Source organism: Heptranchias perlo, chromosome 40, assembly GCF_035084215.1.
Source record: "Heptranchias perlo isolate sHepPer1 chromosome 40, sHepPer1.hap1, whole genome shotgun sequence".
Taxonomy (NCBI): Eukaryota; Metazoa; Chordata; class Chondrichthyes; order Hexanchiformes; family Hexanchidae; genus Heptranchias; species Heptranchias perlo.
The window spans coordinates 19,756,103-19,900,281 of NC_090364.1; the positions used below are offsets into that span (position 1 = coordinate 19,756,103).

The 144,179-nt window shown below is 48.0% G+C and overlaps 2 protein-coding genes across 4 annotated transcripts; both read left to right on the forward strand.

Moving 5' to 3' along the window:
- The first annotated feature begins 15,391 nt into the window (after positions 1-15,391).
- Positions 15,392-35,235, forward strand: f8a (coagulation factor VIII associated). Of its 2 annotated transcripts, none has more exons than XM_067974732.1 (12): positions 15,392-15,522; positions 18,482-18,528; positions 22,589-22,661; positions 23,230-23,389; positions 24,098-24,166; positions 26,402-26,522; positions 26,647-26,739; positions 30,982-31,046; positions 32,273-32,354; positions 33,412-33,458; positions 33,936-33,991; positions 34,998-35,235. In XM_067974732.1, exons 1-12 carry the CDS (start codon positions 15,464-15,466, stop codon positions 35,077-35,079), a joined length of 954 nt encoding a protein of 317 aa, XP_067830833.1. In that variant the 5' UTR covers positions 15,392-15,463; the 3' UTR covers positions 35,080-35,235. The 2 variants fall into 2 exon arrangements, with proteins under 2 accessions (XP_067830833.1, XP_067830834.1); XM_067974733.1 differs by lacking the exon at positions 15,392-15,522 and adding an exon at positions 16,791-16,878.
- Positions 35,236-38,748: 3,513 nt separating this feature from the next.
- On the forward strand, positions 38,749-93,404 carry LOC137305778 (germ cell-specific gene 1-like protein). Of its 2 annotated transcripts, none has more exons than XM_067974734.1 (7): positions 38,749-38,899; positions 40,712-40,884; positions 54,417-54,728; positions 62,632-62,679; positions 76,625-76,777; positions 92,777-92,888; positions 92,991-93,404. In XM_067974734.1, exons 3-7 carry the CDS (start codon positions 54,428-54,430, stop codon positions 93,265-93,267), a joined length of 891 nt encoding a protein of 296 aa, XP_067830835.1. In that variant the 5' UTR covers positions 38,749-38,899; positions 40,712-40,884; positions 54,417-54,427; the 3' UTR covers positions 93,268-93,404. The 2 variants fall into 2 exon arrangements, with proteins under 2 accessions (XP_067830835.1, XP_067830836.1); XM_067974735.1 differs by having other exon boundaries at positions 40,715-40,884.
- The last annotated feature ends 50,775 nt before the right edge of the window (positions 93,405-144,179 follow it).

Consider the following 144,179-nt stretch of genomic DNA (forward strand, 5'->3'; position numbering starts at 1 on the left):
TTCACCACCGAACTGGACCCATCAACATAGATATAGACAGTTTCCTAGAAGTAAAGGGAATTAGGGGTTACGGGGAGCGGGCAGGAAATTGGACATGAATTTAGATTTGAGGTTAGGATCAGATCAGCCATGGTCTTATTGAATGGCGGAGCAGGCTCGAGGGGCCGATTGGCCGACTCCTGCTCCTATTTCTTATGTTCTTATGTTCTTATCCCGGCCAGCAGGACAAATACCGGCCTTGAAACCTATGTCCTGGTCCCAAACCCCCTCGACCGAGCACCTATGGGGCTCTCCCGTATAAAGGAGGTTCAGCACCAATCGGGGCTCCGTGAGTCCCTGCACTTTCAGATTTAGCTGTGACAGAAGCAAGGTCCAGCGCGCAATGCGAGCACTGCTCACTGTACCGTCCTTGATCCTGCCGTCCAGCAGCATCTGAGTGGGGGTGTGATGGGTTAATAGAGTTACCTGGGATAATCCGTGAAGAGCTGGAAGCGCTTCACGGCCCAATGCGTGGCCAAGAGGTGCCGCTCACAGTTGGACTACCCCCGCTCTACATCCGTGGGGACTCGGGAGGCGTACACCTCGGGCCTCAGCTTGTCATGCCGCTCCTGCAGCAGCACGGCCCCCAAGCTGTCCTCGCCCGCAGCCACCTCCAGTGAGAAGTCCTCCCACCCATTCACAGCCCCCAGTGCTGGCGCTGTCAGGAGATCCCTTTTGAGGCGCTCAAACGCTGCCTTGCAGTTGGAATCTCGCTCCCATTGGACTCCCTTGTGGAGGAGCTGAAGTAGAGGGGCTGCTGTGGTGGCATAGCCGTCAATAAAGTCTCGGCAGCACCCGGTGATGCCCAGAAAAGACCTTACCCCCGTAATGTCCCTTGGCTCCGGCAACTCCTGTACCCCCTCTTCCTTGCCTCATCTATCGCTCCCTCTCCTGCCCGTATGGTCAGACCCAGGAACTTGACCTCCTCCTGACCAATCTGGGCCTTTTTGGGGTTAACCTTCAACCCCGCCTCCCTGAGCAACCCAAGTAACTCGTCCAATAGGGCCCCATGCTCCTCCTCCCCTTCTGAGAAGAGCAAGAGGTCACCTACATCCTGTGCCAACTGGTGGGGCTGGCTGAACGCCTTCAGGGCTTCAGCCATGCTCTGGTGGAAAATGGAGGGGCTATTGTGAAACCCCTGGGGTAGGCCCGTCCACGTGTACTGCTGTCCCTTGACCGTGAACGCGAACTTTTACTGGTCCTCACTTTACAGGGGTATGGACCAGAACCCGTTGGAAATGTCCAGCACCGTAAACACTGTAGCGGTGGCTGGAATTCCCCCCATCAACTCGGCTACGGCTGCGACCGTGGGCGCGCACGCTGGGATATTTTTGTTGAGGACGCAATAGTCCACCGTGGCTCGCCACAACCCGTCCGGTTTCTTAACCGGCCACAATGGCGAGTTCACGTGTGTGGCTATCGTTCTCAACACTCCTGGCTCTACAAGGGATCCCAGTGCTGTCTCCAGGTCCGCCTCGGCTTTCTTCGGGAAGCCGTACTGCTTCTGTGGCCGTGACATCGGGTCCCCCTCGACCCGGACCTCCATTCCCATCGTTCGGCCACAGTCATGCTTGTGTGAGGCGAACGCTGCCGGGTTCACCTGCACAATCCCTTGGAGCGGGGCCGGGGTGCTTGTGACCAGATCCCCCAGGCCGTAGCTCCCCTTCTGCCGCAAGGTGCAGCAGCTCCCCTCGCTATCCCGAGCCCCTGGGATAACTAACACTTCGTCTGCCTTCTCTGAACCCCCTGCTCCCCACAAGCAGTGGTTCCGGAGATCCACTATTATCCGGTGGGTTAACATGAAGTCAGCCCCTAGGACTACTGACCCTGGCTGTTCCCATTTTATTGGGACGCATTTCCACGTGGTGTGGAGGGATCCTAACTCTATGGCCAGGGGTTTTGAGATTGCCCCAGCCTGCTCGTTCCCTGTGAACCCCACGAGACTGAATGGGGCCTTGCTAGACCATGGTGAACTGACCGGGTCTCTCGCATGGATCACCGTGCTCGAAGCTCCGCGTCCGCCAAATACTCCCCTTGTCCCGTTTCCACCCCCATCTTCACACAAGGTCTGCCCCACTCATCGTCCGTGAGCTGACACAGGTCCTCAGGCTGGGCGGGCGCTGGTCAGGGTGATGGGCGTACGGGAGCGGTCACAGGTCCTCAGGCTGGGCGGGCGCTGGTCAGGGTGATGGGCATAAGGGAGCGGTCACAGGTACTCAGGCTGGGCGGGCGCTGGTCAGGGTGATGGGCATAAGGGAGCGGTCACAGGTACTCAGGCTGGGCGGGCGCTGGTCAGGGTGATGGGCATAAGGGAGCGGTCACAGGTACTCAGGCTGGGCGGGCGCTGGTCAGGGTGATGGGCATAAGGGAGCGGTCACAGGTACTCAGGCTGGGCGGGCGCTGGTCAGGGTGATGGGCATAAGGGAGCGGTCAGGATCACAATGCTCACGGCAGCGTCGACCCTCCTTTTCTCCTGCATAAAAACCGTGCAAAGGGCGGCTACCAGAACGTCAAACGGTTCCCCCGGTCGTCCCCTTCGCTTCGACGGCTTGTGGCCTCTGCACTGGAGGTTCCCCTCGGCCTGGCCCTTTCTTCTGGGCCGGGCACTCTCTCCTCCAGTGTCCCGTCTTCCCACACTGAAACATGTCCTGGACTTGTTAATACTAACCCCTTCCTGTCGCCATTCCTTCCTATTACTCTCACTGGCTTTCATTTCATGGACCCTCCCCTTTGGTTTGACCTCCTCCTCTGAACTGGTTTTAAAGGCCAGGTTCATCTTACGGAGCGCGCTGGCCTCCGTATTCGCAAGGTCCTCGGGGTCAAACCAGGCTTCTGCCTTCGCCCTTACTTTTGGCAAACTGTTTGCCACGAGGGTCCTGAGCCAGTGATTCCTGGGCTCCCCTTGCAGCTGTAGCCTGTCCAGCACCCCACCCATGGCCTGTCTGCGAACGCCTGAGGTGCTTCGCCCACCAGCTGCAGCGTTCTCTCCACTCGAGAGAACGGACTACCCTGGGTATGACCCATGGCTCTCAGGATTTCTTCCTTTTAAACCTTCTGTGGTTCCCTGTCCCGGCCTAGTGGCTGCGGACAGGGCCTGGTACAACTGTCCGTCCAGGGAAAACAGTAACAGCTTGTGAGCCCCTCCCTCACTACACGCATTGATCCCCCGACTTGCTCTACTTCCATGAAGTGAACGGAGGGGTCCCCTTCCTTCTTGAGCTTGGGCACGCTCGCTATCATAGCCTGCAGTTGTGGGGTGGTGAATGGGACCAGGTACTCGCTCTGCACTGGGCCCTGCGTGCCGTCTGGTGCGGGTGGCCCGTATTTTTCCTGCCGCAGAGGACACATCAGTCCCGATGGTGCTTCTGACGCTCCCTATCCCGGACCCAATCCTCAGTCTCCAGTCCCTCGTTTTCCCAGTCCACCCGAGCTTCCCTCGGGGTAACTAAGCTAATCATCCCTCTGGCGTTGGACAGAGCTTGGGTTAACTCCTGAATCCTTTCCTGGCACAGACTGTGATCTGTCCCTCCCTGGGTCGTTTCCTTCATCACCATATACGAACCCCTCGTATCCCTGAGACGCTCTTCTAGCTCTGCATTCTCGTACTCTGATGCCCGTATTGCATCCCGACTGTTCCTAACCAGGGTTCTTGCCTCGGTCAGCTCACCCCTTAGGAATTCTCCCTCAGTCCGGGAGGCTTTTACTTGGTTACTCATCTCACACTCTGTGTGGTGGAGCCTTTCGAACAACTGGCTCGACTCTACACCCCTTGCTTCTTCTTCCCTATCCGCTGCCTCTAGTTCCTGCTCTAGCCGGTCCAGCTGCTCTCTTAACAGCTGGACTTGTTTCACTGGACACAGCGACCAAACGGCCTTCTCCTGAGACTTCTTATGGTCTTTGGACCCCGTCCACACCGCCACACTCTGTTGCGGGCAGCTGGAGTTTACAAGTCCAGAACCCACTGCTTAGCTACATTAATCTTCGTGTAGGCATAGCTGTTAATCCACCTTTCCATCCCTTCCAATTCAACTGTGCTATGACTCAGCGATCCAATGGGCACACTGCCTGTTTCTCCTGCCTGGCTCGCCATTTTCCGTAGGGTGTTTTGGGGTTGTTCTCACCCTATTGATCGGTGCAGATATCTGGTCCCCGGTCTAGCCAAGGAACACTTATACCTCACGGATAGGGGGTTCAGGAAAACGGGATTTATCCTAACGCACCCGGTGATGGATCACATAGCCGAACAGCACAGAGAACACACAAACTCGGTGTTTGAATTGAATTGGAATTTTGGTTTTATTATACCATCAACATGAAGAAAATAACAATAAAAATGGTCTTACACAGTACATTGAGTTACACACACCCATTACAGTACTTTATCCCGCTAAACTCAGAGGTTGGTGGGGACCCTGGAGACACCTATCACACACACACACGTATGGTCGAGGCTCACCAATCCTTTGCACTTGCAGGTCTGGCTGACCGGTTCTCCCACGTAGGGTTCGATGGTTTTGCTGGAAGCTGTTCTCCTCCCTGGAGAGCTCGGGTGAAAAAAAAAGAGCGAGCAGGAACTAAGAGGAAGAGAGAGAGAGAGAGAGAAAGAGAGAGAGAGCTGGAAAAGAGATAAGAGCTAAAAAGCAAGAGAGCAAGAACCAGAGACAGAAACAAGAGCAAAAAACAAGAGACCAAAAGCAAGAGAGCAAACAAGAGAGAGAGGGGTTTCGAACTTCCACTTATATAGCCCTCTCTTACAATAGTTTTCGTTGTTAAATGAGACACTTCCATGTCTGTTTAAACAGTTCTTACAAAGTCCTTAAGAGTCCTTGATGGCTTTTGATGGTCTCTCATCATGTTGCAATTGCTTCTCTCGATGGGCCATTGTTCTTCAAATTCCTTCCGATCGTCGAGCACTTACCACACAGGCTCCCTTTTCATCCCACCTCCTAGGTGTCGATTGGTTTTGCATCAGAACCGAGGCACGGCCCCGCCATCTCTGGAGCAGTTGCCTCTCTCAATGGCCGACTGCCTCTCGAATTAGTGCTGAGTGTTGACCACCTGCTGTAGGTTTTGCATTAAAACAGAGACATGTCTGAAGCAGTAATTCTCCCACATTCCACTGTGTGTGTGTTGTTGATTTGTCTGGTGACCTCTCACCTATCCTTCCATCTTAGGATTTTAGACAATGGCCAAAGTTTTACAGGGAAAAGGTGGAATTCCCTGAATTCTTACACTAATCCCACTCCCACACCCTAACCCTGTAGCCCTGAAATTTTTTTCCTTTCAAGTAATTATCCAGTTCTCTTTTGAAGGCCATGATTGAATCTGCCTCCACCACCCCCTCGGGCAGTGCATTCCAGATCATAACCACTCGCTGTGTAAAAAAGTTTTTCCTCATGTCACCTTTGGTTCTTTTGCCTTAAATCTACGTCCTCTGGTCCTTGACCCTTCCATCAATGGGAACAGTTTCTCTCTATCTACTCTGTCTAGACCCTTCATGATTTTAAATATCTCTATCAAATCTCCTCGCAACCGTCTCTGTTCCAAGGAGAACAACCCCAGCTTCTCCAGTCTATCCACATGACTAAAGTCCCTCATCCCTGGAATCATTCTAGTAAATCTCTTCTGCACCCTCTCTAAGGTCTTCACATCTTTCCATAAGTGCGGTGCCCAGAACTGGACACAATACTCCAGTTGTGATCGAACCAGTGTTTTATAAAGGTTCATCATGACTTCCTTGCTTTTGTACTTTATGCCTCTATTTATAAAGCCCCGGATCCCGTATGCTTTTCTTAACCACTTTCTCAACCTGCCCTGCCACCTTCAATGATTTGTGTACATTTAACCCCAGATCTCTCTGTTCCTGTATCCCTTTTAGAGTTGTACCCTCTAGTTTATATTGCTTCTCCTCGTTCTTCCTACTGAAATGTATCACTTCGCATTTTTCTGCATTAAATTTCATCTGCCACGTGTCCGCCCATTCCACCAGCCTGTCTATATCCTCTTGAAGTCTATCACTATCCTCCTCACTGTTCACTACACTTCCAAGTTTTGTGTCATCTGCAAATTTGGAAATTGTGCCCTGTACACCCAAGTCCAAGTCATTAATATATATCAAGAAAAGCTGTGGTCCCAGCACCGACCCCTGGGGAACACCATTGTACACCTCCCTCCAGTCCGAAAAACAACCGTTCACCACTACTCTCTGTTTCCTGTCACTTAGCCAATTTTGTATCCATGCTGCCACTGCCCCTTTTATTCCATGGGCTTCAAACTCGATGACAAGCCGATTATGCAGCAATTTATCAAACGCCTTTTGAGCATCCATATACACCACATCAACCGCATTGCCCTCATCGACCCTCTCTGTTACTTCAACAAAAAACTCTATCAAGTTAGTTAAACATGATTTGCCTTTAACAAATCCGTATCTAAGGATGTTTAGAAGATTATGACCAGTACCTCCGCAACTTCCACCCTTACTTCCCTTGGCATCCTAGGATGCATCTCATCCGGACCGGGTGACTTATCTACTTTAAGTACAGCCAGCCTTTCTAGTACCTCCTCTTTATCAATTTTTAGCCCATCCAGTATCTCAACTACATCTTCCTTTACTGTGACCCTGGCAGTATCTTCTTTCTTGGTAAAGACAGATGCAAAGTATTCATTTAGTACCTCAGCCATCCCCTCTGCCTCCATGAGTAGATCTCCTTTATGGTCCCTAATCGGCCCCACCCCTCCTCTTACTACCCGTTTACTGTTTACATGCATGTAGAAGATTTTTGGATTCCCTTTTATGTTGGCCGCCAGTCTATTCTCATACTCTCTCTTTGCCCCTCTTATTTCCTTTTTCACTTCCCCTCTGAACTTTCTATATTCTGCCTGGTTCTCACTTGTGTTATCATATGCCCCTTTTTTCTGCTTCATCTTACTCTCTACATCTTTTGTCATCCAGGGAGCTCTGGCTTTAGTTGCTCTACCTTTCCCCCTCGTGGGAATGTACCCAGACTGTACCCAAACCATCTCCTCCTTAAAGACCACCCACTGTTCAATTACAGTTTTGCCTGCCAATCTTTGATTCCAATTTACCCGGGCCAGATCCGTTCTCAACCCAGTGAAATTGGCCCTCCTCCAATTGAGTATTTTTACTTTAGAGTGGTCCATGTCCTTTTCGCTATTCTAAACCTTATGATATTATGATCGCTGCTCCCTAAATGTTCCCCCACTGACACTTGCTCCACTTGGCCCACCTCATTCCCCAGAACCAAGTCCAGCAATGCCTCCTTCCTCATTGGACTGGAAACTTGCTGGTCAAAAAAGTTGACCAATAAAAAGTTTAGATAATGCAGATGTTAAATAAATTTAATGCAGAGAAGTGTGAAATGATACATTTCGGCAAAAAGAATGAGGAGAGGCAAAATAAACTAAATGGTACAATTCTAAAGGGGTACAGGAACAGAGAGATCTGGGGGTATATGTGCACAAATCGTTGAAGGTGGCAGAACAGGTTGAGAAATTGGTTAAAAAAGCAAACGGGATCCGGGGCTTTATAAATAGAGGCATAGAGTACAAAAGTAAGGAAGTCATGATGAACCTTTATAAAACACTGGTGCAGCTGCAACTGGAGTATTGTGTCCAGTTCTGGGCACCGCACTTTAGGAAAGATGTGAAGGCCTTAGAGAGGGTGCAGAAAAGATTTACTAGAAAGGTTCCAGGGATGAGGGACTTCAGTTATGTGGAGAGACTGGAGAAGCTGGGATTGTTCTCCTTAGAATAGATTGAGAGGAGATTTGATAGAAGTGTTCAAAATCATGAAGTGTTTAGATAAAGTAAATAGAGAGAAGCTGTTCCCATTGGCGGAAGGGTCAAGGACCAGAGGGGACAGATTTAAGGTGATTGGGAAAAGAACCAGAGGGGACATGAGGGAACATTTTTTACACATCGAGTGGTTATGATCTGGAATTCACTGCCTGAAAGGGCGGTGGAAGCAGGGCCAATCATGGCTTTCAAAAAAGAATTGGATATATAGTTGAAGAGAAAAAATTTGCAGGGCTACGGGGAAAGAGCGGGGGAGTGGGACTAACCGGATTGCTCTTACAAAGAGCTGGCATGGGCATGATGGGCTGAATAGCCAACTTCTGTGCTGTAAGCATTCTATGATTCTATGATAAACGCAGGCCCAGTGCAAGCATTGAAATGAGGCGGGCAGGACATGCCAGACTTTTGTCGCCTTTTCTCACCATGGATAACCAAACGGAGCAGCCCAGGCACAGCTCGAAGGCCGTGGACGAGAATCGGTTAAAGTGTTCAAGCCTCTTCAACATGATCGTTGGGCTCTGCGGCAACTTTCAGAGGCCGGGAGCACGGCCGCACGCCTCTCAGGCTCTCCTCTTTCTGCCCCCAATCCTGGCGCGTGGGCAGTGCCACGGGGGTAACGGTGCCGAGGGGGGGCGGCAGTGCCAGGCGCAGCAGCGCAGTCCAGCTGTGTAAATACCTCTGGCCAGAATAATCAAGGGCATCTCAGCACTGACAGGTACAAACTGCACCCCAACGCAGGCCCCAAGATGAACATCTGCTCTCTCTCTACACTCATCCCATTTTATATTCTCCCTTTTCAAATCCTAATCCAATTCCCTTTCAAATGATATCCCAGTCTCTGCCTTGTGATAAAGCATTCCCTGCTCTAATATCCCTCCATGTGAAAACATTCCTTCTAACTTTCCCCTTCATCCTTTGAATGATACCGGGGATAAAAGGGTTAAATCATGAGGACAGGTTGCATCGAATCAGCTCGTAAACTCTTGAATATAGAAGATTAAGGGGATGATCTAATCGAGGTGTTTAAGATGATTAAAGGATTTGATAGGGTAGATAGAGAGAAACTATTTCCTCTGGTGGGAGAGTCCAGAACAAGGGGGCAGAACCTTAAAATTAGAGCAAGGCCGTTCAGGGGTGATGTCAGGAAGCACTTCCTCACACAAAGGGGAGTGGAAATCTGGAACTCTCTCCCCCCAAAAAGCTGTTGAGAGTGGGGGTCAATTGAAAATTTCAAAACTGAGATTGAGAGATTTTTGTTGTGTGAGGGTATTAAGGGTTACAGAACCAAGGATGGAGTTAAGATACAGATCAGCCATGATCTAATAGAATGGTTGAACAAGCTCGAGGGGCTGAATGGCCTCCTCCAGTTCCCATGCTTCTATAATACTTAGTTGTGCCTCCTTGTTATCGATGCACCAACCAGCGGGACGACCTCTCAAGATTTACCCTCTCAAAACCTTTCATCCTTCTATTCGATCTCTTCTTAATCTACTTTGTTCTTGTGAAGATTCCCTGTTTTTAAAAGCCTTTCTTTATAACTGTCCCCTCTTATTCCTGGTATCAATTCCAGGTAATCTTCGCCAGCCCCATTCCGTGGCTCTGACACTTCAATCTCTACACTCCCTTCCGAGGGGTGAGCCCTGCCCGTGTTCGGGAGGACGGGTGAGCTCGCAGGATAAGGACGCCTGTAAGGTGAGAGTTCAGCTGCGGTGTCCTGTGAGGCGGAGGTGTTAGGTAGCTGCGGGTCTCGGAGGGGTTTGGGAGACTGAGGGGACTATCTGGGGCAGTGGGCTCACTCGAGGCTCGGTCCTGTTGCTCTGTAGAGGTGTCGTCAGCCGTGGCGTTCTGGTGTTTTTGGTGGATTCAGGTTGATGTTCTCCTTGAGCTTTGGGCGGAGGCGTCCTGTTTGGGACCTTGCAGAGGAGGGGTCCTCGAGAGGCAGTGGTGTTGGTGCCCTTGTCTTGGAGGAAGGGGCTGGTGGCTTTAGGAATCAGGATGAGGCGTTAAACCGAGGCCCCGTCTGCGCTCACGTGGGTGGAAAATATCCCACGGCCACTATTGGACGAAGAGGCCATTCGGCCCACCTGGCCTGTGTCGGCTCTTTGAAAGTGCTATCCAGTTAGTCCCATTCCCTGCTCTTTCCCCATGGCCCTGCAATTTTTCACCTTCAAGTATTTATCCAATTCCCTTTTGAAAGTTATTATTGAATCTGCTCCCACCGCCCTTTCAGGCAGCGCATTCCAGATCAGAACAACTCTCTGCGTAAAAAAAATGTTTCCTCATCTCACCTCTGGTTCTTTTGCCGATCACCTTAAATGTGTGTTCTCTGGTTACCAACCCTTCTGCCACTGGAAACTATCTAAACCGTTCATGATTTTGAACACGTCTATCAAATCTCCCCTCAATCTTCTCTGCTCTAAGGAGAACACAAGAACATAAGCAATAGGAGCAGGAGTAGGCCAATCGGCCCCTCGAGCCTGCTCCGCCATTCAATAAGATCATGGCTGATCTGATCCTAACCTCAAATCTAAATTCATGTCCAATTTCCTGCCTGCTCCCCGTAACCCCTAATTCCCTTTACTTCTTGGAAACTGTCTATTTCTGTTTTAAATTTATTTAATGATGTAGCTTCCACAGCTTCCTGGGGCAGCAAATTCCACAGACCTACTACCCTCTGAGTGAAGAAGTTTCTCCTCATCTCAGTTTTGAAAGAGCAGCCCCTTATTCTAAGATTATGCCCCCTAGTTCTAGTTTCACCCATCCTTGGGAACATCCTTACCGCATCCACCCGATCAAGCCCCTTCACAATCTTATATGTTTCAATAAGATCGCCTCTCATTCTTCTGAACTCCAATGAGTAGAGTCCCAATCTACTCAACCTCTCCTCATATGTCTGCCCCCTCATCCCCGGGATTAACCGAGTGAACCTTCTTTGTACTGCCTCGAGAGCAAGTATGTCTTTTCTTAAGTATGGACACCAAAACTGTATGCAGTATTCCAGGTGCGGTCTAACCAATACCTTATATAACTGCAGCAATACCTCCCTGTTTTTATATTCTATCCCCCGAGCAATAAAAGCCAACATTCCGTTGGCCTACTTGATCACCTGCTGCACCTGCATACTAACTTTTTGATTTTCTTGCACTAGGACCCCCAGATCCCTTTGTACTGCAGTACTTTCCAGTTTCTCGCCATTAAGATAATAACTGGCTCTCTGATTTTTCCTGCCAAAGTGCATAACCTCACATTTTCCAATATTGTATTGCATCTGCCAAATCTCCGCCCACTCACCCAGCCTGTCTATATCCCCTTGTAGGTTTTTTATGTCCTCCTCACTCTCTACTTTCCCTCGCATCTTTGTATCATCTGCAAACTTTGATATGTTACACTCGGTCCCCTCCTCCAAATCGTTAATATAGATTGTAAAGAGTTGGGGACCCAGCACCGACCCCTGCGGAACACCACTGGCTACTGGTTGCCAGTCCGAGAATGAACCATTTATCCCAACTCTCTGCTTCCTGTTCGATAACCAATCCTCCACCCATGCCAGAATATTACCCCCAATCCAGTGATTCTTTATCTTGAGCAATAATCTTTTATGTGGCACCTTGTCGAATGCCTTCTGGAAGTTTAAATACACTACGTCCACTGGTTCCCCTTTATCCACCCTGTACGTTATGTCCTCAAAGAACTCAAGCAAATTTGCCAGACATGACTTCCCCTTCATAAAGCCATGCTGACTTTGTCCTATTAAATTATGTTTATCCAAATATTCTGCTACTGTCTCCTTCTCAACTTGTTCTGCCACCTTCAAAGATTTGTGTACACACACTCCCAGGTCTCTCTGTTCCTGCACCCCCTTTAAAATTGGACCATTTAGTTTATGTCGCCTCTCCTCGTTCTTCCTTGTTTGTTTCCAGCCCAAGGAGGAAGGAAGCAGATGCTGCAAATAGTTCTGGTGGATTGGAATCAGAAATTGATGGCAAAACAGTAATTGAACAATGGGAGGCCTTCAAGGAGGAGATGGTTCAGGTACAGAGTAGACACATTCCCATGAGGGGGAAAGGAAGGGCATTCAAAGTATCGTCATGTTGCTTTGTAGAGAAATGCTGCAGCTAATTTGCACACAGCAAGCTCCCATAAACAGCAATGAGATAAATGACCAATTAATGTGTTTTTGGTTGTGTTGGGACATAGATGGAAGAACGTTGGCCGGGACATCAGGAGAACAGCCTTGCTCTTCTTCAGATGCTGTCATGCATCCAACTAAATGGGCAGGTGAGGCCTTGGTTTAACATCTCATCTAAAAGATGGCACCTCCGACAGTGGAGCACTCCCTCGGTACTGCAGCCTAGATTGTGTCAGCCTAGATTATGTGCTCAAGTCGCTGGAGTGGGGTTTGAACCCACAACCTGCGTCGAACTGACACTCAAATTCATAGGTTCTGGCTGTTCCAGTGAGGCAAGTGGAGTGCTGCCTCATGTGGAACTGACGTTAATGGTGAAGACAAAGGGGGAGGGGTGTAAAAAGGGAGGGGTGTAAAGGGAAGGGGTGTAAAAGGGGCAGAGTGTAAAAGGGGAGGGGTGTAAAGGGGAGGGGTGTAAAAGGGGCGGGGTGTAAAAGGGGAGGGGTGTAAAAGGGGCGTAGTGTAAAAGGGGAGCGGTGTAAAAGGGGAGGGGTGTAAAAGGGGGCGGAGTGTAAAGGGGAGGGGTGTAAAAGGGGGCGGAGTGTAAAGGGGAGGGGTGTAAAAGGGGGAGGGGTGTAAAGGGGAGGGGTGTAAAAGGGGGTGTGTAAAAGGGGGAGGGTGTAAAAGGGGAGGGGTGTAAAAGGGGCGGGTGTAAAAGGGGCGGAGTGTAAAGGGGAGGGGTGTAAAAAGGGAGGGGTGTAAAGGGAAGGGGTGTAAAAGGGGCAGAGTGTAAAAGGGGAGGGGTGTAAAGGGGAGGGGTGTAAAAGGGGCGGGGTGTAAAAGGGGAGGGGTGTAAAAGGGGCGTAGTGTAAAAGGGGAGCGGTGTAAAAGGGGAGGGGTGTAAAAAGGGGCGGAGTGTAAAGGGGAGGGGTGTAAAAGGGGGAGGGGTGTAAAGGGGAGGGGTGTAAAAGGGGGAGGGGTGTAAAGGGGAGGGGTGTAAAAGGGGGGTGTAAAAGGGGGAGGGTGTAAAGGGGAGGGGTGTAAAAGGGGAGGGGTGTAAAAAGGGAGGGGTGTAAAGGGGAGGGGTGTAAAAGGGGCAGAATGTAAAGGGGAGGGGTGTAAAAGGGGCGGAGTGTAAAAGGGGGAGGGGTGTAAAAGGGGAGGGGTGTAAAAGGGGCAGAATGTAAAAGGGGGAGGGGTGTAAAGGGGAGGGGTGTAAAAGGGGCGGAGTGTAAAAGGGGAGGGGTGTAAAAGGGGAGGGGTGTAAAAGGGGCAGAATGTAAAAGGGGGAGGGGTGTAAAGGGGAGGGGTGTAAAAGGGACAGAATGTAAAAGGGGGAGGGGTGTAAAGGGGAGGGGTGTAAAGGGGGAGGAGTGTAAAGGGGAGGGGTGTAAAGGGGGAGGAGTGTAAAGGGGAGGGGTGTAAAAGGGAGGGGTGTAAAAGGGGGAGGAGTGTAAAGGGGAGGGGTGTAAAGGGGGAGGAGTGTAAAAGGGGGCTGCTGATTCGCTATCGCCTGTTTTGCGCTTGTCGACAATTGGAGAAAGTTTCGTAGCGGATGTAAATCAGAGCGAATGGCTCAATGTTCTTTACCCAGAGAGTGGTGAGAATGTGGAACTCACTCCCACAAGGAGCAGTTGAGGCGACTAGCATAGATTCATTTAAGGGGAAGCTGGATAAACACATGGGGGAGAAAGGAATAGAAGGATATGCTGATAGGGTTAGATGAAGAGGGGAGGGAGGAGGCTCGTGTGGAGCATAAACACCGGGATAGACCTGTTGGGCTGAATGGCCTGTTTCTGAGCTGTACATTCTATATAATTCGATGTAATGTTTGTGACGATAGTTAATAAAGAATATTTTGGGAATTGAGTAGATTTTTAAGGTGCTCGTGGCTTTGTTAAACAAAACGAGCAACCGAAAGTGAGGATCTCTAACAAAAGCCTACTCCCAGGTACATTTTCAGCAAGCGATGATTTGAGGTGTTTTGTTTCAGTGTGTTGGTTATTTTTGATATGACACAATGGCGCCTGGAATGTGTTTTATTTGTTGATTCATTGTAACTGCAGAGTCTTTCACCCCATTCTTCATAGTGATTGGTAATTGTATAAGGTGTGCATCCACTTATTGGGGCTTCTGTACATTCACCTTTTTGTTACTATTTCTTCATCCGAGTGGCATATTGAGTGTGTTAAAATGTTGAAATTGACATAGGACACTTTGTTATTCTCGCCACAAACTCCGTTCCCTCACCACCGACTCCACCCCTCTCCCCGGCCACTGTCTGAGAGTGAACCAGACCGTCCGCAAACTCAGCGTCCTATTTGACCCTGAGATGAGCTTCTGACCACAAATCCGCTCCATCACCGAGACCATCTACTTCCACCTCCGTAACATCGTCCGTCTCCGCCCCTGCCTCAGCTCATCTACTGACACCCTCATCCATGCCTTTGTTACCTCCAGACTGGACTATTCCAATGCTCTCCTGGTCGGCCTCCCATCTTCCACCCTCCATAAACTTCAGCTCATCCAAAACTCTGCTGCCCGTATCCTAACTCGCACCAAGTCCCGTTCACCCATCACCCCCTGTGCTCGCTGACCTACATTGGCTCCCAGTCCGGGAACGTCTTGATTTTAAAATTCTCATCCTTGTTTTCAAATCCCTCCATGGCCCTCGCCCCTCCCTATCTCTGTAACCTCCTCCAGCCCCACAACCCTCCAAGATCTCTGCGCTCCTCCAGTTCTTGCCTCTTGTGTATCCCTGATATTAATCGCTCCACCATTGGCGGCCGTGCCTTCAGCTGCCTGGGCCCTGAGCTCTGGAATTCCCTCCCCTCTCCCTCTCTCTCTTCCTTTAAGACGCTCCTTAAAACCCACCTCTTTGACCAAGTTTTTGGTCACCTGTCCTAATATCTCCTTATGTGTCTCGGTGTCAAATTTTGTTTGAAAATCGCTCCTGTGAAACGCCTTGGGACGTTTTACTACGTTAAAGGCGTGATATAAATGGGGGTTGTTATTGTTGTTGTTCAAATGAAATGCGGGACAACTGGGGACTGGAGATCCAGTTTTGTTATATTAATTTAAGCGAGTTCCTCTGCTCCTCTTTCCCTTTCTCCCTTCAGTCTGGTGGCTATTTTTGCCCAGTGTTCTAAGACGTGTCTGATTTGCTATAGAGCAATTCATATTGTTGTTGTATTATTCATTTTTTTTCTAATGCATTTTCATGAGAAGTTATGAAAAAATCAGCACTCAGGCCTGGACCACCCGTGTCCCGTCCCCTGCCCCAATATAGGGCGGCCAAAGAGAGGATCTGAGCTTCAGCGGGCCCTTTAAACCTGCGCTGCATGAGGCCGCCGGAAGATTTTTCTCGACACTCCGTGTTCCAGCCGAGTGTCAACAACTGACGCACGTTTTTGCCCCACAGTAAGATGGCGGCTGCGCTGTCCGGTTGGTGACTGAAGACACGAGCTGCCCACAAGCAAGATGGCGGCGGAGGGAGACTTCCTGCTTCGATACCGAGCGGTGTCCAACAAACTGAAGAAGTGAGTGGGGGAGTGAATGGAGGAGGGAGGAGGAGTAGGAGTAGGAGTGAATGGAGGAGGGAGGAGGGGGAGTGGAGGGAGGAGGAGGAGGAGTAGGAGTGAATGGAGGAGGGAGGAGGGGGAGGGAGTTGGGAGGAGAGGGAGGGAGTGAGGGAGAGTGGGGGTGAAGGGGAGGGGAGTGAGAGGGGAAGCGAGTGAGGTGAGGGGGGAGCTGGGGTCTCTTTCTATAATGAGTAGGCTCGGTTCTCTCTTGGGCTGTGGGGGTACCGGCCCCACCCCTCTTCCCCACCCCACCCCTCTCTTCCCCACCCCCCACCGGACTTAAAACTGTAATGGGAGTTGTCTACAGGCCTCCTGATAGCAGCAATAAAATGGTAGACTGTATTAATTCAGAGATTAGAGAGGCTTGTAGCGAAGGCAGTGTTGTTTTAACGGGTGACTTTAATTTTGATATAGACTGGGAAGAGCAGAGTAGCTCAAGTCAGAAAGGTCGTGAGTTCCATGAGGGCATTCAACATAATTTTCTGGAGCAAGATGTTCTCGAATGAACAAGAAGGCTAGCGATACTCGATTTAGTAATAAGCCAGATTTGGTTAATAATCTAACAGTAAGGGGACATTAATCTAACAGTGATCATAATATGATAAATTCATTGTTAGGTTTGAAAAAGAGAAACTTAACACAGTTACTAAGATTCTATTTTCACATCGTTCACCTGAGGAAGGAGGAAGCCTCCGAAAGCTTGTGAATTTAAAATAAAATTGCTGGACTATAACTTGGTGTTGTAAAATTGTTTACTAAGATTCTAGATTTTGGTCAGACTAACTTTAACTGGATGAGACAGAGTCTGATTACAGCAAACTGGCCAAAACTGTTATTGGGTAAAACTACAGATGAACAGTGGGAGGTGTTCATAACAGAATTCAGCTTAATACAGGACCACTATGTGCCCCTAAGGGGCAAGAGCTCTAATTGCCAAATAAAACAGCCATGGTTGACAAAAAGAGGTGAGAGATAACCTAAAGCTAAAGGAAAGAGCATACAAAAGAATAGTGTAGAGCCAGGGGACCGGGAGAGTTATAAAGGGAGACAAAAAAGATGGTAAGAGCTGCAAAAAGGAATATGAAAAGAAACTTGCAAGGGATATCAAGATTAACACAAAAGCTTTTTACAATATATTAGAAAAATGAGGGCCCTTTAAAAACAGATGCGGGGAATATTGCAAAGTAAAGTAAGGAAATGGCAGGTTTGTTGAATAATTACGTTATGTCAATCTTCACAGTCGAGGAAGAGGATAAACCTGACATTCCAGGGAAATTAATAATGAATCAAGGAATGGACCTCACTAAAGTTAACGTAAGCAAGAATACAGTATTTGAAAAAATAATGGCACTAATGATGGCAGATTTAAAGTAATTGGTAGAAGGATTAGGAGGGGAGTTGAGGAGAAATGTTTTCATCCAGAGGGTGGTGGGGGTCTGGAACTCACTGCCTGAGAGGGTGGTCGAGGCAGAAACCCTCAACTCATTTAAAAAGTACTTGGATGTGCACTTGAAGTGCCGTAACCTACAGGGCTACGGACCAAGTGCTGGAAAGTGGGATTAAGCTGGGTTGCTCTTTTCGGCCAGCATGGACATGATGGGCCGAATGGCCGCCTTCTGTGCCGTAAATTTCTATGATAAAGACTGACAAATCCCCAGGACCTGACGGTTTCCACCCCAGCGTTTTAAAGGAAGTAGGTGAGGAAATTGCAGATGCTTTAGCCATAATCATAATACGTATAGCAGAGGGAAAGGCCATTCGGCCCATCATGCTTGTGTCGGCTCTTTGAAAGAGCTAGCCAATTAATCCCATTCCCCTGCACTTTCCCCATAGCCCTGTAAATTTTTTCGCTTCAGTATTTATCCAATTCCTTTTTGAAAGTTATTATTGAATCTGCTCCCACCGCTGTGGAATCTTCCAAAGCTCTCTCGATTCAGAAATTGTCCCTTTAGATTGGAAAATTGCAAATGTAACTTCATTATTTAAGAAAGGTGAGAGAGAGAAACCAGGAAATCATCAACCTGTCATCTGTTGTGGGGAAGTTATTGGACTCAATAATTAAGGACACAGAGTGACTGAGCACATAGAGAAATCTGAGCTGATTAGAGAAAGCCAACATGGATTTATAACGGGTAGGTCATGTCTAACGAACCTAATTGAATTTTTTGAGGAAGTAACTAAAGTAGTAAACAGGGGAATGTCTATGGATGTAGTTTATATGGACTTCCAGAAGGCATTCGATAAGATTCCACGTAAGAGACTGTTAGCTAAAATTAAAGCTCATGGAATTGAAGGCAAATTACTGACCTGGTTAGGAGATTGGTTAGGCAGTAGAAGACAGGGAGTAGGGATAATCGGGTATGTACTCCAATTGGAAGGAAGTGATTAGTGGTGTCGCACAAGGATCTGTGCTGGGGCCTCAACTATTCACTATATTTCAACTATTCACTATGATTTAGATAACACAATAGGAGAGCCATATAGCCAAGCTTTCCGATGACACAAAGATTGGTGGCATAGTAAGTAGTGTCGATGGGAGCATCAAATTACAAAGAACCACTGATAGATTAAGTGAGTGGGCAAAACTGTGGCAGATGGATTTCAACGCAGGTGAGTGTGAAGTCATCCATTTTGGACCAAAAAAGGATCGATCCAAGGATTTTTTAAATGGTGAAAAGCTCGGAACAGTGGAGGTCCAAAGGGATTTAGGGGTCCATGTAAACAGATCACTAAAATGCAGTAGTCAGGTACAAAAAATAATCAAAAAGGCTAATGGAATGTTAGCCTTTATAACTAGAGGGCTAGAATATAAAGGGGAGGAAGTTTTGCTACAGCAATATCACAAGCTAGAAAGGGTGAGTGTGTCAGTTGCTTTGGTGCGGTCCTTTCTCTGACTGTTCTGTGTTTTGTGCTTTAGGCGTTTCCTTCGGAAACCGAATGTGGCAGAAGCAAGTGAGCAGTTTGGTAAGTGGGCCCGTGGAGCGGATTAACGGGGACCACGGGATTGTGGGGGAGGGCAGAGTACGATTGAGCTCAGTCTCTGGGACAGACACCACTGCCCACCCAGGATGGGTAAATTCACCTGTGTGTCCCCTTCCCCCCATGGTCGAATAACTGCACCAACCGGTGGCTGGCTTCACACAGGAAGAATGGGCATTGGTTGCGGAACCGTCGGGAGAAAGTTAAAGAAAGAAGTGGAATTATGAAGAATATTCAATTAAAAAAAAGCCTTAAAATTATGGTGTGTGAATCTTCACTCGTGGGTAATGTGTTTGTACAAAACTCCTCTGTCTGTTTTAGCAGCGGTGAAATGCCGTTTATTTTTAAACGGATAAATCCTTTAAAATAACAAAGGAATTTTTGCTCAAACACACTAAGCAACAATAATATTAGAATAGTGTGACTTTAGGGCCTGAATGTTTATTCAGCTGGGACAAGCAAGAAAGATAGGAGGGGGTGGGAGTATTGATTAAGGAGAATATTGCAGTGCTGGAGAGAGAAGATGTCCTGGAGGGGTCAAGGACAGAATCTATTTGGTTAGAGTTAAGAAACAATAGAGGTGCCATTACACTACTGGGTGTATTCTACAGGCCACCAACTGGTGGGAAGGAGATAGAGGAGCAAATTTGCAGGGAAATTACAGAGAGGTACAAGAACTATAGGGTTGTGATAAAGGGGGACTTCAACTATCCTAATATAGACCGGGATAGTAATAATATAAAGGGCAAAGAGGGGGAGGAATTTCTGAAGTGTGTTCAGGAGAACTTTCTTGATCTGTGTGTTTCTGGCCCAATGAGGAAGGAGACATTGCTGGATCTGGTTCTGGGGAATGAGGCGGGCCAAGTGGAGCAAGTGTCAGTGGGGTAAATTGGAATCAAAGATTGGCAGGCAAAACTGTAATTGAACAGTGGGCAGCCTTTAAAGAGGAGATGGTTCAGGTACAGTCTAGGTACATTCCCACGAGGGAGAAAGGTAGGGCAACTAAAGCCAGAGCTCCCTAGGTAACGAAACAGAGAGAGAGATAGTAAGATGAAGCAGAAAAAAAGGGGCGTATGACAGATGTTGGGTTGATACCACAAGTGAGAACCGGGCAGAAGATAGAAAGTTCAGAGGGGAAGTGAAAAAGGAAATAAGAGGGGCAAAGAGAGAGTATGAGAATAGACTGACGGCCAACGTAAAAGGGAATCCAAAAGTCTTCTATAGGCATGTAAACAGTAAGAGGAGGGGTGGGATCAAAAAGGAGATGTACACATGGAGGCAGAGGGCATGGCAGAGGTAATAAATGAGTACTTTGTATCTGTCAAGGAAGAAGATGCTGCCAAAGTCACAGTAAAAGAGGAAATAGTTGAGATACTGGATGGGCTAATAATTGATAAAGAGGAGGCACTAGAAAGGCTGGCTGTACTTAAAGTAGATAAGTCACCCGGTCCGGATGCATCCTAGGTTGCTGAGGGAAGTAAGGGTGGAAATTGCGGAGGTGCTGGCCATAATCTTCCAAATATCCGTAGATACGGGGGTGGTGCCAGAGGACTGGAGAATTGCAAGTTCAAAAAAGGGTGTAAGGATAAACCCAGCAACTATAGGCCAGTCAGTTTAATCTCAGTTGTGGGGAAGGTTTTAGAAACAATAATCCATGACTCTTGGACGAGTGTGGATTGATTAGGGAAAGCCAGCACGGATTTGTTAAAGGCAAATCGTGTTTAACAAACTTGATTGACTTTTTTGATGAGGTAACAGAGAGGGTTGATGTGGTGTATATGGACTTCCAAAAGATGTTTGATAAAGTGCCACATAATCGGCTTGTCAATAAAATTGAAGCCCATGGAATATAAGGGGCAGTGGCAGCATGGATACAAAATTGGCTAAGTGACAGGAAACAGCGAGTAGTGGTGAATGGTTGTTTTTCGGACTGGAGGGAGGTGTACAGTGGTGTTCCCCAGGGGTCAGTGCTGGGACCACTGCTTTTCTTGATATATATTAATGACTTGGACTCGGGTGTACAGGGCACAATTTCAAAATTTGCAGATGACACAAAACTTGGAAGTGTAGTGAACAGTGAGGAGGATAGTGATAGACTTCAAGAGGATATAGACAGGCTGGTGGAATGGGCGGACACGTGGCAGATGAAATTTAACGCTAAGAAGTGTGAAGTGATACATTTTGGTAGGAAGAACGAGGAGAGACAATATAAACTAGAGGGCACAATTCTAAAAGGGGTACATGAATATAGATCTGGGGGTATATGTGCACAGGTCGTTGGAGGTGGCAGGGCAGGTTGAGAAATCAGTAAAGAAAGCATACGGGATCCTGGGCTTTATAAATAGAGGCATAGAGTACAAAAGCAAGGAAGTCATTTTGAACCTTTATAAAACACTGATTCGGCCACAACTGGAGTATTGTGTCCAGTCCTGGGCACCGCACTTTAGGAAGGATGTGAAGGCCTTAGAGAGGGTGCAGAAAGAATTTACCAGAATGGTTTCAGGGATGAGGGACCTCAGTTACGTGGATAGACTGGAACAGCAGAGAAGGTTCAGAGATTTGTTGGAGGTGTTCCAAATCATGAAGGGTCTAGACAGAGTAAATAAAGAGAAACTGTTCCCGTTGGTGGAAGGGTCGTGAACCAGAGGACACGGGTTTAAGGTGATTGGCAAAAGAATCAAAGGCGACATGAGGAAAAAATTTTTTACACAGCGAGTGGTTATGATTTGGAATGCACTGCCCGAGGGGGTGGTGGGAGCAGGGTCAGTTGTGGTTTTCAAAAAGGAATTAGATAGGTACCTGAAGGAGAAAAATTTTCAGGGCTACCAGGAAGAGCGGGGGAGGGGGAGGGGGGAGGGGGAGGGGGGTGAGCTGGATTGCTCTTGCAGAGATGCAGGTGCAGGCTCGATGGGCCGAATGGCCTCCTTCCGTGCTGGAACCTTTCTATGATTCTATGAGCAGAATAACGTCGTTTGGATTCTCCCTGCTCTGCACGGCTCAGATCGGGAACTGAGTCCATTTACAATAGTTCAGCGGCTGTGAGACTATTCGACGTGTGTTTTTGTAACTAGTTTGTAGAAACTCAGACCCGAGCGTTTTATTTTGGGCAAAGGGGTTGCTGATCTATTGGAGGTCGAGTGCTCGATAAGATCAACCAAGAGGATGCTGCCACCTCCTGGTTGTTGCTGATTTTGCCGAGGTGCTGCCAAGGAGATAGTTTGTATTACGCTCGTTTAGGAGGAGGGGGTAGCTCTGGGGTGGCCGATTGGCATCAGGTGAGCTACAGGTGGCTTCTCAGTGGCTGAAGGTGGTTCCTAAATACTAAGAAAAACCATTCATGCTGAACGAGAAACTGTTCATCACTGTGTAAATATAGTAGGAATTGTCGGGGGCAGCAGAGGGAGGGTTCTCCGCGGAAATCCCCCTGCCGCACTCCCCGTTCCCCCCCCCCCCCCAGGAAATCCCCCTGCCGCACTCCCCGTTCCCCCCCCCCCCCCCCCCCCCCCCCCAGGAAATCCCCCTGCCGCACTCCCCGTTCCCCCCCCCCCCCCCCCCAGGAAATCCCCCTGCCGCACTCCCCGTTCGCCAAGGAAGGTTTGTGGCATTTTGCTGGCAGTTTATTCTGATTGAACAAGTTAAATTCTATTTTCTCGGGAACTGGGGGTGTCACAGATGGTTTAACAGTGACCTTTCACCCTTGGGATGCGGTCAAATCCAGCCGGACTGAGGATACGAGCACCTTCTCTGCCTCTGGCCGTAAGGGTCTTGTGTGAAATTAGTTCGGTCGTCTCGGTCAGTTCCTGCTCCTAAGTGGGCCCTAATTGGCGCTCTCGCTGAGAGAGGCCACAGGATGGTGGGTGCAGGAATTGGGAACATTTCACACTGGTGCAGCAGGGGAGGCCCAGGGCTTCTGATTGTTCCAGATACGAACCTGGGCCTGCCCTTGGTTTCTGAGCCTTCCGTCATGGGTTAAAACATTCTGAACTGATCTCACCCTGCTAATCCCACTGCCTGTGTGATCTAAATGTCTCGTGTTGTGTTCCAGGTCAGCTGGCCAAGGAGCTGAAGCAACAGGAGTGTTTGCAGTATGCGGGGTTCTGTAACCTGGCCATGGCTCGGTAAGGGAGGCTGCTCATCTACACTGTCCAACATCACTGTTCATTTGTGTTTAATGGGATGGGGGGGTGGGGTCTGGGGTCTGGGGTCTGGGTCTGCTTCCGGTCCTGCCGCTAGCGGTGGTGGTGAGTGACCTGTTATTGCAGTGGTTTCCCACTCGCCCTGTGCTGTGTTTGGACTCTCGCGGGTATGGAGCTCCCCACCATCCTGTGGGGCTTTAACCGTCTCCCTGTAAGGAGATACTGTGACACACACACCTCAACAGAAGGGGTTTCACCCCCTGTCCTGCACTTTACCCCAAACCCGAGCGAGGGACCCCCTGGTCTGGTTATCAGCAGCCTTCTGATTGCTGTTCATGTTCTCCCTTGCTGTGGGGAACTCCCTGATTGTGAGACTTCCCTCTGGTGGTGAAGAGGGTCTGGTTGATGTGATCCCTCTGCTGCCAGGAACCCCCCTCATTGCCTCCTTAAGAAGAGCCTGAGTCTGAGGCCGAACATGAAGAGGGAAACATCACATTGAAGCCGGGAGAGCTGTGTCCTGATTGTTACTGTTTCTCTGTTCTGCCCTCAGGTGTGAGCAGACGCTGTTCAATGCCCCCGGGGAGGCTCTGGCCCTGACCGATGCTGCCCGACTCTTCCTGCAGGCTGAGAAGGAGACTCAGAAACTCCAATGTCCAGGCTTTGAGGAGCACCTTCAGGCCGCAACCAACTGCTACAGCTTTGCTATTAAGGTGAGAAAGAGGAAGAAAGACTTGCATTTCTGTAGCGCCTTTCACAATCTCAGGACGTCTCAAAGCACTTTACAGCCAATGAAATACATTTGAAGTGCGGTCACTGTTGTCAATTTACACACAGCAAGATCCCACAAACAGCAATGTGATAATGTCCAGGAAGGGGAACCATGGCAGAAACTCCCTCCCACCCCCCAGGTCAGAGACAATCGACACCAACAGTAGTGTGCAGGATGAGGTCAGCACACTCGACCCAGACTAGGGCAAGAGTTGGAGCACGTCATTGGTTTCTGCACCCTCGGTACGTTGGACGAAAGGTAAATACAGTTCCTGCTACAGATCACAATCCGATTGGGTGAGGGCAGAACCAGTCCTCACAGTGTTATTCACCTCCCAACCCCGATGCTCGCCCCCCGCGCGCCCCCCGCCGCCCGCCCGCCCCCCGCTCGCCCGCTCCCCGCCCACACTTGGAACTCTCTACCAGCAAGAATCAGCGACTCAGGAGAGAAGGGTCAGAGGAAAAATACCTCAGAAACCAAACTACACGCAGGCCGGTTACTGACCATGATTAAACAGGACCAGCATGATACAAACTCATGGCCTGAAGGAGAGAAAGGGCCTGAACTCCAGCCATGTTTAATATAGGTGATGCACGCTGTTAATAATCCTGTTCCTCTCTTCAACTTTCTCTCTCTTTATCATTGACAGGTTTATATCGAGTTGAACCAGCCTGTCATGGCAGCTAGTCTATGTTTGGAGCTTGGAAATGCCCTGAAGGTAAAAACTGCACACATCTCGCCCACTCTGACCCCCAACACCACCCCACAAAGAGCAATGAGATAAGTGACCAATTTATCTGTTCAGTGATGTTGGTTGTGGGATAAATATTGGCCAGGACACCGGAGAGAACTCCCCTGATCTTCATTGAATATTGGCCGTGGGATCTTTTATGTCCACCTGAGAGGGAAGACATTGTGGTTAATGTCTCAAATGACAGTGCAGCTCCCCCTCAGTACTGACCCTCCGACAGTGCAGCTCCCCCTCAGTACTGACCCTCCGACAGTGCAGCTCCCCCTCAGTACTGACCCTCCGACAATGCAGCTCTCCCTCAGTACTGACCCTCCGACAGTGCAGCTCTCCCTCAGTACTGACCCTCCGACAGTGCAGCTCCCCCTCAGTACTGACCCTCCGACAATGCAGCTCCCCCTCAGTACTGACCCTCCGACAGTGCAGCACTCCCTCAGTACTGACCCTCCGACAGTGCAGCTCCCCCTCAGTACTGACCCTCCGACAATGCAGCTCCCCCTCAGTACTGACCCTCCGACAGTGCAGCTCTCCCTCAGTACTGACCCTCCGACAGTGCAGCTCTCCCTCAGTACTGACCCTCCGACAGTGCAGCCCTCCCTCAGTACCGACCCTCCGACAGTGCAGCTCTCCCTCAGTACTGACCCTCCGACAGTGCAGCTCTCCCTCAGTACTGACCCTCCGACAGTGCAGCTCTCCCTCAGTACTGACCCTCCGACAGTGCAGCACTCCCTCAGTACTGACCCTCCGACGGTGCAGCTCCCCCCCGGTACTGACCCTTTGACGGTGCAGCTCCCCCTCAGTACTGACCCTCCCTCAGTACTGACCCTCCGACAGTGCAGCTCTCCCTCAGTACTGACCCTCCGACAGTGCAGCGCTCCCTCAGTACTGACCCTCCGACAGTGCAGCGCTCCCTCAGTACTGACCCTCCGACAGTGCAGCACTCCCTCAGTACTGACCCTCCGACGGTGCAGCTCCCCCCCGGTACTGACCCTTTGACGGTGCAGCTCCCCCTCAGTACTGACCCTTTGACGGTGCAGCTCCCCCCCGGTACTGACCCTCCGACGGTGCAGCTCCCCCCCGGTACTGACCCTCCGACGGTGCAGCTCCCCCTCAGTACTGCCCGGGGAGAGTCAGCCTGGATTTTGTGTTGAAGTCGTGAAGTGGGACTTGAACCAATGACCTTCTGACTCTGAGGGACAGGAAGCAGTTAACAGATGATTATTTCTGTCGTAAATGGCACTGTGGTTGAGTAGGTCAGTGTACCATGGAGTGCTGTACTGGGCCTTCCACACCAAACAGCCCCTGGTGTGACCCAGCCAGCGTTATTGTCAGCCTCAGTGCTCCTGGCTCAGGAAGGGAAGTCCCCCAGCGTTCCTACTGCTGACCACCATCCAGTCACTCCTCCTGAAAAGTGCGTGATCTGGATGTCGTGTTGAGCTCAGGATCAGCATCAGGTGCGATAGCCCGAGTGGTGGAATAGCATCTGAGCAGCCAGTGGCCAAGTACCACAGGGCAGCAGCACCGGTTGTGGGAGGGGAGGGAGGACCCAGGCCCACCCTGGGAGGACCCAGGCCCACCCTGGGAGGACCCAGGCCCACCCTGGGAGGACCCAGGCCCACCCTGGGAGGACCCAGGCCCACCCTGGGAGGACCCAGGCCCACCCTGGGAGGACCCAGGCCCACCCTGGGAGGACCCAGGCCCACCCTGGGAGGACCCAGGCCCACCCTGGGAGGACCCAGGCCCACCCTGGGAGGACCCAGGCCCACCCTGGGAGGACCCAGGCCCACCCTGGGAGGACCCAGGCCCACCCTGGGAGGACCCAGGCCCACCCTGGGAGGACCCAGGCCCACCCTGGGAGGACCCAGGCCCACCCTGGGAGGACCCAGGCCCACCCTGGGAGGACCCAGGCCCACCGTGGGAGGACCCAGGCCCACCGTGGGAGGACCCAGGCCCACCCTGTGCTGCACCTTTCGATGTGCAGCTCCTGCTCCATCCGTGGCTGACTTTGGTTCACTATCTTCAGGTTACTGGCAGCACTCCGCCATTTCCCAGTAGCCTGATTGGTTTAATAACCGTCTGCCTCACCACACCCACACACTGCTGACTGTGAAATGCCAAACCCAGGAATTGGGTTAATCACTTAGAGTGGTACCTGCTCCACCGGCTTCTGGTCTGTCAATAATTACTCTTCCTCTTCCCTTAAAGGAAATGAATAAACCAGGTGAGGCTTCTGTGTATTACCAGCGAGCTGCCGAGCTCCAGTCTCAGGTTCCCATTGAATGCCTGCTCTCCCTGGGCAAAGTGGCCACCTGCAAGATAATAACCCGTGAGTATAGTGACAACCTCACCCTTTTCATCGCCTCACCACCTACACACTCCCAGTTCTCGTCAGCTGATGTTTCTGTGTGAACTGCGTTGATTTAATTTGCTTTTTATCGTGTGTCTTGCAGGCGATTACGATGGGGCATTGGCTGTTTTCACAGAAATACAACTACTGGCACAAGAGAAGGGATTACAGCTGCCAGGTGCCAGTGCCCCTGTAGGTGAGTGACTTTTTTTTGTGCGTTCACGGGATGTGGGCGTCGCTGGCGAGGCCGGCATTTATTGCCCATCCCTAATCGCCCTTGAGAAGGTGGTGGTGAGCCGCCGCCTTGAACCACTGCAGTCCATGTGGTGAACCACTGCAGTCCAGTGCTGTTAGGAAGGGAGTTCCAGGATTTTGACCCAGCAACGATGAAGAAACGGCGATATATTTCCAAGTCGGGATGGTGTGTGACTTGGAGGGGAACGTGCAGGTGGTGTTGTTCCCATGTGCCTGCTGCTCTTCTCCTTCTAGGTGGTAGAGGTCGTTGGTTTGGGAGGTGCTGTCGAAGAAGCCTTGGCGAGTTGCTGCAGTGCATCCTGTGGATGGTACACACTGCAGCCACAGTGCGCCGGTGGTGAAGGGAGTGAATGTTTAGGGTGGTGGATGGGGTGCCAATGGGGTGCTTTGTCCTGGATGGTGTTGAGCTTCTTGAGTGTCATTGGAGCTGCAGTCATCCAGGCAAGTGGAGAGTATTCCATCACACTCCTGACTTGTGCCTTGTAGATGGTGGAAAGGCTTTGGGAAGTCAGGAGGTGAGTCACTCGCCGCAGAATACCCAGCCTCTGACCTGCTCTTGTAGCCACAGTATTTATGTGGCTGGTTCATAGAATCATAGAATCATAGAATCATAGAAGTTACAACATGGAAACAGGCCCTTCGGCCCAACATGTCCATGTCGCCCAGTTTATACCACTAAGCTAGTCCCAATTGCCTGCACTTGGCCCATATCCCTCGATACCCATCTTCCCCATGTAACTGTCCAAATGCTTTTTAAAAGACAAAATTGTACCCGCCTCTACTACTGCCTCTGGCAGCTCGTTCCAGACACTCACCACCCTTTGAGTGAAAAAATTGCCCCTCTGGATCCTTTTGTATCTCTCCCCTCTCACCTTAAATCTGTGCCCCCTCGTTATAGACTCCCCTACCTTTGGGAAAAGATTTTGACTATCGACCTTATCTATGCCCCTCATTATTTTATAGACTTCTATAAGATCACCCCTTAACCTCCTACTCTCCAGGGAATAAAGTCCCAGTCTGTCTAACCTCTCCCTGTAAGTCAAACCATCAAGTCCCGGTAGCATCCTAGTAAATCTTTTCTGCACTCTTTCTAGTTTAATAATATCCTTTCTATAATAGGGTGACCAGAACTGTACACAGTACTCCAAGTGTGGCCTCACCAATGCCCTGTACAACTTCAACAAGACATCCCAACTCCTGCATTCAATGTTCTGACCAATGAAACCAAGCATGCTGAATGCCTTCTTCACCACCCTATCCACCTGTGACTCCACTTTCAAGGAGCTATGAATCTGTACTCCTAGATCTCTTTGTTCTATAACTCTCCCCAACGCCCTACCATTAACGGAGTAGGTCCTGGCCCGATTCGATCTACCAAAATGCATCACCTCACATTTATCTAAATTAAACTCCATCTGCCATTCATCGGCCCACTGGCCCAATTTATCAAGATCCCGTTGCAATCCTAGATAACCTTCTTCACTGTCCACAATGCCACCAATCTTGGTGTCATCTGCAAACTTACTAACCATGCCTCCTAAATTCTCATCCAAATCATTAATATAAATAACAAATAACAGCGGACCCAGCACCGATCCCTGAGGCACACCGCTGGACACAGGCATCCAGTTTGAAAAACAACCCTCGACAACCACCCTCTGTCTTCTGTCGTCAAGCCAATTTTGTATCCAATTGGCTACCTCACCTTGGATCCCATGAGATTTAACCTTATGTAACAACCTACCATGCGGTACCTTGTCAAATGCTTTGCTGAAGTCCATGTAGACCACGTCTACTGCACAGCCCTCATCTATCTTCTTGGTTACGTTAAGTTTCTGGTCAATGGTGACCCCCAGGATGTTGATGGTGGGGGATTCGGCGATGGTAATGCCGTTGAATGTCAAGGGGAGGTGGTTAGACTCTCTCTTGTTGGAGATGGTCATTGCCTGGCACTTGTCTGGTGCGAATGTTACTTGCCACTTATCAGCCAAGCCTGGATGTTGTCCAAGTCTTGCTTGCTTCATTATCTGAGGGGTTGCGAATGGAACTGAACACTGTGCAATCATCAGCAAACATCCCCATTTCTGACCTTATGATGGAGGGAAGGTCATTGATGAAGCAGCTGAAGATGGTTGGGCCTAGGACACTGCCCTGAGGAACTCCTGCAGCAATGTCCTGGGGCTGAGATGATTGGCCTCCAACAACCACTACCATCTTCCTTTGTGCTAGGTATGACTCCAGCCACTGGAGAGTTTTCCCCCTGATTTCCATTAACTTTAATTTTACTAGGGCTCCTTGATGCCACACTTGGTCAAATGTTGCTTTGATGTCAAGGGCAGTTAATTTCATCTCACCTCTGGAATTCAGCTCTTTTGTACATGTTTGGACCAAGGCTGTAATGAGGTCTGGAGCCGAGTGGTCCTGGCGGAACCCAGACTGAGCATCAATGAGAGGACTAATGGACAGCGTCAGGTAGCAGTGCCCCTATAGTGAGTGTGACTAACAGCGCACAGATGTTATTCTGGCCCCTTTTTAAGAACACACTAATAATGACGGACAAGAAACGACCCTATGGTCCATCCAGCCTGTCCCACACAATCGTGTTACCTTGTGTATCACAATATATACACTCCCCACCCCACACCATGTGATCTCCCGGGAGAGGTGAAAAACCAGATAAAATCCGACCTCTTTAGCGATTGTAACTAGTCCAGGAGATCACTCTGGCCCTGGATTCTATCCATCACCGTCCTTTTATACGAGGTGATCTCCGCCCCAACCAGAAGCGGGTCCTGCTCTCGCTCGAAGGAATTCAGCGAATCGGCCTCCACCCCACGAGCCGACAGCCTGTTCCAGAGACCCACTATTCCCCGGGAAAAGAACCACCTCCGACATCTAACCTCGATCTGGCCTCGTACAACTTCAAATTGTGACCCCTGGTCCTCCCGAACCTATTTAATTGGAACAAACTGTCAACTGGAACACAATCTATTCCTTTCATCATCTTATAAACCTCGATCAGATCACCCACAGTCTACGCATCTCGAAAGTGTAGAATCCCAGCTCTTTTCGCCCATCTTGATAACGATGCTTTGAGCTGGGAATGAGTCTAGTGGCCGTCCTCTGCACCCTTTCCAAAACCTCAATATCACCCACCATCTGAGGAGACAGAAACTGGACACAGTGTTCCAACTGAGGCCTGGCCATGGCCTTGTACAGGGACAAAATAGTGTGTTTTGTCTTATCGTCAATTGTCCTGTAAATGCACCCAAACACCCTGTTCACTCTGGCTATTGCTTCACGGCCTTGCTCGTGAACCTTTAGAGACCCAGGCACTGGAACGCCAGGATCTCTTCACCTGCTTCAGTGTTTTTCCCTGAAGGGTGTATGTGTGTTGATTATTTGTCCTGCCCACCTGCGTAACACTGCACTTCTCCAAATTAAACATCATTTGCCAGTCACGAGCCCAATCCCCCAACACATCAAAATCCGCCTGACGCTGTCGAGCATCATTTTAATAGTTAAATAGCTTGTCCTCATTTTTGTACTTTTATAAATTCCAACGTTCATATTTACAATGGAAACTGCCTGTGTAAACTTCCCACACTGTGAGAACACCCTCCTGTCACTGGTGGTGCTACACCGCCTCTACTGGCAGGAGGTTGTAATTACAATGTGACAAGTTTACATAGCCAGTTTCTATTATAAATGTGGACATAGGAATTTATAATGGGGGGAGGGAAGTGTGTGTACAGATATATGATTTTTAATATATAGATTATCGATTCTGCTTGCAGGAATGATTCTGGTCATTGTCCTAATGGTCCATTGTGTAAAAATAAATCTCCTAACTTTTCTCTGATCTTTGCTGTGTGAGGCCTCGTACTTCAGATGTGACTCAATGCAATTCAGGCACTGGGTGGGATTAATGTACCCCAGCCTCATGCCCACATATTGTAACTCCCGGTACTTCCTCTTCCCCCTTTTCCTGTAACACGGTCCACCCTGTAACTCAGTGCCTCTCGCTTTTAATTTGGGGCTGGGGGAGGGGAGTAACTTTTAGTTCACCTGCAAAGACCCAAAGACAAAGTAGATTTCGGAGCCGTTTTACTGCAGCATTAATGAGCTCTTCGGTTTCACTCCTTAACGAGTCGAAAAGAATTTGGTCTCTTTGCTCTTCCAGGTGCGTTTGTGGATATCATCGCCAGGTGTGAGGTCTCCCGGGTTCTGCTGCTGATGCTGCTCCAGGTAAGGGTCTGTTTTACGTGCAGTCCCTGCAGTAAACTCCCTCCGACCCACTGACATCCCAGGCTGAGGCGAGCAGATTAAAATGGCCCGTGATTATGACTGAAGCGTTAGCTGGTGTCCCGGGCTCCCTGCCGCACTGCCCCCCACCCCTGCTCGCTTTCTCTATTCCCATCACTAACTCTTCCCCCTTTTCTATCTTCCAGATCCACTGAGACTGCACCAGTTCCCAATTCCTTCCTCTTTGCAGCGTCTAAACCTTCCCCGATAACCTGTATCCCCCCCCCCCCCCCCCATCATCTTTCCTGTAGCACACGTGGCCCTGCAGATTTGCTCCCCTCTTTCCTGTACCCAAGGTTCAGGAACTCCTACAATATCCATCACCCCCATTTACCATCACCCCCATTTACCATCACCCCCATTTACCATCACCCCCATTTACCATCACCCCCATTTACCATCACCCCCATTTACCATCACCCCCATTTACCATCACCCCCATTTACCATCACCCCCATTTACCATCACCCCCATTTACCATCACCCCCATTTACCATCACCCCCATTTACCATCACCCCCATTTACCATTTTCTTAGCATTTATTTAAATATCTCTTACTTCATTCCATATCCTTTTAGTCATTCTCGGGATGTGGGCATCTCTGGCGAGGCCGGCATTTATTGCCTGCCCCTAGTCGCCATGTTTGATACCACTGAGTGGTTTGCTGGGCCCCTTCACAGGGCAGTTAAGAATCAACCACCTTGCTGTGGGTCTGGAGTCACCTATAGGCCCAGACTGGGTAAGGACGGCAGGTTTCCTTCCCTAAAGGACATTAGTGAACCAGATGGGTTTTTATGACAATCCGATGGCTTCACGGTCACTTTTACTGATACAGTCTCCAATCACCCCCAGGGCACCCCCGATATTGGGCACATGGCACTGACCCTTCGCCATTACCATCGCCATCAATTACAAAGATGCCACTTAAATTCTATTAAGTGGGCCGGCTACTTAGGGCAGTTCAAGCAGCTGTTCGGGGTCACCCCTCGCCCGTGACCATAGGCCCCTCACCCCTGCCCCACAGCACTGGTTTAATGTCGACAGATCACCCCCTTATTAAGTGTTGATTTCTGAGACATTCACAAATGCAGTAACAGTGATTCAGGAACTTGGGAATTGATCTGTGTAGTTTCATTAAATAAATAGAACTTCTGTCTCTTTTCCTCAGCCCCCACCTCAGAAGTTGCTGCCTGAGCACGCACAGACACTGGAGAAATACGACTGGGAGTCGTTCGACAGCCACAGCCAAGGTACAGACGCTGCCTTCCCCGCTCCCCTGGCCCCTCCTTCCCCCCCCCCGCATCCCCCCGGCCCCTCCTTCCCCGCATCCCCCCGGCCCCGCCTTCCCCGCTCCCCTGGCCCCTCCTTCCCCCCCCCGCATCCCCCCGGCCCCTCCTTCCCCGCATCCCCCCGGCCCCTCCTTCCCCGCATCCCCCCGGCCCCTCCTTCCCCGCATCCCCCCGGCCCCTCCTTCCCCGCATCCCCCCGGCCCCTCCTTCCCCGCATCCCCCCGGCCCCTCCTTCCCCGCATCCCCCCGGCCCCTCCTTCCCCGCATCCCCCCGGCCCCTCCTTCCCCGCATCCCCCCGGCCCCTCCTTCCCCGCATCCCCCCGGCCCCTCCTTCCCCGCATCCCCCCGGCCCCTCCTTCCCCGCATCCCCCCGGCCCCTCCTTCCCCGCATCCCCCCGGCCCCTCCTTCCCCGCATCCCCCCGGCCCCTCCTTCCCCGCATCCCCCCGGCCCCTCCTTCCCCGCATCCCCCCGGCCCCTCCTTCCCCGCATCCCCCCGGCCCCTCCTTCCCCGCATCCCCCCGGCCCCTCCTTCCCCGCATCCCCCCGGCCCCTCCTTCCCCGCATCCCCCCGGCCCCTCCTTCCCCGCATCCCCCCGGCCCCTCCTTCCCCGCATCCCCCCGGCCCCTCCTTCCCCGCATCCCCCCGGCCCCTCCTTCCCCGCATCCCCCCGGCCCCTCCTTCCCCGCATCCCCCCGGCCCCTCCTTCCCCGCATCCCCCCGGCCCCTCCTTCCCCGCATCCCCCCGGCCCCTCCTTCCCCGCATCCCCCCGGCCCCTCCTTCCCCGCATCCCCCCGGCCCCTCCTTCCCCGCATCCCCCCGGCCCCTCCTTCCCCGCATCCCCCCGGCCCCTCCTTCCCCGCATCCCCCCGGCCCCTCCTTCCCCGCATCCCCCCGGCCCCTCCTTCCCCGCATCCCCCCGGCCCCCCCCTTCCCCGCACCCCCACGTCCCCCCCCTTCCCCGCACCCCCGCGTCCCCCCGGCCCATTTCTAACTGATGTGCTCTTTTCTTGCAGTGAACTACCTTCCTGAGAATGTATTCCTGCTGCTGCAGTCGGTGGTGGTGAGTGTTGGGTTCCCCAGAAGTCCATTAGTTGGGTGATTCCTGAGATGGCCATTGGTCATTGTGTTGATTGGAGTACGTTAAGAGGGATTATTGTGGCTAACGGAAGGATGAGAAGCACATGGACCGGGATGGGCCGCCACCCAGTGAGCCCCTGCTGGGACAATGCTGGGTGACTGGTTTGGGCTCAGTTGTCGTTTCCCTGCCCCCCCCCTGGGGAGAATCCCCCCGTCCACACTCACTGTGTCAGCACTGCTCTCACTTGGGCAAGGTACCAGACAGCGGCCGGCACCCGTGACCCGCTGTCCGCCCCTCCCCAGGAATCTCTGCTCCAGCGAGTGTCGACGCCCTCTGGGAAGGTGGGAAGATGATGGATAACGAACTCCAGGCCCAGCGTTATGTTTCCGATCCCTGACGGGCCGTTTTCTGAGGTGAGGGTGTCGTGATTCTCTCTGATGTTTTGTATTATTTTCACAGATGGCCTGCCAGGAGAAGGATCTTGAGTCCTTAAAGGTTCTTCAGGTCGAGCTGTGGTGAGGATCGTGTTGTTTTCTAACTCCTGCCCCCCCCCCACTACCTCCCCCTAGTGCCTGCCATTCATGTGTGAGCCTCAGCAGCGAGTAACAGCGGGCTCTTCGACTGTGAGCAGCATCACAGTGGAGCCTAATCCTGCCCTCACTCGATGTTCACACCCAGGGTGAGACGTTTCCCTCTCTGTCCAACGGCACTGAAGCTGGTTTCAGGGCCTAGGTCAGGGATCAACCCTCCGGCTCCCCGACCGGTCGGTGTGGATCAGCTCCTCTCTGAATAAACCCGCTCAGCCATCGGAGGAACTGCTGCTATGTCCTCTGGTGGGAGAGTCCAGAACAAGGGGCATAATCTTAAAATTAGAGCCAGGCCGTTCAGGGGTGATGTCAGGAAGCATTTCACACAAAGGGGAGTGGAAATCTGGAACACACTCCCCCAAAAAAGCTGTGGATGTTGGGGGTTAATTGGAGCTTTCAAGACTGAGCTCGATGGATTTTTGTTGGGTATCGAGGGATCTGGAGCAAAGACGGGAAAATGGAGTTAAGATACAGATCAGTGATCTGATTGAACGGTGGAACAGGCTCGAGGGGCTGAATGGCCTCCTCCTGTTCCCATGTTGTATTGGGAATGATACTCCCTCAGTGCCCACAGCGTGTGTGACCAGGGGGTGGTGGGTCCCCTTCACTTTTGCTTTGTGTACTACCTGCTCCACTGGAGCGTCCTCTGGTTGCATAGTGAGGGGTGGCCAGGCCTAGGGCTCCAGTGATCTTATGCAAAACACAATTGTAAAATTTATACCTGTACTGGTTTCCCCTCTCCTGCTCCTCGTGTCCCACTGCCTCTTTCGTACAGTGGCCAGGTTTCACAGGCAGTGGGTGGGAAATCAGGGGGCAGCGTGCTTGTGCTGGCAGTGTGGGAGACCCCACCACTGGATCAGGGACTGGGGCCGCTGCAGTATTGGGTGTTCGGGGCAGGGAGGGCTCCCTGTGTAACCCTTTCTTCTCCCTTTAGGCCACTGTTGACTCCTGAACAGAACCACCTGCTGCACCTGGTACTACAGGAGGTTATGGCTCCATCGGGCCGAGGTGTCTGAGACCCACCGAGAACCGGCTGTGTAACCGTTGTGGTGAAATCGTGTCGTACGTGAATTGTCCGTTGCTCGCTGACCCGTCCGACAGGGACTCGGGCGTAGAGGAGCTCACGTCCCAAGTATTACAGCTCATTTATTAAAGTGTAAAGGTGATGTGAATTCTTTTTGTTTTGTGTGAATGTTTTTCCCTCTGCTCACTGTAAGAACTTTGCGGAGTGGGCAGCACTCTCGCCTCTGAGTCAGAAAATCATGGGTTCGAGTCCCACTCCAGAGACTGGAGCACGTGATCCAGGCTGACACTCCCACTACAGTACTGAGGGAGTGCTGCACTGCCGGAGGTGCCGTCTTTCAGATGAGACATTAAACCGAGGTCCCGTCTTCCCTCTCAAGTGGATCTAAAAGATCCCATGGCAATATTCGAAGAAGAGCAGGGGAGTTCTCCCCAATGTCCTGGACCAATATTTATCCCTCAACCAACATCACTAAAACACATTATCTGGTCATTTATCACATTGCTGTTTGTGGGATCTTGCTGTGCACAAATTGGCTGCCACGTTTCCTACATTACAACAGTGACTACACTTCAGAAGTACTTCATTGGCTGTAAAGCGCTTTGGGATGCCCGGAGATGGTGAAAGGCTCTATATAAATGCAGGTTTTTTTGGGGTTTGGGGGGTTCTTTGTGAAGAGATCTGGAACCAGTGTCCCTGGACAAGAGACCGTACGTCTGGGTTGATCGGTGATGTCAGGTGACGGGGGTGACAAACCCTGGGGCCCAGGACTGATGATGAGACAGTTAATGGAGACACCGGATTGTCTCCATTTAATGACTGACTGGTGTCGTGTTCAAAGCTAACTATTGTTTTTTGTGGAGATTGGTGTGTTTCCCGTGTGAATACTCTCTCTAAATCTAGATGATAAACTGATGGACCCAGTGAGGGATTTCTGAGCTCCAATTTCTGTCACTGCTCTTTTTCTCCCTTCCTGCCCCCGCGTCTCATCTCCCTGCTGACCTGTCGACTCTGTCTCCAGGTACCTCCCTGGGAGGGTGTCGCGAGAGCAGTGTGGGTCGAAGGGTCTACTCCCTCCTTGGGAGAGGGTTAGGGAGAAGAGTATCTAAACCCGCCCTCTGCCCCACCATTGGCTGTGCCTTCAGCTGCCTACGCCCCACACTCTGGAGTTCCCTCCCTAATGCTGTCTACCTCTCCTCCTTGAAGATCCTCCTTAAACAATATGACCAAGCTTTTGGTCACCTGTCTTAATATCTCCTTACATGGCTTGGTGGCAGTTGTTGTTTACACTTCTGTGAAGTGTCTTGGGATGTTTTTCTATGTTAAAGGTGCACTGGAAATGCAAGTTGTCCTTGTTTCCTATCACAGCAGAGGATGAGAGACCAGGTTCGTGTATCTCAGTGAGAGGAGGGGAGAGGGAGAGGGACCAGGTTCATGTATCTCGGTGAGAGGAGGGGAGAGGGAGAGGGACCAGGTTCGTGTATCTCAGTGAGGGGAGGAGAGAGGGACCAGGTTCGTGTATCTCAGAGAGGGGAGGAGAGAGGGACCAGGTTCGTGTATCTGAGAGGGGAGGAGAGAGGGACCAGGTTCGTGTATCTCAGAGAGAGGAGGAGGAGGGAGGGAGAGGGAGAGGGACCAGGTTCGTGTATCTCAGTGAGGGGAGGAGAGAGGGACCAGGTTCGTGTATCTCAGTGGGGGCGGCGGGGGGGGGGAGGAGAGAGGGACCAGGTTCATGTATCTCGGCGGGGGGAGGAGGGAGACCAGGTTCGTGTATCTGTGGGGGCGGCGGGGGAGGAGGGAGACCAGGTTCGTGTATCTCAGTGTGGGCCGGGGGGAGGAGGGTAAACTGATTTCCCCTCTGCAGCTTGGGGTAGGGGAGTTGATGTCCATGATGAAGCCGCTCTTACACTAACTCCTGGTTTTAAATTCATTAAAGCGTGGTGGTCCTGAGGTCGAATCAGCCCCGATCATTTTAGACCCTTTCAACATCCTGCTGTCTGGATATTTGTGACCCTGCTGATCTGGGGAGGTTAAAGGGTTTTTGGAGTTTAAACAATTTCGCACCTGTATAATCGCCCCTTTGTATTTGATAAACTGATTGAAAGTAAGGTGTGGTTTGATCTGTGGCCCGACGTGGCCCCCTCTCCATTCCCAGTGTCACTGGATGCTTTAGCCGGGCTGGCTGGTGCCCGGTTTGACTGATGAAACTAATTTGGATGGAGTTGCTGCTTCACTGAGTCCCACACAGTATCCAGCAGAGCCTTTCAATAACTCAGTGTCTGATCCTCCAGTTTAAATGAAATGTCTGAGAGTCGATGCATTTCCAGGTATCACTTTGGACAATCTCCTTTCTTAAACATCTGGTTGTCTCTCTGGAGGGACCGTTTGTTGCTGATTGAGCTTTGGGGCATCCTGCTCTCTGCATCCACCCCTCCCCATCTCCAATTTTGGATTGGGGACTGGACTCATTTCACATTGGGCCCCTGCAGCCACCAGAGACACCATCCCTCGGCCTGGACTGGGTTCAAACCCAGGTCCCAGCCCATGAGCTGCCCAGTTCTTGGTTTCCTCTTTTTTTTTTACTCTCCGTCTTTTTTTTCATTTTCTCTCCTCATCGTCACTCTGCTTTTCTTTTTTTCTTACTAGTTTAATTTTGCTTTCGTTTTTTGAGCTGTGTAATTTGCGTCCCTGCTTCTCAGGAGGCTGTGTTTGAGAGGAGCAATGTTGCAGCAGGCGTAGGATAAATTTTTTTTATTCGTTCATGGGATGCGGGCATCGCTGGCGAGGCCGGCATTTATTGCCCATCCCTAATTGCCCTTGAGAAGGTGGTGGTGAGCCGCCTTCTTGAACCGCTGCAGTCCGTGTGGTGAAGGTTCTCCCACAGTGCTGTTAGGAAGGGAGTTCCAGGATTTTGACCCAGCAACGATGAAGGAACGGCGATATATTTCCAAGTCGGGATGGTGTGTGACTTGGAGGGGAACGTGCAGGTGGTGTTGTTCCCATGCGCCTGCTGCCCTTGTCCTTCTAGGTGGTAGAGGTCGCGGGTTTGGGAGGTGCTGTCGAAGAAGCCTTGGCGAGTTGCTGCAGTGCATCCTGTGGATGGTGCACACTGCAGCCACTGTGCGCTGGTGGTGAAGGGAGTGAATGTTCAGGGTGGTGGATGGGGTGCCAATCAAGCGGGCTGCTTTGTCCTGGATGGTGTCGAGCTTCTTGAGTGTTGTTGGAGCTGCACTCATCCAGGCAAGTGGAGAGTATTCATCACGCTCCTGACTTGTGCCTTGTAGATGGTGGAAAGGCTTTGGGGAGTCAGGAGGTGAGTCACTCGCCGCAGAATACCCAGCCTCTGACCTGCTCTTGTAGCCACAGTAGAATTCTTTGATGTCGTCCCTCACCGTGGTGGGCACGTCCCAGCCCAAAAATCTCCAAACCTTTGTACTGTTGACAGCAACCTTCGGCACAGTAAATGTGGGTAATCTCTGAGATACAGTCAGTGGGTCTGTAGTGATAGTGGTTGAGTTACTGGACCAGTAATCCAGAGAATGTGATTGTAAATAACCAAGCCAGTTTGAGAATTTGAATTCAGTTTTAAAAATCTGAAAATAGAAGGCTGGTCTCAGTAAAAGTGACCGTGAAGCTGTCGGATTGTCGCAAAAACCCAACTGGTTCATTAATGTCCTTTAGGGAAGGAAACCTGCCGTCCTGACTTCAAAGGAACATAAGAAATAGGAGCAGGAGTAGGCCGTACAGCCCCTCGAGCCTGCTGCGAATGAGGCACAAGCTGAAAACATTAAATTGAGCTGAGCTGTTAACAGGTAAATCGACAGAGAAACAGTGGGAAGTATTCAAAGAATTGTGGGGGAGGCCAGAACCTGGGGCCATAAATATAAAATAGTCACTAATAAATCCAATAGGGAATTCAGGAGAAACGTCTGTACCCAGAGAGTGGTGAGAATGTGGAACTCGCTACCACAAGGAGCAGTTGAGGCGACTAGCATAGATACATTTAAGGGGAAGCTGGATAAACACATGAGGGAGAAAGGAATAGAAGGATATGCTGATAGGGTTAGATGAAGTAGGGAGGGAGGAGGCTCACATGGAGCATAAATACCGGCATGGACTCGTTGGGCCGAATGGCCTGTTTCTGTGCTGTATATTCTGTGTAATTCAATTAAGTATTTAGTACAATACAAGACCAATACATCCCCCCAAAAGCACAAGTTCCACTTGTACAGTCCAGCAACCACGGTCAACATATGAGGTAAGATGGAGCATAAAGCTAAAGGAAGTGATTTACACAAATGCCGAGAAAAGTGATAATCGAGCGGATTCGGAGCATTACAGGAAACAACAAAAGCACAGAAAGTAGTATTAATACAAAGGGATGGAAGTTATGTTACAGCTGTGGTCAGACCCCATCTGGAGCGTGTTCAGTTCTGGGCACCGCACCTCAGGAAGGATATAGTGGAGGGGGTGCAGCACAGATTCACCAGGATGATACCAAGGCTAAAGGGGTTACATTATAAGGCCAGGTTGTACAGACTAGGCTTGTATTCCCTAGAGTTTTGGAGATTGAGGCGTGATCTAATTGAGGTGTTACAGATGATTAAAGGATTTGATAGGGTGGATCCCACCAGAGGAAATAGAGAAACTATTTCCTCTGGTGGGAGAGTCCAGAACAAGGGGGCATAACCTTAAAATTAGAGTCAGGCCGTTCAGGGGCGATGTCAGGAAGCACTTCTTCACGCAAAGGAGAGTGGGGATCGGGAACTCTCTCCCCCAAAAGCTTGTGGATGCTGGGGGTCAATTGGAGATTTCAAGACTGAGATCGATGGATTTTGATCAAGTAAGGGAATCGAGGGGGGTTCTCAACCCTCCCGGAATGACTGGGAGTTTCCCGGAATGGGGGGGGTTTCACCTCCTGAGAGTCAGCGACTTTAATTTACCGGCTCGGTGACGGCCATGGCTGTGGTTGGAGATAACTCTGGCTCGGTGACATCACCAGCAGAGCCGCAACCTCTTGGAGCGCAGTCAGGAGGAGGCTGAGGGGTCAGGAATCGGGGGGTCTCTGAAATGGGGGGGGGTTCCCCGGTTCCCCGGTTCCCCCTCTTCTGCTGACGGGAGGCCTCCTGGTTCATGGATCATTTTGCACAACAGTCGCTGGCATGAAGCCACAGGCAAAACTACCCAACTCGGGGGACCCGACCTTTATACGGTAAATGCAATAACTTTTGTAGAAGTCAGGTGATCCAATGTCACGTGATCAGGCATCACAAGGTCGGATATCGTGGTCTGAATGTCACGTGATCAAACCTCCGGGAATGCCTCCAACCAGAGTTGGCAAACCGAGGGATCTGGAGCAAAGGCGGGTAAATGGAGTTGAGGTGCAGGTCAGCCATGATCCAATTGAATGGGGGAGCAGGCCCAAGGGGCTGAATGGTCTCCTCCTGTTCCTGTGTTCTTATCCAGTCTGGCTCTATAGGTGACTCCAGTCCCACACCAACGTGGTTGACTCTGAACTGCCCTCTGCAGTGACCCAACAAACCACTCAACTGGGCAACGAACTCTGACCTCGTCAGCAGCACCTTCATTCCAAGAATGAATTAAAAAAATGACTTTTTAATCAGCAGAGAGCAGGGCTCAGGCAGAGATTGCAGCTATAGGACGAAGGATTAGAATCGAATCGAAGACAAACCACGGGATTAAAGTCTTATTAGAGTGCACCCAGTCCGGATACAAAAGGAAATTCTGTGATTCGACAGAGGAGCTGCCAGGACTGGACATCTTCCTCCTCACTCAGGTATTTCAGAACTCTGACTTTAAACAGCATTGCGGGATTTCAGGAGCTGACTGTTAGGTAACTGCCTTTAAAATCTTAATTTTTGTCTGTAAACTTAAATAACACAGTGGCGGCCTCCACCTGTTGACACTGAGAGGGTTACGTAAACCACTTCCATGATGGACAATCTGTACACTGTGGCACTTAAAAAGACAGACTTGCATTTCTATCGTGCCTTTCACCACCTCAGGATGACCCAAAGTGCTTTACAGCCAATGAAATACTTTTGAAGTGTAGTCACCTGTTGTAATGTGGGAAACGTGGCAGCCAATTTGCGCACAGCAAGATCCCACAATCAGCAATGTGATAATGACCAGATAATCTGTTTCAGTGATGTTGGTTGAGGGATAAATATTGGTCAGGACCTCGGGGAGAACTCCCCTGCTCTTCAAATAGTGTCACGGGATCTTTTACGTCCACCTGAGAGGGCAGACGGAGCCTCGGTTTAACGTCTCATCCGAAAGACGGCACCTCCGACAGTGCAGCTCTCCCTCGGTGCTGCAGTGGGAGTGTCAGCCTGGATTATGTGCTCGACTCTGGAGTGGGACTGGAACCCACAATGCCAAGCTGGTCCGTGAATCGATTGAATCTCACTGTGACTGGGAGCTCAATGATTTCAATAAGATGTCAGCGACAGTATTTAAAACATAAGAAATTCCAGCGCAAGGGTGGTCATTTGCCCCATTGAGCCCACTCCTCCTCTGAATAGTCTATCATGGATTCCCTCCGCACCTGTTGATCCTGTACTTTAACTATCGCCTCTATCACCTCTCAGGAAAAGAAACTCCATGAGCATTGTCGCTGTCTCTCTACCCCTCAATCTTCCTTCACAACAGATCTCAATCCAGCTCGGTTTTAAAGGTGCCAGTTTACTCCCAGTGAAGCAAATGCTCGAGGAATTTGGTTCACCTTTACAGTATTCCATGAGAGAAAAAAGGGATTGTCTAATCTCTTAACCTTCTCCCAGCAGGAGAATTCTGTACCTCTCACCCCTGGTCCTAACCTTGTTATCCAGATTAGATAGTTTATCCTTGTTATGGAACATTCCCCATTCCACTCTGAAGGCCTTATTTGCTGGAGTATGTTTTGTTCTGTTTAATGGATTCTTTGCATCAGTTTCATGAGGAACTTGGTGTCAGCTGGGCTCAGTGGGTAGCACTCTCACCTCCGAGTCAGAAGACCCTGGGTTCAAGCCCCACTCTGGAGCCCTGAGCACATAATCCAGGCTGACACTTCAAGGCTGCACTGTTGGAGGGTCAGTACTGGGGGAGTGTTGCACAGTCGGGGGGTGCCGTCGTTCGGATGAGACGTTAAACCAAGTCTGCCTCTCTCAGGTGGATGTATAAGATCCCCTGGCACTATTTCGAGGAAGAGCAGGGGGAGTTCTCCCCGGTGTCCTGGGGCCAATATTTATCCCTCAACCAACATCACTGAAACGGATTATCTGGTCATTTATCACATTGCTGTTTGTGGGATCTTGCTGTGTGCAATTTGGCTGCCATGTTCCCTACATTACAACAGTGACTACACTTCAAAAGTACTTCATTGGCTGTAAGGTGCTCTGCGACGTCCTGAGGATGTGAAAGGTGCTATATAAATGCAAGTTCTCTCATTATTCCTGGTTTTCCTCAGCCTTCCTTTCTAAGCTCTGATTTCTGGTGCAGTATCCCAGGAGGAGGGAGCTTCTAATCTCTCAGCTGACGGTACTGTATGTACTTTGGTTTCTCGATGCCTGGGACCACCAGGAGTGACGGGGACCCTCTCTATCCCAGTGGTGTTGGGGGCCATGTGTAATACGGGCTGAGGTCAGGTCTCCTGGCCTGTACCCTCCGTTACACAGCAGGAACAGGACTCACTGAACTAATCCAGTTCCAATCAGATGTAAGGATTAGCCCCTATTCTGATTCTATCAGTCATCATCTTTGCAGGAAGCAAAGGGTAAGGGTCAACGGGTGTTTTTGTAACTGGAAGGCTGTTTCCAGTGGGATTCCACAGGGCTCAGTACAAGGTCCCTTGCTTTTTGTGGTTACGTATTAATGATTTGGACTTAAATGTAGGGGGCATGATTAAGAAGTGTGCAGATGATACAAAAATTGGCCGCGTGGTTGACAGTGAAGGAGAAAGCTGTAGTCTGCAGGAAGATATCAATGGACTGGTCAGGTGGGCAGAAAAGTGGCAAATGGAATTCAATCTAGAGAAGTGTGAGGTAATGCATTTGGGGAGGGCAAACAAGACAAGGGAATACACAATAAATGGGAGGATACTGAGAGGTGTAGAGGAAGAGAGGGACCTTGGAGTGCATGTCCACAGATCTCTGAAGGTAGCAGGACAGGTGGATAAGATGGTTTAAAAAGGCATACGGGATACTTTCCTTTATTAGCCGAGGCACAGAATATAAGAGCAGGGCTGTTATGCTGGAACTGTATAAAACACTAGTTAGGCCACAGCTTGAGTGCTGTGTACAGTTCTGGTCACCACATTACAGGAAAGATGTGATTGCCCTAGAGAGGGTACAGAGGAGATTTACGAGGATGTTGCCAGGACTGGAGAATTTTAGCTATGAGAAAAGATGGGATAGGCTGGGGTTGTTTTCTTTGGAACGAAGGAGGCTGAGGGGAGATTTAATTGAGGTGTATAAAATTATGATGGGATTAGATAGAGTGGATAGGGAGGACCTATTTCCCTTAGTGGAGAGGGGTCAGTGACCAGGGGGCATAGATTTAAAGTAATTGGTAGAAGGATTAGAGGGGAGCTGAGGAGAATTTTTTTCACCCAGAGGGTGGTGGGGGTCTGGAACTCACTGCCTGAGGGGGTGGGAGAGGCAGAAACCCTCAACTCATTTAAAAAGTACCTGGATGTGCACCTGAAGAGTTGTAACCTACAGGGCTACGGACCAAGTGCTGGAAAATGGGATTTGGCCGGGTGGCTCTTTTTCGGCCGGCAGGGACACAATGGGCCGAATGGCCTCCTTCTGTGCCGTAAATTTCTATGATTCTATAATTCTATCTGCTGCAAGGTTTAAACGTGGGGAAACCACCAGTAAATCTCCATCTAATGGCATTTTGGACTGACCCCGCTGACTAGTGATTGGAGCGAAAGATTCAGACCGAAATTCACTTCAGTCATTCTGGGCTTGTGAAGTGTTGGAAAACCAAGTAGGAAACCCAGAGAGTAACATCCCCTCCTACCCTCCCCTCCCCCCCCCCCCCCCCCATAAACCAGCCATCAAAGCTAGCACAAAGGAAGATGGTAGTGGTTGTTGGAGGCCAAGCATCTCAGCCCCAGGACATTGCTGCAGGAGTTCCTCAGGGCAGTGTCCTAGGCCCAACCATCTTCAGCTGCTTCATCAGTGACCTTCCCTCCATCATAAGGTCAGAAGTGGGGATGTTTGCTGATGATTGCACAGTGTTCAGTTCCATTCGCAACCCCTCAAATAATGAAGCAGTCCGAGCCCGCATGCAGCAAGACCTGGACAACATCCAGGTTTGGGCTCGTAAGTAGCAAGTCACATTCGCGCCAGACAAGTGCCAGGCAATGACCATCTCCAACAAGAGAGAGTCTAACCACCTCCTCTTGACATTCAACGGCATTACCATCGCCAAATCCCCCACCATCAACATCCTGGGGGTCACCATTGACCAGAAACTTAACTGGACCAGCCATATAAATACTGTGGCTACAAGAGCAGGTCAGAGGCTGGGTATTCTGTGGCGAGTGACTCACCTCCTGACTCCATCTACAAGGCACAAGTCAGGAGTGTGATGGAATACTCTCCACTTGCCTGGATGAGTGCAACTCCAACAACATTCACGAAGCTCGACACCATTCAGGACAAAGCAGCCCACTTGATTGGCACCCCATCCACCACCCTTAACATTCGCTCCCTTCACCACCGGCGCACAGTGGCTGCAGTGTGTACCATCCACAGGATGCACTGCAGCAACTCGCCAAGGCTTCTTCGACAGCTCCCCCCAAACCTCTTGAAGGACAAGGGCAGCAGGCACATGGGAACAACACCACCTGCACATTCCCCTCCAAGTCACACACCATCCCGACTTGGAAATATATCGCCGTTCCTTCATCATCGCTGGGTCAAAATCCTGGAACTCCCTTCCTAACAGCACTGTGGGAGAACCTTCACCACACGGACTGCAGCGGTTCAAGAAGGCGGCTCACCACCACCTTCTCAAGGGCAATTAGGGATGGGCAATAAATGCCGGCCTCGCCAGCGATGCCCGCATCTCATGAATGAATAAAAAAAAATGAGAGACCCTCCTCAGAGAGTAACTCCCCCTCCTACCCTCCTCCCATAAACCAGCCGTCAATGAGAGACCCTCCCCAGAGAGTAACACCCCCGCCTACCCTCCCCCCCCATAAACCAGCCATCAATGAGAGACCCTCCCCAGAGAGTAACACCCCCGCCTACCCTCCCCCCCCATAAACCAGCCGTCAATGAGAGGCCCTCCCCAGAGAGTAACTCCCCCTCCTAACCTCCCCCCATAAACCAGCCGTCAATGAGAGACTCTCCCCAGAGAGTAACACCCCCCCCCCCATAAACCAGCCGTCAATGAGAGACTCTCCCCAGTGAGGAACTCCCCCTCCTACATCCCCCGACCCCGTAAACCGGCCGTCAAAGAGAGACCCTCCCCAGTGAGGTACTCCTCATCCTGCAACCCCCTCCCCTAAACCAGCGGTCAATGAGAGACCCTCCCCAGTGAGTAACTCCCCCCTCCCCAGTGAGTAACTCCCCCTCCTACACTACACCTCACCTTGTAAACCACTGATGAATGGGAGACCCTCCCCAGTGGGTCTGGGAACGACAGTTTGCAAAGGCGAAGGACCCAGGTCAGTTCCTGTCTGTGCTGAGTCAGTGGGAGTAGAACCCTGCCCACTTGTAATATGTTTTGGGAGTAAGAACAGGGTGAGGAAAGTACACCTTAAATGGTGAGAATTGAAATGGAACTGAGTGACTGTGACCCGTACAGGACCACCTAGAAATTAGCAAAATCTGAGTGTGTCAGAAATGTATTTCGGTCTGCATTAAATTATTGATTTTGATTCTATGATCCCGGAACAGATCGCGAGGGGTTAAAAACCTCGGTTCACACAGAAATGACTGGACATCTCGAACAATACCAACTAAACCCAAATGAGGTATCCTACTGGTGGTTCCTGACTGATAATACAGAGTTTAAACTGTTCATTGCCAGTGTCACTCCATTATTTAAGAAGGGCAGGAGATAAACCAGGAAGTTACAGGCCTGTTAGTCTAATGTTAGTTGTGGGGAAGTTACTAGGATCTGTTATTAGGGACAGAGTGACTGAGCATTTGGACAAATATGAGCTGATCAGAGAGTTAGCATGGATGTGTAAAGGGTAAGTCATGTCTAACGAACCTAGTTGAATATTTTGAGGAGGTAACTGATGTGGTAGATAAGGGAGTGTCGATGGATGTTATTTATATGGACTTCCAGAAGGCATTCGATAAGGTTCCACATAAGAGACTGTTAACAAAAATGAGAGCACATGGAATTGGAGGTAACCTATTGGCTTGGATGGGGAATTGGTTCGGAGGTAGGAGACACAGAGTCGGGATAATGGGTATTTACTCCAATTGGCAGGATGTGACCAGTGTCCCCCAGGGATCTGTACTGGGGCCTCAGCTTTTCACTATATTTATAAATTACTTAGATGAAGGAATAGAGAGCCTTATATCTAAGTTTGCTGACAACACTAAGTTAGGCGGCACAGTAAATAGTGTAGATGGGAGCAGAAAGTTACAAATGGACATTGATAGATTGAGTGAGTGGGAAAAACTGTGGCAGATGGAGTTCAATGTGAGGATGGAGGCAGAGGGCATGGCCGAGGTACTAAATGAATACTTTGCATCTGCCTTTACCAAGGAAGAAGATGCTGCCAAAGTTACAGTAAAAGAGGAAGTAGTTGAGATACTGGATGGGCTAAAAATTGATAAAGAAGAGGTACTAGAAAGACTGGCTGTACTTAAAGTAGATAAGTCACCCGGTCCGAATGGGATACATTCCAGTTTGCTGAGGGAAGAGTGAAAATTGCGGAGGTACTGGCCATAATCTTCCAAACATCCTTAGAGGACTGGAGAATTGCAAATATTACACCCTTGTTCAAAAAAGGGTGTAAGGATAAACCCAGCAACTACAGGTAGGTGGGTAGGTACAGAGCTAGTTGGGAAAGTAAGCAGTGAGGAGGATACAAAGAGTCTGCAAAGGGATATAGACAGGTTAAGTGAGTGGGCAAGAAGGTGGCAGATGGAATATAATGTGGGGAAATGTGAGGTTATTCACTTTGGTAGGAAGAATAGAAAAACAGAATATTTTTTAAATGGTGAGAAACTATTAAATGTTGGTGTTCAGAGGGATTTGGGTGTCCTCATACGAGGAACACAGAAAGTTAACATGCAGGTACAGCAAGCAATTAGGAAAGCAAATGGCACGTTGGCCTTTATTGCAAGGGGATTGGAGTACGGAGATTTTGCGACAATTGTACAGGGCTTTGGTTAGGCCACACCTGGAGTACTGTGTACAGTTTTGGTCTCCTTACCTAAGGAAGGATATACTTGCCTTGGAGGCGGTGCAACGAAGGTTAATTCCTGGGATGAGAAGGTTGTCCTATGAGGAGAGATTGAGTAGAATGGGCCTATACTCTCTGGAGTTTAGAAGAGTGAGAGGTGATCTCATTGAAACATACAAGATTCTGAGGGGGCTTGACAGGGTAGATGCTGAGAGGTTGTTTCCCCTGGCTGGAGAATCTAGAACTAGGGGGCATAGTCTCAGGATAAGGGGTCAGCCATTTAGGACCGAGATGAGGAGAAATTTCTTTGGAATTCTCTACCCCAGAGGGCTGTGGATGCTGAGTCATTGAGTATAAAAAAAAATGGATAAATCCCCAGGCCCGGACGAAATGTATCCCAGGCTACTGTGTGAGGCAAAGGAGGAGATTGCGGGGGCTCTGACACATATATTCAGAACCTCTCTGGCCACAGGGGATGTGCCAGAGGACTGGAGAACCGCTAATGTAATACCATTATTCAAGAAGGGGAGTAGGGAAAAACCGGGGAACTACAGGCCAGTGAGCCTAACATCAGTGGTAGGAAAATTATTGGAAAAAATTCTGAAGGACAAAATTAGTCTCCACTTGGAGAAGCAAGGATTAATCAGGGATAGTCAACATGGCTTTGTCAAGGGAAGATCATGTCTGACTAATTTGATTGAATTTTTTGAGGGGGTGACTAGGCGTGTGGATGAGAGTAACGCAGTGGATGTGGTATACATGGATTTCAGTAAGGCCTTCGATAAAGTCCCCCACAGGAGACTGGTCAAGAAGGTACGAGCCCATGGAATCCAGGGCTTAGTGGCAGAAGGCAGAGGGTGATGGTCGAAGGTTGTTTTTGTGACTGGAAGCCTGTGGCCAGTGGGGTACCACAGGGATCGGTGCTGGGGCCCTTGCTGTTTGTGGTCTACATTAATGACTTGGATATGAATGTAAAAGGTATGATCAGTAAGTTCGCTGATGATACAAAGATTGGTAGGGTGGTAAATAGCGAGGAGGATAGCCTCAGTCTGCAGGACGATATAGATGGGTTGGTCAGATGGGCGGAACAGTGGCAAATGGAATTTAACCCGGAAAAGTGCGAGGTGATGCACTTTGGAGGGACTAACAAGGCAAGGGAATACACAATGAATGGGAGGACCCTAGGCAAGACAGAGGGTCAGAGGGATCTTGGTGTGCAAGTTCACAGATCCCTGAAGGCGGCGGAACAGGTAGATAAGGTGGTAAAGAAGGCATATGGGATACTTGCCTTTATTAGCCGAGGCATAGAATATAAGAGCAAGGAGGTTATGATGGAGCTGTATAAAACACTGGTTAGGCCACAGCTGGAGTACTGTGTGCAGTTCTGGTCGCCACACTACAGGAAGGATGTGATCGCTTTGGAGAGGGTGCAGAGGAGATTCACCAGGATGTTACCAGGGCTGGAGCGCTTCAGCTATGAAGAGAGACTGGGAAGATTGGGTTTGTTTTCCTTGGAGCAGAGGAGGCTGAGGGGGGACATGATTGAGGTGTACAAAATTGTGAGGGGCACAGATAGGATGGATACTAAGGAGCTTTTTCCCTTCGTTGAGGGTTCTATAACAAGGGGACATAGATTCAAGGTAAAAGGCGGGAGGTTTAGAGGGGATTTGAGAAAGAACTTTTTCACCCAGAGGGTGGTTGGAGTCTGGAACTCACTGTCTGAAAGGGTTGTGGAGGCAGGAACCCTCACAACATTCAAGAAGCATTTGGATGAGCACTTGAAATGCCATAGCATACAAGGCTACGGACCAAATGCTGGAATATGGGATTAGAGTAGACAGGGCTGATGGCCGGCGCGGACACGATGGGCCGAAGGGCCTCTATCCGTGCTGTATAACTCTATGACTCTATGACTCTATATTCAAGACTGAGATCAATTGATTTTTGGGCTCTAGGGGAATCAAGGGGAATCAAGGGATATGGGGATCGGGCGGGAAAGTGGAGTTGAGGTCGAAGATCAGCCATGATCTGATTGAATGGCGGAGCAGGCTCGATCGTCCATATGGCCCACTCCTGCTCCTATTTCTTATGTAAGGAGTCGCACAACACCCGGTTATAGTCCAACAGCTTTATTTGAAATCACAAGCTTTCGGAGCTTTGCTCCTTCGTCAGGTGAGTGAAGGGTTCCATAAAGGCACAGCATATATAGTCAGAGAACAATGCCTGGTGATTACAGATAATCTTTCTAACTGCCCTTTATCACACCTCGGCAGAGAGATAATCACAGCAATCAAAGGAGTGAATGGTGTTCAGACAGGTTAGTCAGGGAAACATTACATCCAAGAATACTGAGGTGGGGTCACCAGGGGTCAAATGTAGCAGATGCTGGGGTTTGTATTAAAAACTGCTAACTTTTTTTTGCTGGAAATCGCAGCAGGTCCGGCCGCATCTGTGTATGGAGAACAGGCCAACTACGACTTGAGTCTGGATGACTCTACGTCAGGTGGGGTTACACGTAGCGTGACATGAACCCAAGATCCCGGTTGAGGCCGTCCTCATGGGTGCGGATCTTGGCTATCAATTTCTGCTCGACGATTTTGCGTTGTCGTGTGTCTCGAAGGCCGCCTTGGAGAACGCTGACCCGAAGATTGGAGGCTGAATGTCCTTGACTGCTGAAGTGTTCCCCGACTGGGAGGGAACCCTCCTGTCTGGCGATTGTTGTGCGGTGTCCATTCATCCGTTGAGCAGTCAAGGACATTCAGCCTCCGATCTTCGGGTAAGCGTTCTCCAAGGCGGCCTTCGAGACACACAACAACGCAAAATCGTCGAGCAGAAATTGATAGGCAAGTTCCGCACCCATGAGGACGGCCTCAACCGGGATCTTGGGTTCATGTCACGCTACACATAACCCCACCAGCGAAAAAAAGTTATCTGTTTTTAATACAAACCCCAGCATCTGCTACATTTGACTCCTGGTGACCCCACCTCAGTATTCTTGGATGTAATGTTTCCCTGACTAACCTGTCTGAACACCATTCACTCCTTTGACTGCTGTGATTATCTCTCTGCTGAGGTGTGATAAAGGGCAGTTAGAAAGATTATCTGTAATCACCAGGCATTGTTCTCTGACTATATATGCTGTGCCTTTATGGAACCCTTCACTCACCTGACGAAGGAGCAAAGCTCCGAAAGCTTGTGATTTCAAATAAAGCTGTTGGACTATAACCTGGTGTTGTGCAACTCCTTACATTTGTCCACCCCAGTCCATCACCGAGATCTCCACATCATGCCTATTCCTTATGTTCTTATGTACAGGCCAGTCAGTTTGACCTAAGTGGTAGGGAAACTTTTAGAAACATTAATTCGGGACAAAATTAATAGTCACTTGGACAAGAATGGATTAATAAGGAAAGCCAGCATGGATTTGTTAAAGGCAAATCATGTTTAACTAACTTGATAGAGTTTTTTGCTGAAGTAACAGAGAGGGTCGATGAGGGCAATGTGGTTGATGTGGTATATATAGATTTTCAAAAGGCGTTTGATGAAGTGCCACATAATAGGCTTATCAAAATTGAAGCCCATGAAGATATGTATACAAATCTTTGAAGGTGGCAGGACAGGTTGACAAAGTGGTTAAAAAAGCATAAGGGATCCTGGGCTTTATAAATAGAGGCATAGAGTACAAAAGCAAGGAAGTCATGATGAACCTTTATAAAACACTGGTTTGGCCACAGCTGGAGTATTGTGTCCAGTTCTGGGCACCGCACTTTAGGAAGGATGTGAAGGCCTTAGAGAGGGTGCAGAAGAGATTTACTAGAATGGTTCCAGGGATGAGGGACTTCAATTACATGGATAGACTGGAGAAGCTGGGAGGTTGAGAGGAGATTTGATAGAAGTGTTCAAAATCATGAAGGGTTTAGATAAAGTAAATAAATGAATGTTCCCATTGGTGGAAGGGTCAAGAACCAGAGGACACAAATTTAAAATGATTGGCAAAAGAACCAATGGCGACATGAGGAAAACTTTTTTACACAGCGCGTACTTATGATCTGGAATGCGCTGCCTGAAAGGGTGGTGGAAGCAGATTCAATTGTGGCTTTCATAAGGGAATTGAATAAATAGTTGAAGGGGAAAAATGTGCAGGACTACAGGGAAAAAACGGGGGAATGGGGCTAACTGGATTGCTTGTACAAAGAGCCGGCACGGACTCGATGGGCCGAATGGCCTCCTTCTGTGCTGTAACGATTCTATGATTCTATGATGTGTGAGGTCATACACTTTGGACCTAAGAAAGACAAATCAGGGTATTTTCTAAATGGTGAGAAGCTCAGAACCGTGGAGGAGCAGAGAGATTTAGGGGTCCGAGTCCAGAAATCACTAAAAGCTCGTGGACAGGTACAAAAAATAATTAAAAAGGCTAATGGAAAGGGATGGAAGTTATGTTACAGCTGTACAGAGCTCTGGTTGGAACCCATTTAGATTACTGCATTCAGTTCTGGGCACCGCACCTCAGGAAGGAGATATTGGCCTTGGAGGGGGTGCAGCACAGATCCACCAGAATGATATCGGGGCTTAAAGGGTTAAATTATGAGGACAGGTTGCACAGACCAGGCTTGTATTCCCTTGAATATAAAAGATTAAGGGGTGATCTAACTGAGGTGTTTAAAATGATTAAAGGATTTGCTAGATTAGAGAAACCATTTCCTCTGGTGGGGGGAGTCAAGAACAAAATTAGAGCCAGGCCGTTCAGGGGTGATGTCAGGAAGCACAAAGGGGAGTGGGAATCTGGAATCAGACAATCTGTTTTTAGGTGCTTGTTGAGGGATAAGTATTGGCCAGAACACCGGGAAGAACTCCCCTACTCTTTTTACACCCACCTGAAAAACTGCTCTAATGTCTCATCCGAAAGACGGCACCTCTGACAGTGCAGCACTCCCTCAGTACTGGCACTGGGAGTGTCGGCCGAGATTATGTGCTCAAGTCTCTGGAGTGGGACTCAAACCCCAGGACCTTCTGACTCAGAGACGAGAGAGCTACCCACTGAACCACGATTGAGACCTATAATCGATATATTGTCAGATAATAATTAAGGGTATGTCTCTAAATTACACACTCAAACTAATATAAGAACATAAGAAATAGGAGCAGGAGCAGGCCACACGGCCCCTCGAGCCTGCTCCACCATTCAATCAGATCATGGCTGATCTTCGACCTCAACTCCACTTTCCCGCCCAATCCCCATATCCCTTGATTCCCTTCATGTCCAAAAATCTATCGATCTCAGCCTTGAATATTCTCAATGACTCAGCATCCACAGCCCTCTGGGGTAGAGAATTCCAAAGATTCACAACCTTCTGGGTGAAGAAATTTTTCCTCATCTCGGTCCTAACTGGCCAACCCTTTATCCTGAGACTATGCCCCCTGGTTCTAGACTCTCCAGCCAGGGGGAACAACCTCTCAGCATCTACCCTGTCAAACCCTCTAAGAATTTTAAACGTTTCTTCTAAACTCCAGAGAATAAAGGCCCATTCTACTCAATCTATCTACTTAGGACAACCCTGTCATCCCAGGAATCAATCGAGTGAACCTTCGTTGCACCCTATCTAAGGCAACTATATCCCTCCTGAGATTAGGAGACCAAAACAGTGCATAGTACTCCAGGTGTGGCCTCACCAGAGCCCTATATAATTGCAGCAAGACTTCCTTACTCTTATACTCCAACCCCCTTGCAATAAAGGCTAACATACCATTTGCCTTCCTAATTGCTTGCTGTAACTGCATGTTAACTTTTTTGATTCCTGTACAAGGACACCCAAATCCCTCTGACTTCCAACATTTAATAGTCTTTCACCTTTTAAAAAATATTCAGTTTTTCTATTCTTCCTACCAAAGTGGATAATTTCACATTTCCTCACATTATACTCCATCTGCCACATTCTTGACCACTCACTTAATCTGCCAATATCCCTTCGCAGCCCATCTCCAATAAGAGAGAGTCTAACCACCTCCCCTTGACATTCAACGGCATTACCATCGCCGAATCCCCCACCATCAACATCCTGGGGGTCACCATTGACCAGAAACTTAACTGAACCAGTCATATAAATACTGTGGCTACAAGAGCAGGTCAGAGGCTGGGTATTCTGCGGCGAGTGACTCACCTCCTGACTCCCCAAAGCCTTTCCACCATCTACAAGGCACAAGTCAGGAGTGTGATGGAATACTCTCCACTTGCCTGGATGAGTGCAGCTCCAACAACACTCAAGAAGCTCAACACCATTCAGGACAAAGCAGCCCGCTTGATTGGCACCCCATCCACCACCTTAAACATTCACTCCCTTCACCACCGGCGCACTGTGGCTGCAGTGTGGACCATCCACAGGATGCATTGCAGCAACTCGCCAAGGCTTCTTCGACAGCAAACCCACGACCTCTACCACCTAGAAGGTCAAGGGCAGCAGGCTGTTCCTTCATCGTCGCTGGGTTAAAATCCTGGAACTCCCTTCCTAACAGCACTGTGGGAGAACCTTCACCACACGGACTGCAGCGGTTCAAGAAGCAATTAGGGATGGGCAAAAAATGCCGGCCTCGCCAGCGATGCCCACATCCCATGAATGAATAAAAATAAAAAAAGACTCTTTGTGTCCTCCTCACAGCTTACTTTCCCACCTAGCTTTGTATCGTCTGCAAACTTGGATATATTACACTCGGTCCCCTCGCCTAAGTCATTAATATAGATTGTAAATAGCTGAGGCCCAAGCACCAATCCTTGCGGCACCCCACTAGTTACAGCCTGACAACCCGAAAGTGACCCGTTTATTGCTACTCTCTGGAGCACTGATGCATGCTGAAGTAAGGGAAGATCGATAAATGATGGTACTCTATTGCTCCCATCGAGGGATGCTGAGATGACTCTCCATACCAGGCTGTTTGTCTATGTGTTTCAGGGGGGCGCGCGATGGGTCGTTTGCTCATGAGTCGTGACACCCTCTCCCTTGTCCTGAACTTCCTCGCTGTGAGTCTCTCCGCCACAGCTCTGATCAGCACCTACTGGTGTGTGGGGACACAGAAAGTGCCGAAACCTGACTGTACTCACATCAGGAAGACAGACTGCATCAGTTCAGCAACGATGGAGGCTGATTCGAACAGCAGCATGGGAGGGGGTGAGTACAGTTGGGAAATGGGCGAAGATCGCTTCACATTCCGATCGTTCCACACAGGAATCTGGGTATCCTGCGAGGAGAACATCACTGGCACAGGTCGGAATATTTACATTCATTTTTAAACATTGGGCTGGATTTTGCTGTAAAAATGATGGTGAGGCTAACAGAGCTCACCGCTGTTCATGTTCAAATCTGACAGTAACTTCTTTACGTGCAGTTAAAGGTGGAAATTGGGAATTTGCTGTACGAGGCACTGCGAGAAAATGGCGTCTGACTCACCGTTGAAATGTACTGAAGGGCGTGAAGTTCCTGCACTCACTCAGATACGGACTAAATTCCCCAAAATAACAGTCAACTCATTTCAAGTCTAAGTTTTTTTTAAAATTTCAAATCTACTTGATTTCACTGAACTGTGCGTATCCTTAAATTCTTTGTAAATATCACAATAGCAGAGCAACACAGTTCAAGACAATACAATACAGATCGTACTCAATACGATCCCATTATCACAATTTAAACACAGTACAGATCTCCTAATACATTCTGTACAATACCAGGTGGGACGGCCTTACACGGTGGCCTTTCCCCATAGAGCCTTTGTGTAGGCCGCACCTCGCTTCAGTGCGTCCCGCAGCACGTACTCCTGGACCTTGGAGTGTGCCAGTCGGCAACACTCGGTCGTGGGCAGCTCCTTCAGCTGGAAGACCAGCAGGTTTCGGGCGGACCAAAGGGCCTCCTTCACCGAGTTGATGGTCTTCCAGCAGCAGGTGATATCTGTCTCGGTGTGTGTCCCGGGGAACAGCCCGTAGAGCTCAGCGTCCTGTGTTACCGAGCTGTTGGGAATGAACCGGGACAGATACCAACACATCTCTCCCCACACCCTCTGCCCGAAGGGACAGTCCATCAGGAGATGGACGATGGTCTCGTCCCCACCGCAGCCTCGAGGGCAGCTCACGGTGGCGCTGAGATTCCGTGCGTGTTGGAAGGACCGCACTGGGAGGGCCCTTCTCACCACCATCCAGGCTACATCCCGGTGCCTGTTGGTCAGTTCCAGCGATGAGACGTTCTGCCAAATGGCATCGACTGTCTGGTCGGGGAACTGCCCGATCGGGTCCACCCTCTCCTTTTCCTGCAGGACCCCCAGAACGTTCCGTGTTGACCACTGTCTGACAGCCTTGTGGTCGAAGGGGTTCCTCCTCAGGAACTTCTCCACCTGGGACAGGTGGTGGGGGACGGTCCAGCTGGACGGGACGTCCTGCATCTGCTTGGCCAGCGTAGCCAGACCCAACCGTCTCAGTGTGGTGGACAGGTAGAAACTCAGCTCGTAGTGACACTTGGTGTTTGTGTCCTGGGGCTCTACATACATCCTGAGGCAGCCACACACAAAGGTGGCCATCAGGATCAGGGCGGCATTGTGGACGCTCTTCCCCCCTTTGTCTGGGGTCTTGTACACGGTGACCCTGCGGACAGGTTCTACCTTGGACCTCCAGATAAAGTGGAGAATAGCTCGGGTGACTGTGATGGCGGATTGGCGGGAATGGGCCAAACCTTGGTCACGTAGAGCAACACCACGAGTACCTCACACCTTATCACCAGGCTCCTGCCGGTTATGGAGAGGGAGGCCCCCACCCACATACCAAGCTTCCGTTTGGCCTTGGCGACCCGCTTCTCCCAGTTCTTGGTGCAGGCCTGGGGCCCCCGAACCAGATCCCCAGCACCTTCAGGTAGTCGGACCTGACAGTGAAGGGACAAAGGATCGGGTCTCCCACCTGCCAAAGAACATGGCCTCACTCTTACTGCGGTTCACTCTGGCCCCCGAGGCCAGCTCGAACTGGTCACAGATGCCCATCCGACTGTGGACTGATCGCTGATCGGAGCAAAAGACGGTGACATCGTCCCTGTACAGGGAGGCTTTAACCTGAGAGGCTCCGCTGCCGGGGATCGTCACCCCCCTGATACCTGCGTCCTTCCTGGTGGACGCAGCAAACGGCTCGATACAACATGAGAACAAGACCGCAGAGAGAGGACAGCCCTGCCTGACTCCAGATCTGATGGAAAGCTCTCCGACTCCCACCCGTTGATTAGGACTGTGCTACGGATGTCCGCGTAGAGCAGTCGGATCCAATGGCGGATTCCCTCCCCAAACCCCATTTTGGAGAGCACGTCCATTGTGTACGTGTGGGATATTCTGTCGAAGGCCTTCTCCTGGTCCAGGCTGATGAGGCAGGTGTTCACCCCCCTGTCCTGTACGTAGGCAATCGTATCCCTGAGCAGCGCCAGGCTATCAGAGATCTTCCTGCCGGGTACAGTACAGGTCTGATCGGGGTGGATCACCCGCTCCAGAGCAGACTTGATCCAGTTGGCGATGACCTTGGACAGAATCTTGTAGTTGACATTTAGCAAGGAAATGGGTCGCCAATTTTTGATTTCTTCCCTCTCCCCCTTCCGCTTGTAGATGAGGGTGATGATGCCTTTCCTCATGGACTCTGACATGCTGCCTGCCAGAAACAAACCCCCGTACACTTCCAGTAGGTCTGGGCCTATCCAGTCCCACAGAGCCGAGTACAACTCGACCAGTAAACCATCGCTTCCAGGAGTTCTACTCTTCTCGAAGGACCGGACGGCCTTTGTCAGCTCGTCCAAAGTCAGCGGCCGATCCATGCTCTCCCGCTCGCTGTCCTTTAATATCTCCATGATAGAGGACAGGAAGGACTGGGAGGCCGTGCTGTCTGTGGGCTTCGCATCATACAGCCCGGCATAAAAGGATGTCTTTGATGATACCCTGTTGATATCTTTTTTTATTAATTTCAAAATACACTTTATTTCATAAAATTTAAGGGTACTCACAGTTCAATGTAATTACGCAATTACAATTCAAACCAATACAATACGGATTGTACACACTCCAATTCCGCCATTACAATTTAAACACAGTACAGATCTCCTAATACATTCTGTACAATACCAGGTGGGACGGCCTTACACGGTGGCCTTTCCCCATAGAGCCTTTGTGTAGGCCGCACCTCGCTTCAGTGCGTCCCGCAGCACGTACTCCTGGACCTTGGAGTGTGCCAGTCGGCAACACTCGGTCGTGGGCAGCTCCTTCAGCTGGAAGACCAGCAGATTTCGGGCGGACCAAAGGGCCTCCTTCACCGAGTTGATGGTCTCTCTCTCTCTGTCTCTCGCTCTCTGACTCTTTCCCTCCTTCTCTCTTTCTCTTTTCGTCTGTCTCTCTCCATCTCTGTCTCTGCCGTTCTGTCTCTTTCTCCCCTTCTCTCTCTCTCTCTCCCTCTCTATCTCTCTTTCTCTCTCTCTCCCTCCCCTCTCTCTTTCTTCCCCCTCTCTCTCTCTCTCCCCTTTCTCTGTCTTCCTCTGTCCCTCTCTCCTTCTCTATCTCCCCTCTCTCTCCTCTCTCTCCTCTCTTCCCCCCCTTCCCCCCCCGCCATCCCCCCCACCCCGCAGGGTCGGTGACGAGCTCCATGGAAAAGGTTGGAAATGATTCTGTTTAAAATTAATGCAGTTATCCTCGTTCTGATTCCTGATGCCAGGGTTAGTAATTGTTTACAGTAACTCACTGAAATGTCTGCTTTTTATGTGGGCACACTGCCATGGGAAATTTAAATCGCAGATCTCCTGGGCTGCAGGAGGCTGCACTCGGGATCTGAACCCTCGGGAGGGTTGTGAACCTACACTTAACTCGAGCCCATAATCCAGGCTGACACTCCAGAGCAGTACTGAGGGAGTGCTGCACTGTCGGAGGGTCAGTACTGAGGGAGTGCTGCACTGTCGGAGGGTCAGTACTGAGGGAGCGCTGCACTGTCGGAGGGTCAGTACTGAGGGTTTGCTGCACTGTCGGAGGGTCAGTACTGAGGGGGAGCTGCACTGTCGGAGGGTCAGTACTGAGGGAGCGCTGCACTGTCGGAGGGTCAGTACTGAGGGAGTGCTGCATTGTCGGAGGGTCAGTACTGAGGGAGCGCTGCACTGTTGGAGGGTCAGTACTGAGGGAGCGCTGCACTGTCGGAGGGTCAGTACTGAGGGTTTGCTGCACTGTCGGAGGGTCAGTACTGAGGGAGCGCTGCACTGTTGGAGGGTCAGTACTGAGGGAGTGCTGCACTGTCGGAGGGTCAGTACTGAGGGAGCGCTGCACTGTCGGAGGGTCAGTACTGAGGGAGTGCTGCACTGTCGGAGGGTCAGTACTGAGGGAGCGCTGCACTGTCGGAGGGTCAGTACTGAGGGAGTGCTGCACTGTCGGAGGGTCAGTACTGAGGGAGCGCTGCACTGTCGGAGGGGCAGTACTGAGGGAGCGCTGCACTGTCGGAGGGGCAGTACTGAGGGAGCGCTGCACTGTCGGAGGGTCAGTGGTCCGGGCAGTTAACTCCAGCGTTTAGTTAACTGAGGCAGTTGGCCAGCCCTGGGCTCAGAATCGGGCCCAGTCTCCTCCGGTCAATTTGCTCCAGGTCCGTTTGTAAATTAATCGCTCTGTATTAAATGAAAAGTTTGATTAATACCTGTTTCCAACATTAAGTCAGTGTTTATGCGATTGAGAGATTTTTGTCTTTCATAAAGAATGAAAAAAGCTTATATAAAATGAGAAGATTAATAACTGGGTCACACGGGTCCAGGTGAAGATTAAAAAACAAAGTGTTAATCTGAAGTAAAATGTTGGGAATCCTCACCAGGTCTGAGTGTGTCTGTAAAGAGAAACAGGATTTTAATCTCCCTTCCTGAGATCTGAACTCCAGATGATAAACAAAAGCAAAAAGTGCAGGTGGTGAAGAGTCAGGAATACTGATTCCTGTCACAGAGAGGGCATCGTGGGCAGAATGTCCAGCAAACAGGCTGGTTAGAAAAGCTGGAAAGGGAAATAGTGTTTGACAAATTTTATTCGAGTTTTTTGAGGATGTAACTAGCAGGGTAGATAAAGGGGAACCAGTGGATGTCGTACATTTGGATTTTCAAAAGGCATTCGATAAGGTGCCACACAAAAGGTTGTTACACAAGGTAAGGGCTCATGGGATTGGGAGTAATATATTTGCATGGATTGAGGATTGGTTAACGGTCAGAAAACAGAGAGTAGGAATAAACGGGCCATTCTCAGGTTGTCAGGCTGTAACTAGTGGGGTGCCGCAAGGATCAGTGCTTGGGCCTCAGCTGTTTACAATCTATATTAATGACTTAGATGAAGGGACCGAGTGTAATGTATCCAAATGATGATACAAAGCTAGGTGGGAAAGTAAGCTGTGAGGAGGACACAAAGAGTCTGCAAAGGGATATAGACAGGTTAAGTGAGTGGGTGAGAAGGTGGCAGATGGAGTATAATGTGGGGAAATGTGAAATTATCCACTTTGGTAGGAAGAATAGAAAAACAGAATATTTTTTAAATGGTGAGAAACTATTAAATGTTGGCGTTCAGACAGATTTGGGTGTCCTCGTACAAGGAACAGAAAAAGTTAACATGCAGGTACAGCAAGTAATTAGGAAAGCAAATGGTATGTTGGCCTTTATTGCAAGGGGGTTGGAGTACAAGAGTAAGGAAGTCTTACTACAATAGTACAGGGCTTTGGTGAGACCACAGCTGGAGTACTGTGTACAGTTTTGGTCTCCTTATCTAAGGAAGGATATACTTACCTTACAGGTGATGCAACGAAGGTTCACGAGATTAATTCCTGGGATGAGAGGGTTGTCCTATGAGGAGAGATTGAGTAGAATGGGCCTATACTCTCTGGAGTTTAGAAGAATGAGAGGTGATCTCATTGAAACATATAAGATTCTGAGGGGGCTTGACAGGGTAGATGCTGAGAGATTGTTTCCTCTGGCTGGAGAGTCTAGAAATAGGGGGCATAGTCTCAGGATAAGGGGTCGGCCATTTAAGACTGAGATAAGGAGGAATTTCTTCACTCAGAGGGTTGTGAATCTTTGGAATTCTCTACCCCAGAGGGCTGTGGACGCTCAGTCATTGAATATATTCAACACTGAGATTGATAGATTTTTGGACTCTAGGGGAATGAAGGGATATGGGGATCGGGCGGGAAAGAGGGGTTGAGGTGGAAGATCAGCTGTGATCTGATTGAATGGCGGAGCAGGCTCGAGGGGCCGTCTGGCCTACTCCTGCTTCAATTTCTTATGTTCTTATGTTCAAACACGGGTTGATCCCCCATCACATCTACATCCGATTGTAATCTTTTTGTCTCCTCTGACACCAGCTCAGATCTTTGATCTTCCCCCCAGTTCGGGTTGCCAACCCTCCAGGATTGTCCTGGTGTCTCCAGGAATTAAAGATTAGTCTCCAGGACACTGCTGTGAACAAAACCCCAGGAGAAAAATCACAGGGGCATTAAACAAATTGTGCTTTTTAAAATTTTCTTTGAACACTTTTGTTTATCAGTTATAAAAGTATCAGCCAATGGAAAAAAGGCTGTTTGATTGACAGTCAAGAATTATCCAATCACATAACGAAGAGTCTGTTCGCTTTCCGATTGGCTGTGGGAAGGCAGGGCACCGCGTGAGTGGACGTGTCGGGCGACCAGTGGCGGGAGAGTGGGGGAGGAGCGGTTGGAGGTAGGAGGTCATGTGATGAAACCTCCAGGAATAAGTCCAACCAGAGTTGGCGCGCCCCGCCCCCATCGACACACCCCGCCCCCTTCAACACTCCCCGCCCCCTTCGACACTCCCCGCCCCCTTCAACACTCCCCGCCCCCTTCAACACTCCCCGCCCCCATCAACACTCCCCGCCCCCTTCGACACTCCCCGCCCCCTTCGACACTCCCCGCCCCCTTCAACACTCCCCGCCCCCTTCAACACTCCCCGCCCCCATCGACACTCCCCGCCCCCTTCGACACTCCCCGCCCCCTTCGACACTCCCCGCCCCCTTCGACTCTCCCCGCCCCCATCGACACACCCCGCCCCCTTCAACACTCCCCGCCCCCTTCAACACTCCCCGCCCCCATCAACACTCCCCGCCCCCTTCAACACTCCCCGCCCCCTTCGACACTCCCCGCCCCCTTCAACACTCCCCGCCCCCATCAACACTCCCCGCCCCCTTCAACACTCCCCGCCCCCATCGACACTCCCCACCCCCATCGACACTCCCCGCCCCCTTCAACACTCCCCGCCCCCTTCGACACTCCCCGCCCCCTTCGACACTCCCCGCCCCCTTCGACACTCCCCACCCCCATCGACACTCCCCGCCCCCTTCAACACTCCCCGCCCCCTTCGACACTCCCCGCCCCCTTCTACACTCCCCGCCCCCTTCAACACTCCCCGCCCTGGTCGACACGCCCCACCCCCGTCGACACGCCCCGCCCCTGTCGACTCGCCCCCGCCCCCTCAACATGCCCCGCCCCCTTGGCGTGCCCTGCCCCGCCCCCTCAACATGCCCTGCCCCCTCAGCGTGCCCCGCCCCCTTGGCGTGCCCTGCCCCGCCCCCTTGGCGTGCCCTGCCCCTAACCCCTCCGTCCAGATCATTGATGTAAATGGTGCAGGGTAACAGCCCGAACACTGATCCGACAGGACTGCACCAGTAACTGGTCTCCACACAGAGCAGCGACCATTAATGACTGTCCTCGCGAAGGGCCCATCATCCCACCATCGGTTCTCCAATCCCAGGGGAAACTGGCTGACTGGCACCTGTTGACTGGCACCTTGTCGAAAGCTTTTTGAAAGTCCAAATAAACAGGCCGAGAAATTCAATGGCGCGTGCCCATTTTTCGGGCGCTAAACAGGCACTAAGCCTCCAAAATGGCGGGCAGGAAGCGCGCATTCATTCCAAAGTTAAAGTGCGCCGCCCGCCATATTGGTAAAGGCCAAAAACATTCGACATCCACAATGTCGACAGGGATACCTGCAGGAGAGGAGGGGATAACTGGAAAAAACACCGGAGGCAACTCCCCCATTGGCTCACTGTGTCTGTCCAGTGAGAAGCTGAGCTGAACCAGAGGGGTGAGGAGAGGGGGGGCTGCAGATTAATGGTTAAAATGAATAACGATCTGTTTTCCTTCAGGAGAAAAGTGTCGGAGTTTTATCGATTTGACACCTGTCACACAGCAAGGTGCGAGACGACCAGGTCATGGTGTATGATGTGGATTGGGGCGGGGGGAAGGGAGCAAGGGGACAGGTCAGGACTGGCACTGTGTGGGGGAGATAGTGTGGGGGAAAGTGGGGGATGGGGAGGAGGGAAAGTGGGGGAATAGGGAGGAGGGAAAGTGGGGGATGGGGAGGAGGGAGAGTGGGGGATGGGGAGGAGGGAAAGTAGGGGATGGGGAGGAGGGAGAGTGGGGGATGGGGAGGAGGGAAAGTAGGGGATGGGGAGGAGGGAGAGTGGGGGATGGGGAGGAGGGAAAGTGGGGGAATAGGGAGGAGGGAAAGTGGGGGAATAGGGAGGAGGGAAAGTGAGGGAGGTGAGGAGGGAAAGTGGGGGATGGGGAGGAGGGAAAGTGGGGGATGGGGAGGAGGGAAAGTGGGGGATGGGGAGGAGGGAAAGTGGGGGATGGGGAGGAGGGAAAGTGGGGGATGGGGAGGAGGGATATTGGGGGATGGGGAGGGGGAAAGTGGGGGATGGGGAGATAGTGGGGGATGGGGAGGGGGAAAGTGGGGGATGGGGAGATAGTGGGGGATGGGTGGAGGGATATTGGGGGATGGGGATCGTGGGGGGATGGGGGCAGCGTTGAAAAGCCACTTTGGGAATGAGCGGGTTTGTCAAAACATTGATCCCATTTTAATCAAGGACTTTCTGCACGGTTTTTGTGTTTTGTTTTGTGAGAAGCATCACAGATCATCTGGACATTCCCACCGTGTTTCATACAAGATTCCTGTTAACAGTGAAACTGCTGGGCCTGCACTCAGTCTGTGTCGGTCTCTGCTTGTCTCCATCTCTCTGTCTTGTTTCTCTCCTGCCTGCCCTGTATCTATCTCTCTCTCTCTCTCTCTTTGTCATTGTCTCTCTCTCTCTCTCCCTGTCTCTCTCTCTCTCTTTCTTTCTGTGTCCCCATCCCTCTCTCTCTCTCTGTCCCCATCTCTCTCTCTCTCTCTGTCCTCGTCTCTCACTCTCTCTCTCTCTGTCCCCATCTCTCTCTCTCTCTCTCTCTCTCTGTCCCCGTCTCTCTCTCTGTCCCTGTCCCCGTCTCTCTCTCTGTCCCCGTCTCTCCCTCTCTCTCTCTCTGTCCCCGTCTCTCTCTCTCTGTCCCCGTCTCTCTCTCTCTGTCCCCATCTCTCTCTCTCTCTCTGTCCCCGTCTCTCTCTCTCTCTCTCTCTGTCCCCGTCTCTCTCTCTCTCTCTCTCTGTCCCCGTGTCTCTCTCTCTCCCTCTCTCTCTGTCCCCGTGTCTCTCTCTCTCTGTCCCCGTCTCTCTCTCTCTCTTTCTCTCTGACCCTGTCTCTCGCGCTCTCTCTCTGTCCCCGTCTCTCTCTCTCTCTCTGTCCCTGTCTCTCTCTCTCTCTCTCTCGCTGTCCCCGTCTCTCTCTCTCTCTGTCTCTGTCTCTCTCTCTGTCTCCGTCTCTCTCTCTCTGTCTCCGTCTCTCTCTCTCTCTCGCTGTCCCCGTCTCTCTCTCTCTCGCTGTCCTCGTCTCTCTCTCTCTGTCCCTGTCTCTCTCTCTCTCGCTCTGTCTCCGTCTCTCTCTCTCTCTCTCTCGCTGTCCTCGTCTCTCTCTCTCTGTCCCTGTCTCTCTCTCTCTCTCTGCTCCTTTCAATGTCCCCGTTGTTTGTGTCTCTTTATATCTTAACCGATATGTTTGTGTCTTTCCCATTATTTCTCTATTTCTCTCTCTTTCTGTCACATTGTGTATATCTTATTTTGCTTCTTTCTCAGTCTTGTTCTCTTTGTTTATCTTTTGTTATGTTTCTCACTCTGGTTGTGTTCTTCTGCGAATCTCATTCTGTTTTTCTTTCTCTCTCTCCCTTCTCGCTCCTCTCGCCTGGTGTCTGTTTCTGTGTCTCACGCTCTCTGTGTCACCGATGCTTTCTTTGTCTCTCTGTCTGAGGTTGTGACTCTTTATCTGCACTCTCTTACATTGTGGGACTCCTCTCTCTCTCCTTTATTCATTATTCTCCATATTCCCTAATTGGACTCAAGAACCTGGATGATAGTGAAAGTGCTGTCATCACACATGGTGGCTATTGGAGCACCTGAACATAAGAGTGCCCACCCCCCGGTCACTCACACTCTCACACTCACACTCTCACACTCACTCTAATACTCACTCTCACTCACACACACTCACTCTCACACTCACACTCTCACTCATGCACTCACACAGTCACACTCACTCAGACCCTCACACTCATATTCACATTCACACTCACTCACACACACTCCCACTCTCACTCACACTCTCACTTACACACGCACTCTCACTCACACACTCTCACTCGCACACTCACTCACTCTCACACACACTCACTCTCACTCTCACACTCACAATCACTGTCACACTCACTCTCACTCACACACTCACACACACTCACGCACTCTCACAAACTCTCACACACACTCACTCTCACACTCACAATCACATTGTCACACTCACTCTCACTCGCACACTCACTCTCACACACACACACACTTGCATAGTCACTCACACTCAATCACACACACACACAATCACATTCACATTCTCAGTCTCACTCAAACTCTCACACTCACACTATCACTTACACTCTCACTCACACTCACTCTCACTCTGAAACTCACACTCACGCTCTCACATTCACACTCACACATTCACACTCTCACTCACACTCATACTCTCACACTCACACACACCCACACTCTCACTCTCACACACTCACACTCACACCTTCACACTTACACCCTCACACAGTCACACTCTCACACATACTCACACTATCACACTCACACACACACACTCTCACTCACATAGTCACACTCGCACACACACACTCACACTCGCACACTCACTCTCACTAACACTCACACTCTCACACTCACTCACACACACACTCACACTCACATTCACTCACACACACTTGCACATTCACTCTCACTCACACACTCACACTCACTCGCACACACTCACTCTCACAATCACTCTCACTGTCACACTCACTCACTCACTCACTCACACTTTCACACTCTCACACACACTCACTGTCAGACTTACTCACACTCACTCACAATCATGCTTACTCACACTCACACATTCACTCTCACACACACTCTCACTCACACTCTCACACTCACTCTCTCACACATACTCACTGTCGCAATTACACTCTCACTCACACTGACTGTCACATTTTCACTCTCACTCACAGTCACACTTACTCACACTATCACATTCTCACATTCGCACTCACTGTCACACTCTCACTCACACTCTCACTCACTCGCACACACTCACTGTCACACTCTCACACACACACACTCTCACTCACACATTCACACTCACACTCACACACTCACTTTCACACTCACTCACTCACTCACTCACTCACACACACACACACTCACTCTCACACTCAAATTCTCACTCTCACACACACACACTCACTGTCACACTCACTCACTCACACACTTTCATACTCACTCTCTCACACACACTCACTGTCAGACTTACTCACACTCACACACTCTCACACACACATTCACGCTCTCTCTCACACACTCACACACACTCATTGTCACACTCACACTCTCTCTCACATTCACTCTCATTCACACTCACTCACACTCTCACACTCACACTCACACTCTCTCACACTCACTCACATTCTCACACTCACTCTAACACACACTCACACTCACAATCACACTCTCACACTCACTCACACAGTCACACTCAATCACACAGCCACACTCACTTACAGTCTCACTCACAATCACTCTCATACTCACGCACTCTCACACTTTACAATCACTCACACACACACTCACAAAATAACACTGACTCACTCAATCTCACACACACTCACTCTCGCATGCACTCTCACACTCACTCTTACACTGACATTCTCACTCTCACATACTCACTCTCACACACACTCACACTCTTACACTCATGCTCTCACTCACACACACACACATTCACACTTTAACACTCACACTCACACACTCACACATTCAAACTCATTCTCACACACTCACACACACTGTCTCACACACACTCTCACAGTCACTCTCACTCACACACACTCACACTCACGCACTCACTCTCACTCACACTCTTACACTCACTCACTCTCAACCCTCTCACACTCACTCACTTTCACACACTCTCACACTCACAATCACACCCTCGCACTCACTCACACTCACTCTCACACAGTCACACTCACCCAGACTATCATAAACACTCACAAACTCTCACTCTCACTTCACTCTCTCACACACAAACTCTCACACACTCTCACACCCACCCTCATGCACATTCACACTGTCACACTCACACACTTGCTCTCACTAACACTCACACTCACTCACACTCACATTCACTCACACCCACTTGCACATTCACTCTCACTCACACACTCACTCACTCGCACACACTCACTCTCACAATCACTCTCACACTCACATTCTCACTCTCACACATAAACTCCCACTCCCACACTCACTCTCGCACTCACATTCTAACACTCTCTCACACTCTCACTCTCACTCACATGCTCGCAAACTGACTCTCACTCATACACTCACACTTACTCTGACATTCTCATTCACCCACTCACTCTCACTCACACACTCACACTCTCACTCTCACACACAAACTCCCACTCTCACACACTCCCACTCACACACACTCACACTCACTCACATTCTCACCCTCACTCACACTCACACTCATAATCACACACTCACACTCACACACAGTTACACTCACTCACACTCACACAGTCACACTCACCCAGACTCTCACAAACACACACTCTCTCACTCCCCCTCTCACTTCACTGTTACACACTCACACTCACTCACACACTCACACTCACACACGCAAAATCTCACCCACTCTCACCCACTCTCACACACACTCACACTGTCACACTCACACACTTGCTCTCACTCTCACACACTCACTCACATTCACACATTCACTCACACACACACTCTCACTCTCACTCACACTCACTTTCACTCACACCCACTCTCACATTCACTCTCACACTCACATTCTCACTCTCACACTCACACACAAACTCGCACTCCCACACTCTCACACTCACATTCTAACACTCACTCTCACACTCTTACTGTCACTGTCATTCACACTCTCACTGTCACACTCACTCACACACTCGCACACTGACTCTCACTCACACACTCACACTTACTCTGACACTCACATTCGCCCACTCACTCTCACTCACACACACACTCTCACTCTCACTCTCACACACACTCACTCTGTCACACTCCCACTCACTCACACACACTCATACACCTCACACTCACTCACATTCTCACTCTCACACACACTCACAGTCACACTCAAACTCACACCCATTTGCACATTCACTCTCACTCATACACTCACACTCACTCATTCCCACAATCACTCTCACACTCACATTCACACTCTCACCCAGCTCACACTCCCACACTCACATTCTAACACTCACTCTCACTCTCACACACACTCACACTCACTCGCACACTGACTCTCACACACTCATACTCTCACTCACACTCACTCTCTCATTCACGCACTTGCACACTCACACTCACTCACACACACTCATTCTCACATTCACTCTCACTCACTCTCACTCCAATTCACTCACTCACTCACACTCACACAGTCTCACACAAACTCTCATGCACACACTCGCACTCTCACACTCACTCACACACTCTCACTCATTCATGCACTTACACACACTCATGCACGCACACTCTCACTCTCACACTCACTCACACTCACACGCCCACTCTCACACACTTGCGCACTCACACTCTCACTCGCACTCTCATTTCACTCTCTCACACACACTCACACTCACACACACTCTCACTCACACACTTGCACGCTCACTCACACACACACACACTCACACTCACATTCTCACACTCACACACACTCACTCACACTCTCTCTGACACACACTCACACTCTCATTCACACTCACTCACACTCACACACACTCACACTCTCACTCTCACACACTTGCGCACTCGCACTCACACTCTCACTTCACTCTCACTCACACTCACACTCACACATTCACTCTCACTCTCACTCACACACACTCTCACACAAACTCTTACTCACACACTCACTCTCACTCACACACTCTCACTATCACTAACTCACTCACACACACTCATTCTCACATTCACTCTCACTCACTCTCACTCCAATTCACTCACTCACACTCACACAGTCTCACACAAACTCTCATGCACACACTCGCACTCTCACACTCACTCACACACTCTCACTCATTCATGCACTTACACACACTCATGCACGCACACTCTCACTCTCACACTCACTCACACTCTCACACTCACACACACCCACACTCTCACTCTCACACACTCACACTCACACCTTCACACTTACACCCTCACACAGTCACACTCTCACACATACTCACACTATCACACTCACACACACACACTCTCACTCACATAGTCACACTCGCACACACACACTCACACTCGCACACTCACTCTCACTAACACTCACACTCTCACACTCACTCACACACACACTCACACTCACATTCACTCACACACACTTGCACATTCACTCTCACTCACACACTCACACTCACTCGCACACACTCACTCTCACAATCACTCTCACTGTCACACTCACTCACTCACTCACTCACACTTTCACACTCTCACACACACTCACTGTCAGACTTACTCACACTCACTCACAATCATGCTTACTCACACTCACACATTCACTCTCACACACACTCTCACTCACACTCTCACACTCACTCTCTCACACATACTCACTGTCGCAATTACACTCTCACTCACACTGACTGTCACATTTTCACTCTCACTCACAGTCACACTTACTCACACTATCACATTCTCACATTCGCACTCACTGTCACACTCTCACTCACACTCTCACTCACTCGCACACACTCACTGTCACACTCTCACACACACACACTCTCACTCACACATTCACACTCACACTCACACACTCACTTTCACACTCACTCACTCACTCACTCACTCACACACACACACACTCACTCTCACACTCAAATTCTCACTCTCACACACACACACTCACTGTCACACTCACTCACTCACACACTTTCATACTCACTCTCTCACACACACTCACTGTCAGACTTACTCACACTCACACACTCTCACACACACATTCACGCTCTCTCTCACACACTCACACACACTCATTGTCACACTCACACTCTCTCTCACATTCACTCTCATTCACACTCACTCACACTCTCACACTCACACTCACACTCTCTCACACTCACTCACATTCTCACACTCACTCTAACACACACTCACACTCACAATCACACTCTCACACTCACTCACACAGTCACACTCAATCACACAGCCACACTCACTTACAGTCTCACTCACAATCACTCTCATACTCACGCACTCTCACACTTTACAATCACTCACACACACACTCACAAAATAACACTGACTCACTCAATCTCACACACACTCACTCTCGCATGCACTCTCACACTCACTCTTACACTGACATTCTCACTCTCACATACTCACTCTCACACACACTCACACTCTTACACTCATGCTCTCACTCACACACACACACATTCACACTTTAACACTCACACTCACACACTCACACATTCAAACTCATTCTCACACACTCACACACACTGTCTCACACACACTCTCACAGTCACTCTCACTCACACACACTCACACTCACGCACTCACTCTCACTCACACTCTTACACTCACTCACTCTCAACCCTCTCACACTCACTCACTTTCACACACTCTCACACTCACAATCACACCCTCGCACTCACTCACACTCACTCTCACACAGTCACACTCACCCAGACTATCATAAACACTCACAAACTCTCACTCTCACTTCACTCTCTCACACACAAACTCTCACACACTCTCACACCCACCCTCATGCACATTCACACTGTCACACTCACACACTTGCTCTCACTAACACTCACACTCACTCACACTCACATTCACTCACACCCACTTGCACATTCACTCTCACTCACACACTCACTCACTCGCACACACTCACTCTCACAATCACTCTCACACTCACATTCTCACTCTCACACATAAACTCCCACTCCCACACTCACTCTCGCACTCACATTCTAACACTCTCTCACACTCTCACTCTCACTCACATGCTCGCAAACTGACTCTCACTCATACACTCACACTTACTCTGACATTCTCATTCACCCACTCACTCTCACTCACACACTCACACTCTCACTCTCACACACAAACTCCCACTCTCACACACTCCCACTCACACACACTCACACTCACTCACATTCTCACCCTCACTCACACTCACACTCATAATCACACACTCACACTCACACACAGTTACACTCACTCACACTCACACAGTCACACTCACCCAGACTCTCACAAACACACACTCTCTCACTCCCCCTCTCACTTCACTGTTACACACTCACACTCACTCACACACTCACACTCACACACGCAAAATCTCACCCACTCTCACCCACTCTCACACACACTCACACTGTCACACTCACACACTTGCTCTCACTCTCACACACTCACTCACATTCACACATTCACTCACACACACACTCTCACTCTCACTCACACTCACTTTCACTCACACCCACTCTCACATTCACTCTCACACTCACATTCTCACTCTCACACTCACACACAAACTCGCACTCCCACACTCTCACACTCACATTCTAACACTCACTCTCACACTCTTACTGTCACTGTCATTCACACTCTCACTGTCACACTCACTCACACACTCGCACACTGACTCTCACTCACACACTCACACTTACTCTGACACTCACATTCGCCCACTCACTCTCACTCACACACACACTCTCACTCTCACTCTCACACACACTCACTCTGTCACACTCCCACTCACTCACACACACTCATACACCTCACACTCACTCACATTCTCACTCTCACACACACTCACAGTCACACTCAAACTCACACCCATTTGCACATTCACTCTCACTCATACACTCACACTCACTCATTCCCACAATCACTCTCACACTCACATTCACACTCTCACCCAGCTCACACTCCCACACTCACATTCTAACACTCACTCTCACTCTCACACACACTCACACTCACTCGCACACTGACTCTCACACACTCATACTCTCACTCACACTCACTCTCTCATTCACGCACTTGCACACTCACACTCACTCACACACACTCATTCTCACATTCACTCTCACTCACTCTCACTCCAATTCACTCACTCACTCACACTCACACAGTCTCACACAAACTCTCATGCACACACTCGCACTCTCACACTCACTCACACACTCTCACTCATTCATGCACTTACACACACTCATGCACGCACACTCTCACTCTCACACTCACTCACACTCACACGCCCACTCTCACACACTTGCGCACTCACACTCTCACTCGCACTCTCATTTCACTCTCTCACACACACTCACACTCACACACACTCTCACTCACACACTTGCACGCTCACTCACACACACACACACTCACACTCACATTCTCACACTCACACACACTCACTCACACTCTCTCTGACACACACTCACACTCTCATTCACACTCACTCACACTCACACACACTCACACTCTCACTCTCACACACTTGCGCACTCGCACTCACACTCTCACTTCACTCTCACTCACACTCACACTCACACATTCACTCTCACTCTCACTCACACACACTCTCACACAAACTCTTACTCACACACTCACTCTCACTCACACACTCTCACTATCACTAACTCACTCACACACACTCATTCTCACATTCACTCTCACTCACTCTCACTCCAATTCACTCACTCACACTCACACAGTCTCACACAAACTCTCATGCACACACTCGCACTCTCACACTCACTCACACACTCTCACTCATTCATGCACTTACACACACTCATGCACGCACACTCTCACTCTCACACTCACTCACACTCTCACACTCACACACTCACACACTCACACACCCACTCTCACACACTTGCGCACTCACACTCTCACTCGCACTCTCATTTCACTCTCTCACACACACTCACACTCACACACACTCTCACTCACACACTTGCACGCTCACTCGCATACACACACACACACTCACACTCTCACACTCACATTCTCACACTCACACACACACTCACTCACACTCTCTCTGACACACACTCACACTCTCATTCACACTCACTCACACTCACACACTCACACTCTCACTCTCACACACTTGCGCACTCACACTCCCACTCTCACTTCACTCTCACTCACACTCACACTCACACATTCACTCTCACTCTCACTCACACACACTCTCACACAAACTCTTACTCACACACACACTCACTGACACACTCACTCAAACACACATTCACTCACACTCTCATGTACACATGCACACTCTCACACTCACTCTCACTCACACTCTCACACTCACACACACCCACACTCACTCACACACACACACTCACACACTCACACTCTCACTCATTCATGAACTTACACACACTCACGCATGCACACTCTCACTCACTCACGCTCTCACATTCTCACTCTCACAATCTCGCACACTCACACACTTGCACACTCACACTCACTCACATACACACACATTCACACTCTCACACTCAACCTCATGCTCTCACTCACACACTCTCACTCACATTCACTCGCACTCTCATTCACACTCTCACACTCACACACACTCACTCTCACTCATTCATGCACTTAAACACACTCACACAAGCACACTCTCACTCTCACTCACACACACTCTCACACTCACATTCTAACACTCACTCTCACACTCTTACTGTCACAGTCACTCACACTCTCACTCTCACACTCATTCACACACTCGCACACTGACTCTCACCCACACACTCACACTCTGACATTCACATTCGCCCACTCACTCTCACTCACACACACACACTCTCACTCTCACTCTCACCCACACTCACACTCTCACACACTCCCACTCACTCACACACACTCATACACCTGACACTCACTCACATTCTCACTCTCACACTCACTCTCACACACACTCACAGTCACACCCACTTGCACATTCACTCTCTCTCACACACTCACACTCACTGACACACTCACTCAAACACACACTCACTCACACTCTCATGGACACACACACACTCTCACACTCAAACACACTCACTCTCACACTCACTCTCATTCACACACTCACACCCACCCACACTCACTCTCACACTCACACTCTCACTCATTCATGCAGTTACACAAACCCATGCACGCTCACTCACACACTCACTCACACTCTCACACTCACTCACTCTCACTCACCCACACCCACACTCGCTCACACTCTCACACTCACACTCTCACTCATTCATGAACTTACACACACTCACGCATGCACACTCTCACTCTCACACACTCACTCGCACTCTCATTTCATTCTCACTGTTGCACACACTCTCACTCACACACTTACACACTCACTCACTCACATACACATACATTCACACTCTCACACTCACATTCTCACACCAATCTCATGCTCTCACTCACACACTCTCACTCACATTCACTCTCACACTCACTCGCACTCTCAGTCACACTCTCACACTCACACACACTCACACTCATTCATGCACTTACACACACTCACGCAAGCACACTCACTCTCACTCACACACTCTCACGCACACTCACACTCTCACACTCACTCACACACTCTTACTCCCACTCTCACTTCACTCTCACTCACACTCACAGACACACTCTCACTCACACTCTCGCACACTCACATTCACACTCACACACACACACTTTCACTCACGCTCTCACTCACACACTCTCAAACTCTTACTCACACACTCACACACTCACTCTCACTCACACTCCAACTCACTCTCAGTCATACTCACACTCACACACAAGCTCTTACTCACACACTCACTCTCACACTCACACATTGTCACACTCACTCTCACTCACTCTCTCTCACACTCACTCACTATTACATTCGCACTCTCACTCTCACACACTCGCGCACTCATACTCTCACTCCCACTCTCACTTCACTCACACACACTCACACTCACTCACACACACACATGCACACTCACACTCACTCATACACACACACTCACACTCTCACACTCATTCTCACGCTCTCACTCACACACACTCTCACTCACTCTCACTCACACACTCTCACACAAACTCTTTCTCACACACTCACACTCATACTCTCACACTTACCCTCACCCTCACTCTCACTCACACTTTAACTCACACACTCACTCACACTCTCACATTCACTCTCACACACTCTCACTCACACTCACACACAAACAGACTCTTACTCACACACTCTCACTCACACACTCACTCTCACTCACACATTCACTTTCACTCTCACTCACGCGCACACACTCACTCTCACACTCGCTCTCATTCACACTCACACTCTCACACTCACACACGCACTCACGTTCTCAATCTCACTCACAAACTCTCACACTCAGACACTCACATTCACACTCTATCACTCCCACTCTCATACTCACACCCACACTCACACATTCACCCTCACACAGTCACTCACTCAGACTCACACGGTAACACTCACACCCTCTCACATTCACACACACACACACTCACATTCTCACTCACACACTCACACTCACACTAATACGGTCACAGTCACTCAGACTTTCACACACACACACTCTCACTCTCACACTCACACTCACACCCACACTCACACATTCACACCCTCACACAGTCACACACATTCACACTCACATACTCATACACTCACTTTCACACTTACTCTTACACTCTCACACTCACTCTCACACACACTCTCTCATACTCACTCACAATCAGACTTACTCACAATCAGACTTACTCACACTCACTCACAATCGTACTTACTCACACTCACACATTCACTCTCACACACACTCACTCACACTCACACTCACTCTTTCACACATACTCACTGTCGCACTTACACTCTCACTCACACTGACTGTCACATTTTCACTCTCACTCACAGTCACACTTACTCACACTATCACATTCTCACTCACTGTCACACTCTCACTCACACTCTCACTCACTCGCACACACTCACTGTCACACTCTCACTCACTCGCGCACACTCACTGTCACACTCTCACTCACACACACACTCACTCTCACACTCACACATTCACACTCTCATACTCACACACTCACTTTCACACTCACTTTCACACTCACTCACACACACTCACTCTCACACTCAAATTCTCACTCTCACTCACACACACTCTCACTCACACACACACTCACTGTCACACTCACTCACTCACACACTTTTACACTCACTCTCTCACACACTCACTGTCAGACTTACTCACACTCACACACTCTCACACTCACACATTCACGCTCTCTCTCACATACACTCACACACTCATTATCACACTCACACTCACTCTCACATTCACTCTCATTCACACAGTCTCACTCTCACACTCTCTCTCACACACTCACACATTCACACTCACTCACACTCTCATACTCACACTCTCATACTCACACTCACTCTCACACTCACTCTCACATACACTCACCCTCTCACACACTCACAGTCACACTCTCACTCACACTCTCACACGCACTCTCACTCACACACACACACACTCTAACTCACACTCTCACACTCAAACATTCATACTCTGACACACTCACACTGACCACTGGCACTGACACTAACATTCTCTCCTGTGGGACAGGCATCCTGTGGATCTCCCTGGTCTCTGAAGTTTTCTACCATGTCTTGCTGTCCATTAGTTTCTTGCTGATGGTTCTGGAATTGTGCGTCTCCGGAAACCCCACCTGTGGACTCAAACTCAACGCATTTGCAGCTGTTTTCTCTGTGTTGTCAGGTAAGTGACTGGCTGAAACCATCAGACCGTATAAGTGTTCACGGGTTAGATACAGAGTAAAGCTCCCTCTACACTGTCCCATCAAACACTCCCAGGGCAGGTACAGGGTTAGATACAGAGTAAAGCTCCCTCTACACTGTCCCGTCAAACACTCCCAGGGCAGGTACAGCACGGGTTAGATACAGAGTAAAGCTCCCTCTACACTGTCCCATCAAACACTCCCAGGGCAGGTACAGCACGGGTTAGATACAGAGTAAAGCTCCCTCCACACTGTCCCATCAAACACTCCCAGGGCAGGTACAGCACGGGTTAGATACAGAGTAAAGCTCCCTCTACACTGTCCCATCAAACACTCCCAGGGCAGGTACAGCACGGGTTAGATACAGAGTAAAGCTCCCTCTACACTGTCCCATCAAACACTCCCAGGGCAGGTACAGCACGGGTTAGATACAGAGTAAAGCTCCCTCTACACTGTCCCATCAAACACTCCCAGGGCAGGTACAGCACGGGTTAGATACAGAGTAAAGCTCCCTCTACACTGTCCCATCAAACACTCCCAGGGCAGGTACAGTACGGGTTAGATACAGAGTAAAGCTCCCTCTACACTGTCCCATCAAAAATCAGAGGACAGCAGGTTGATGACTGGTTGGTCATTAAGACATTGTTTTGCTCCCTACACGCGGGCAGTGGTTTAAACTAGGAAGCTATAACTTGCTAATACTTTATTAAATTAATAACTAAAACTAGATAAATGAATTAGTTCAAAAAAAACTAAAAATAAACCAAGTGAATCAATTTCTTAAAATCTTTAAATAATTAAATAAAACAAGATTTTATAGAGATGGCGGTGCAGGTGGTGCTGTAACTGCAGTGTGTGGGAGTTTGTGGAGACCAGTGAGATCCCGAGGAACCACACCTGCAGTAAATGTCTGCACCTCGAGGAACTTCGGCTCAGAGTTGTTGAGCTGGAGTCTGAGCTGCAGACATTGCATCAGAGAGGGGGAGAGTTACCTGGACACTTTGATCCAGGAGGCAGTCACACCCCTTATATTAGGTAGTAGTTTAGATTCATTCAGTGGTCAGGGACAGAAGGATGTGACTGGGAGTCAGGCAGTTATGGGGACCCAGGATGCAGTGATGGGGGAGCCTCAACCTTTGACCTTGTCTAACAGGTACGAGGTACTTGCTTCCTGTGTGGATGAGAGCAAAGACTGCAGGGAGGATGGGTAAGCTGCCCAGGCACTGGTACAGGGGGCCATTCAAGTGGGGGGAGTAAAAAGGAATGTGGTAGTGGTAGGGGATAGTATCGTCAGGGGGATAGACACTGCTCCCTGCAGCCACAACCGGGAGTCCCGAAGGCTGTGCTGCCTGCCCAGTGCCAGGGTTAAGGACATCTCCTCACAGCTGGAGAAGAACTCAGAGCAGGAGGGGGAGGATCCAGTTGTTATGGTCCACGTATGAACCAATGACAAAGGTAGAACTAGGAATGGGGCTCTACTGAGAGAGTTTGAGGAGCTGAACCTCAATAAGCAGAACCTCAAAGGTAATAATCTCTGGATTATTACCTGAGTCACACGCAAATTGGCATCGGGACAAACAGATCAGAGAGTTACATTTTTAAAAAATTTTTTTTATTCGTTCACGGGATGTGGGCGTCGCTGGCGAGGCTGGCATTTATTGGCCATCCCTAATTGCCCCTTGAGAAGGTGGTGGTGAGCCGCCTTCTTGAACCGCTGCAGTCCGTGTGGTGACGGTTCTCCCACAGTGCTGTTAGGGAGGGAGTTCCAGGATTTTGACCCAGCGACGATGAAGGAACGGCGATATATTTCCAAGTCAGGATGGTGTGTGACTTGGAGGGGAACGTGCAGGTGGTGTTGTTCCCATGTACCTGCTGCCCTTGTCCTTCGAGGTGGTAGAGGTCGCGGGTTTGGGAGTTGCTGTCGAAGAAGCCTTGGCGAGTTGCTGCAGTGCATCCTGTGGATGGTGCACACTGCAGCCACAGTGCGCCGGTGGTGAAGGGAGTGAATGTTTAGGGTGGTGGATGGGGTGCCAATCAAGCGGGCTGCTTTATCTTGGATGGTGTCGAGCTTCTTGAGTGTTGTTGGAGCTGCACTCATCCAGGCAAGTGGAGAGTATTCCATCACACTCCTGACTTGTGCCTTGTAGATGGTGGAAAGGCTTTGGGGAGTCAGGAGGTGAGTCACTCGCCGCAGAATACCCAGCCTCTGACCTGCTCTCGTAGCCACAGTATTTATATGGCTGGTCCAGTTAAGTTTCTGGTCAATGGTGACCCCCAGGATGTTGATGGTGGGGGATTCAGCGATGGTAATGCCGTTGAATGTCAAGGGGAGGTGGTTAGACTCTCTCTTGTTGGAGATGGTCATTGCCTGGCACTTATCTGGCGCGAATGTTACTTGCCACTGATCAGCCCAAGCCTGGATGTTGTCCAGGTCTTGCTGCATGCAGGCTCGGACTGCTTCATTATCTGAGGGGTTGCGAATGGAACTGAACACTGTGCAGTCATCAGCGAACATCCCCATTTCTGACCTTATGATGGAGGGAAGGTCATTGATGAAGCAGCTGAAGATGGTTGGGCCTAGGACACTGCCCTGAGGAACTCCTGCAGCAATGCCCTGGGGCTGAGATGATTGGCCTCCAACAACCACTACCATCTTCCTTTGTGCTAGGTATGACTCCAGCCACTGGAGAGTTTTCCCCCTGATTCCCATTGACTTCAATTTTACTAGGGCTCCTTGGTGCCACACTCGGTCAAATGCTGCCTTGATGTCAAGGGCAGTCACTCTCACCTCACCTCTGGAATTCAGCTCTTTTGTCCATGTTTGGACCAAGGCTGTAATGAGGTCTGGAGCCGAGTGGTCCTGGCGGAACCCAAACTGAGCATCGGTGAGCAGGTTATTGGTGAGTAAGTGCTGCTTGATAGCACTGTCGACGACACCTTCCATCACTTTGCTGATGATTGAGAGTAGACTGATGGGGCGGTAATTGGCCGGATTGGATTTGTCCTGTTTTTTGTGGACAGGACATACCTGGGCAATTTTCCACATTGTCGGGTAGATGCCAGTGTTGTAGCTGTACTGGAACAGCTTGGCTAGAGGCACGGCTAGTTCTGGAGCACAAGTCTTCAGCACTACAGCTGGGATGTTGTCAGGGCCCATAGCCTTTGCTGTATCCAGTGCACTCAGCCGTTTCTTGATATCACGTGGAGTGAATCGAATTGGCCGAAGACTGGCTTCCGTGATGGTGGGGATATCGGGAGGAGGCTGAGATGGATTATCCACTCGGCACTTCTGGCTGAAGATGGTTGCAAACGCTTCAGCCTTGTCTCTTGCACTCACGTGCTGGACTCCGCCATCATTGAGAATGGGGATGTTTGCAGAGCCTTCTCCTCCCGTTAGTTGTTTAATTGTCCACCACCATTCACGACTGGATATGGCAGGACTGCAGAGCTTTGATCTGATCCGTTGGTTGTGGAATCGCTTAGCTCTGTCGATAGCATGTTGCTTCCGCTGTTTAGCATGCATGTAGTCCTGAGTTGTAGCTTCACCAGGTTGGCACCTCATTTTTAGGTACGCCAGGTGCTGCACCTGGCATGCTCTTCTACACTCCTCATTGAACCAGGGTTGATCCCCTGGCTTGTTGGTAATGGTAGAGTGAGGAATATGCCGGGCCATGAGGTTACAGATTGTGCTGGAATACAATTCTGCTGCTGCTGATGGCCCACAGTGCCTCTTGGATGCCCAGTTTTGAGCTGCTAGATCTGTTCTGAATCTGTCCCATTTAGCACGGTGGTCGTGCCACACAACACGTTGGATGGTGTCCTCAGTGCGAAGACGGGATTTCATCTCCACGAGGACTGTGCGGTGGTCACTCCTACCAATACTGTCATGGACAGATGCATTTGCGACAGGGAGATTGGTGAGGACGAGGTCAAGTAAGTTTTTCCCTCGTGTTGGTTCGCTCACCACCTGCCGCAGGCCCAGTCTAGCAGCTATGTCCTTCAGGACTCAGCCAGCTCGGTCAGTAGTGGTGCTACCGAGCCACTCTTGGTGATGGACATTGAAGTCCCCCACCCAGAGTACATTTTGTGCCCTTGCTACCCTCAGTGCTTCCTCCAAGTGGTGTTCAACATGGAGGAGGACTGATTCATCAGCTGAGGGAGGACGGTAGGTGGTAATCAGCAGGAGGTTTCCTTGCCCATGTTTGACCTGATGCCATGAGATTTCATGGGGTCCAGAGTCAATGTTGAGGACTCCCAGGGCCACTCCCTCCTGACTGTATATCACTGTACCGCCACCTCTGGTGGGTCTGTCCTGTCGGTGGGACAGGACATACCCAGGGATGGTGATGGAAGAGTCTGGGACGTTGGCTGAAAGGTATGATTCTGTGAGTATGGCTATGTCAGGCTGTTGCTTGACTAGTCTGTGGGACAGCTCTCCCAATTTTGGCACAAGTCCCCAGATGTTGGTAAGGAGGACCTTGCAGGGTCGACTGGGCTTGGTGTTTTTTTGCCGTTGTCGTGTCCGGTGCCTTGTGGTCCGATGCCGGGTGGTCCGTCCGGTTTTATTCTTATTATGACTTTTCGTAGCGAGATTTTACAACTGAGTGGCTTGCTCGGCCATTTCAGAGGGCAATTAAGAATCAACCACATTGCTGTGGGTGTGGAGTCACATATAGGCCAGACCGGGTAAGGACGGCAGGTTTCCTTTCCTGAAGGACATTAGTGAACCAGATGGGTTTTTACGACAATCCGGTAGTTTCATGGCCATCATTACTGATACTAGTATTTTAATTCCAGATTTTTATTTAATTAATTGAATTTAATTAATTAATTAATTGAATTTAAATTCGCCAGCTGCCGTGGCGGAATTTGAACTCATGATTCTGGATTTTAGTCCAGGCCTCTGGATTACTAGCCCAGTAACATAACCACTATGCTACCGTACCCGGTTTATGTGCAGCTGAAAGAGTGGAGTGGGAGACAGGGGTTTCAATTCATGGGGCACTGGCCCCAGCACTGGGGAAAGAGGGAGCTGTTCCATTGGGACAGGCTCCACTTAAACCGGGCTGGGACCAGTGTCCTGGTGAATCGAATAATTAGGGGCGGTAGATAGGGATTTAAACTAATAAGGGGGGAGGGTTCAGGTGAGGGTAAATTTATCAGTCTAAAGACAAAAATCAAGGCTGTAGAGCAGAGTAGCGATTGGCGTAAAAACAAACAGAGTGTGTCAGGAAGGGACAGAAAGTTTAACAAAGGTAATAGGGCATTAGTGACTAAGGTCAAGGTGCCAGCACCCCATGAATTGAAACCCCTGTCTCCCACAACACTCTTTCAGCCACTACCACTACCACATTCCTTTTTACTCCCCTCATTCCTCCCCCTGTCCTGTGGTCAGTTTGCTCATCCTCCCTGCAATCTTTGTTCTCATCAGGGAAAATAGTAAAAAGTTAAAATTAAAGGCAAGTATTTGTAACAAGACAGATGAATTAATGGCACAAATAGAGATAAATGGGTTTGATCCAGTAACCATTCCTGAGACGTGGTTGCAGGGTGACCAAGGTTGGGAACTAAATATTCCAGGGTACTTGAGTTTTATTAAAGACAGGCAAAATGGAAAAGGATGTGGGGGGTGGGGTGAGGGGATGGGGCAGGTGGGGGGGGGGGGGGTGGGGGGAGCCCTGATAATAAAGGATGAGTTAAGGACAGAAATGGGAAAGGATCTTATCTCAGAGAATCAGGATGTAGAATCAGTCTGGGTGGAGCTAAAAAATAACAAGGGACAGAAAACACTGGTGGGAATGGTTTATAGGCCCCGTGACAGTAGTTATACTGTTGGACAGAGTATAAATCAGGAAATTAGAGGAGCGTGTAACAAGGGTAATGCAATAATCATGGGGGATCTTTAATCTTCTTATAAACTGGGCAAACCAAATTGACAAAACTAGTTTGGAGGTCGAGTTCATGGAATGCATTTGAGATAGTTTTCTAGAACAATATTTTTTATTATTCGTTCATGGGTTGTGGGCGTCGCTGGCGAGGCCACCATTTATTGCCCATCCCTAATTGCCCTCGAGAAGGTGGTGGTGAGCCGCCTTCTTGAACCGCTGCAGTCCGTGTGGTGACGGTTCTCCCACAGTGCTGTTAGGAAGGGAGTTCCAGGATTTTGACCCAGCGACGATGAAGGAACGGCGATATATTTCCAAGTCGGGATGGCGTGTGACTTGGTGGTGTTGTTACCATGTGCCTGCTGCTCTTGTCCTTCTAGGTGGTAGAGGTCGCAGGATTGGGAGGTGCTGTCGAAGAAGCCTTGGGGAGTTGTTCAGTGCATCCTGTGGATGGTACACACTGCAGCCACAGTGCGCCAGTGGTGAAGGGAGTGAATGTTTAGGGTGGTGGATGGGGTGCCAATCAAGCGGGCTGCTTTGTCCTGGATGGTGTCGAGCTTCTTGAGTGTTGTTGGAGCTGCACTCATCCAGGCAAGTGGTGAGTATTCCATCACACTCCTGACTTGTGCCTTGTAGATGGTGGAAAGGCTTTGGGGAGTCAGGAGGTGAGTCACTCGCCGCAGAATACCCAGCCTCTGACCTGCGCTTGTAGCCACAGTATTTATATGGCTGGTCCAGTTAAGTTTCTGGTCAATGGTGATCCCCAGGATGTTGATGGTGGGGGATTTGGCGATGGTAATGCTGTTGAATGTCAAGGGGAGGTGATTAGACTCTCTCTTGTTGGAGATGGTCATTGCCTGGCACTTATCTGGCGCGAATGTTACTTGCCATTTATAAGCCCAAGCCTGGATGTTGTCCAGGTTTTGCTGCATGCGGGCACGGACTGCTTCATTATCTGAGGGGTTGTGAATGGAACTGAACACTGTGCAGTCATCAGCGAACATCCCCATTTCTGACCTTATGATGGAGGGAAGGATGAAGCAGCTGAAGATGGTTGGGCCTAGAACACTGCCCTGAGGAACTCCTGCAGCAATGTCGTGTGGCTGAGATGATTGGCCTCCAACAACCACTACCATCTTCCTTTGTGCTAAGTATGACTCCAGCCACTGGAGAGTTTTCCCCCTGATTCCCATTGACTTCAATTTTACTAGGGCTCCTTGGTGCCACACTCGGTCAAATGCTGCCTTGATGTCAAGGGCAGTCACTCTCACCTCACCTCTGGAATTCAGCTCTTTTGTCCATGTTTGGACCAAGGCTGTAATGAGGTCTGGAGCCGAGTGGTCCTGGCGGAACCCAAACTGAGCATCGGTGAGCAGGTTATTGGTGAGTAAGTGCCGCTTGATGGCACTGTCGACGACACCTTCCATCACTTTGCTGATGATTGAGAGTAGACTGATGGGGCGGTAATTGGCCGGATTGGATTTGTCCTGCTTTTTGTGGACAGGACATACCTGGGCAATTTTCCACATTCATAGAATCATAGAATCATAGAAGTTACAACATGGAAACAGGCCCTTCGGCCCAACATGTCCATGTCGCCCAGTTTATACCACTAACCTAGTCCCAATTGCCTGCACTTGGCCCATATCCCTCGATACCCATCTTACCCATGTAACTGTCCAAATGCTTTTTAAAAGACAAAATTGTACCCGCCTCTACTACTGCCTCTGGCAGCTCGTTCCAGACACTCACCACCCTTTGAGTGAAAAAATTGCCCCTCTGGACCCTTTTGTATCTCTCCCCTCTCACCTTAAATCTATGCCCCCTCGTTATGGACTCCCCTACCTTTGGGAAAAGATTTTGACTATCGACCTTATCTATGCCCCTCATTATTTTATAGACTTCTATAAGATCACCCCTTAACCTCCTACTCTCCAGGGAAAAAAGTCCCAGTCTGTCTAACCTCTCCCTGTAAGTCAAACCATCAAGTCCCGGTAGCATCCTAGTAAATCTTTTCTGCACTCTTTCTAGTTTAATAATATCCTTTCTATAATAGGGTGACCAGAACTGTACACAGTACTCCAAGTGTGGCCTCACCAATGCCCTGTACAACTTCAACAAGACATCCCAACTCCTGCATTCAATGTTCTGACCAATGAAACCAAGCATGCTGAATGCCTTCTTTACCACCCTATCCAGCTGTGACTCCACTTTCAAGGAGCTATGAATCTGTACTCCCAGATCTCTTTGTTCTATAACTCTCCCCAATGCCCTACCATTAACGGAGTAGGTCCTGGCCCGATTCGATCTACCAAAATGCATCACCTCACATTTATCTAAATTAAACTCCATCTGCCATTCATCGGCCCACTGGCCCAATTTATCAAGATCCCGTTGCAATCCTAGATAACCTTCTTCACTGTCCACAATGCCACCAATCTTGGTGTCATCTGCAAACTTACTAACCATGCCTCCTACATTCTCATCCAAATCATTAATATAAATAACAAATAACAGCGGACCCAGCACCGATCCCTGAGGCACACCGCTGGACACAGGCATCCAGTTTGAAAAACAACCCTCTACAACCACCCTCTGTCTTCTGTCGTTAAGCCAATTTTGTATCCAATTGGCGACCTCACCTTGGATCCCATGAGATTTAACCTTATGTAACAACCTACCATGCGGTACCCTGTTGGGTAGATGCCAGTGTTGTAGCTGTACTGGAACAGTTTGGCTAGAGGCGCAGCGAGTTCTGGAGCACAAGTCTTCAGCATGACAGCTGGGATGTTGTCGGGACCCATAGCCTTTGCTGTATCCAGTGCACTCAGTCGTTTCTTGATATCACGTGGAGTGAATCGAATTGTCTGAAGACTGGCTTCTGTGATGGTGGGGATATCGGGAGGAGGCCGAGATGGATCATCCACTTGGCACTTCTGGCTGAAGATGGTCAAGAAAGCAACTGGGGAACAGGCTACTTTAGATCTATAGCATGGCTTAGATACAAAGTAGAGCTGCTTCCACACTGTTCAATCAAACACTCCCAGGACTGGTACAGCACAGGTTAAATACAGAGTAAAGCTCCCTCCACAATGACATAGGTAGAAAGAGGGATGAGGGCCTGCAGGCAGATTTTAGGGAACTAAGAAAGAGATTAATAAGCAGGACCTCAAAGGTAGTAATCTCCAGATTACTCCTGGTGCTAAAAAGAGGAGGATAGACCAGATGATTGCGTGACTGGAGAGAGGACCTGGAGCATTGGGACCGGTTCTGGGGGAGGTGGAACCTGTACATTCCGGACGTGTTAAGAACATAAGAACATAAGAAATAGGAGCAAGAGTAGGCCAATCAGCCCCTCGAGCCTGCTCCGCCATTCAATAAGATCATGGCTGATCTGATCCTAACCTCAAATCTAAAGAACACAAGAAGTAAGAGCAGGACCCGGCCACTCAGCCCCTGGGCCCTCTCCGCCACCCACAGGGCCTTGACCGATCCGAACTCAGCTTCATGTCCAATTTCCTGCCCGCTCCCCATAACCCCTAATTCCCTTTACTTCTAGGAAACTGTCTATTTCTGTTTTAAATTTATTTAATGATGCAGCTTCCACAGCTTCCTGGGGCAGCAAATTCCACAGACCTACTACCCTCTGAGTGAAGAAGTTTCTCCTCATCTCAGTTTTGAAAGAGCAGCCCCTTATTCTAAGATTATGCCCCCTAGTTCTAGTTTCACCCATCCTTGAGAACATCCTTACCGCATCAAGCCCCTTCACAATCTTATATGTTTCAATAAGATCGCCTCTCATTCTTCTGAACTCCAATGAGTAGAGTCCCAATCTACTCAACCTCTCCTCATATGTCCACCCCCTCATCCCCGGGATTAGCCGAGTGAACCTTCTTTGTACTGCCTCGAGAGCAAGTATGTCTTTTCTTAAGTATGGAGACCAAAACTGTATGCAGTATTCCAGGTGCGGTCTCACCAATACCTTATATAACTGCAGCAATACCTCCCTGTTTTTATATTCTATCCCCCTAGCAATAAAAGCCAACATTCCGTTGGCCTTTTTGATCACCTGCTGCACCTGCATACTAACTTTTTGATTTTCTTGCACTAGGACCCCCAGATCCCTTTGTACTGCAGTACTTTCCAGTTTCTCGCCATTAAGATAATAACTTGTTCTCTGATTTTTCCTGCCAAAGTGCATAACCTCACATTTTCCAATATTGTATTGCATCTGCCAAATCTCCACCCACTCACCCAGCCTGTCTATATCCCCTTGTAGGTTTTTTATGTCCTCCTCACTCTCTACTTTCCCTCGCATCTTTGTATCATCTGCAAACTTTGATATGTTACACTCGGTCCCCTCCTCCAAATCGTTAATATAGATTGTAAAGAGTTGGGGACCCAGCACCGACCCCTGCGGAACACCACTGGCTACTGGTTGCCAGTCCGAGAATGAACCATTTATCCCAACTCTCTGCTTCCTGTTAGATAACCAATCCTCCACCCATGCCAGAATATTACCCCCAATCCAGTGATTCTTTATCTTGAGCAATAATCTTTTATGTGGCACCTTGTTGAATGCCTTCTGGAAGTCTAAATACACTACGTCCACTGGTTCCCCTTTATCCACCCTGTATGTTATGTCCTCAAAGAACTCAAGCAAATTTGTCAGACATGACTTCCCCTTCATAAAGCCATGCTGACTTTGTCCTATTAAATTATGTTTATCCAAATGTTCCATTACTGTCTCCTTAATAATAGACTCCAAAATTTTACCCACCACAGATGTTAGGCGAACTGGTCTATAATTTCCAGCCTTCTGCCTACTACCCTTTTTAAATAACGGTGTTACATTAGCAGTTTTCCAATCTGCCGGGACCTTTGCTGAGTCCAGAGAATTTTGGAAAATTATTACCAAAGCATCCACAATCCCTACTGCCACTTCCCTCAAGACCCTAGGATATAAGCCATCAGGTCCAGGGGATTTATCCGCCTTGAGTCCCATTATTTTACTGAGTACCAATTCCTTAGTGATTTTAATCGTATTTAGCTCCTACCCCCCGAGAGCCCCCTGTTTGTCCAGTGTTGGGATATTCTTAGTGTCCGCTACCGTAAAGACTGAAACAAAATATTTGTTCAGCATTTTTTCCATCTCCATGTTTCCCACCATTAATTTCCTGGTCTCATCCTCTAAGGGACCTATGTTTGCCTTAGCCACCCTTTTTCTTTTTATATAACTGCCGAAACTCTTGCTATCTGTTTTTATATTTTTTGCTAATTTATTTTCATAATCTATCTTCCCTTTCTTAATCAATCCTTCAGTTACTTTTTGCTGTCTTTTGAAGACTTCCCAATCTTCTATCCTCCCACTAAGTTTGGCTACCTTATATGTCCTTGTTTTTAGTCGGATACTATCCTTAATTTCTTTACTTAGCCATGGATGGCTGTCATTTCTTTTACACCCTTTTTTCCTCAGTGGAATATATTTTTTTGAAAGTTGTAAAATAACTCCTTAAATGAACACCACTGCTCATGTACCGTCTTACCCTTTAATCTATTTTCCCAGTCCACTTTAATCAATTCCGCTCTCATACCATCATAGTCTCCTTTATTCAAGCTCAGTACGCTTGTTTGAGAACCAACCTTCTCACCCTCTAATTGGATATGGAATGTAACCATGGTCACTCATTCCAAGGGGATCCATAACTAGGACATTATTAATTAATCCTGGCTCATTACACAGGACCAGGTCCAAGGTTGCTTGCCCCCTTGTAGGATCAGTTACATACTGCTCAAGAAATCCATCCCTAATACACTCAATAAACTCTTCCTCAAGGCTGCCCTGCCCAATTTGATTTGTCCAGTTAATATGATAGTTAAAATCCCCCATAATTATAGCTGTTCCCTTATTACATGCCCCGACTATTTCCTGATTAATACTTCTTCCAGCAGAGTTGCAACTATTAGGAGGCCTATATACTACGCCCACGAGTGTTTTTTTGCCCCTTATTATTCCTTATCTCTACCCAAACTGTTTCATTATCCTGATCCTTTGTCCCAATATCTTTTCTCTGTATTACAGTGATTCCTTCCCTTATTAACATAGCCACCCCACCTCCCCTTCCTTCCTGCCTGTCCTTCCTTATTGTTAAATATCCTGGCATATTTCATTCCCAGTTGTTGTCACCCTGCAGCCATGTTTCTGTAATGGCCACAAGATCATACCCATACGTAGTTATTTGTGCCGTTAACTCGTCCATTTTGTTACGAATGCTACATGCATTCAGATAAAGAACTTTCAAATATGTTTTGTGACACTTAGTTCCTGCTTTTTCCTTTTTTAACACTTTACCTTTTACTCCATCCCTTCTGTCCCTTCCTGACACGCTTTCCTCTGTCTCCCTGCTCAGGTTCCCAACCCCCTGCCATTTTAGTTTAAACCCTCCCCAACAGCACCTCAACAGGGCCGGGACCAATATTCTCACGTGGAGTTTTGCTGGTGCTGTTGGGAGGGTCTAAACTAGCTTGGCAGGGAGATGGGAATCTGAGTGTAGATTCAGAAGGGAGAGAAGCAGAGGGGAAATGGAAGGCAGAAAATTAGTAAGTGAGTTTGGAAGACAGAGGAAACAAAGGTTAGAAAATAGACAACAAAGGAGTTTGGCGGGGTTTAAAGGTATATATCTCAATGCAAGGAGTATAGTGAATAAGGCAGATGAGCTGAGGGCACAGATGGACATTACAGAAATATGGCTTAAAGAGAGGCAGGAATGGCAGCTCAAAATTCCTGGTTACTGGGTTTTCAGACGAGAGAGGGGGATAAAAAAGGAGGGAGGGGGGGCAATATTGGTTAAAGAAACAATTACGGCTATGAGGAGGGATGATATGTTAGAAGGATCATCAAATGAGGCCATATGGGTTGAGCTGAAGAACAAAAAAGGGGCAGTCACACTGCTGGGAGTGAACTATAGACCCCCAAACAGTCAGAGGGAGATAGAGGAGCAAATATGGAGGCACATTTCTGAGAAGTGCAAAAATAGGGCAGTAATAGTCGGGGATTTCAACTACCCGAATATTAACTGGGATACAATCAGTGTGAATGGTATAGAGGGAGCAGAATTCTTAAATTGCATTCAGGAGAACTTTTTAGCCGGTACATAGCAAACCCAACAAGAGAGGGGGCAGTTCTGGATTTAGGGAATGAAGCTGGGCAGGTGGAAGGAGTATCAGTGGGAGAGCATTTTGGTGGGAGTGATCATAATTCAGTTAGTTTTAGCATAGTTATGGAAAAGGACAAAGATAGAACAGGAGTAAAAGTTCTCAATTGGGGAAAGGCCAATTTTACTAAGCTGAGAAGTGATTTAGCAAAAATGGACTGGAAACAACTGCTTGAAGGTAAATCAGTGTCAGAGCAGTGGGAGGTGTTCAAGGGGGAGATTCAAGGGGTTCAGAGTAAACATGATTCCACAAGGAAAAAGGGTGGGACTGTCAAATCTAGAGCTCCCTGGATGACCAGGAGCACACAGGGTAAGATAAGGCAGGAAAAGGAAAGCTTATGACAGATACCAAGATTTACGAGGATATTGCCAGGACTGGAGAATTTTAGCCATGAAGAAAGATTGGATAGGCTGGGGTTGTTTTCTTTGGAACAAATGAGGCTGAGGGGAGATTTAATTGAGGTGTATAAAATTATGACAGGACTAGATAGAGTGGATAGGAAGGACCTATTTCCCTTAGCAGAGGGGTCAGTGACCAGGGGGCATAGATTTAAAGTGATTGGTAGAAGGATGGGTATCGAGGGATATGGGCCAAGTGCAGGCAATTGGGACTAGCTTAGTGGTATAAACTGGGCGACATGGACATGTTGGGCCGAAGGGCCTGTTTCCATGTTGTAACTTCTATGATTCTATGATTCTATGATTAGAGGGGAGCTGAGGAGAAATGTTTTCACCCAGAGGGTGGTGGGGGTCTGGAACTCACTGCCTGAAAGGGTGGGAGAGGCAGAAACCCTCAACTCATTTAAAAAGTACCTGGATGTGCACCTGAAGTGCCGTAACCTACAGGGCTACGGACCAAGTGCTGGAAAGTGGGATTAAGCTGGATAGCTCTTTTTCGGCCGGCACAGACACGATGGGCCTCCTTCTGTGCCGTGAATTTCTATGATTCTATGATACACTGTCCCATCAAACACGATACAGAGTAAAGCTGATTACAGGGCACAAATTTCAAAATTTGCAGATGACACAAAACTTGGAAGTGTAGTGAACAGTGAGGAGGATAGTGATAGACTTCAAGAGGATATAGACAGGCTGGTGGAATGTGGCAGACACGTGGCAGATGAAATTCAACGCAGAAAAATGTGATGTGATACATTTTGGTAGGAAGAATGAGGAGAGACAATATAAACTAGAGGGCACAATTCTAAAAGGGGTACAGGAACAGAGAGATCTGGGGGTATATGTGCACAAATCGTTGAAGGTGGCAGGGCAGGTTGAGAAAGTGGTTAAAAAAGCATACAGGATCCTGGGCTTTATAAATAGAGGCATAGAGTGCAAAAGCAAGGAAATCATGATGAACCTTTACGAAACACGGACTGTGTGTCATTGTGTGACTGTGTGCGAGTTCGTGACTGTCAATGTTTTTTTTGTGTGTTAGTGTGTGTCTGTGTTTGTTTGTGTGTGTGTGTGTGTGAGACTGTGTCTGTGTGTGTGTGACTGTATGCGAGACTGTGTGTGTGTGACTGTGTTTGTCTCTGTGTGAGTGTGTGACTGTGTGTGAGATTGTGTGTGATTTTGTGTGTGTGACTGTGTGTGTGACTGTGTGAGACTGTGTTTGTCTGTGTGAGTGTGTGACTATGTGTGACTGTGTATGTGACTGTATCTGTGTGACTGTGTGTGTGACTGTATGTGTGTGAGACTGTGTTTGTCTGTGTGTGTGTGTGACTGTGTGTGACTGTGTGTGTGTGACTGTGTTTGTCTGTGTGTGTGAGACTGTGTTTGTCTGTGTGTGTGAGACTGTGTTTGTCTGTGTGTGTGACTGTATGTGTGTGAGACTGTGTTTGTCTGTATGTGTGTGTGTGACTGTGTGTGAGACTGTGTTTGTCTGTGTGTGTGTGACTGTCTGTGTGTGACTGTCTGTGTGTGAGACTGTTTGTCTGTGTGTGTGTGTGAGACTGTGTTTGTCTGTGTGTGTGTGACTGTATGCGTGACTGTGTTTGTCTCTGTGTGAGTGTGTGACTGTGTGTGAGATTGTTTGTCTGTGTGAGTGTGTGACTGTGTGTGAGATTGTTTGTCTGTGTGAGTGTGTGTCTGTGTTTGTTTGTGTGTGTGTGTGTGTGAGACTGTGTTTGTCTGTGTGTGTGTGAGACTGTGTCTGTGTGTGTGTGACTGTATGCAAGACTGTGTGTGTGTGACTGTGTTTGTCTCTGTGTGAGTGTGTGACTGTGTGTGAGATTGTTTGTCTGTGTGAGTGTGTGACTGTGTGTGAGACTGTGTGTGATTTTGTGTGTGTGATTTTGTGTGTGACTGTGTGTGTGACTGTGTGAGACTGTGTTTGTCTGTGTGAGTGTGTGACTATGTGTGACTGTGTGTGTGACTGTATCTGTGTGACTGTGTGTGTGACTGTATGTGTGTGAGACTGTGTTTGTCTGTGTGTGTGTGACTGTATGTGTGTGAGACTGTGTTTGTCTGTGTGTGTGACTGTATGTGTGTGAGACTGTGTTTGTCTGTGTGTGTGTGACTGTATGTGTGTGAGACTGTGTTTGTCTGTGTGTGTGTGACTGTCTGTGTGTGAGACTGTGTTTGTCTGTGTGTGTTTGTGACTGTGTGTGTGAGACTGTGTTTGTGTGTGTGTGACTGTCTGTGTGTGAGACTGTGTTTGTCTGTGTGTGTGTGACTGTCTGTGTGTGAGACTGTGTTTGTCTGTGTGTGTGTGACTGTCTGTGTGTGAGACTGTGTTTGTCTGTGTGTGTGTGACTGTCTGTGTGTGAGACTGTGTTTGTCTGTGTGTGTGTGACTGTATGTGTGTGAGACTGTGTTTGTCTGTGTGTGTGTGACTGTATGTGTGTGACTGTGTGTGATGCTCTTCCTTTATTCTCAGGCCTGCTGGGGATGGTCGCCCATATAATGTACACACAGGTTTTCCAAGTGACAGCGAGTCAGGGGCCAGATGACTGGAGACCACACCATTGGGACTACGGCTGGTCCTTCTAGTGAGTACAGTATCTTACAGGGAAGGGAAAGTGCAGGGAATGTCTGTTTACAGTGAGACCTCGCTCGGTGCACTCTCGATAATTCCGTGCTCTTTTTTGCAGCTTGGCCTGGCTCTCCTTTACATTCTGCATGGCCTCCTCGGTCACTGCTCTGAACATCTACACCAAGACAGTCATCGAATTCCGGCAGTCACAGAAAATCTACAAACAGAGCCTGAAGAGGAGGCCCGAGGGGTTGTATCATTTCCCAGGACCTTCCATCCAGTCAATTTCCAGCTCTGTTGACGTATTCCCGAGACTAACACCGAATCTTCTGATAAGGACGACATCGCTGGACGAGCCAGACACCGGGGAGTCCCTGGGGGACGAGCACTGCTAACGTCGATCACAGACTGGCCCACGCTGATGGTCTCCACTGATGGTCTTCCTTATTTTTTGATGTGATGTAGTTTTGCTCAGAAACACGGTCGATAAAAAACCATTTCACAATAAACAGCCTGAGTTCTGGGAACATTATCTAACTCCTGGAGTTCAATTCCATCACACATTCAGTGAAGGGCTCACTGCAGCAGGAAGCTGGAAATGGATGGATAATGGAAAGAGCCCTCAGCAGATCCTGGGGCTGGATTGGGAATTGGGAGAAGGGAGAGTGCATAGGATGGAGGGATAGGGGGATTAGTACAGAGAGAGGGATAGGATGGAGGGATAGGGGGATTAGTACAGAGAGAGGGAGAGGATGGAGGGATAGAGGGATTAGTACAGAGAGAGGGATAGGATGGAGGGATAGAGGGATTAGTACAGAGAGAGGGAGAGGATGGAGGGATAGAGGGATTAGTACAGAGAGAGGGAGAGGATGGAGGGATAGAGGAATTAGTACAGAGAGAGGGATAGGATGGAGGGATAGAGGGATTAGTACAGAGAGAGGGAGAGGATGGAGGGATAGAGGGATTAGTACAGAGAGAGGGAGAGGATGGAGGGATAGAGGGATTAGTACAGAGAGAGGGAGAGGATGGAGGGATAGAGGGATTAGTACAGAGAGAGGGAGAGGATGGAGGGATAGAGGGATTAGTACAGAGAGAGGGAGAGGATGGAGGGATAGAGGAATTAGTACAGAGAGAGGGAGAGGATGGAGGGATAGGGGGATTAGTACAGAGAGAGGGAGAGGATGGAGGGATAGAGGGATTAGTACAGAGAGAGGGAGAGGATGGAGGGATAGAGGAATTAGTACAGAGAGAGGGATAGGATGGAGGGATAGAGGGATTAGTACAGAGAGAGGGAGAGGATGGAGGGATAGAGGGATTAGTACAGAGAGAGGGAGAGGATGGAGGGATAGAGGGATTAGTACAGAGAGAGGGAGAGGATGGAGGGATAGAGGGATTAGTACAGAGAGAGGGAGAGGATGGAGGGATAGAGGGATTAGTACAGAGAGAGGGAGAGGATGGAGGGATAGAGGCATTAGTACAGAGAGAGGGAGAGGATGGAGGGATAGAGGGATTAGTACAGAGAGAGGGAGAGGATGGAGGGATAGAGGCATTAGTACAGAGAGAGGGAGAGGATGGAGGGATAGAGGGATTGTTACAGAGAGAGGGAGAGGATGGAGGGATAGAGGGATTGTTACAGAGAGAGGGAGAGGATGGAGGGATAGAGGGATTGTTACAGAGAGAGGGAGAGGATGGAGGGATAGAGGCATTAGTACCGAGAGAGGGATAGGATGGAGGGATAGAGGGATTGTTACAGAGAGAGGGATAGGATGGAGGGATAGAGGGATTAGTACAGAGAGAGGGAGGATGGAGGGATAGAGGAATTAGTACCGAGAGAGGGATAGGATGGAGGGATAGAGGGATTAGTACAGAGAGAGGGAGAGGATGGAGGGATAGAGGGATTAGTACAGAGAGAGGGATAGGATGGAGGGATAGAGGGATTAGTACAGAGAGAGGGATAGGATGGAGGGATAGAGGGATTAGTACAGAGAGAGGGAGAGGATGGAGGGATAGAGGGATTAGTACAGAGAGAGGGATAGGATGGAGGGATAGAGGGATTAGTACAGAGAGAGGGATAGGATGGAGGGATAGAGGAATTAGTACCGAGAGAGGGAGAGGATGGAGGGATAGAGGGATTAGTACAGAGAGAGGGAGAGGATGGAGGGATAGAGGGATTAGTACCGAGAGAGGGATAGGATGGAGGGATAGAGGGATTAGTACAGAGAGAGGGATAGGATGGAGGGATAGAGGGATTAGTACCGAGAGAGGGAGAGGATGGAGGGATAGAGGGATTAGTACCGAGAGAGGGATAGGATGGAGGGATAGAGGGATTAGTACAGAGAGAGGGATAGGATGGAGGGATAGAGGGATTGTTACAGAGAGAGGGATAGGATGGAGGCATAGAGGGATTAGGACTGGTTTCGATGATTATATACTGTGGAGCACTCCTTGAGCTGTAGGACCCAGAGAAACATTGCCCTGGGTGAGGAATTATTCTGGGTTGTTCAGTGAGGGCGAACAGATTCTGTGGAGTTTCATCTGATTTATTCTTTCTTTCGGGGATTCAATGGGTGGGTGGAGATTGTGACGGACGGGATTGTACCCGGTCTGGGAGGAGCAGCTTGAATTGGTTTTTCTTCTTCCAGGATTTCTCCTGTTGAGGTAATATTTACTGTGACAGTAAAGGAGGAGGCAGTCGTGATATTGAATAGGAAAAAATGAAGAGGAGATCCTCAAAAGATTGGCAGCAATCAAAGTAGAAAAGTCAGATGGGATGGATCCTCGGTTACTGAGGGAAGGAAGGGTGGAAATTGTGGAGCTCTGGCCACAATCTTCCAATCCTCCTTAGGTATGGGGATGGTGCCGGAGGACTGGAGGATTGTAAATATCACACCCCTGTTCAACAAAGGGGGCAAGGGATAAACCCGGCAATTTCAGGCCAGTCAGTCTGACATCGGTGGTGGGGAAACTTTTATGGATAATGATCCGGGACAAAATTAATTGTCAGCACAGATATGTTACAGGAAAATCATGTTTGACTAACCTGATTGATGATGTGGAGATGCCGGTGATGGACTGGGGTGGACAAATGTAATGATTTTTACAACACCAGGTTATAGTCCAACAGTTTTATTTGAAAATCACAAGCTTTCGGAGGCTTTCTCCTTCGTCAGGTGATTGTGGAATTCCTTGAAGGTTACCGCATATATAGTCAGGGAACAATGCCTGGTGATTACAGATAATCTTTCCAACTGCCCGTTGTCAAGGCAATCGGACAGAGAGACATTACATACAGGACTACTGAATATACAAACGGTCCGAACCCAAAGACAGAGAGAGAGAGAGAGAGAGAGAAACATCCGAAAGGAAGAGAAAGAGAGAGAATGACCAGTTGTATTACAAACAGATAACTTTTTTCCCCTGCTGGGGTTACGTGTAGCGTGACATGAACCCAAGATCCCGGTTGAGGCCGTCCTCATGGGTGCGGAACTTGGCTATCAATTTCTGCTCGATGATTTTGCGTTGTCATGTGTCTCGAAGGCCGCCTTGGAGAACGCTTACCCGAAGATCGGAGGCTGAATGTCCTTGACTGCTGAAGTGTTCCCCGACTGGGAGGGAACCTCCTGTCTGGCGATTGTTGCGCGGTGTCCGTTCATCCGTTGTCACAGCGTCTGCATGGTCTCGCCAATGTAGCATGCTCCGGGGCATCCTTTCCTGCAACGTATGAGGTAGACAACGTTGGCCGAGTCACAGGAGTATGAACCATGTACCTGGTGGGTGGTGTCCTCTCGTGTGATGGTGGTATCTGTGTCGATGATCTGGCATGTCTTGCAGAGGTTGCCGTGGCCTTCGATAACCAGTTCTTTACCCAAACACACAGAACAGCCATGGGGACCAAATTCGCACCCCAATACGCCAACGTTTTCATGCACAAGTTCGAGCAGGACTTCTTCACTGCACAGGACCTCCAACCAACGCTATACACCAGATACATCGACGACATTTTCTTCCTATGGACCCACGACGAAGAATCACTGAAGAGACTACACGATAACATCATCAAGTTCCATCCCACCATCAAACTCACCATGGACTACTCCTCAGAATCGGTTTCTTTCTTGGACACACGAATCTCCATCAAAGACGGGCACCTCAGCACCTCACTCTACCGCAAGCCCACGGACAACCTCACGATGCTCCACTTTTCCAGCTTCCACCCTAACCACGTCAAAGAGGCCATCCCCTATGGACAGGCCCTGCGAATACACAGGATCTGCTCAGACGAGGAGGAATGCGATGGACACCTACAGACGCTGAAAGACGCCCTCGTAAGAACGGGATATGATGCTCGACTCGTCGATTGACAGTTCCGACGGGCCACAGCGAAAAATCGCATAGACCTCCTCAGAAGACAAACACGGGACGCAACCAACAGAGTACCCTTCGTCGTCCAGTACTTCCCCGGAGCGGAGAAACTACGCCATGTTCTCCGCAGCCTTTAACATGTCATCGATGATGACGAACACCTCGCTAAGGCCATCCCAACGCCTCCACTACTCGCCTTCAAACAGCCACCCAACCTCAAACAGACCATCGTTCGCAGCAAATTACCCAGCTTTCAGGAGAACAGCGTCCACGACACCACACAACCCTGCCACGGTAACCTCTGCAAGACATGCCAGATCATCGACACAGATACCACCATCACACGAGAGGACACCACCCACCAGGTACATGGTTCATACTCCTGTGACTCGGCCAACGTTGTCTACCTCATACGTTGCAGGAAAGGATGCCCCGGAGCATGCTACATTGGCGAGACCATGCAGACGCTGCGACAACGGATGAACGGACACCGCGCAACAATCGCCAGACAGGAGGGTTCCCTCCCAGTCGGGGAACACTTTAGCAGTCAAGGACAATCAGCCACCGATCTCCGGGTAAGCGTTCTCCAAGGCGGCCTTCGAGACACATGACAACGCAACATCGTCGAGCAGAAATTGAGAGCCAAGTTCTGCACCCATGAGGACGGCCTCAACCGGGATCTTGGGTTCATGTCACGCTACACGTAACCCCAGCAGGGGAATAAAGTTATCTGTTTTTAATACAACTGGTCATTCTCTCTCTTTCTCTTCCTTTCGGATGTTTCTCTCTCTCTCTCTCTCTCTGTCTTTGGGTTCGGACCGTTTGTATATTCAGTAGTCCTGTATGTACTGTCTCTCTGTCCGATTGCCTTGACAACGGGCAGTTGGAAAGATTATCTGTAATCACCAGCCATTGTTCTCTGACTATATATGCGGTAACCTTCAAGGAATTCCACACTCACCTGACGAAGGAGAAAGCCTCCGAAAGCTTGTGATTTTCAAATAAAACTGTTGGACTATAACCTGGTGTTGTAAGATTCCTTACATTTAACCTGATTGAGTTCTTTGATGAAGTAACGGAGAGGGTTGATGAGGGCAGTGCGGTTGATATGGACTTTCAAAAGGCATTTGATGAAGTGCCACATAATAGACTTGTTAGCAAAATTGGTAGGAAGAATGAGGAGAGGCAATATAAACTAAATGGTACAATTTTAAAGGGAGCAGGAACAGAGAGACCTGGGGGTATGTGTAAACAAATCTTTGAAGGTGGCAGGACAAGTTGAGAAGGCTGTTAAAAAAGCATATGGGATCCTGGGCTTTATTAATAGAGGCACAGAGTATAAAAGCAAGGAAATTATGCTAAACCTTTATAAAACACTGGTTAGGCCTCAGCTGGAGTATCGTGTTCAATTCTGGGCACCGCACTTTAGGAAGGATGTGAAGGCCTTAGAGAGGGTGCAGAGGAGATTTACTAGAATGGTTCCAGGGATGAGGGACTTCAGTTATGTGGAGAGACTGGAGAATCTGGGATTTTTCTCCTAAGAATAGAGAAGGTTAAGAGGAGATTTGATCGAGGTGTTCAAAATCATGAACAGTTTTGATAGAGTGAATAAGGAGAAACTGTTTCCAGTGGCAGGAGGGGGAGGGGTCAGTAGCCAGAGGACACAGATTTAAGGTGATCGGTAAAAGAACCAGAGATGACATGAGGAAACATTTTTAATGCAGTGAGTTGTGATGATCTGGAATGCGCTGCCTGAAAGGGCAGTGGAAGCAGATTCAATAGTAACTTTGAAAAGGGAATTGGATAAATACTTCAAGGGAAAAAATTTACATGCCTATGGGAAGGAGCAGGGGAATGGGACTAATTGGATAGCTCTTTCAAAGAGCCGGCTCAGGCCCGATTGGCCTCCTCCTGTGCTGTACACTACTATGATCCACATGCTGCCCCTCAGCGACATCATCTGAAAGCACGATGTCAGGTTCCACGTGTGCTGACGACACCCAGCTCTACCTCACCACCCCTCCGATTTGTCAAACTGCTTGTCTAACTGGATGAGCAAAAATGAGAGACAGACAAAGATCTAGAGTGCGACTGAGAACTAGAGAGACAGAGAACTAGAGAGAGAGAGAACTAGAGAGACAGAGAACTAGAGAGAGAGAGAACTAGGGAGACTAGGAACTAGAGAGACTGAGAACTAGAGAGACTGAGAACTAGAGAGACTGAGAACTAGAGAGACTGAGAACTAGAGAGAGAGAGAGAACTAGAGAGAGAGAGAGAGAACTAGAGAGAGGGAGACTGAGAAATAAACAGACTGAGAACTAGAAAGACTAAGAACTAGAGAGACTGAGAACAAGAGAGAGACTGAGAACTAGAGAGAGAGACTGAGAATTAGAGAGAGAGACAGAACTAGAGAGACGGGGAACCAGAGAGAGAGAGAGAGTGAGAACTAGAGAGAGAGAACGAGAACTAGAGAGACAGAGACCGAGAGAGAGACAGAAATAGAGAGAGAGAGAAAACTAGAGAGAAAGAGAGAGAACTAGAGAGAGAGCGAGAACTAGAGAGCCTGAGAACTATAGAGAGAGAGAGAACTAGAGAGACTGAGAACTAGAGAGAGAGACCGAGAACTAGAGAGAGAGAGAACGAGAGAGAGAGAACTAGAGAGAGACTGAGAACTAGAGACTGAGAACTAGAGAGGGACAGGGTACTAGAGAGCGACTGAGAACTAGAGAGAGAGAACTAGAGAGAGATAGAAAACTAGAGAGAGAGAGAGAACTAGAGAGAGAGACAGAGAACTAGAGAGAGAGACAGAGAACTAGAGAGAGACTGAGATCTAGAGAGAGACTGAGATCTAGAGAGAGACTGAGATCTAGAGAGAGACAGAGAATTAGAGACAGAACTAGAGAGAGAGAAAGAATGAGACAGACTGAGAACTAGACATAGAGAACTTGAGAGAGAGAACTAGAGAGAGACTGAGAACTAGAGACACTGAGAACAAGAGAGAGAGACTGAGAACTAGAGAGAGACTGAGAACTTGAGAGAGAGAGAACGAGAGAGAGAGAGAGAACAAGAGAGAGAGAGAACAAGAGAGAGAGCGAACTAGAGAGAGACTGAGAACTTGAGAAAGAACTAGAGAGAGACTGAGAACTAGAGAGAGAAAGAAAACTAGAGAGAGAGAGAAAACTAGAAAGAGAGAGAAAACTAGAGAGACTGAGAACTAGAGAGAGAGACTGAGAACTAGAGAGACTGAGACTAGACAGAGAGTGAGAACTAGGGAGACTGAGAACTAGAGAGAGACTGAGAACTAGAGAGACTGAGAACTAGAGAGACTGAGAACTAGACAGACTGAGAACTAGACAGACTGAGAACTAGAGAGAGAAAGAAAACTAGAGAGAGAGAGAAAAAACTAGAGAGAGAGAGAGAAAACGAGAGAGAGAGAGAAAACTAGAGAGAGAGAGAAAACTAGAGAGAGAGAGAACTAGAGAGACTGAGAACTAGAGAGACTGAGAACTAGAGAGACTGAGACTAGACAGAGAGTGAGAACTAGGGAGACTGAGAACTAGAGAGAGAGACTGAGAACAAGAGAGAGAGACTGAGAACTAGAGAAACTGAGAACTAGAGTGAAAGACTGAGAACTAGAGAGTCTGAGAACTAGAGAAACTGAGAACTAGAGAGACTGAGAACTAGAGAGACTGAGAACTAGAGAGAGAGACTGAGAAATAGACAGACTGAGAACTAGAGAGAGACTGAGATCTAGAGACAGAGAACTAGAGAGAGACAGATCTAGAGAGAGACTGAGATCTAGAGAGAGACTGAGATCTCGAGAGAGACAGAGAATTAGAGACAGAACTAGAGAGAGAGAAAGAATGAGACAGACTGAGAACTAGAGACAGAGAACTTGAGAGAGAGAACTAGAGAGAGACTGAGAACTAGAGACACTGAGAACAAGGGAGAGAGACTGAGAACTAGAGAGAGAGACTGAGAACTAGAGACTGAGAACTAGAGAGAGAGAACAAGAGAGAGAGAGAGAGAGAACAAGAGAGAGAACTAGAGAGAGACTGAGAACTAGAGAGAGAGAGAGAAAGAAAACTAGAGAGAGAGAAAGAAAACTAGAGAGAGAGAAAAAAAACTAGAGAGAGAAAAAAAACTAGAGAGAGAGAAAGAAAACTAGAGAGAGAGAGAGAGAGAAATAGAGAGAGGGAGAACAAGAGAGAGAGAAAACTAGAGAGAGACTGAGAACTAGAGAGAGAGACTGAGAACTAGAGAGAGAGACTGAGAACTAGAGAGAGAGACTGAGAACTAGAGAGAGAGAGAGAACTAGAGAGACTGAGAACTAGAGAGAGAGACTGAGAAATAGACAGACTGAGAACTAGAGAGAGACTGAGATCTAGAGACAGAGAACTAGAGAGAGACAGAGATCTAGAGAGAGACTGAGATCTAGAGAGAGACTGAGATCTAGAGAGAGACTGAGATCGAGAGAGAGAGAGAGAATTAGAGACAGAACTAGAGAGAGAGAAAGAATGAGACAGACTGAGAACTAGAGACAGAGAACTTGAGAGAGAGAAATAGAGAGTGACTGAGAACTAGAGACACTGAGAACAAGAGAGAGAGACTGAGAACTAGAGAGAGAGACTGAGAACTAGAGACTGAGAACTAGAGAGAGAACAAGTGAGAGAGAGAGCAAGAGAGAGAGAGAGAGAGAACAAGAGAGAGAACTAGAGAGAGACTGAGAACTAGAGAGAGAGAGAAAGAAAACTAGAGAGAGAAAAAAAACTAGAGAGAGAGAAAGAAAACTAGAGAGAGAGAGAAAACTACAGAGAGAGAGAGAGAGAGAAATAGAGAGACAGAGAACTAGAGAGAGGGAGAACAAGAGAGAGAGAAAACTAGAGAGAGACGGACAACTTGAGAGAGAGACTGAGAAGTAGAGAGAGAGACTGAGAACTAGATAGAGAGTGAGAACTAGGGAGACTGAGAACTAGAGAGAGACTGAGAACTAGAGAGAGAGAGAGAAAGAGAGGGAGAGAACTAGAGAGAGACTGAGAACTAGAGAGAGAGATAGACTGAGAACCAGAGAGAGACAGAGAACCAGAGAGAGACTGAGAACCAGAGAGAGACTGAGAACTAGGGAGAGACTGAGAACTAGTGAGACTAAGAACTAGAGAGAGAACTAGAGAGAGTGACTGAGAACTGAAGAAAGATCTAGTGAGAGACTAAACTAGAGAGAGACAGAGAACTAGAGAGAGAACTAGAGAGAAACTGAGAACTAGTGAGACTGAGAACTAGAAAGAAAGAGACTGAGAACTAGAGAGACACTGAGAACTAGGGAGAGAGAATTAGAGAGAGAGAGACTGAGAACTAGAGAGAGAGAATTAGAGAGAGAGAACTAGTGAGACTGAGAAATAGAGAGAGAATGAGATCTAGAGTGAGAACTAGAGAGACAGAGAACTAGAGAGACAGAGAACTAGAGAGAGACAGAGAACTAGAGAGAGACTGAGAACTAGAGAGAGACTGAGAACTAGAGAGAGACTGAGAACTAGAGAGAGAGACTGAGAACTAGAGATGATGTGGAGATGTCGGTGATGGACTGGGGTGGACAAATGTAAGGAGTCGCACAACACCAGGTTATAGTCCAACAGCTTTATTTGAAATCAAAAGCTTTCGGAGCTTTGCTCCTTCGTCAGGTGAATGAAGGGTTCCATAAAGGCACAGCATATATAGTCAGAGAACAATGCCTGGTGATTACAGATAATCTTTCTAACTGCCCTTTATCACACCTCGGCAGAGAGATAATCACAGCAATCAAAGGAGTGAATGGTGTTCAGACAGGTTAGTCAGGGAAACATTACATCCAAGAATACTGAATACACAAACGGTCAGATCACACAGAGAGAGAGAGAGACACCCGAAAGGCAGAGCGAGAAAGAGAATAACCAGTTGTATTAAAAACAGATAACATTTTTTTCGCTGGTGGGGTTACTTGTAGCGTGACATGAACCCAAGATCCCGGTTGAGGCCGTCCTCATGGGTGCGGAACTAGAGAGACTGAGAACTAGAGAGAGAGAGAAAACTAGAGAGAGAGAGACTGAGAAATAGACAGACTGAGAACTAGAGAGACTAAAAACTAGAGAGACTGAGAACAAGAGGGAGACAGAGAACTAGAGAGAGAGACAGAGAACGAGAGAGAGAGACAGAGAACTAGAGAGAGAGACTGAGAACTAGAGAGAGAGACTGAGAATTAGAGAGAGAGACAGAACTAGAGAGACTGAGAACTAGAGAGAGTGAGAACGAGAGAGAGAGAGTGAGAGCTAGAGAGACAGAGACCTAGAGAGAGACAGAAATAGAGAGAGAGAAAACTAGAGAGAAAGAGAGAACTAGAGAGAGAACTAGAGAGATTGAGAACTAGCGAGACTGAGAACTAGAGAGAGACACAAAACTAGGGAGAGAACTAGAGAGAGAGAGAACGAGAGAGAGAGAGAAAGCTAGAGAGAAACTGAGAACTAGAGAGAGACAGAGAACTAGAGAGACTGAGAACTAGAGAGAGACAGAAAACTAGAGAGAGACAGAAAACTAGAGAGAGACAGAAAACTAGAGAGAGAGAGAGAACTGGAGAGAGAGAGAGAACGAGAGAGAGAGGCTGAGAACTAGAGAGACAGAGACCTAGAGAGAGACAGAAATAGAGAGAGAGAAAACTAGAGACAACGTGAGAGAACTAGAGAGACTGAGAACAAGAGAGAGAGAGAGAGAGAGACTGAGATCGAGAGAGAGACTGAGATCTAGAGAGAGACTGAGATCCAGAGAGAGACTGAGATCCAGAGAGAGACTGAGATCTCGAGAGAGACTGAGATCTAGAGAGTCAGAGAATTAGAGACTGAGAACTAGAGAGAGAGAACTCGAGAGAGAGAGAACTAGAGAGAGACTGAGGATTAGAGACACTGAGAACAAGAGAGAGAGGCTGAGAACTTTAGAGAGAGACTGAGAACTCGAGAGGGACTGGGAACTAGAGAGAGACTGAGAACTAGAGAGTTATTGAGAACTGGAGACAGACTGAGAACTAGAGAGAGACTGAACTAGAGAAACTGAACTCGAGAGAGAGAACTAGAAAGAGATTGAGAACAAGAGAGACTGAGAACTAGAGAGACTGAGAACTAGAGGGAGACTGAGAACTAGAGGGAGACTGAGAAATAGAGAACAAGAGAGAGAGAGAATGAGAAATAGAGAACAAGAGAGAGAGAATGAGAACAAGAGAGACTGAGAACTAGATGGAGACTGAGAACTAGAGAGAGAGAGAACTAGGGAGAGAGAGAACTAGAGAGACACTGAGAACTAGAGAGAGAGAATTAGAGAGAGAGAGAGAACTAGTGAGACTGAGAAAGAGGAGAGGATGAGATCTAGAGAGAGAACTAGAGGGAGAACTAGAGAGACTGAGAACTAGAGAGACAGAGAACTCGAGAGAGACTGATAACTAGAGTCTGAGAACTAGAGAAAGACTGAGAAATAGAGAGACAGAGAGAGAGAACTAGAGAGAGAGAGAAAACTAGAGAGAGACTGAGAACTAGACAGAAACTGAGATCCAGAGAGAGAGAGACTGAGAACTATAGAGACTGAGACCTCGAGAGAGACTGAGAACTCGAGAGAGACTGAGAACTCAAGAGAGAGTACTAGAGAGAGACTGAGAACCAGAGAGAGAGAGAGAGACTGAGAACCAGAGAGAGAGAGAGACTGAGAACCAGAGAGAAAGACTCAGAACTAGAGAGAGACTGAGAACTAGAGAGAGACAGAGAACGAGTTAAAGAGAGAACTAGGGAGAGACTGAGAACTAGTGAGAGTAGGAACAAGAGAGAGAACGAGAGAGAGAACTAGAGAGAGCGACTGAGAACTGAAGAAAAATCTAGAGAGAGACTGAACTAGAGGAGACAGAGAACTAGAGGGAGAACTAGAGAGAAACTGAGAACTAGAGAGAGAGAACTTGAGAGAGAGAGAACTAGAGAGAGACTGAGAACTAGAGACACTGAGAACTAGAAAGAGAGAGACTGAGAACTAGAGAGAGAGACTGAGAACTCGAGAGGGACTGAGAACTCGAGAGGGACTGAGATCTAGAGAGTTATTGAGAACTGGAGACAGACTGAGAACAAGAGAGAGACTGAACTCGAGAAACTGAACTAGAGAGAGAGAACTAGAAAGAGACTGAGAACTAGAGAGACTGAGAACTAGAGAGACTGAGAACTAGAGACTGAGAACTGAAGAAAGATCTAGAGAGAGACTGAACTAGAGGAGTCAGAGAACTAGAGGGAGAACTAGAGAGAAACTGAGAACTAGAGAGAGAGAACTTGAGAGAGAGAGAACTAGAGAGAGACTGAGAACTAGAGACACTGAGAACTAGAAAGAGAGAGACTGAGAACTAGAGAGAGAGACTGAGAACTCGAGAGGGACTGAGAACTAGAGAGTTATTGAGAACTGGAGACAGACTGAGAACAAGAGAGAGACTGAACTAGAGAAACTGAACTAGAGAGAGAGAACTGGAAAGAGACTGAGCACTAGAGAGAAGGAGAACTAGAGAGACTGCGAACTAGAGAGACTGAGAATTAGAGAGACTGAGAACTGGAGAGACTGAGAACTGGAGAGACTGAGAACTGGAGAGACTGAGAACTAGAGAGACTGAGAACTAGAGAAATTGAGAACTAGAGAGATTGAGAACTAGAGGGAGACTGAGAACTAGAGAGAGAGAATTAGGGAGAGAGAGAACTAGAGAGAGACTGAGAACTAGAGAGACACTGAGAACGACAGAGAGAGAATTAGAGAGCGAGAGAACTAGTGAGACTGAGAAAGAGAGAGAGAATGAGATCTAGAGGGAGAACTAGAGAGACAGAGAACTAGAGAGAGACTGATAACTAGAGTCTGAGAACTAGAGAAAGACTGAGAAATAGAGAGAGAGAGACTGAGAACTAGAGAGAAACTGAGATCTACAGAGAGAGACTGAGAACTGAGAGAGAGAATTAGAGAGAAAAAGAGAACGAGTGAGACTGAGAAAGAGAGAGAGGATGAGATCGAGAGACAGAACTACAGGGAGAACGAGAGAGACCGAGAACGAGAGAGAGAGAGAACTAGAGAGACAGAGAACGAGAGAGACAGAGAACCAGAGAGAGACTGATAACTAGAGTCTGAGAACTAGAGAAAGACAGAGAAATAGAGAATTGAAGAGAGAAAACTAGAGAGAGACTGAGAACTAGACAGAAACTGAGATCCAGAGAGAGAGAGACTGAGAACGAGAGGGAGACTGAGAACGAGAGGGAGACTGAGAACTAGAGGGAGACTGAGAACTAAAGAGACAGAGAACTATAGAGACAGATAACTATAGAGACAGAGAACTCGAGAGAGACTGAGAACTAGAGAGAGACTGAGAACTGGAGACTGAGAACTAGAGAGAGACTGAGAACTAGAGAGTTATTGAGAACTGGAGACAGACTGAGAACTAAAGAGGGACTGAACGAGAGAAACTGAACAAGAGAGAGAGAACTAGAAAGAGACTGAGAACTAGAGGGAGACTGAGAACTAGAGGGAGACTGAGAACTCGAGAGAGAGAATTAGGGAGAGAGAGAACTAGAGAGAGACTGAGAACTAGAGAGACACTGAGAAGTACAGAGAGAGAATGAGAGAGAGAGAGAACTAGTGAGACTGAGAAAGAGAGAGAGAATGAGATCTAGAGAGAGAACTAGAGGGAGAACTAGAGAGACAGACAACCAGAGAGAGACTGATAACTAGAGTCTGAGAACTGGAGAAAGACTGAGAAATAGAGAGAGAGAACTAGAGAGAGAGACTGAGAACTAGAGAGAAACTGAGATCTAGAGAGAGAGACTGAGAACTAGAGGGAGACTGAGAACTAGAGGGACACTGAGAACTAGAGGGAGACTGAGAACTGGAGGAAGACTGAGAACTAGAGGGAGACTGAGAACTAGAGGGAGACTGAGAACTAGAGGGAGACTGAGAACTATAGATACAGAGAACTATAGAGACAGAGAACTCGAGAGAGACTGAGAACGAGAGAGAGACTGACAACTAGAGAGAGACTGAGAACTAGAGACTGAGAACTAGAGAGTTATTGAGAACTGGAGACAGACTGAGAACTAGAGAGAGACTGAACTAGAGAAACTGAACTAGAGAGAGAGAACTAGAAAGAGACTGAGAACAAGAGAGACTGAGAACAAGAGAGACTGAGAACGAGAGAGACTGAGAACTAGAGTCTGAGAACTGGAGAAAGACTGAGAAATAGAGAGAGAGAACTAGAGAGAGAGACTGAGAACTAGAGAGAAACTGAGATCTAGAGAGAGAGACTGAGAACTAGAGGGAGACTGAGAACTAGAGGGAGACTGAGAACTGGAGGAAGACTGAGAACTAGAGGGAGACTGAGAACTAGAGGGAGACTGAGAACTAGAGGGAGACTGAGAACTATAGATACAGAGAACTATAGAGACAGAGAACTCGAGAGAGACAGAGAACTCGAGAGAGACTGAGAACTAGAGAGAGACTGAGAACTAGAGACTGAGAACTAGAGAGTTATTGAGAACTGGAGACAGACTGAGAACGAGAGAGAGACTGAACTAGAGAAACTGAACTAGAGAGAGAGCACTAGAAAGAGACTGAGAACAAGAGAGACTGAGAACTAGAGAGACTGAGAACGAGAGAGACTGAGAACGAGAGAGACTGAGAACTAGAGGGAGACTGAGAACGAGAGAGAGAGAATTAGGGAGAGAGAGAACTAGAGAGAGACTGAGAACTAGAGAGACACTGAGAACTACAGAGAGAGAAGTAGAGAGAGAGAGAGAACTAGTGAGACTGAGAAAGAGAGAGAGAATGAGATCTAGAGAGAGAACTAGAGGGAGAATTAGAGAGACAGAGAACTAGAGAGAGACTGATAACTAGAGTCTGAGAACTAGAGAAAGACTGAGAAATAGAGAGAGAGAACTAGAGAGAGAGACTGAGAACTAGAGAGAAACTGAGATCTAGAGAGAGAGACTGAGAACTAGAGGGAGACTGAGAACTAGAGGGACACTGAGAACTAGAGGGAGACTGAGAACTGGAGGAAGACTGAGAACTGGAGGAAGACTGAGAACTAGAGGGAGACTGAGAACTAGAGAGACTGAGAACTAGAGGGAGACTGAGAACTAGAGAGAGGGAACTAGGGAGAGAGAGAACTCGAGAGAGAGAGAACTAGAGAGACACTGAAAACTAGAGAGAGAGAATTAGAGAGAGAGAGAACTAGTGAGACTGAGAAAGAGAGAGAGAATGAGATCTAGAGAGAGAACTAGAGGGAGAACTAGAGAGACAGACAACCAGAGAGAGACTGATAACTAGAGTCTGAGAACTGGAGAAAGACTGAGAAATAGAGAGAGAGAACTAGAGAGAGAGACTGAGAACTAGAGAGAAACTGAGATCTAGAGAGAGAGACTGAGAACTAGAGGGAGACTGAGAACTAGAGGGAGACTGAGAACTAGAGGGACACTGAGAACTAGAGGGAGACTGAGAACTGGAGGAAGACTGAGAACTAGAGGGAGACTGAGAACTAGAGGGAGACTGAGAACTAGAGGGAGACTGAGAACTATAGATACAGAGAACTATAGAGACAGAGAACTCGAGAGAGACTGAGAACGAGAGAGAGACTGACAACTAGAGAGAGACTGAGAACTAGAGACTGAGAACTAGAGAGTTATTGAGAACTGGAGACAGACTGAGAACTAGAGAGAGACTGAACTAGAGAAACTGAACTAGAGAGAGAGAACTAGAAAGAGACTGAGAACAAGAGAGACTGAGAACAAGAGAGACTGAGAACGAGAGAGACTGAGAACTAGAGTCTGAGAACTGGAGAAAGACTGAGAAATAGAGAGAGAGAACTAGAGAGAGAGACTGAGAACTAGAGAGAAACTGAGATCTAGAGAGAGAGACTGAGAACTAGAGGGAGACTGAGAACTAGAGGGACACTGAGAACTAGAGGGAGACTGAGAACTGGAGGAAGACTGAGAACTAGAGGGAGACTGAGAACTAGAGGGAGACTGAGAACTATAGATACAGAGAACTATAGAGACAGAGAACTCGAGAGAGACAGAGAACTCGAGAGAGACTGAGAACTAGGGAGAGACTGAGAACTAGAGACTGAGAACTAGAGAGTTATTGAGAACTGGAGACAGACTGAGAACGAGAGAGAGACTGAACTAGAGAAACTGAACTAGAGAGAGAGCACTAGAAAGAGACTGAGAACAAGAGAGACTGAGAACTAGAGAGACTGAGAACGAGAGAGACTGAGAACGAGAGAGACTGAGAACTAGAGGGAGACTGAGAACGAGAGAGAGAGAATTAGGGAGAGAGAGAACTAGAGAGAGACTGAGAACTAGAGAGACACTGAGAACTACAGAGAGAGAAGTAGAGAGAGAGAGAGAACTAGTGAGACTGAGAAAGAGAGAGAGAATGAGATCTAGAGAGAGAACTAGAGGGAGAATTAGAGAGACAGAGAACTAGAGAGAGACTGATAACTAGAGTCTGAGAACTAGAGAAAGACTGAGAAATAGAGAGAGAGAACTAGAGAGAGAGACTGAGAACTAGAGAGAAACTGAGATCTAGAGAGAGAGACTGAGAACTAGAGGGAGACTGAGAACTAGAGGGACACTGAGAACTAGAGGGAGACTGAGAACTGGAGGAAGACTGAGAACTGGAGGAAGACTGAGAACTAGAGGGAGACTGAGAACTAGAGAGACTGAGAACTAGAGGGAGACTGAGAACTAGAGAGAGGGAACTAGGGAGAGAGAGAACTCGAGAGAGAGAGAACTAGAGAGACACTGAAAACTAGAGAGAGAGAATTAGAGAGAGAGAGAACTAGTGAGACTGAGAAAGAGAGAGAGAATGAGATCTAGAGAGAGAACTAGAGGGAGAACTAGAGAGACCGAGAACTAGAGAGACCGAGAACTAGAGAGACCGCGAACTAGAGAGACCAAGAACTAGAGAGACAGAGAACTAGAGAGACAGAGAACTGGAGAGACAGAGAACTGGAGAGACCGAGAACTAGAGAGACAGAGAACTAGAGAGAGACTGATAACGAGAGTCTGAGAACTAGAGAAAGACTGAGAAATAGAGAGATCGAGAGAGAGAGAACTCGAAAGAGAGAGAGAGAACTTGAGAGAGACTGAGAATTAGAGACACTGAGAACAAGAGGGAGAGACTGAGAACTAGAGAGAGAGACTGAGAACTCGAGAGGGACTAGGAACTAGAGAGAGACTGAGAACTAGAGAGTTATTGAGAACTGGAGACAGACTGAGAACTGGAGAGAGACTGAACTAGAGAAACTGAACTGTAGAGAGAGAACTAGAAAGAGACTGAGAACTAGAGAGACTGAGAACTAGAGAGACTGAGAACTAGAGAGACTGAGAACTAGAGTGACTGAGAAATAGAGAACAAGAGAGACAGAGAATGAGAACAAGAGGGACTGAGAACCAGATGGAGACTGAGAACGAGAGAGAGAGAGAACTCGGGAGAGAGAGAACTAGAGAGACACTGAGAACTAGAGAGAGAGAATTAGAGAGAGAGAGAGAACCAGTGAGACTGAGAAAGTGAAGAGGATGAGATCTGGAGAGAGTACTAGAGGGAGAACTAGAGAGACCGAGAACTAGAGAGACAGAGATCTAGAGAGACAGAGAACTAGAGAGAGACTGATAACTAGAGTCTGAGAACGAGAGAAAGACTGAGAAATAGAGAGATAGAGAGAGAAAACTGGAGAGAGAGAGAGAGAAAACGAGAGAGAGACTGAGAAGTAGACAGAAACTGAGATCGAGAGAGAGAGAGACTGAGAACTAGAGGGAGACTGAGAACTAGAGGGAGACTGAGAACTAGAGAGACTGAGAACTAGAGGGAGACTGAGAACTAGAGAGAGGGAACTAGGGAGAGAGAGAACTCGAGAGAGAGAGAACTAGAGAGACACTGAAAACTAGAGAGAGAGAATTAGAGAGAGAGAGAACTAGTGAGACTGAGAAAGAGAGAGAGAATGAGATCTAGAGAGAGAACTAGAGGGAGAACTAGAGAGACCGAGAACTAGAGAGACCGAGAACTAGAGAGACCGCGAACTAGAGAGACCAAGAACTAGAGAGACAGAGAACTAGAGAGACAGAGAACTGGAGAGACAGAGAACTGGAGAGACCGAGAACTAGAGAGACAGAGAACTAGAGAGAGACTGATAACGAGAGTCTGAGAACTAGAGAAAGACTGAGAAATAGAGAGATCGAGAGAGAGAGAACTCGAAAGAGAGAGAGAGAACTTGAGAGAGACTGAGAATTAGAGACACTGAGAACAAGAGGGAGAGACTGAGAACTAGAGAGAGAGACTGAGAACTCGAGAGGGACTAGGAACTAGAGAGAGACTGAGAACTAGAGAGTTATTGAGAACTGGAGACAGACTGAGAACTGGAGAGAGACTGAACTAGAGAAACTGAACTGTAGAGAGAGAACTAGAAAGAGACTGAGAACTAGAGAGACTGAGAACTAGAGAGACTGAGAACTAGAGAGACTGAGAACTAGAGTGACTGAGAAATAGAGAACAAGAGAGACAGAGAATGAGAACAAGAGGGACTGAGAACCAGATGGAGACTGAGAACGAGAGAGAGAGAGAACTCGGGAGAGAGAGAACTAGAGAGACACTGAGAACTAGAGAGAGAGAATTAGAGAGAGAGAGAGAACCAGTGAGACTGAGAAAGTGAAGAGGATGAGATCTGGAGAGAGTACTAGAGGGAGAACTAGAGAGACCGAGAACTAGAGAGACAGAGATCTAGAGAGACAGAGAACTAGAGAGAGACTGATAACTAGAGTCTGAGAACGAGAGAAAGACTGAGAAATAGAGAGATAGAGAGAGAAAACTGGAGAGAGAGAGAGAGAAAACGAGAGAGAGACTGAGAAGTAGACAGAAACTGAGATCGAGAGAGAGAGAGACTGAGAACTAGAGGGAGACTGAGAACTAGAGGGAGACTGAGAACTAGAGACAGATAACTATAGAGACTGAGAACTCGAGAGAGACTGAGAACTCGAGAGAGACTGAAAACTCGAGAGAGACTGAAAACTCGAGAGAGACTGAGAACTCAAGAGAGAGAACGAGAGAGAGACTGAGAACCAGAGAGAGAGAGAGACTGAGAACCAGAGAGAGAGAGAGACTGAGAACCAGAGAGAAAGACTCAGAACTAGAGAGAGACTGAGAACTAGAGAGAGACAGAGAACTATAGAGACAGAGAACTATAGAGACAGAGAACTATAGAGACAGAGAACTAGAGAGAGACTGAGAACGAGAGAGAGACTGAGAACTAGAGACTGAGAACTAGAGAGAGACTGAGAACTAGAGAGAGACTGAGAACTAGAGAGTTATTGAGAACTGGAGACAGACTGAGAACTAGAGAGAGACTGAACTAGAGAAACTGAACTCGAGAGAGAGAACTAGAAAGAGACTGAGAACAAGAGAGACTGAGAACTGGAGAGACTGAGAACTCGAGAGACTGAGAACTAGAGGGAGACTGAGAACTAGAGGGAGACTGAGAACTAGAGGGAGACTGAGAACTAGAGGGAGACTGAGAACTAGAGAGAGAGAATTAGGGAGAGAGAGACCTAGAGAGAGACTGAGAACTAGAGAGACACTGAGAACCACAGAGAGAGAATTAGAGAGAGAGAGAACTAGTGAGACTGAGAAAGAGAGAGAGAATGAGATCTAGAGAGAGAACTAGAGGGAGAACTAGAGAGACAGAGAACTAGAGAGAGACTGATAACTAGAGTCTGTGAACTAGAGAAAGACTGAGAAACAGAGAGAGAGAACTAGAGAGAGAGAGACTGAGAACTAGAGAGAAACTGAAATCTAGAGAGAGAGACTGAGAACTAGAGGGACGCTGAGAACTAGAGGGAGACTGAGAACTGGAGGAATACTGAGAACTAGAGGGAGGCTGAGAACTAGAGGGAGACTGAGAACTAGAGGGAGACTGAGAACTATAGAGACAGAGAACTATAGAGACAGAGAACTCGAGAGAGACTGAGAACTAGAGAGAGACTGAGAACTAGAGACTGAGAACGAGAGAGTTATTGAGAACTGGAGACAGACTGAGAACTAGAGAGAGACTGAACTAGAGAAACTGAACTCGAGAGAGAGAACTAGAAAGAGACTGAGAACAAGAGAGACTGAGAACTAGAGAGACTGAGAACTGGAGAGACTGAGAACTAGAGAGAGACTGATAACTAGAGTCTGAGAACTAGAGAAAGACAGAGAAATAGAGAATTGGAGAGAGAACTAGAGAGAGAGAGAGAAAACTAGAGAGAGACTGAGAACTAGACAGAAACTGATATCCAGAGAGAGAGATACTGAGAACTAGAGAGAGACTGAGAACTAGAGGGAGACTGAGAACTAGAGGGAGACTGAGAACTATAGAGTCAGAGAACTATAGAGACAGAGAACTCGAGAGAGACTGAGAACCAGAGAGAGACTGAGAACTAGAGAGAGACTGAGAACTGGCGAGAGACTGAGGACTAGAGAGAGACTGAGAACTAGGGAGTTATTGAGAACTAGGGAGTTATTGAGAACTGGAGACAGACTGAGAACTAGAGGGACGCTGAGAACTAGAGTGAGACTGAGAACTGGAGTAATACTGAGAACTCGAGGGAGGCTGAGAACTAGAGGGAGACTGAGAACTAGAGGGAGACTGAGAACTATAGAGACAGGGAACTATAGAGACAGAGAACTCGAGAGATACTGAGAACTAGAGACTGAGAACTAGAGAGTTATTGAGAACTGCAGACAGACTGAGAACGAGAGAGACTGAGAACTAGAGGGAGACTGAGAACTAGAGGGAGACTGAGAACTAGAGAGAGAGAATTAGGGAGAGAGAGAACTAGAGAGAGACTGAGAACTAGAGGGAGACTGAGAACTAGAGGGAGACTGAGAACTAGAGGGACACTGAGAACTAGAGGGACACTGAGAACTAGAGGGAGACTGAGAACTAGAGGGACACTGAGAACTAGAGGGACACTGAGAACTAGAGGGACACTGAGAACTAGAGGGAGACTGAGAACTAGAGGGAGACTGAGAACTGGAGGAAGACTGAGAACTGGAGGAAGACTGAGAACTCGAGAGACTGAGAACTCGAGAGACTGAGAAATAGAGAACAAGAGAGAGAGAGAATGAGAACAAGAGAGACTGAGAACTAGATGGAGACTGAGAACTAGAGAGAGAGAACTAGGGAGAGAGAGAACTGGGGAGAGAGAGTACTAGAGAGACACTGACAACTAGAGAGAGAGAATTAGAGAGAGAGAGAGAACTCGTGAGACTGAGAAAGAGAGAGAGGATGAGATCTAGAGAGAGAACTAGAGGGAGAACTAGAGAGACCGAGAACTAGAGAGACAGAGAACTAGAGAGACCGAGAACTAGAGAGAAAGAGAACTAGAGAGAAAGAGAACTAGAGAGAGACTGATAACTAGAGAGAGACTGATAACTAGAGTCTGAGAACTAGAGAAAGACTGAGAAATAGAGAGATAGAGAGAGAGAGAACTCGAGAGAGAGAGAGAACTTGAGAGAGACTGAGAATTAGAGACACTGAGAACAAGAGGGAGAGACTGAGAACTAGAGAGAGAGACTGAGAACTTGAGAGTTATTGAGAACTGGAGACAGACTGAGAACTGGAGAGAGACTGAACTAGTGAAACTCAACTATAGAGAGAGAACTAGAAAGAGACTGAGAACTAGAGAGACTGAGAACTCGAGAGACTGAGAAATAGAGAAGAAGAGAGACAGAGAATGAGAACAAGAGAGACTGAGAACTAGATGGAGACTGAGAACTAGAGAGAGAGAGAACTAGGGAGAGAGAGAACTAGAGAGACACTGAGAACTAGAGAGAGAGAATTGGAGAGAGAGAGAGAACCAGTGAGACTGAGAAAGAGAAGAGGATGAGATCTAGAGAGAGACCGAGAACTAGAGAGACAGAGATCTAGAGAGACAGAGAACGAGAGAGAGACTGATAACTAGAGTCTGAGAACGAAAGAAAGACTGAGAAATAGAGAGATAGAGAGAGAAAACTGGAGAGAGAGAGAGAAAACTAGAGAGAGACTGAGAACGAGACAGAAACTGAGATCTAGAGAGAGAGACTGAGAACTAGAGGGAGACTGAGAACTAGAGGGAGACTGAGTTCTAGAGGGAGACTGAGAACTGGAGGGAGACTGAGAACTGGAGGGAGACTGAGAACTGGAGGGAGACTGAGAACTATAGAGACTGAGAACTATAGAGACTGAGAACTATAGAGACAGAGAACTATAGAGAGACTGAGAACTCGAGAGAGACTGAGAACTCGAGAGAGACTGAGAACTCGAGAGAGACTGAGAACTCGAGAGAGACTGAGAACTCGAGAGAGACTGAAAACTCGAGAGAGACTGAGAACTCAAGAGAGAGAACGAGAGAGAGACTGAGAACCAGAGAGAGAGAGAGACTGAGAACCAGAGAGAGAGACTGAGAACCAGAGAGAAAGACTCAGAACTAGAGAGAGACTGAGAACGAGGTAAAGAGAGAACTAGGGAGAGACTGAGAGCTCGTGAGAGTAGGAACTAGAGAGAGAACTAGCGAGAGAACTAGAGAGAGCGACTGAGAACTGAAGAAAGATCTAGAGAGAGACTGAACTAGAGGAGACAGACAACTAGAGGGAGAACTGGAGAGAGAGAGAGAACTCGAGAGGGACTGAGAACTAGAGAGTTATTGAGAACTGGAGACAGACTGAGAACAAGAGAGAGACTGAACTAGAGAAACTGAACTAGAGAGAGAGAACTAGAAAGAGACTGAGAACTAGAGAGACTGAGAACAAGAGAGACTGAGAACTAGAGAGACTGAGAACTAGAGAGACTGAGAACGAGAGAGACTGAGAACTAGAGAGACTGAGAACTAGAGGGAGACTGAGAACTAGAGAGACACTGAGAACTACAGAGAGAGAATTAGAGAGAGAGAGAACTAGTGAGACTGAGAAAGAGAGAGAGAATGAGATCTAGAGGGAGAACTAGAGAGACAGAGAACTAGAGAGAGACTGATAACTAGAGTCTGAGAACTAGAGAAAGACTGAGAAATAGAGAGAGAGACTGAGAACTAGAGAGAAACTAAGATCTAGAGAGAGAGACTGAGAACTGGAGAGAGAGAGATTTGGAGAGAGAGAGAGAACTCGTGAGACTGAGAAAGAGAGAGAGGATGAGATCTAGAGAGAGAACTACAGGGAGAACCAGAGAGACAGAGAACTAGAGAGACAGAGAACTAGAGAGAGACTGATAACTAGAGTCTGAGAACTAGAGAAAGACTGAGAAATAGAGAGATGGAAAGAGACTGAGAACAAGAGAGACTGAGAACTAGAGGGAGACTGAGAACGATAGAGACTGAGAACTAGAGAGACTGAGAACTGGAGGGAGACTGAGAACTGGAGGGAGACTGAGAACTAGATGGAGACTGAGAACTAGAGAGAGAGAATTAGGGAGAGAGAGAACGAGAGAGAGACTGAGAACTAGAGAGACACTGAGAACTACAGAGAGGGAATTAGAGAGAGAACTAGTGAGACTGAGAAAGAGAGAGAGAATGAGATCTAGAGAGAGAACTACAGGGAGAACCAGAGAGACAGAGAACTAGAGAGAGACTGATAACTAGAGTCTGAGAACTAGAGGGAGACTGAGAACTAGAGAGAAACTGAGATCTAGAGAGAGAGACTGAGAACTAGAGGGAGACTGAGAACTAGAGGGAGACTGAGAACTAGAGGGAGACTGAGAACTAGAGGGAGACTGAGAACTAGAGGTAGACTGAGAACTAGAGGGAGACTGAGAACTAGAGGGAGACTGAGAACTAGAGGGAGACTGAGAACGAGAGGGAGACTGAGAACGAGAGGGAGACTGAGAACGAGAGGGAGACTGAGAACTGGAGGAAGACTGAGAACTAGAGGGAGACTGAGAACTAGAGAGACTGAGAACTGGAGGGAGACTGAGAAATCGAGAGAGACTGAACTAGAGAAACTGAACTATAGAGAGAGAACTGGAAAGAGACTGAGAACTAGAGACACTGAGAACTAGAGACATTGAGAACTAGAGAGACTGAGAACGAGAGAACAAGAGAGAGCGAGAATGAGAACAAGAGAGACTGAGAACGAGATAGAGACTGAGAACTAGAGAGAGAGAACTAGGGAGAGAGAGAACTAGGGAGCGAGAGAACTAGAGAGACACTGAGAACTAGAGAGAGAATTAGAGAGAGAGAACTGGTGAGACTGAGAAAGAGAGAGAGGATGAGATCGAGAGAGAGAACTAGAGGGAGAACGAGAGAGACCGAGAACTAGAGAGACAGAGAACCAGAGAGGCAGAGAACTAGAGAGACAGAGAACTAGAGAGACAGAGAACTAGAGAGAGACTGATAACTAGAGTCTGAGAACTAGAGAAAGACTGAGAAATAGAGAGATGGAAAGAGAGAAATAGAGAGAGAGAGAAAACTAGAGAGAGACTGAGAAATAGACAGAAACTGAGATCTAGAGAGAGAGACTGAGAACTAGAGGGAGACTGAGAACTAGAGGGAGACTTAGAACTAGAGGGAGACTGAGAACTATAGAGACAGAGAACTATAGAGACAGAGAACTATAGAGACTGAGAACTATAGAGACTGAGAACTCGAGAGAGACTGAGAACTCGAGAGAGACTGAGAACTCGAGAGAGACTGAGAACTCGAGAGAGACTGAGAACTCGAGAGAGACTGAGAACTCGAGAGAGACTGAGAACTCGAGAGATATTGAGAACCAGAGAGAGAGAGAGAGACTGAGAACCAGAGAGAGAGAGAGACTGAGAACCAGAGAGAGAGAGAGACTGAGAACCAGAGAGAAAGACTCAGAACTAGAGAGAGACTGAGAACTAGAGAGAGACAGAGAACTAGGTAAAGAGAGAACTAGGGAGAGACTGAGCACTAGTGAGAGTAGGAACTAGAGAGAGAACTAGATAGAGAACTAGAGAGAGAACTAGAGAGAGCGACTGAGAACTGAAGAAAGATCTAGAGAGAGACTGAACTAGAGGAGACAGAGAACTGGAGGGAGAACTGGAGAGAAACTGAGAACTAGAGAGAGAACTTGAGAGAGAGAGAACTAGAGAGAGACTGAGAACTAGAGACACTGAGAACTAGAGAGAGAGACTGAGAACTGGAGAGGGACTGAGAACTAGAGAGTTATTGAGAACTGGAGACAGACTGAGAACAAGAGAGAGACTGAACTAGAGAAACTGAAATAGAGAGAGAGAACTAGAAAGAGACTGAGAACTAGAGAGTTATTGAGAACTGGAGACAGACTGAGAACTGGAGAGAGACTGAACTAGAGAAACTGAACTAGAGAGAGAGAACTAGAAAGAGACTGAGAACAAGAGAGACTGAGAACGAGAGAGACTGAGAACGAGAGAGACTGAGAACTAGAGTCTGAGAACTGGAGAAAGACTGAGAAATAGAGAGAGAGAACTAGAGAGAGAGACTGAGAACTAGAGAGAAACTGAGATCTAGAGAGAGAGACTGAGAACTAGAGGGAGACTGAGAACTAGAGGGACACTGAGAACTAGAGGGAGACTGAGAACTGGAGGAAGACTGAGAACTAGAGGGAGACTGAGAACTAGAGGGAGACTGAGAACTAGAGGGAGACTGAGAACTATAGATACAGAGAACTATAGAGACAGAGAACTCGAGAGAGACTGAGAACTAGAGAGAGACTGAGAACTAGAGACTGAGAACTAGAGAGTTATTGAGAACTGGAGACAGACTGAGAACGAGAGAGAGACTGAACTAGAGAAACTGAACTAGAGAGAGAGAACTAGAAAGAGACTGAAAACAAGAGAGACTGAGAACTAGAGAGACTGAGAACGAGAGAGACTGAGAACTAGAGGGAGACTGAGAACGAGAGGGAGACTGAGAACGAGAGAGAGAGAATTAGGGAGAGAGAGAACTAGAGAGAGACTGAGAACTAGAGAGACACTGAGAACTACAGAGAGAGAAGTAGAGAGAGAGAGAACTAGTGAGACTGAGAATGAGATCTGGAGAGAGAACTAGAGGGAGAATTAGAGAGACAGAGAACTAGAGAGAGACTGATAACTAGAGTCTGAGAACTAGAGAAAGACTGAGAAATAGAGAGAGAGAACTAGAGAGAGAGACTGAGAACTAGAGAGAAACTGAGATCTGGAGAGAGAGACTGAGAACTAGAGGGAGACTGAGAACTAGAGGGAGACTGAGAACTAGAGGGAGACTGAGAACTAGAGGGAGACTGAGAACGAGAGGGAGACTGAGAACGAGAGGGAGACTGAGAACGAGAGGGAGACTGAGAACTGGAGGAAGACTGAGAACTAGAGGGAGACTGAGAACTAGAGAGACTGAGAACTGGAGGGAGACTGAGAAATCGAGAGAGACTGAACTAGAGAAACTGAACTATAGAGAGAGAACTGGAAAGAGACTGAGAACTAGAGACACTGAGAACTAGAGACATTGAGAACTAGAGAGACTGAGAACTAGAGAACAAGAGAGGGAGAGAATGAGAACAAGAGAGACTGAGAACGAGATAGAGACTGAGAACTGGAGAGAGAGAACTCGGGAGAGAGAGAACTAGGGAGCGAGAGAACTAGAGAGACACTGAGAACTAGAGAGAGAATTAGAGAGAGAGAACTGGTGAGACTGAGAAAGAGAGAGAGGATGAGATCGAGAGAGAGAACTAGAGGGAGAACGAGAGAGACCGAGAACTAGAGAGACAGAGAACCAGAGAGGCAGAGAACTAGAGAGACAGAGAACTAGAGAGACAGAGAACTAGAGAGAGACTGATAACTAGAGTCTGAGAACTAGAGAAAGACTGAGAAATAGAGAGATGGAAAGAGAGAAATAGAGAGAGAGAGAAAACTAGAGAGAGACTGAGAAATAGACAGAAACTGAGATCTAGAGAGAGAGACTGAGAACTAGAGGGAGACTGAGAACTAGAGGGAGACTTAGAACTAGAGGGAGACTGAGAACTATAGAGACAGAGAACTATAGAGACAGAGAACTATAGAGACTGAGAACTATAGAGACTGAGAACTCGAGAGAGACTGAGAACTCGAGAGAGACTGAGAACTCGAGAGAGACTGAGAACTCGAGAGAGACTGAGAACTCGAGAGAGACTGAGAACTCGAGAGATATTGAGAACCAGAGAGAGAGAGACTGAGAACCAGAGAGAGAGAGAGACTGAGAACCAGAGAGAGAGAGAGAGACTGAGAACCAGAGAGAAAGACTCAGAACTAGAGAGAGACTGAGAACTAGAGAGAGACAGAGAACTAGGTAAAGAGAGAACTAGGGAGAGACTGAGCACTAGTGAGAGTAGGAACTAGAGAGAGAACTAGATAGAGAACTAGAGAGAGAACTAGAGAGAGCGACTGAGAACTGAAGAAAGATCTAGAGAGAGACTGAACTAGAGGAGACAGAGAACTGGAGGGAGAACTGGAGAGAAACTGAGAACTAGAGAGAGAACTTGAGAGAGAGAGAACTAGAGAGAGACTGAGAACTAGAGACACTGAGAACTAGAGAGAGAGACTGAGAACTGGAGAGGGACTGAGAACTAGAGAGTTATTGAGAACTGGAGACAGACTGAGAACTGGAGAGAGACTGAACGAGAGAAACTGAAATAGAGAGAGAGAACTAGAAAGAGACTGAGAACAAGAGAGACTGAGAACGAGAGAGACTGAGAACGAGAGAGACTGAGAACTAGAGTCTGAGAACTGGAGAAAGACTGAGAAATAGAGAGAGAGAACTAGAGAGAGAGACTGAGAACTAGAGAGAAACTGAGATCTAGAGAGAGAGACTGAGAACTAGAGGGAGACTGAGAACTAGAGGGACACTGAGAACTAGAGGGAGACTGAGAACTGGAGGAAGACTGAGAACTAGAGGGAGACTGAGAACTAGAGGGAGACTGAGAACTAGAGGGAGACTGAGAACTATAGATACAGAGAACTATAGAGACAGAGAACTCGAGAGAGACTGAGAACTAGAGAGAGACTGAGAACTAGAGACTGAGAACTAGAGAGTTATTGAGAACTGGAGACAGACTGAGAACGAGAGAGAGACTGAACTAGAGAAACTGAACTAGAGAGAGAGAACTAGAAAGAGACTGAAAACAAGAGAGACTGAGAACTAGAGAGACTGAGAACGAGAGAGACTGAGAACTAGAGGGAGACTGAGAACGAGAGAGAGACTGAGAACTCGAGAGATATTGAGAACCAGAGAGAGAGAGAGAGAGACTGAGAACCAGAGAGAGAGAGAGACTGAGAACCAGAGAGAGAGAGAGACTGAGAACCAGAGAGAAAGACTCAGAACTAGAGAGAGACTGAGAACTAGAGAGAGACAGAGAACTAGGTAAAGAGAGAACTAGGGAGAGACTGAGCACTAGTGAGAGTAGGAACTAGAGAGAGAACTAGAGGGAGAACTAGAGAGAGAACTGGAGAGAGCGACTGAGAACTGAAGAAAGATCTAGAGAGAGACTGAACTAGAGGAGACAGAGAACTGGAGGGAGAACTGGAGAGAAACTGAGAACTAGAGAGAGAACTTGAGAGAGAGAGAACTAGAGAGAGACTGAGAACTAGAGACACTGAGAACTAGAGAGAGAGACTGAGAACTGGAGAGGGACTGAGAACTAGAGAGTTATTGAGAACTGGAGACAGACTGAGAACAAGAGAGAGACTGAACTAGAGAAACTGAAATAGAGAGAGAGAACTAGAAAGAGACTGAGAACTAGAGAGTTATTGAGAACTGGAGACAGACTGAGAACTGGAGAGAGACTGAACTAGAGAAACTGAACTAGAGAGAGAGAACTAGAAAGAGACTGAGAACAAGAGAGACTGAGAACGAGAGAGACTGAGAACGAGAGAGACTGAGAACTAGAGTCTGAGAACTGGAGAAAGACTGAGAAATAGAGAGAGAGAACTAGAGAGAGAGACTGAGAACTAGAGAGAAACTGAGATCTAGAGAGAGAGACTGAGAACTAGATGGAGACTGAGAACTAGAGGGTCACTGAGAACTAGAGGGAGACTGAGAACTGGAGGAAGACTGAGAACTAGAGGGAGACTGAGAACTAGAGGGAGACTGAGAACTAGAGGGAGACTGAGAACTACAGATACAGAGAACTATAGAGACAGAGAACTCGAGAGAGACTGAGAACTAGAGAGAGACTGAGAACTAGAGACTGAGAACTAGAGAGTTATTGAGAACTGGAGACAGACTGAGAACGAGAGAGAGACTGAACTAGAGAAACTGAACTAGAGAGAGAGAACTAGAAAGAGACTGAAAACAAGAGAGACTGAGAACTAGAGAGACTGAGAACGAGAGAGACTGAGAACTAGAGGGAGACTGAGAACTAGAGGGAGACTGAGAACGAGAGAGAGAGAATTAGGGAGAGAGGGAACTAGAGAGAGACTGAGAACTAGAGAGACACTGAGAACTACAGAGAGAGAAGTAGAGAGAGAGAGAACTAGTGAGACTGAGAAAGAGAGAGAGAATGAGATCTAGAGAGAGAACTAGAGGGAGAATTAGAGAGACAGAGAACTAGAGAGAGACTGATAACTAGAGTCTGAGAACTAGAGAAAGACTGAGAAATAGAGAGAGAGAACTAGAGAGAGACTGAGAACTAGAGAGAAACTGAGATCTAGAGAGAGAGACTGAGAACTAGAGGGAGACTGAGAACTAGAGGGACACTGAGAACTTGAGGGAGACTGAGAACTGGAGGAAGACTGAGAACTGGAGGAAGACTGAGAACTAGAGGGAGACTGAGAACTAGAGAGACTGAGAACTAGAGGGAGACTGAGAACTAGAGAGAGGGAACTAGGGAGAGAGAGAACTCGAGAGAGAGAGAACTAGAGAGACACTGAGAACTAGAGAGAGAGAATTAGAGATAGAGAGAACTAGTGAGACTGAGAAAGAGAGAGAGGATGAGATCTAGAGAGAGAACTAGAGGGAGAACTAGAGAGACCGAGAACTAGAGAGACCGAGAACTAGAGAGACCGAGAACTAGAGAGACCGAGAACTAGAGAGACCGAGAACTAGACAGACAGAGAACTAGAGAGACAGAGAACTGGAGAGACAGAGAACTGGAGAGACCGAGAACTAGAGAGACAGAGAACTAGAGAGAGACTGATAACGAGAGTCTGAGAACTAGAGAAAGACTGAGAAATAGAGAGATCGAGAGAGAGAGAACTCGAAAGAGAGAGAGAACTTGAGAGAGACTGAGAATTAGAGACACTGAGAACAAGAGGGAGAGACTGAGAACTAGAGAGAGAGACTGAGAACTCGAGAGGGACTGGGAACTAGAGAGAGACTGAGAACTAGAGAGTTATTGAGAACTGGAGACAGACTGAGAACTGGAGAGAGACTGAACTAGAGAAACTGAACTGTAGAGAGAGAACTAGAAAGAGACTGAGAACTAGAAAGAGACTGAGAACTGGAGAGACTGAGAACTAGAGAGACTGAGAACTAGAGAGACTGAGAACTAGAGTGACTGAGAAATAGAGAACAAGAGAGACAGAGAATGAGAACAAGAGAGACTGAGAACCAGATGGAGACTGAGAACGAGAGAGAGAGAGAACTCGGGAGAGAGAGAATTCGAGAGACACTGAGAACTAGAGAGAGAGAATTAGAGAGAGAGAGAGAACCAGTGAGACTGAGAAAGTGAAGAGGATGAGATCTAGAGAGAGTACTAGAGGGAGAACTAGAGAGACCGAGAACTAGAGAAACAGAGATCTAGAGAGACAGAGAACTAGAGAGAGACTGATAACTAGAGTCTGAGAACGAGAGAAAGACTGAGAAATAGAGAGATAGAGAGAGAAAACTGGAGAGAGAGAGAGAGAAAACGAGAGAGAGACTGAGAAGTAGACAGAAACTGAGATCGAGAGAGAGAGAGACTGAGAACTAGAGGGAGACTGAGAACTAGAGGGAGACTGAGAACTAGAGACAGATAACTATAAGACTGAGAACTCGAGAGAGACTGAGAACTCGAGAGAGACTGAGAACTCGAGAGAGACTGAGAACTCGAGAGAGACTGAGAACTCAAGAGAGAGAACGAGAGAGAGACTGAGAACCAGAGAGAGAGAGACTGAGAACCAGAGAGAGAGAGAGACTGAGAACCAGAGAGAAAGACTCAGAACTAGAGCGAGACTGAGAACTAGAGAGACAGAGAACTATAGAGACAGAGAACAATAGAGACAGAGAACTATAGAGACAGAGAACTAGAGAGAGACTGAGAACGAGAGAGAGACTGAGAACTAGAGACTGAGAACTAGAGAGAGACTGAGAACTAGAGAGTTATTGAGAACTGGAGACAGACTGAGAACTAGAGAGAGACTGAACTAGAGAAACTGAACGAGAGAGAGAGAACTAGAAAGAGACTGAGAACAAGAGAGACTGAGAACTGGAGAGACTGAGAACTAGAGAGACTGAGAACTAGAGAGACTGAGAACTAGAGGGAGACTGAGAACTAGAGGGAGACTGAGAACTAGAGGGAGACTGAGAACTAGAGAGAGAGAATTAGGGAGAGAGAGACCTCGAGAGAGACTGAGAACTAGAGAGACACTGAGAACCACAGAGAGAGAATTAGAGAGAGAGAGAACTAGTGAGACTGAGAAATTGAGAGAGAATGAGATCTAGAGAGAGAACTAGAGGGAGAACTAGAGAGACAGAGAACTAGAGAGAGACTGATAACTAGAGTCTGTGAACTAGAGAAAGACTGAGAAACAGAGATAGAGAACTAGAGAGAGAGAGACTGAGAACTAGAGAGAAACTGAAATCTAGAGAGAGAGACTGAGAACTAGAGGGACGCTGAGAACTAGAGGGAGACTGAGAACTGGAGGAATACTGAGAACTAGAGGGAGGCTGAGAACTAGAGGGAGACTGAGAACTAGAGGGAGACTGAGAACTATAGAGACAGAGAACTATAGAGACAGAGAACTCGAGAGAGACTGAGAACTAGAGAGAGACTGAGAACTAGAGACTGAGAACGAGAGAGTTATTGAGAACTGGAGACAGACTGAGAACTAGAGAGAGACTGAACTAGAGAAACTGAACTCGAGAGAGAGAACTAGAAAGAGACTGAGAACAAGAGAGACTGAGAACTAGAGAGACTGAGAACTAGAGAGACTGAGAACTAGAGAGAATGAGAACTGGAGGGAGACTGAGAACTAGAGGGAGACTGAGAACTAGAGGGAGACTGAGAACTAGAGAGAGAGAATTAGGGAGAGAGAGAACTAGAGAGAGACTGAGAACTAGAGAGACACTGAGAACTACAGAGAGAGAATTAGAGAGAGAGAGAACTAGTGAGACTGAGAAAGAGATCGAGAATGAGATCTAGAGAGAGAACTCGAGGGAGAATTAGAGAGACAGAGAACTAGAGAGAGACTGATAACTAGAGTCTGAGAACAAGAGAAAGACTGAGAAATAGAGAGAGAGAACTAGAGAGAGAGAGACTGAGAACTAGAGAGAAACTGAGATCTAGAGAGAGAGACTGAGAACTCGAGGGAGACTGAGAACTAGAGGGAGACTGAGAACTAGAGGGACACTGAGAACTAGAGGGACACTGAGAACCAGAGGGACACTGAGAACTAGTGGGAGACTGAGAACTAGAGGGAGACTGAGAACTAGAGGGAGACTGAGAACTGGAGGAAGACTGAGAACTAGAGGGAGACTGAGAACTCGAGAGACTGAGAACTCGAGAGACTGAGAAATAGAGAACAAGAGAGAGAGAGAATTAGAACAAGAGAGACTGAGAACTAGATGGAGACTGAGAACTAGAGCGAGAGAACTAGGGAGAGAGAGAACTGGGGAGAGAGAGAACTAGAGAGACACTGAGAACTCGAGAGACTGAGAACTCGAGAGACTGAGAAATAGAGAACAAGAGAGAGAGAGAATGAGAACAAGAGAGACTGAGAACTAGATGGAGACTGAGAACTAGAGAGAGAGAACTAGGGAGAGAGAGAACTGGGGAGAGAGAGTACTAGAGAGACACTGAGAACTAGAGAGAGAGAATTAGAAAGAGAGAGAGAACTTGTGAGACTGACAAAGAGAGAGAGGATGAGATCTAGAGAGAGAACTAGAGGGAGAACTAGAGAGACCGAGAACTAGAGAGACAGAGAACTAGAGAGAGAGAATTAGAGAGAGAGAGAGAACTCGTGAGACTGAGAAAGAGAGAGAGGATGAGATCTAGAGAGAGAACTAGAGGGAGAAATAGAGAGACCGAGAACTAGAGAGACAGAGAACTAGAGAGACGGAGAACTAGAGAGACGGAGAACTAGAGAGACAGAGAACTAGAGAGACAGAGAACTAGAGAGAGACTGTTAACTAGAGTCTGAGAACTAGAGAAAGACTGAGAAATAGAGAGATAGAGAGAGAGAGAACTCGAGAGAGAGAGAGAACTTGATAGAGACTGAGAATTAGAGACACTGAGAACAAGAGGGAGAGACTGAGAAGTAGAGGGAGAGACTGAGAACTAGAGAGAGAGACTGAGAACTCGAGAGGGACTGGGAACTAGAGAGAGACTGCGAACTTGAGAGTTATTGAGAACTGGAGACAGACTGAGAACTGGAGAGAGACTGAACTAGAGAAACTCAACGATAGCGAGAGAACTAGAAAGAGACTGAGAACTAGAGAGACTGAGAACTAGAGAGACTGAGAAATAGAGAACAAGAGAGAGAGAGAATGAGAACAAGAGAGACTGAGAACTAGATGGAGACTGAGAACTAGAGAGAGAGAGAACTAGGGAGAGACTGAGAACTCGAGAGAGACTGAGAACTCGAGAGAGACTGAGAACTCGAGAGAGACTGAGAACTCGAGAGAGACTGAGAACTCGAGGGAGACTGAGAACTCGAGGGAGACTGAGAACTAGAGGGATACTGAGAACTCGAGAGAGACTGAGAACTCGAGAGAGACTGAGAACTCGAGAGAGACTGAGAACTCGAGAGAGACTGAAAACTCGAGAGAGACTGAAAACTCGAGAGAGACTGAGAACTCAAGAGAGAGAACGAGAGAGAGACTGAGAACCAGAGAGAGAGAGAGACTGAGAACCAGAGAGAGAGAGAGAGACTGAGAACCAGAGAGAAAGACTCAGAACTAGAGAGAGACTGAGAACTAGAGAGAGACAGAGAACGAGGTAAAGAGAGAACTAGGGAGAGACTGAGAGCTCGTGAGAGTAGGAACTAGAGAGAGAACGAGAGAGAGCGACTGAGAAGTGAAGAAAGATCTAGAGAGAGACTGAACTAGAGGAGACAGACAACTTGAGGGAGAACTGGAGAGAGAGAGAACTCGAGAGGGACTGAGAACTGGAGAGTTATTGAGAACTGGAGACAGACTGAGAACAAGAGAGAGACTGAACTAGAGAAACTGAACTAGAGAGAGAGAACTAGAAAGAGACTGAGAACTAGAGAGACTGAGAACAAGAGAGACTGAGAACTGGAGAGACTGAGAACTAGAGATACTGAGAACGAGAGAGACTGAGAACTAGAGGGAGACTGAGAACTAGAGAGAGAGAATTAGGGAGAGAGAGAAATAGAGAGAGACTGAGAACTAGAGAGACACTGAGAACTACAGAGAGAGAATTTGAGAGAGAGAGAACTAGTGAGACTGAGAAAGAGAGAGAGAATGAGATCTAGAGGGAGAACTGGAGAGACAGAGAACTAGAGAGAGACTGATAACTAGAGTCTGAGAACTAGAGAAAGACTGAGAAATAGAGAGAGAGACTGAGAACTAGAGAGAAACTGAGATCTAGAGAGAGAGACTGAGAACTGGAGAGAGAGATTTGGAGAGAGAGAGAGAGAACTAGTGAGACTGAGAAAGAGAGAGAGGATGAGATCTAGAGAGAGAACTACAGGGAGAACCAGAGAGACAGAGAACTAGAGAGACAGAGAACTAGAGAGAGACTGATAACTAGAGTCTGAGAACTAGAGAAAGACAGAGAAATAGAGAATTGGAGAGAGAACTAGAGAGAGAGAGAAAACTAGAGAGAGACTGAGAACTAGACAGAAACTGATATCCAGAGAGAGAGATACTGAGAACTAGAGAGAGACTGAGAACTAGAGGGAGACTGAGAACTATAGAGTCAGAGAACTATAGAGACAGAGAACTCGAGAGAGACTGAGAACCAGAGAGAGACTGAGAACTAGAGAGAGACTGAGAACTGGCGAGAGACTGAGAACTAGAGAGAGACTGAGAACTAGGGAGTTATTGAGAACTAGGGAGTTATTGAGAACTGGAGACAGACTGAGAACTAGAGAGAGACTGTACTGGAGAAACTGAACTAGAGAGAGAGAACTAGAAAGAGACTGAGAACAAGGGAGACTGAGAACTAGAGGGAGACTGAGAACGAGAGAGACTAAGAACTAGAGAGACTGAGAACTGGAGGGAGATTGAGAACTGGAGGGAGACTGAGAACTAGAGGGAGACTGAGAACTAGAGAGAGAGAATTAGGGAGAGAGAGAACGAGAGAGAGACTGAGAACTAGAGAGACACTGAGAACTACAGAGAGAGAATTAGAGAGAGAGAGAACTAGTGAGACTGAGAAAGAGAGAGAGAATGAGATCTAGAGAGAGAACTAGAGGGAGAACTAGAGAGACAGAGAACTAGAGAGAGACTGATAACTAGAGTCTGTGAACTAGAGAAAGACTGAGAAATGGAGAGAGAGAACAAGAGAGAGAGAGAGTTAGAACTAGAGAGAAACTGAGATCTAGAGAGAGAGACTGAGAACTAGAGGGAGACTGAGAACTAGAGGGACGCTGAGAACTAGAGTGAGACTGAGAACTGGAGGAATACTGAGAACTAGAGGGAGGCTGAGAACTAGAGGGAGACTGAGAACTAGAGGGAGACTGAGAACTATAGAGACAGAGAACTATAGAGACAGAGAACTCGAGAGATACTGAACTAGAGAAACTGAACTCGAGAGAGAGAACTAGAAAGAGACTGAGAACAAGAGAGACTGAGAACTAGAGAGACTGAGAACTAGGGAGACTGAGAACTAGAGAGACTGAGAACTAGAGAGACTGAGAACTAGAGGGAGACTGAGAACTAGAGGGAGACTGAGAACTAGAGAGAGAGAATTAGGGAGAGAGAGATCTAGAGAGAGACTGAGAACTAGAGGGAGACTGAGAACTAGAGGGAGACTGAGAACTAGAGGGACACTGAGAACTAGAGGGACACTGAGAACTAGAGGGACACTGAGAACTAGAGGGAGACTGAGAACTAGAGTGAGACTGAGAACTGGAGGAAGACTGAGAACTCGAGAGACTGAGAACTCGAGAGACTGAGAAATAGAGAACAAGAGAGAGAGAGAATGAGAACAAGAGAGACTGAGAACTAGATGGAGACTGAGAACTAGAGAGAGAGAACTAGGGAGAGAGAGAACTGGGGAGAGAGTACTAGAGAGACACTGAGAACTAGAGAGAGAGAATTAGAAAGAGAGAGAGAACTTGTGAGACTGACAAAGAGAGAGAGGATGAGATCTAGAGAGAGAACTAGAGGGAGAACTAGAGAGACCGAGAACTAGAGAGACAGAGAACTAGAGAAACCGAGACCTAGAGAGAAAGAGAACTAGAGAGACCGAGAACTAGAGAGAAAGAGAACTAGAGAGAAAGAGAACTAGAGAGAGACTGATAACTAGAGAGAGACTGATAACTAGAGTCTGAGAACTAGAGAAAGACTGAGAAATAGAGAGATAGAGAGAGAGAGAACTCGAGAGAGAGAGAGAACTTGAGAGAGACTGAGAATTAGAGACACTGAGAACAAGAGGGAGAGACTGAGAACTAGAGAGAGAGACTGAGAACTTGAGAGTTATTGAGAACTGGAGACAGACTGAGAACTGGAGAGAGACTGAACTAGTGAAACTCAACTATAGAGAGAGAACTAGAAAGAGACTGAGAACTAGAGAGACTGAGAACTAGATGGAGACTGAGAACTAGAGAGAGAGAGAACTAGGGAGAGAGAGATCTAGAGAGACACTGAGAACTAGAGAGAGAGAATTGGAGAGAGAGAGAGAACCAGTGAGACTGAGAAAGAGAATAGGATGAGATCTAGAGAGAGACCGAGAACTAGAGAGACAGAGATCTAGAGAGACAGAGAACGAGAGCGAGACTGATAACTAGAGTCTGAGAACGAAAGAAAGACTGAGAAATAGAGAGATAGAGAGAGAAAACTGGAGAGAGACAGAGAAAATTGGAGAGAGACTGAGAACGAGACAGAAACTGAGATCTAGAGAGAGACTGAGAACTAGAGGGAGACTGAGAACTAGAGGGAGACTGAGAACTGGAGGGAGACTGAGAACTGGAGGGAGACTGAGAACTGGAGGGAGACTGAGAACTAGAGGGAGACTGAGAACTATAGAGACTGAGAACTATAGAGACTGAGAACTATAGAGACTGAGAACTATAGAGAGACTGAGAACTCGAGAGAGACTGAGAACTCGAGAGAGACTGAGAACTCGAGAGAGACTGAGAACTCAAGAGAGAGAACGAGAGAGAGACTGAGAACCAGAGGGAGAGAGAGAGACTGAGAACCAGAGAGAGAGAGAGAGAGACTGAGAACCAGAGAGAAAGACTCAGAACTAGAGAGAGACTGAGAACGAGGTAAAGAGAGAACTAGGGAGAGACTGAGAGCTCGTGAGAGTAGGAACTAGAGAGAGAACTAGCGAGAGAACTAGAGAGAGCGACTGAGAACTGAAGAAAGATCTAGAGAGAGACTGAACTAGAGGAGACAGACAACTAGAGGGAGAACTGGAGAGAGAGTGAACTCGAGAGGGACTGAGAACTAGAGAGTTATTGAGAACTGGAGACAGACTGAGAACAAGAGAGAGACTGAACTAGAGAAACTGAACTAGAGAGAGAGAACTAGAAAGAGACTGAGAACTAGAGAGACTGAGAACAAGAGAGACTGAGAACTAGAGAGACTGAGAACTAGAGAGACTGAGAACGAGAGAGACTGATAACTAGAGTCTGAGAACTAGAGAAAGACAGAGAAATAGAGAATTGGAGAGAGAGAACTAGAGAGAGAGAGAAAACTAGAGAGAGACTGAGAACTGGACAGAAACTGATATCCAGAGAGAGAGATACTGAGAACTAGAGGGAGGCTGAGAACTATAGAGTCAGAGAACTATAGAGACAGACAACTCGAGAGAGACTGAGAACTAGAGAGAGACTGAGAACTGGCGAGAGACTGAGAACTAGAGAGAGACTGAGAACTAGGGAGTTATTGAGAACTAGGGAGTTATTTAGAACTGGAGACAGACTGAGAACTAGAGAGAGACTGTACTAGAGAAACTGAACTAGAGAGAGAGAACTAGAAAGAGACTGAGAACAAGAGAGACTGAGAACTGGAGGGAGACTGAGAACGAGAGAGACTGAGAACTAGAGAGACTGAGAACTGGAGGGAGACTGAGAACTGGAGGGAGACTGCGAACGAGAGGGAGACTGAGAACTAGAGAGAATTAGGGAGAGAGAGAACGAGAGAGAGACTGAAAACTAGAGAGAGACTGAGAACTAGGGAGTTATTGAGAACTAGGGAGTTATTTAGAACTGGAGACAGACTGAGAACTAGAGAGAGACTGTACTAGAGAAACTGAACTAGAGAGAGAGAACTAGAAAGAGACTGAGAACTAGAGAGACTGAGAACAAGAGAGACTGAGAACTAGAGAGACTGAGAACTACAGAGACTGAGAACGAGAGAGACTGAGAACTAGAGAGACTGAGAACTAGAGGGAGACTGAGAATTAGAGAGACACTGAGAACTACAGAGAGAGAATTAGAGAGAGAGAGAACTAGTGAGACTGAGAACGAGAGAGAGAATGAGATCTAGAGGGAGAACTAGAGAGACAGAGAACTAGAGAGAGACTGATAACTAGAGTCTGAGAACTAGAGAAAGACTGAGAAATAGAGAGAGAGACTGAGAACTAGAGAGAAACTGAGATCTAGAGAGAGAGACTGAAATCTAGAGAGAGAGACTGAGAACTGGAGAGAGAGAGATTTGGAGAGAGAGAGAGAGAGAACTCGTGAGACTGAGAAAGAGAGAGAGGATGAGATCTAGAGAGAGAACTACAGGGAGAACCAGAGAGACAGAGAACTAGAGAGAGACTGAGAACTAGGGAGTTATTGAGAACTAGGGAGTTATTTAGAACTGGAGACAGACTGAGAACTAGAGAGAGACTGTACTAGAGAAACTGAACTAGAGAGAGAGAACTAGAAAGAGACTGAGAACAAGAGAGACTGAGAACTGGAGGGAGACTGAGAACGAGAGAGACTGAGAACTAGAGAGACTGAGAACTGGAGGGAGACTGAGAACTGGAGGGAGACTGCGAACGAGAGGGAGACTGAGAACTAGAGAGAATTAGGGAGAGAGAGAACGAGAGAGAGACTGTAAACTAGAGAGAGACTGAGAACTAGGGAGTTATTGAGAACTAGGGAGTTATTTAGAACTGGAGACAGACTGAGAACTAGAGAGAGACTGTACTAGAGAAACTGAACTAGAGAGAGAACTAGAAAGAGACTGAGAACTAGAGAGACTGAGAACAAGTGAGACTGAGAACTAGAGAGACTGAGAACTAGAGAGACTGAGAACGAGAGAGACTGAGAACTAGAGAGACTGAGAACTAGAGGGAGACTGAGAACTAGAGAGACACTGAGAACTACAGAGAGAGAATTAGAGAGAGAGAGAACTAGTGAGACTGAGAAAGAGAGAGAGAATGAGATCTAGAGGGAGAACTAGAGAGACAGAGAACTAGAGAGAGACTGATAACTAGAGTCTGAGAACTAGAGAAAGACTGAGAAATAGAGAGAGAGACTGAGAACTAGAGAGAAACTGAGATCTAGAGACATTGAGAACTAGAGAGACTGGGAACTAGAGAGACTGAGAACTGGAGAACAAGAGAGAGAGAGAATGAGAACAAGAGAGACTGAGAACTAGATGGAGACTGAGAACTAGAGAGAGAGAACTAGGGAGAGAGAGAACTAGACAGACACTGAGAACTCGAGTTAGAGAATTAGAGAGAGAGAGAACTAGAGAGACAGAGAACTAGAGAGAGACTGATAACTAGAGTCTGAGAACTAGAGAAAGACTGAGAAATAGAGAGAGAGACTGAGAACTAGAGAGAAACTGAGATCTAGAGAGAGAGACTGAGAACTGGAGAGAGAGAGATTTGGAGAGAGAGAGAACTTGTGAGACTGAGAAAGAGAGAGAGGATGAGATCTGGAGAGAGAACTACAGGGAGAACCAGAGAGACAGAGAACTAGAGAGACAGCGAACTAGAGAGAGACTGATAACTAGAGTCTGAGAACTAGAGAAAGACAGAGAAATAGAGAATTGGAGAGAGAGAACTAGAGAGAGAGAGAAAACTAGAGAGAGACTGAGAACTAGACAGAAACTGATATCCAGAGAGAGAGATACTGAGAACTAGAGAGAGACTGAGAACTAGAGGGAGACTGAGAACTAGAGGGAGACTGAGAACTATAGAGTCAGAGAACTATAGAGACAGAGAACTCGAGAGAGACTGAGAACCAGAGTGAGACTGAGAACTAGAGAGAGACTGAGAACTGGCGAGAGACTGAGAACTAGAGAGAGACTGAGAACTAGGGAGTTATTGAGAAATAGGGAGTTATTGAGAACTAGGGAGTTATTGAGAACTGGAGACAGACTGAGAACTAGAGAGAGACTGTACTAGAGAAACTGAACTAGAGAGAGAGAACTAGAAAGAGACTGAGAACAAGAGAGACTGAGAACTAGAGGGAGACTGAGAACGAGAGAGACTGAGAACTAGAGAGACTGAGAACTGGAGGGAGACTGAGAACTGGAGGGAGACTGAGAACTAGAGGGAGACTGAGAACTAGAGAGAGAGAATTAGGGAGAGAGAGAACGAGAGAGAGACTGAGAACTAGAGAGACACTGAGAACTACAGAGAGAGAATTAGAGAGAGAGAGAACTAGTGAGACTGAGAAAGAGAGAGAGAATGAGATCTAGAGAGAGAACTAGAGGGAGAACTAGCGAGACAGAGAACTAGAGAGAGACTGATAACTAGAGTCTGTGAACTAGAGAACGACTGAGAAATAGAGAGAGAGAACTAGAGAGAAACTGAGATCTAGAGAGAGAGACTGAGAACTAGAGGGAGACTGAGAACTAGAGGGAGACAGAGAACTTGAGGGAGACTGAGAACTAGAGGGAGACTGAGAACTAGAGGGAGACTGAGAACAAGAGAGACTGAGAACTGGAGGGAGACTGAGAACTGGAGGGAGACTGAGAACTAAAGGGAGACTGAGAACTAGAGAGATAGAATTAGGGAGAGAGAGAACGAGAGAGAGACTGAGAACTAGGGAGTTATTGAGAACTAGGGAGTTATTGAGAACTGGAGACAGACTGAGAACTAGAGAGAGAATGCACTAGAGAAACTGAACTAGAGAGAGTGAACTAGAAAGAGACTGAGAACAAGAGAGACTGAGAACTAGAGGGAGACTGAGAACGAGAGAGACTGAGAACTAGAGAGACTGAGAACTGGAGGGAGACTGAGAACTGGAGGGAGACTGAGAACTAGAGGGAGACTGAGAACTAGAGAGAGAGAATTAGGGAGAGAGAGAACGAGAGAGAGACTGAGAACTAGAGAGACACTGAGAACTACAGAGAGGGAATTAGAGAGAGAACTAGTGAGACTGAGAAAGAGAGAGAGAATGAGATCTAGAGAGAGAACTACAGGGAGAACCAGAGAGACAGAGAACTAGAGAGAGACTGATAACTAGAGTCTGAGAACTAGAGAAAGACTGAGAAATAGAGAGAGAGAACTAGAGAGAAACTGAGATCTAGAGAGAGAGACTGAGAACTAGAGGGAGACTGAGAACTAGAGGGAGACTGAGAACGAGAGGGAGACTGAGAACTAGAGAGAGACTGATAACTAGAGTCTGAGAACTAGAGGGAGACTGAGAACTAGAGGGAGACTGAGAACTGGAAGGTGACTGAGAACGAGAGGGAGACTGAGAACGAGAGGGAGACTGAGAACGAGAGGGAGACTCAGAACTGGAGGAAGACTGAGAACTAGAGGGAGACTGAGAACTAGAGAGACTGAGAACTGGAGGGAGACTGAGAAATCGAGAGAGACTGAACTAGAGAAACTGAACTATAGAGAGAGAACTGGAAAGAGACTGAGAACTAGAGACACTGAGATCTAGAGACATTGAGAACTAGAGAGACTGAGAACTAGAGAACAAGAGAGAGAGAGAATGAGAACAAGAGAGACTGAGAACGAGATAGAGACTGAGAACTAGAGAGAGAGAACTAGGGAGAGAGAGAACTCGGGAGAGAGAGAACTAGAGAGACACTGAGAACTAGAGAGAGAATTAGAGAGAGAGAACTGGTGAGACTGAGAAAGAGAGAGAGGATGAGATCGAGAGAGAGAACTAGAGGGAGAACGAGAGAGACCGAGAACTAGAGAGACAGAGAACCAGGGAGGCAGAGAACTAGAGAGACAGAGAACTAGAGAGACAGAGAACTAGAGAGAGACTGATAACTAGAGTCTGAGAACTAGAGAAAGACTGAGAAATAGAGAGATGGAAAGAGAGAAATAGAGAGAGAGAGAAAACTAGAGAGAGACTGAGAAATAGAGGGAGACTGAGAACTAGAGGGAGACTTAGAACTAGAGGGAGACTGAGAACTATAGAGACAGAGAACTATAGAGACAGAGAACTATAGAGACTGAGAACTATAGAGACTGAGAACTCGAGAGAGACTGAGAACTCGAGAGAGACTGAGAACTCGAGAGAGACTGAGAACTCGAGAGAGACTGAGAACTCGAGAGAGACTGAGAACTCGAGAGATATTGAGAACCAGAGAGAGAGACTGAGAACCAGAGAGAGAGAGAGACTGAGAACCAGAGAGAGAGAGAGAGACTGAGAACCAGAGAGAAAGACTCAGAACTAGAGAGAGACTGAGAACTAGAGAGAGACAGAGAACTAGGTAAAGAGAGAACTAGGGAGAGACTGAGCACTAGTGAGAGTAGGAACTAGAGAGAGAACTAGATAGAGAACTAGAGAGAGAACTAGAGAGAGCGACTGAGAACTGAAGAAAGATCTAGAGAGAGACTGAACTAGAGGAGACAGAGAACTGGAGGGAGAACTGGAGAGAAACTGAGAACTAGAGAGAGAACTTGAGAGAGAGAGAACTAGAGAGAGACTGAGAACTAGAGACACTGAGAACTAGAGAGAGAGACTGAGAACTGGAGAGGGACTGAGAACTAGAGAGTTATTGAGAACTGGAGACAGACTGAGAACAAGAGAGAGACTGAACTAGAGAAACTGAAATAGAGATAGAGAACTAGAAAGAGACTGAGAACTAGAGAGACTGAGAACTAGAGAGACTGATAACTCTAGAGAGAGAACTAGAGAGATATTGAGAACCAGAGAGAGAGAGAGACTGAAAACCAGAGAGAGAGAGAGAGACTGAGAACCAGAGAGAGAGAGAGACTGAGAACCAGAGAAAGAGAGAGACTGAGAACCAGAGAGAAAGACTCAGAACTGGAGAGAGACTGAGAACTAGAGAGAGAGACAGAGAACTAGGTAAAGAGAGAACTAGGGAGAGACTGAGAAGTAGTGAGAGTAGGAACGAGAGAGAGAACTAGAGAGAGAACTAGAGAGAGCGACTGAGAACTGAAGAAAGATCGAGAGAGAGACTGAACTAGAGGAGACAGAGAACTGGAGGGAGAACTAGAGAGAAACTGAGAACTAGAGAGAGAGAACTTGAGAGAGAGAGAACTAGAGAGAGACTGAGAACTAGAGACACTGAGAACTAGAGAGAGAGACTGAGAACTGGAGAGGGACTGAGAACTAGAGAGTTATTGAGAACTGGAGGCAGAATGAGAAGAGAGAGACTGAACTGGAGAAACTGAACTAGAGAGAGAGAACTAGAAAGAGACTGAGAACTAGAGAGACTGAGAACTAGAGAGACTGAGAACAAGAGAGACTGAGAACTAGAGAGACTGAGAACTAGAGAGACTGAGAATTAGAGGGAGACTGAGAACTCGAGAGAGACTGAGAACTCGAGAGAGAGAACTAGAGAGATATTGAGAACCAGAGAGAGAGAGAGACTGAGAACCAGAGAGAGAGAGAGAGAGAGAGACTGAGAACCAGAGAGAGAGAGAGACTGAGAACCAGAGAGAGAGAGAGAGACTGAGAACCAGAGAGAAAGACTCAGAACTAGAGAGAGACTGAGAACTAGAGAGAGACAGAGAACGAGGTAAAGAGAGAACTAGGGAGAGACTGAGAACTAGTGAGAGTAGGAACTAGAGAGAGAACTAGAGAGAGAACTAGAGAGAGCGACTGAGAACTGAAGAAAGATCGAGAGAGAGACTGAACTAGAGGAGACAGAGAACTGGAGGGAGAACTAGAGAGAAACTGAGAACTAGAGAGAGAGAACTTGAAAGAGAGAGAACTAGAGAGAGACTGAGAACTAGAGACACTGAGAACTGGAGAGAGAGACTGAGAACTGGAGAGGGACTGAGAACTAGAGAGTTATTGAGAACTGGAGACAGAATGAGAAGAGAGAGACTGAACTAGAGAAACTGAACTAGAGAGAGAGAACTAGAAAGAGACTGAGAACTAGAGAGACTGAGAACTAGAGAGACTGAGATCAAGAGAGACTGAGAACTAGTGAGACTGAGAACTAGAGGGAGACTGAGAACTAGAGAGAGAGAATTAGGGAGAGAGAGAAATAGAGAGAGACTGAGAACGAGAGAGACACTGAGAACTACAGAGAGAGAATTAGAGAGAGAGAGAACTAGTGAGACTGAGAAAGAGAGAGAGAATGAGATCTGGAGGGAGAACGAGAGAGACAGAGAACTAGAGAGAGACTGATAACTAGAGTCTGAGAACTAGAGAATGACAGAGAAATAGAGAGAGAGGCTGAGAACTAGAGAGAAACTGAGATCTAGAGAGAGAGAATTAGAGAGAGAGAGAACTAGTGAGACTGAGAAAGAGAGAGAGGATGAGATCTAGAGAGAGAACCACAGGGAGTACTAGAGAGACAGAGAACTAGAGAGACAGAGAACTAGAGAGAGACTGATAACTAGAGTCTGAGAACTAGAGAAAGACTGAGAAATAGAGAGAGAGACTGAGAACTAGAGAGAAACTGAGATCTAGAGAGAGAGACTGAGATCTAGAGAGAGAGACTGAGAACTAGAGAGAGAGAATTATAAAGAGAGAGAAAACGAGTGAGACTGAGAAAGCGAGAGAGGATGAGATCTAGAGAGAGAACTACAGGGAGAACAAGAGAGACAGAGAACTAGAGAGACAGAGAACTAGAGAGACAGAGAACTAGAGAGACAGAGAACTAGAGAGAGACTGATAACTAGAGTCTGAGAACTAGAGAAAGACAGAGAAAGAGAATTGGAGAGAGAGAACTGGAGAGAGAGAGAAAACGAGAGAGAGACTGAGAACTAGACAGAAACTGAGATCCAGAGAGAGAGATGCTGAGAACTAGAGAGAGACTGAGAACTAGAGGGAGACTGAGAACTAGAGGGAGACTGAGAACTAGAGGGAGACTGAGAACTATCGAGACAGAGAACTCGAGAGAGACTGAGAACTAGAGAGAGACTGATAACTAGAGAGAGACTGAGAACTTGAGAGAGACTGAGAACTAGGGAGTTATTGAGAACTGGAGACAGACTGAGAACTAGAGAGAGACTGAACTCGAGAAACTGAACTAGAGAGAGAGAACTAGAAAGAGACTGAGAACAAGAGAGACTGAGAACTAGAGGGAGACTGAGAACTAGAGGGAGACTGAGAACAAGAGAGAGAGAATTAGGGAGAGAGAGAACGAGAGAGAGACTGAGAACTAGAGAGACACTGAGAACGACAGAGAGAGAATTAGAGAGAGAGAGAACTAGTGAGACTGAGAAAGAGAGAGAGAATGAGATCGAGAGAGAGAACTACAGGGAGAACCAGAGAGACAGAGAACTAGAGAGAGACTGATAACTAGAGTCTGAGAACTAGAGAAAGACTGATAAATAGAGAGAGAGAACTAGAGAGAAACTGAGATCTGGAGAGAGAGACTGAGAACTAGAGGGAGACTGAGAACTAGAGGGAGACTGAGAACTAGAGGGAGACTGAAAACTCGAGAGACTGAGAACTCGAGAGACTGAGAACTCGAGAGAGACTGAACTCGAGAGAGACTGAACTATCGAGAGGGAACTAGAAAGAGACTGAGAACTAGAGACACTGAGAACGAGACACTGGGAACCAGAGAGACTGAGAACTAGAGAGACTGAGAACTGGAGAACAAGAGAGAGAGAATGAGAACAAGAGAGACTGAGAACTAGATGGAGACTGAGAACTAGAGAGAGAGAACTAGAGAGAGAGAACTAGGGAGAGAGAGAACTAGGGTGAGAGAAAACGAGAGAGACACTGAGAACTAGAGAGAGAGAATTAGAGAGAGAGAACTAGTGAGACTGAGAAAGAGAGAGAGGATGAGATCTAGAGAGAGAACTAGAGGGAGAACTACAGAGACCGAGAACTAGAGAGACCGAGAACTAGAGAGACCGAGAACTAGAGAGACAGAGAACTGGAGAGCCAGAGTACTGGAGAGAGACTGATAATTAGAGTCTGAGAACTGGAGAAAGACTGAGAAATAGAGAGGTAGAGAGAGAGAACTGGAGAGAGAGAGAGAAAACTGGAGAGAGACTGAGAAATCGACGGAAACTGAGATCTAGAGAGAAAGACTGAGAACTAGAGAGAGACTGAGAACTAGAGGGAGACTGAGAACTAGAGGGAGACTGAGAACTTTCGAGACAGAGAACTATACAGGCAGAGAACTATAGAGACTGAGAACTCGAGAGAGACTGAGAACTCGAGAGAGACTGAGAACTCGAGAGAGACTGAGAACTCGAGAGAGACTGAGAACTCGAGAGAGACTGAGAACTCAGGAGAGAGAACTAGAGAGAGACTGAGAACCAGAGAGAGACTGAGAACCAGAGAGAGAGAGAGACTGAGAACCAGAGAGAGAGAGAGACTGAGAACCAGAGAGAGAGAGAGACTGAGAACCAGAGAGAAAGACTCAGAACTAGAGAGAGAACTAGAGAGAGAACTAGAGAGAGCGACTGAGAACTGAAGAAAGATCTAGAGAGAGACTGAACTAGAGGAGACAGAGAACTAGAGGGAGAACTGGACAGAAACTGAGAACTAGAGAGAGAACTTGAGAGAGAGAGAACTAGAGAGAGACTGAGAACGAGAGACACTGTGAACTAGAAAGAGAGAGACTGAGAACTAGAGAGAGAGACTGAGAACTCGAGAGGGGCAGAGAACTAGAGAGTTATTGAGAACTGGAGACAGACTGAGAACCAGAGAGAGACTGAACTAGAGAAACTGAACTGGAGAGAGAGAACTAGAAAGAGGCTGAGAACAAGAGAGACTGAGAACTAGAGAGACTGAGAACTAGAGGGAGACCGAGAACTAGAGGGAGACCGAGAACTAGAGAGAGAGAATTAGAGAGAGACTGAGAACTAGAGACACTGTGAACGAGTGAGACTGAGAACTGGAGAGACTGAGAACTGGAGAGACTGAGAAATCGAGAACAAGAGAGAGAGAGAATGAGAACAAGAGAGACTGAGAACTAGATGGTGACTGAGAACTAGAGAGAGAGAACTAGGGAGAGAGAGAACTAGAGAGACACTGAGAACTGGAGAGAGAGAATTAGAGAGAGAGAGAGAACTAGTGAGACTGAGAAAGAGAGAGAGAATGAGATCTGGAGAGTGAACTGGAGGGAGAACTTGAGATACCGAGAACGAGAGAGACAGAGAACTGGAGAGACAGACAACTAGAGAGAGACTGATAACTAGAGTCTGAGAACTAGAGGAAGACTGAGAAATAGAGAGAGAGAGAGAGAGAACTCGAGAGAGAGAGAAAACTAGAGAGAGACTGAGAACTAGACAGAAACTGAGATCCAGAGAGAGAGAGAGACTGAGAACTATAGAGACAGAGAACTATAGAGACTGAGAACTCGAGAGAGACTGAGAACTCGAAAGAGACTGAGAACTCGAGAGAGACTGAGAACTCGAGAGAGACTGAGAACTCGAGAGAGACTGAGAACTCGAGAGAGACTGAGAACTCGAGAGAGACTGAGAACTCAGGAGAGAGAACTAGAGAGAGACTGAGAACCAGAGAGAGAGAGACTGAGAACCAGAGAGAGAGACTGAGAACCAGAGAGAGAGAGAGACTGAGAACCAGAGAGAGAGAGAGAGACTGAGAACCAGAGAGAAAGACTCAGAACTAGAGAGAGACTGAGAACGAGAGAGAGGCAGAGAACTAAGTAAAGAGAGAACTAGGGAGAGACTGAGAACTAGTGAGAGTAGGAACTAGAGAGAGAACTAGAGAGAGAACTAGAGAGAGCGACTGAGAACTGAAGAACGATCTAGAGGGAGACTGAACTGGAGGAGACAGAGAACTAGAGGGAGAACTGGAGAGAAACTGAGAACTAGAGAGAGAACTTGAGAGAGAGAGAACTAGAGAGAGACTGAGAACGGGAGAAACTGAGAACTAGAAAGAGAGAGACTGAGAACTAGAGAGACAGACTGAGAACTAGAGAGAGAGACTGAGAACTCGAGAGAGACTGAGAACTCGAGAGAGACTGAGAACTCGAGAGAGACTGAGAACTCGAGAGAGACTGAGAACTCAGGAGAGAGAACTAGAGAGAGACTGAGAACCAGAGAGAGACTGAGAACCAGAGAGAGAGAGAGACTGAGAACCAGAGAGAGAGAGAGACTGAGAACCAGAGAGAGAGAGAGACTGAGAACCAGAGAGAAAGACTCAGAACTAGAGAGAGAACTAGAGAGAGAACTAGAGAGAGCGACTGAGAACTGAAGAAAGATCTAGAGAGAGACTGAACTAGAGGAGACAGAGAACTAGAGGGAGAACTGGAGAGAAACTGAGAACTAGAGAGAGAACTTGAGAGAGAGAGAACTAGAGAGAGACTGAGAACGAGAGACACTGAGAACTAGAAAGAGAGAGACTGAGAACTAGAGAGAGAGACTGAGAACTCGAGAGGGGCAGAGAACTAGAGAGTTATTGAGAACTGGAGACAGACTGAGAACCAGAGAGAGACTGAACTAGAGAAACTGAACTGGAGAGAGAGAACTAGAAAGAGGCTGAGAACAAGAGAGACTGAGAACTAGAGAGACTGAGAACTAGAGGGAGACCGAGAACTAGAGGGAGACCGAGAACTAGAGAGAGAGAATTAGAGAGAGACTGAGAACTAGAGACACTGTGAACGAGTGAGACTGAGAACTGGAGAGACTGAGAACTGGAGAGACTGAGAAATCGAGAACAAGAGAGAGAGAGAATGAGAACAAGAGAGACTGAGAACTAGATGGTGACTGAGAACGAGAGAGAGAGAACTAGGGAGAGAGAGAACTAGAGAGACACTGAGAACTGGAGAGAGAGAATTAGAGAGAGAGAGAGAACTAGTGAGACTGAGAAAGAGAGAGAGAATGAGATCTGGAGAGTGAACTGGAGGGAGAACTTGAGATACCGAGAACGAGAGAGACAGAGAACTGGAGAGACAGACAACTAGAGAGAGACTGATAACTAGAGTCTGAGAACTAGAGGAAGACTGAGAAATAGAGAGAGAGAGAGAGAGAACTCGAGAGAGAGAGAAAACTAGAGAGAGACTGAGAACTAGACAGAAACTGAGATCCAGAGAGAGAGAGACTGAGAACTATAGAGACAGAGAACTATAGAGACTGAGAACTCGAGAGAGACTGAGAACTCGAAAGAGACTGAGAACTCGAGAGAGACTGAGAACTCGAGAGAGACTGAGAACTCGAGAGAGACTGAGAACTCGAGAGAGACTGAGAACTCGAGAGAGACTGAGAACTCAGGAGAGAGAACTAGAGAGAGACTGAGAACCAGAGAGAGAGAGACTGAGAACCAGAGAGAGAGAGACTGAGAACCAGAGAGAGAGAGAGACTGAGAACCAGAGAGAGAGAGAGAGACTGAGAACCAGAGAGAAAGACTCAGAACTAGAGAGAGACTGAGAACGAGAGAGAGGCAGAGAACTAAGTAAAGAGAGAACTAGGGAGAGACTGAGAACTAGTGAGAGTAGGAACTAGAGAGAGAACTAGAGAGAGAACTAGAGAGAGCGACTGAGAACTGAAGAACGATCTAGAGGGAGACTGAACTGGAGGAGACAGAGAACTAGAGGGAGAACTGGAGAGAAACTGAGAACTAGAGAGAGAACTTGAGAGAGAGAGAACTAGAGAGAGACTGAGAACGGGAGAAACTGAGAACTAGAAAGAGAGAGACTGAGAACTAGAGAGACAGACTGAGAACTAGAGAGAGAGAGACTGAGAACTCGAGAGGGGCTGAGAACTAGAGAGTTTTTGAGAACTGGAGACAGACTGAGAACTAGAGAGACTGAGAACTAGAGAGACTGAGAACTAGAGGGAGACCGAGAACTAGAGAGAGAGAATTAGAGAGAGACTGAGAACTAGAGACACTGTGAACGAGAAAGACTGAGAACGAGAGAGACTGAGAAATCGAGAACAAGAGAGAGATAGAATGAGAAGAAGAGAGACTGAGAACTAGATGGAGACTGAGAACTCGAGAGAGAGAACTTGGGAGAGAGAGAACTAGAGAGACACTGAGAACGAGAGAGAGAGAATTAGAGAGAGAGAGAGAACTGGTGAGACTGAGAAAGAGAGAGAGAATGAGATCTAGAGAGAGAACTCGAGGGAGAACTGGAGAGACCGAGAACGAGAGAGACAGAGAACTAGAGAGACAGAGAACAAGAGAGACAGAGAACTCGAGAGAGACTGATAACGAGAGACACTGTGAACGAGAGAGACTGAGAACTAGAGAGACTGAGAAATCGAGAACAAGAGAGAGGGAATGAGAACAAGAGAGACTGAGAACTAGATGGAGACTGAGAACTCG

Coding starts and splice junctions, on each gene's coding strand:
- f8a (XM_067974732.1), top strand. CDS start 15,464: ATGGCGGCGGAGGGAGACTTCCTGCTTCGATACCGAGCGGTGTCCAAC. Junction 22,662..23,229: donor TGTAACCTGGCCATGGCTCG/GTAAGGGAGGCT, acceptor TTCTGCCCTCAG/GTGTGAGCAGACGCTGTTCA. Junction 32,355..33,411: donor GTTCGACAGCCACAGCCAAG/GTACAGACGCTG, acceptor CTTTTCTTGCAG/TGAACTACCTTCCTGAGAAT.
- LOC137305778 (XM_067974734.1), top strand. CDS start 54,428: ATGGGTCGTTTGCTCATGAGTCGTGACACCCTCTCCCTTGTCCTGAAC. Junction 54,729..62,631: donor GGAGAACATCACTGGCACAG/GTCGGAATATTT, acceptor GTTTTCCTTCAG/GAGAAAAGTGTCGGAGTTTT. Junction 62,680..76,624: donor GACACCTGTCACACAGCAAG/GTGCGAGACGAC, acceptor CCTGTGGGACAG/GCATCCTGTGGATCTCCCTG.